Raw genomic sequence first — 120,981 nt, forward strand, 5'->3', positions numbered from 1 at the left:
GTGGACATACCCATTGGTTTGATTTTGGTTTGAGTTTGGGGGACTCTAGACAGGAATAGTCTCTCCTGATAAAATAAATTTTCATTTATGGTTACAACTGCAACACATGCAAATACACAGTATGTTTTTTTAAAGTAATGGAACAAAAACATTAAAAATCACAAATATGTAGAATTGCTTGAACTGGTGTGGAAGCAAGGCAGAGTAGCTTGAAAATACATGTTATGGAAATTCAGTACAAGAATAATTTGCAAATAAAAACAAAAGTAAACAAGTGGGACCTGATTAAACTTAAAAGCTTTTGCACAGCAAAGGAAACTATAAGCAAGGTGAAAATACAACCCTCAGAATGGGAGAAAATAATAGGAAATTAAACAACTGACAAAGGATTAATTTCCAAAATATACAAGCAGCTTATACAACTCAATGCCAGAAAAACAAATAATCCAATCAAAAAGTGGGGGGAAGACCTAAACAGACATTTCTCCAAAGAAGACATACAGATGGCTAACAAACATATGAAAGACGCTCAATATTGCTCATTATTAGAGAAATGCAAATCAAAACCACTGTGAGACATCACCTCTCACTGGTCAGAATGGCCATCATCAAAAAGTCTACAGATAGTAAATGCTGGAGAGGGTGTGGAGAAAAGGGAACCCTCTTGCACTGTTGGTGGGAATGTAAATTGATGCAGCCACTATGGAAGACGGTATGGAGATTTCTTAAAAAGCTAGAAATAAAACCTCCATATGACCCAGCAATCCCACTCCTAGGCATATACCCTGAGGAAACCAAAATTGAAAAAACACATGTACCTCAATGTTCATTGTAGCACTATTTACAACAGCTAGAACATGGAAGTAACCTAGATTTCCATCGACAGATGAATGGATAAAGAAATTGTGGTACATATATGCAATGGACTATTACTCAGTCATAAAAAGGAATGCCTTTGAGTCAGTTCTATTGAGGTGGATGAACCTGAAGCCTATTATACAGAGTGCAGTAAGTCAGAAAGAGAAAGGTAAATATCATATACTAACACACATATACAGAATCTAGAAAGACGGTACTGAAGAATTTATTTGCAGAGCAGTAATGGAGAAACAGACATAGAGAACAGGTTTATGGACATGGTGGGAGGGGAGGAGAGGGTGAGATGTATGGAGAGAATAACATGGAAGCTTACATTACCATATTAAAATAGATAGCCAATGGGAATTTGTTGTATGTCTCAGGAAACTCACACAGGGGTTCTGTATCAACCTAGAGGGGTAGGGTGGGGAGGGAGAGGGGAGGGAGTTTCAAAATGGAGGGGATATATGTATCCCTATGGCTGGTTCATGTTGAGGTTTGACAGAAAACAGCAAAATTATGTAAAGCAATTATCCTTTAATTAAAAAATAATTTAAAAAACAAAACATACAAAAAAAGAGAATAATTTGCTATATATCAGATAGTTTCTAAAATATGTATTGAAAATGAGATGACTTTTTCCAGTATCCAACCCAGGATGCAAGGTGTCTGATTATAAAATTAGAGAATATTGAGGTTTCTTTTTTTGTCCCACTGAAACTGTGCCACCTTCTTCCTAGAATCCTGAGTCTTATGAATATTAAACAGACTTAAAATACCCCTTTCTCTAAGAAACTCTAGCACTTAAAAGCATTTGCTAACATGTTATTCTAAAGAGAGGTTCTAATTTTTTTAAACCTGTTTACTGAGAAATTGCAACCTGATAAGAATATGCCATCTTTTTATAAAAGAAGTTTTAAAATGTGAGCCCTCTAGAAGAAATTAGCTTAAAAATTTGTGGTCTATACTTATACTAGAATACTACCTCAAAAGTAAGAACTATGAATGTTAGGGGCCTACCAGAATATAGTGAAACAGATCTGAAAATCCTTTTTTTGTTTTTTTTTTGTTTGTTTTTTTTTTTTATTTCTGGGAAGATTTCTTTATCCATCTCCTTCTCTTCCATTATCTAAAATATGCATGCTCAGTTGCTTCAGTCATGTCCAACTCTTTGCAATCCTATGGACTGTAGACCACCAGGCTCCTCTGCTCATGGGATTCTCCAGGCAAGAACACTGGAGTGGGTTGCTATGTCCTCCTTCAGGGGATTTTCCCGACCCAGGGATGGAACCTGCATCTGCAGGTTCTGCATTGCAGGCAGATTTTTACCTACTGAGCTAACTGCGTGCTCAGTCACTTCAGTCGTGTCTGACTCTATGAGACCCCATGGACTGTAGCCCACCAGACTCCTGTCCATGGGATTCTCCAGGCAAGAATATGGGAGTGGGTTGCCATGTCCTCCTCCAGGGGATCTTCCTGACCCAGGGATTGAATCCAGGTTTCCTGCATTGCAGGCAGATGCTTTACCATCTTAGCCAGGCTTCCAGCTTCACTCCAGCCCTACTTTCTCCTTCTCCCAACCCTACTTATTAGGTATATCTTCAGCTCATAAGAACAGCCACCAAATTATTCTCTATATGCTTTTTGCCTTTATTGGACAGAGATCATAAGATGCCACAAGGGGAGAAAAGATAAAAATTTCCAGAATCAATGTTCAAGAGAAGAGCCCTCTTCTCTTAAAACCCCTTGATGAAGTTACCACCAGTTTCCACGAGGATTTCTCTGAGTATTTTGAAATGTTATTATGATTTTATTTTTCAAACATTACAGATCCCCTCCTGTAGTAGGATTCCAAGAGAAACAACATTCTTCGTAAATCATCTTATCTATTACTTCCATTTTATTCAAAATAGCTGCAATCCCAAGTGTATCTGCATGGCCCATACAAGGCATTATTGGCCTAAAACCGACTGGTACCGTGGAAACCTGAAGAGTCACTGGTGTCTTGCAATCAGTGCCTGTTTGACAAGGAATTTCAAAGAACTCCAAATCATCTCAAGCCCTCCTTCTGATCTGGGCTAGTTTCCAGGCTAGTGTCTGGGGTAAGGAACCTTTGGAATGACCTAGCAGCAGTCCAGAACTCTCTAGTAAGTTCTCACCAATTCTGAGAGCTGTGTTTGATCCCATGCCTCATTCTTCATCTCCTGAGCAGTTGTGGACCCTTCTCCCTCCATGCATCTCGCACCGTCTGCAAATGAAACCATCAATCAGTAAAAACCCTTTACTGAAGTGTCACTGTATGCCAGGCACTGTGCTTGATACGTTACTAATAATAACACCAGCAACAAAGAAGAAAAGAGATAGCCAAGATACCCAAGCTTATATTCTAATGACTCCCGGGGAACTATCAGGTAGAAGGGTCAAGTAAGAGAAGGGTTAACTAGTCTGGATATGAGGACAGGAGCCCAGTAGGACTCCAGTCTATGCTTTTTTAGGTCTCTTTATACTTCATATTCAGAGCTGACGCCAGCTACAGGAAAGAGTGTGTTGTCAAATGAGCTCAAATTCCAGGATTCATATTTACTATCCAGTGACTTAGGCAAGTTATCTGATTCTCTCAGCTTTCATTTCCTCATTGGAGTCCTGGCCTTGAACAATGACTCCCTTACCAGATGGCAGGGACAATTAAATTGGATGGTATCTGGGAGGCACTGGACACAATGGATGGCTTCTATCAGTGACTCACTAAGAACATGGCAGGTTTAGCATTTATTGAGCAGCCTTTTTTGGACCAGGATCATTGCCAGGTTATTGCTCATGTACCATCTCATTATTTCTCCAGAGCAGCCTGAGGGTAAACCTTATTATTCTTATTTTATAAGGAGACTCAGAAAGGCAACTGGCCTAATTTTATACAGCTAGCAAGTTGTGGGATTGGATTCAAAGTCATGTCTCTTCATTTCAAACCCAGACTTTTTCCTTTATATGTTTTTTGAGGAGCACACGCTGTCTTGAAAGAGACATCCATCTCCCAGAGGACTCTCACAAGGTACTCAGTTATGCAGTCCAGTTCTGCAGCCCGTGGGTCAAAGCTGTGCAGCTGCTGAAGCAGGCCCTTGTCAGGTTCATGCAGCAAGGGAGGATTAGGCTCCTCCCACAGGATGAGACAGACGGCTTTCATGCTTCTCCCTACAGAGGACATGTTGCTGCAGTCTGCAGATTGAGAAGGGAAGAACTAAGCGGATTGTTCTTTGTACAGTAATGAGTGGGTGGATTCCCAAAGTTAATGGTGCACCAAATGTGATGGAGCAGTTGGCATAGCTGGATACATGGAAATGTCTCTCTGTATGTGCTCCTTAGGAAAAAAAAAAAAAAAACCTCAAAGGAGAAAAAAGCTACAGGATGAAAGACAAGAGAGTAAGCGGTAAGTTCCAGAAGCCTATCAAAGAACTGAGAAGCCTTGGAGATCAGTGCTTAGCTCTCCTTTATAAGCTGTTCTCCCTGCATTTGCCTTTGGATTGAGTCATATGGTGAAAGGCAGATGTGTCCATTTAAACGTTAATGAACTCAGATCTGGTGCTTGTATTCATATTAGTAAATTTCTTGAGTCAGAAGAATCCCTGGTGGCTCGGTGGTAAAGAATCTACCCGCCAAGGCAAGAGACACAGGTTCGATCCCTGTGTCTGATCCTGGAAGATCCAACATGCCACAGAGCAGCCTAGCCCATGCTATTGAGCCTGTGCTCTAGAGCCCAGGAGGCTCAGCTACCGAAGCCCTCACACCCTAGAGCATACGTCCCAAAACAAGAGAAGCCACTGCAATGAGAAGTCGTGCAACTGGAGAGTAGCCCTTGCTTGCTGCAACTAGGAAAAGAGCCTGAGCAGTCGCGAAGATCCAGCATAACCAAAAATGAATAAATAAGTAAGATGAAATAATTTTTAAAAAGAAGAGTATTGGAAGCAGAATATCTAGGTAAGTAAGTTATCATTTGGGTGCATTTCAGCACTGTAAATCACTATCCATCATTCATGTGCAAATGGCAACCTGGCAGTGTTTTGGGTCCATCTACCATAAAATGATGGAGATTACTAATTGCTCTACCTTCTTTTCACTTTACTCTGCATCTTATTTTCCAAGTCTTATCCATCATTGATGACATTTTTAATCCACAGTACAGGAAATTTGATTCTAAACACTATGTACTTCTTTGTACATGTTTTAGCATTACAAACAACATTCTTTGGAACTCTGATTTAAATTCTTTAAGATCTCCCCCCTCACTAGCCCTACAGCCACTCAATTATCTACAGTTTACTCTGCCCTTGATCCATTGTGGCTTTACTCAATCTTTACTCAACATTCTTTGGAACAAAGATTTAAATTTTTAAAATATTCTACATGCAAGTATTGTTTGAAACCAATGCCCTTTGACATTAGCAAATAAACAATGAGACATTTTGCTGCTGTTCATAATTTTAACTTTTTAATAGAATTTGAGGTATTGCTGATGAGTGTGTGTATACTTGGGGGGGTGGGTGTGTAACAAGGTTCAGAAAACATTAAAATCCTCAGTGTTTCTAGGGAAGATGATTGTGTCTTTAATATATGACCTTTGTTATTCCCAATCCACAGTTTCTGGCTGTTCTCCAAAGCAACTAGTCTTAATCCAGACGTTTTGCTCCCTTGAAAACTCATCCAAGTCAGTTCACAGACATTTTACTTTATCCCTGCTTCTTCCAAAACAGCCCTTGAACTGACGTAATTTTCCACTCTGGGTGTCATTTAACAATCAGAAACGAACACCTTCTCTGAGGTTCTGAGTCTTGAAAGCCTTAATGCCTTCCAAAATGCTGCTTCTTTTCTATCACCTTTATAAACATCCGTCAATCACCTTAACACTGACAATGCCGCTTTCACGTATAACTTTCACGAACTTCTCCCACCTTTCTAAATGACATGGTACTTGGCTCCCATTTTTTCCTGCAACCCATAGTCTCTGCTTTCATCCCAAGTAGCCTATGATGTATGCATGCATTATGGGCCGCCTGAACCCCGTATTCTTGCTCTGCCTTGCATCAGTGATATCCATCTACCTCAGGACATTCGCACTTTAAGGGGAATCAGATTGTCAAAAGGCAATACTCCATGATCAAAGTATCTAGTTCACTGCCTTTTTTTGAACAACAGCCTCTTTTGTCTTATTCCATCGCCACTCAATTAGCCCTACAGTCACTCAATTACCTACAGCTTACTCTGCTCTCAATCCATTTTGGCTTTACTCAATCTTTGTTGGCTTTACTGAGTCTGTGGGCTACCTTTTTCAGAGATCCACTTTTCCACTTAAAGTATCCAGCAATATGCTGAAACCTATGAGGTACAGAGGAAAAGTAATACGTATTCCCTATCCGTGCACAGTTCACAACTTAATATGGAAGGCAAGAAATTCATATGTGGATGCTTATTTCTTCTTTGGGGAAATGACAATAGCTTTTGTTATTTGGCTCATGTTGATGTTGAGCTCAGAGATGACACAGTCACCTCACTTCTTAATTTCAAACTGCATCTCCACTTTTAAGAAACACTTGTACCTAAACTGGGGAGACTGGGGGGAAATGGCCTCAGTTTGCCCTCTTTTCTTATATGGGATCTTACAAAATTTTCTTGCATCTATTCTAGAAAGTTATTTTTACTTTAATTATTTTGAGTACTGGTTTTAAATTTTATGGTGAATTTTTAAATAAGAGCAAGTTAAAAAACATGACCACTTGAGATGGTTAATTTTATGTATCAACTTGGCTAAGCTATGGTGGCCAGATGTTTGGTCAAACACCAATCTAGATGTTGCTTTTTAGATGTTAACATTTAAATCAGTAAATTTTGAGTAAAGCAGAATATTTTCCATATTGTGGGTGAGCATCATCTAATCAACAGAAGGCCTTAAGAGGAAAAAACTGAGGTCTCCAAAGGAATAAAACATTCTGTCTCTAGAGCGTGATTCTTGATTTGGTAGTATGTCAATAACATAATTCTCATTGCTTAACTCCACTGGAAATTAAAAAGGCTAATTGCAACATTAATAATCAATTATTTGGCAAAATTCAACATGTTGCTTCCACTTAAATACACTGAATTTATTTGTGTATGTTGCTTCTTCTTGGATAGCAGCATTACCAAGCTAAGTAAATAGCTTCAAATATTACAGAAAGTAATTTAAATGAAAATACAATTCAAAAATTCACATCAATCACTCACTTATACATTCATTCACCAGTGAGTTACCAATACGTATTTTTTTCAATATATTATGGGGTTTCTGTTTTGTTTTTTCTGTTTTTTTTTTTTTCCCTCTGTTTTGCTTTTAAAGAAGTATCAGAAAAGCTGTAACATACAAAAGAGAAAGGACATTTCCAGTCTTAGTCAGTGCCAGTCACCTGAAGAATAAGAAAGACAAGGCTTTGCTGTTTCAGAGGCAAATATGACTCTGGTTAAGGATGAGTCATATCTCACCATAGGGATGACAAAGGGGTACATTACTTTTGTCTGATAGTGCAATACTTTTGTCTGAAGATTTGATTAAAAGAAATACTAAAAAAAAAAAAAAAAATCAAGTAGTAAAATATACTGTAAGTATATACAGAACAGATTTCACCCAAGATAGAAGGTCAAAAAATTAAGCTACAGTAGGAGGATTCCTGGGAGTAAATTAAATGGGTTCAAGTCTGAAGTGCCTGATTATTTTCATAACAAGTTGTTTATAAAATTATCAGGGTCCGTACAGGTTGACTGGCTGTTGTTGAGTATCTGAACAAGATTGAACAGATTTCAGAAGACAAGAAAGGTGAACCTATTTTTAAAAGGAAAAATTGGATAATTAGAGCAAAAAAACCTGTTAGCTTGGCTGAAACAAATATTGAGAGGAAATCAAAGCCAAAATGATTTGCAAGATCCTTACTGATAACAACACAATTGATATTAAACCTACTTGTTTTTTTAAATAATAAAATAATGATCTAATCTATGTTAAGGTAAACAGGCCTAGTATTTTAAGGCAGAGCTACAGATTTTAGTCTCTTACAAACTTACATAATATTCTGCATGATGTTCTTCATAAATGTTTGGTTGAGGCACTCAGTCATGTCCGACTCTTTGCAACCCCATGGACTGCAGCACCCCAGGCCTCACTGTCCATCACCAACTCCTGGAGTTTACTCAAACTCCTGTCCATTGAGTCAGTGATGCCATCTAACCATCTCATCCTCTGTCATCCCCTTCTCCTCCTCCAGCATCAGGGTCTTTTCCAATGAGTCAGTTCTTCACGACATAAATGTTATAGGAAAATAAATCCAAGCATGAAAGCTATAGTACCTGCTAATTTTAAAACCTAGTTGGGAATGAGGTCTACTCTTCTCCCACCAGTGAGTTTTCTAGATAACATAGGAAAGGAGATTGGGAAGGGACTCAAATGTCCATAGGCACAAAATAGGGCACAGTTACTTGTGCAGAGTTGGTATTCAAACACCTTAAGTTTTAACTCTCATTTTGTTTCTTACAAGTAATGGGATCTTGAGCAATTTACACAATCCTCCCAAGAGTCACACTTTTTTTTTGTCTGTGAAATGGGAATAATACTGTCATTTAATGAAAAGTGAATGAGGTTATGAAAGTAAAAGACTTGTCAGAGAAATTGGTCTATAATCGGTCTAGGTAATTTAATAATTTATTAACTCATCTGTTTTTCCCACTAAATTCTGAGTTCCTCAAGAGCAAGTATTACATATTGCTCTTCTATGTGCCCACTGTATATAATAAGAAGCCTAACACAAAGTATGGGCTTGCCATAAATTTGATATTTCATATTTCAAAATGCATATTTCACAGCTAATGATTACGTGGGGGCAGATAGCTCAAATAAGGGTAAAGAAAGGGAGACAGGATGATTTGTGCTGGACATGAGAGCCTGAAGGAGGCAGAAAGGGAACGGAAATGCCTAGGCTGATAGGAAGACAGAGCAATCAGCTCTCCATTGGCCAAGGAAAGTAAGTCAGACAGCAGGGAAGGCGGATTAATAAAATGGCACCAGAGGCAGGAACAGAGCCAGGAGCCTTCTTCTTGACAAGAAGAGTCTTCTACTCCAGCCTCCTTTACACTTCCTGTGAGAATCAAAGACGTTTGCAAGTGGAAATTATAACCAGCTGGTAGACCTTAGTACTATAGTTGGATATGCGTTTTTTTGGGTTTTTATGAAGGAGAATTACAACAGGTGGGGCTGTCTGAGTGCTTCTATACCTCAGAACTGAAGGTCAAATCAGATTTCCTTCCTTCAACCGTGTGGAATGCCGATACTATACACGTCCTAAGGATACAAATATACATAGAGCATAGTCCCTGCCTTCTGTCTGTTCACCGGAAAGGACTAGCGGGCAGATGCGTAAACAAAAAAGTACAACAGAGTTAGGCCGGAGCCATGGACATGCATACAAGTCTTGGTCCATGCTCGGAGAGGGAAGGTCTCCGAATGGACTTGATGGAGGAAGTGGTGTTGGAGGGTCGGCGTGCCGGGCGGCGGGGCGGGTGGAGGGTGGCCAGGCTACTCAGGCAAGAAGACTGGCGTCAGGCCCCAGCCTGAGGGTACTCACACCATGAGGTCTTTACCCTCTGACCTGGTGCAGCCCCACCTTCCACCCTGGTATTTAGAGTCATGTGCAGCTTTTATGATAGCTGTCCTTCAGTGCTCACAGAGGGGATTTATTTTGTTTTGTTTTTTGTACTTTTAGGTTTCAGCCATGTCAGGTAGTTGAGGTTGCTGGGAGTCTGCCTTTATTGCATTATATGGGTTAATAAACGGTTAAGAGTATCCGAGGGAGCAATTATCTGTAGGTCGTTATCAACCCTGGAGGAGCCATCCAGGAATATTTCATTGTGACTGATACTACATTCAAGTATCCTTGCATTTTTCTTCGACTTGGATAATAGAGACAATTATACCTACCAAATCTAGAGGTGAAAGAAAGCCCAGAAGACTGAATTAGAATTTTTACAGTCAGGATAAAATTTGACTGGTGGTTAGAATAGACTTGGCTAAGTAAGTTGGAAAAGGTACTAACGTGCTCAGGAAGAAAATTCAAATTAAGGGAAAAGAGAACAGACTTGATTTTATACTAAAAGATACAGTGGACAGTCTAGATTGTCATACTGAGTGAAGTAAATTAGACAGAGAAAGACAAATATCATATGACATCACTTTTATGTGGAATCTTTTTAAAAAGGTACAAATGAATTTACTTACAGAAAAGAAATAGTCACAGATATAGAAAACAAAGTTATGGTTACCAAAGGGGAAGGGGAGTGGGGTGAGGGGGGGAGATAAATTGAGAGCTTGAAATTGACATATACACCGGACTATATTCAAGATAGATAATCAACAAGGACTTCCTGCATAGCACAGGGAACCCTACTCGACCCTGTGTAATGGCCAATATGTGAAAAGAGTCTAGAAAAGAGTGGATCTGTGTATATGTCTAACTGACTCACTTTGCTGTACAGCAGAAACTAAACACAGTAAATCAACCATCCTCCAATAAAAAATAGTTTTAAAAATATAGTAGACAATGTATTAGAGTCACAGTACATAATAATTGTCCTATCTGCTATAAATTTTTTAAAGATTCTTCTGACCTTTGCAAAAACTCACCTCTCTAAAAGAACATTAAAAACTGAAGAGTAATTGGAACAGTGCCATGAAAACATTCCATGGACGTGAGTTTGAGCAAGCTCTGGGAGATGGTGAAGGACAGGGAAGCCTGGCGTGCTGCAGTCATGGGGTCACAAAAAGTCGGACACGACTGAGCGACTGAACAATAATGAAAATAAATCATACGTGGCTCAGTGTTCTCCAGCTCTTCCTGTCTTATTTCCCATAAACTACTCAAAGTATCCAGATGCTACCATAACATGAATACTAAGCTCATTTCTTTTGATTACTTTTAGAAGCTTATAAGCGTCCTGTTCGTGCATGTCCTGCTATTTGTTATAAAAACCCAGTGACCTACTTAGAGTGGTGCTTCTCAACCCATCTGTGGTGACAGGCTGATTTTTATTTGTAATCCATTGAAGAATGATGCTTTTACACAATACTCTAAAAATAACGTAGAAGGTAAACTAAATTATAAAACCAGACAAAAACAAGTCCAAGTTGTTTATTGTTACATTCAATAGACATAAACTGTTCTGCCCAATTGTGTGTACAAGTTCCTAAATGCTTACTTTCGATGTCTTTACTTGTTTCATTACAAGCCAGTTAGAAACATTCCTGGATCAACACAGGGCCGTGAAAAACACTTGGCGTGGCACTGGCGTGCATATATCTCTAATTGAAAACCGCTGGTAGAGCTGAAGAAGCAGAGCAATACAAACATGTGGTGCTAAAAATCCAAGATCGAAGCTCAGGAGCCTTGTGTTCTCTGCTAGCTCTTTCATTAAGTACAACTCTCCAGTCCTCCAGTTTTCTCACTTGAAAATCATCAGATTAGTTGGTTATTTTAGCCCTCCTATCCACCTCTGAAAACTTCATGTTTGAGGTTATGACTAAAGATTTAAAAATGAAGACTTCTGAAGAAAAATGAGCCAGGCTACTTAACATGGAGAAGAGAAAAGTGGGAAATTTTGTTACTATGGTGTCGCTTGGTTGTAGCTCCAAGACCTACATAAAGTTACCTATGGCCACAGACATAATGATTCTGCCTGTCAAATGACTAACTACCCGCAAGTAACTGGATTGACTGCAGTAAACTTTAGGCACATCTAAATCTCCTGTTGATATCTCTCTAATAATTATAACTGTGGTCCTGCTATCAGTGGTCATGTATATGAAGTTTGATAATACTGACAACCAGGATCACTAGTCCCATGTCTATCAAGCATAGAACAGAAGGATATAGTCTTTCGTTTCACTGTCAGTTATATATATATATATATATCCCTTCCCTGTTTAGGGGCTTCCCTGATGGCTCAGCTGGTAAAGAATCTGCCTGCAATACAGGAGACCTGGGTTCAATCCCTGGGTTAGGAAGGTCCCCTGGAGAAGGGAAAGGCTACCCACTCCAGAATTCTGGCCTCGTAAAGAGGAGCCTGTCCATGGGGTCCCAAAGAGTTGGACATGACTGAGCAAATTTTACTTTGGGGCTTCCCTCATAGCTCAGTTGGTAAAGAATCTGCCTGCAATGCAGGAGACCCTGGTTCAATTCCTGGGTCAGGAAGATCCCCTGGAGAAGGGATAGGCTACCCACTCCAGTATTCTTGGGCTTCCCTTGTGGCTCAGCTGGTAAAGAATCTGCCTGCAATGCGGGAGACCAGGGTTCAATCCCTCGGTTGGGAAGATCCCCTGGAGAAGGGAAAGTACCCACTCCAGTATTCTGGCCTGGAGAATTCCATGTACTATATAGCCCATGGGGTTGCAAAGTGTTGGAAAGACTGACCAACTTTCACTTTCACTTTCCCTGTTTAGAGTGTGTGTTGCTCAACTCTGGAATAGTTTACCAAGACAGGCTGTATACATTCCTTCTTTGAGGATTATTACAAAGAGGACACTTTTTCTTTTTCTGAAAGGCTTGACAATGACCCGTGGAAAAGCACACCAGTGAACAGGATGGACTCTAGCACTATGATTTGTTGTCACTGTGGCATCATGATTTAAGCCTTGAGAAAAAATTGCCTGCTAACAATATTCAGTTTAATTCTCCTGGACTTCTATTCTTCAATTCCTCTGCCTTTTTTCAGGCCCAGGTTAGCTTCTCAAGGTCTTTGTTCTGTTAAGTAGGTACCAAAAGTTTCTCTCTCCCACTCCTTTTCTGGTTCTGAGCTTAGATTACTTCCTCTTTCATATGCCTTCCACTAAAAATCAGTTCTGAAGATACAGATGGGGTATCAAGAGTAGGGAAATGCTTTATCACATCACTGAGTATTCATCCCTGTGGAGAAATTATTCCAGTTCGAACTTTCTTAATAACAGCACATCACAGCCCTCAGGACTCAGAGAAGAAAGCAGTCTACCTCTGCGTGTCTGCAAGAACCTTTGAAAAGGTGAACTCTTCTTCAGCTACAGACAAAAAAAAAAAAAATGCTGAAAAATTATTGCTTAATAACCCATCCTGCCAACTTCCACACAGTGAAAATAAAGTATCTGCCCTTGTTTGCACAAGATGAAAATATTGTATGGGAACAGCTCTACAAAGGGACTTAAGTTCACCAAATCTGACACCCAATTTCTTTCCTTTCAAGTGCCACAGACCCTTGGAATCAGAGTTTCCAATTACTGATTCTGTACTTGAGCATAGGGTGGAAGGAATTACCGCTCTCTGACTTAGATGAAAATGTGTTCCAAAGGTTCATTCAATTCAATTCAACAAAATGTGTCCTAGCGCCTGCTGAGAGCAATCCACTTTCGTTGAGTAATACACTCCAGAGCCTCCAATCTAGTTGAGGAGAAGGACCCACCTGCACAGACTACTCTAGCAAAGGTCAGACTGTGGTAAGCATGATGAAAGAGGCTCAGAAACCTAAGGGAGTCAAGGGAGAAATTGATATGAGGAAGGATTCTTAGAGGCAGGGCTTGAAAAATGAGTAACACTCTCTTACTATTTCTTACTTCACTATGGAAAATACAAGTAAAAAGATAAAAATCACACAGAATCCCATCACCTGAAAATAATTACTTTTAACATTCAGCATTTTTATCTATTCATATATAAGCATGAATGCACCTTAAAGAAAATATAATCATCAGTGTATACTCCTTGGTAGACTATTATTTTTTCCCCTTAACAGTAGACAATGAACTTTTTTCTATGTCATTAGCTATTACTCTACAATATGTATGGCTCATAAATTTCCCGCTTCCTTTTATTTCTCGTCCTGATAATGGATTCTTGGAGCTTGATATTAAGAGGGTTCTGAGACCATGTTCTAAGTGAGAAGAATGGCTTTGGTCCATTTAGCAATGTCTCCACAATTCCAGGGGCTTCCCAGATGGTGCTAGTGGTAAAAAAACAAAAAACCCGCCTAGCAATGCAGGAGACATAAGGGACATGGGTTTGATCCCCTGGAGGAGGGCATGGCAACCCACTTCAGTATTCCTGCCTGGAGAATCACCATGGACAGAGGAGCCTGGTAGGCTACAGACCAAGGTGTCGCAACAACTGAAGTGACTTAGCACCCACACCACAAGTCCAGGTTAGGGGATCTGTGCTATAAACACCATTTATTTTCAGGTTCATTTCTTTTTCTCTTTTAATATTGCATGCCATTCTATCACATAATTTCATATATATTTGAACTAACGCCATGTATTTGGACATTAAGTTTATTTCCAATTTTTCCCTGTTACACATAACACCATGATGAACATCCTTTTGCAAACATAGTTGCTCATTTGTATAATTATATTCTTAACAGAAGTTTCTAAAATTATTAATGCTGAGTCAAAATATATGCAAAGTTCCATGGCTCTTAAAAGCATTGTCAAGTGCAGAGAGTTTCAGTTTAATTCAGTTGCTGAGTCATGTCTGACTCTTTGAGACCCCATGAACCGCAGCACACCAGGCCTCCCTGTCCATCACCAACTCCCGGAGTTCACCCAAACTCATGTCCATTGAGTCAGTGATGCTATCCAGCCATCTCATCCTCTTTCTTCCCCTTCTCCTCCTGCCTTCAATCTTTCCCAGCATCAGGGTCTTTTCTAATGAGTCAGCTCCTTGCATCAGGTGGCCAAAGTATTGGAGTTTCAGCCTCAGCATCAGTCCTTCCAATGAACACCCAGGGCTGATCTCCTTTAGGATGGACTGGTTGGATCTCCTTGCAGTCCAGAGGACTTGCAAGAGTCTTTTCCAGCACCACAGCTCAAAAGCATCAATTCTTCGGTGCTCAGCTTTCTTCACAGTCCAACTCTGACATCCATACGTGACCACTGGAAAAACCATAGCCTTGACTAGACAGACCTTTGTTGGCAAAGTAATATCTCTGCTTTTTAATATGCTATCTAGGTTGGTTATAACTTTCCTTCCAAGGAGTAAGTATCTTTTAATTTCATGGCTGCAATCACCATCTGCAGTGATTTTGGAGCCCCAAAAAATAAACTTCAGTTATCTGCTACATGAAATTAAAAGATGCTTACTCCTTGGAAGGAAAGTTATGTTCACAGTTATGTTACAGTTATGTTAAAGAGGTCCTGGGCCTTCCCATGGGATGAAAGCTTGAGTCAGTTTTGTTTGTGCCTCAGGGTGATTAAGAGTGTGCCCTGAAGTCTAAGTCAGTTCAGTCGCTCAGTCAGTTTAAAATGGTTCTCAATCCTGGCGGAGTGTTAGAAATGCCGGGGGAACTATTGATGACAGCTCCCAGTATGTAGGCTACCTCCCAGAACTACTGAATCCGAACTCCAGGGAGAGAGAGCCAGGTGCCATCAGTGTTAAAGTGTACAGCTACGACTGAGCACCACCGGTTTAAGGTGTGAAAGGATCTTGAAGTAATTCTCACTTTTGAACTATGGGCACTAGAAGAGAAGTGAGTGAAACGAACGTTCCAAGAGATGGGATCGTGCACACGTGCTTAGTCACTCAGTCGTGTCCGACTCTTTGGGACCACGTGGACTACAGCCCGCCAGGCTCCTCTGTCCATGGGATTCTCCACGCAAGAACACTGGAGTGGGTTGCCATGCCCTCCTCCAGGGGGATCTTCCCAACTCAGGGGTCAAACCCAGGTCTCCTGCACTGTGGGTGGTTCTTTACCATCTGAGCCCCCAGGGAAGCCCAAAAAGCTGCTAAATTGAAGCTCAGAGAAGATTACTCAATTCGGTGGTAAAACTGAGTGAGTGAGAACAGAGAGAGGCCTTCCTTGTGACTAACAGGAGGATACCTTTTTGCTCTGACAGTTGATTAGTGAAATACTGGGGACAAAATTTGGATTAAAAGATTTGAAAAGTGAGCAAGGGAGAGGAAGTAGAAGGAAATGCAAGCCAGTTTTTCAAGATAGTAAAAGGAATGATGAGATAGAAGATGCACACCATGACAGGGAAAGAAGATAGAAATAACTCAAAAGTACAAATGCTCGAAGCATACTTTCATAAATGAAAAACAAATTCAAACAGTGAAAACAGTCTTCCTATTCCTGACTCCACACATACTTCTTTATAGTTATAAGTGAAAGGACTGAGAACCATGTTTATTTGAAAAAGAAAAATACTCTTTCACTTTTCCCGACAGGAGAAAGAGGAATGGAGATCAAAACTCACAGCACAAAATATACTTTTCTATCTATAATTTAATCAGTCTGCCCATTAATTATAGCTGTCAGTAGTTTACCATTGTGTTCAATCTATCATGCACCTATAGCAGGTTTCATAATGTAGACAGCTAGACAATAATAACTTACTGAATTCAAGTAAGTGATTCATGCCAATGTGTGAATGGCTTGAGTTTCCAGACTCCTTGGAGAGACTTAACTTTTAAAACTTAGAAAGTTTATTAGTAAAATTGAAGCAATATGAAGAAGAAATGTGAAGACCTACACCAAAGTCTGCCCTCGGGCTGGACATGAGCCCTTCTTTGAAATCAGCTTCTGTAAACCAGCCCTACCTTTTCTCTGCCTCCACTTCTGAGCCCCAGGTTATCTAAGAAGACTGAGGTGGCTCTGGGCCCTGCAGGAGGTGATGAAGAGGGAAGGAATGATAGTAGCTATTCTACTGTGCAAGTAAGTGTTACTTATAACTGGATTGAGAATTTTAATTAAGAATTTTATTCCAGGTACTTTGCAGGGAAAAAAAAAAAATAGATGTGGCTCCTTAGAAACCATGCGACATGTTTGTATCCCACTATATCCGCATCTCCAAACAGCCCTTCAGAAATCTCTCAGCCACCCACGACCACTGGACTTGGCTTGTCTAGAAAGGGTTTTCTGTTTTCCTCTTTAAAAAAGGGTCAGTGGATTTCCAGTTTCTCACTGTCCCCATTAGAGTCTTATGATAAAAGTGGAAGAGCCCCTGGGGAGAGTAAGTATTCCCAACAGACCTTAAAGGAAGGACACTGAAAGTTTCCCACGGCAGGAAATGGACTTAGTGAATAATCAGTTAGCTGTAGTCAGCCTTCGCCTGAGGTTGGGAGAATTCCCTGTCTACCAAATCACAGGTGAGCCGTCAACAATTTGCAGGGTAAAGAGTGGAAGACTCACTTATACATGTAGGGAAAGAGGCCCTTCAGTTACCCAATTAGTTGGAAGATCTTCCTTGAAGAGCAATTGTCAAAGGTAAAGTGATTTGAGATTTGATGAGGTCATCCTTGATTAAAATTTAAATAGAACTTCAGAATAAAACTAATTCCACAATATCAGCGATATTGTGAATCTATACATTATAGACTCTAAAGGAGTAGATGGACTCTAAAGGAGCTTCTGTTTCTGAAATTCACAGTATTTTGCTCTTTTCCTTTGTTTTGAAATAATATCCACCATTAATTAAATACCTCCCACATCTGAGTACAATATATAGCTTATTTAATCTTCTCACATAATGCCATAAGGTAAATATTTATGTCCCTGCTTAATAGATCAGTTAATAGACTCAGGCATGTTGAGTAGCTTACTCAAAACCCATGGCAAATGAGTAACAGAACTAACATTTTGATCTCAGATTTATTTGCCTCAAAGTGTGCCTTCTTTCATATATAAATAATATCAATTTTCTGCATGTTTAAAAGAGTTTCATAAATATATAAAAAGGGACATTTCCAGTTTTCCATGCCAGCAGAATTTCTACTCAGGGCTACACAAAGCAGTGAGCTAATTTAAAAGTTAAAGGAATGCTGAAGGAAGCTGCTGGTAAAAATAAGGCTACATAAAGAATAAGTAACATCATATCTTAGCCTTAAAGGTGTATTTCTAGAGACAGAGAGATGACACACACCATTATTCTGGGCTAAGAGTTACAAGCCATTTGTAATATCCTAGCTTTGACTCAAGAAATTACTTTAGGAACATTAGGCTAAATTTATGGGATTGACAGGGAAGCTCAAAATAGTAAGAGTAATCTTACTGGATGACAACAGAAATAGATAAAGAATCCCTGTTCTTTCCTTCTTGTGACTCTTGGGAGAAAGGGATGGTAGAGGTTTAAGACTTTGAAATCATGATGGACAGATTGGAGGATAGGAAATGGCAAAAATTTAGTAGAGTAAATAGATTTTAGACCAAAATAAATTCAGTTCTTTGTTTTTCACAGACTATGGCTGAATTCCATTTACGCTCTCAACACTGTGCCAGGTGCTATGTAGGTGGACAAGGTAAGTAAGGCACAGGACTTTTCCTCAAAGAGCTTATGATATAACCAGGAAGCAAGTAGTAAATATGATAATGCATAAGTTGGTGCAAAAAAAAAGTACTGATAATAGAAGCTATAAAACTCAGAGAAGAAACAAGGAAATTAGGACTAGACGGTGCATTCACTCAACTGCTGGTTTGTTGAATACCTCCCATGGGCCAAGTAGTATAAGGTAATTAATAGCATGGCTAACCAGCAGACGCTTTCAACGGGTGAAGTCAAGTGGGCCTTAGGAAGCATTACTACGAACAAAGCTAGTGGAGGTGACGGAATTCCAGTTGAGCTATTTCAAATCCTGAAGATGACGCTATGAAAGTGCTGCACTCGATATGCCAGCAAATATGGAAAACTCAGCAGTGGCCACAGGACTGGAAAAGGTCATTTTTCATTCCAATCCCAAAAGAAAGGCAATACCAAAGAATGTTCAAGCTACGGCACAATTGTACTCATCTCACACACTAGTAAAGTAATGCTCAAAATTCTCCAAGACAGGCTTCAGCAATACATGAACCATGAACTTCCAGATGTTCAAGCTGGTTTTAGAAAAGGCAGAGGAACCAGAGATCAAATTGCCAACATCTGCTGGATCATCGGAAACATCTGTTTCTGCCTTATTGACTATGCCAAAGCCTTTGACTGTGTGGATCACAATAAACTGTGGACAATTCTGAAAGAGATGGGCATATCAGACCACCTGGCCTGCTTCTTGAGAAACCTATATGCAGGTCAGGAAGCAACAGTTAGAACTGGACATGGAAAAACAGACTGGTTCCAAATAGGGAAAGGAGTACATCAAGGCTGTATACTGTCACCTGCTTCTTTAAATTATATGCAGAGTACATCATGAGAAACACTGGGCTGGATGAAGCACAAGCTGGAATCAAGATTGCCGGGAGAAATATCAATAACCTCAGATATGCAGATGACACCACCCTTATGGTAGAAAATGAAGAACTAAAGAGCCTCTTGATGAAAGTGAAAGAGGAGAGTGAAAAAGTTGGCTTAAAGCTCAACATTCGAAAATGAAGATCATGGCATCCAGTCCCATCACTTCATGGCAGATAGATGGGGAAACAGTGTCAGTCTTTATTTTTTTGGGCTCCAAAATCACTGCAGATGGTGACTGCAGCCATGAAATTAAAAGACGCTTACTCCTTGGAAGGAAAGTTATGACCAACCTAGACAGCATATTAAAAAGCAGAAACACTTTGCCAACAGAGGTCCATCTAGTCAAGGCTATTGTTTTTCCAGTAGTTATGTATGGATGTGAGAGTTAGACTATAAAGAAAGCTGAGCGCCGAAGAATTGATGCTTTTGAACTATGGCGTTGGAGAAGACTCTTGAGAGTCCCTTGGACTGCAAGGAGATCCAACCAGTCCATCCTAAAGGAGATCAGTCCTGGGTGTTCATTGGAAGGACTGATGTTGAAGCTGAAACTCCAATATTTTGGCCACTTGATGCGAAGAGCTGACTCATTGGAAAAGACCCTGATGCTGGGAAAGATTGAGGGCAGGAGGAGAAGGGGATGACAGAGGATGAGATGGTTGGATGGCATCATCGACTCAATGGACATGGGTTTGGGTGGACTCCAGGAGTTGGTGATGGACAGAGAAGCCTTGCGTGTTGCGGTTCATGGGGTTGCAAAGAGTCGGACAGGACTGAGTGACTGAACTGAACTGAACCAGCAGATGCTTTCAACGGGTGAGATCTTTGAGGTAAACTTCTAAAGACAGAAAACATTGAGTAAGTAGATAAAAGGGAAATGAGTTTCTCAAGAAGTAAAGATTTTAAAGCCATAAACGTTACAGATTTAAACACTCTTTCTATATACGTTAGCTCATATAATTATCATAAGAACTCAGCTGCTTAGTCACTAAGTTGTGTCCGACTCTTTGTGACCCCAGGGACTGTATTCCACCAGGCTCCCCTGTCCATAGGATTTCCCAGGCAAGAATACTGGAATGGGCTGCCATTTCCTTCTCCAGGGCAAAGAACTCAACTAGGTAGGTATTATTAGTGTTCCCATTTTACAGATAAGGAACATAGACTCAGAAGGTTTAAGCAACTGTCTCCCAAAGGCACACAAGAAGAAGGTAGTATAGCCAGATTCAGATGTAGCAAGTAAGATGTTTAATTTGCTTTGTTATGCAGCCTCTCAGGCCACCATATTAGAGAAGATCTGCTCATGCAAAGAATACAGGATTAGCACTTCTTAGCAAGTACATCATTAGAGGTTTGAGCAAAATCTTCTCTTAGACCCTGGTGGCTGAGATTAATCTCTAAGACAATAGTTCTCAAGTGTTATTCGTGCATCAGATCACCTGTAAGGCTTGTTAAAATACAGATAGTCGAACTCTTCCCATAGAGTTTTCAATTCAGTGAGTCTGTTGTTGAGTACCAAAATTTACATTTTTCAAACAAGTTCCAAGGTGGTACTGATGCTGCTGGTCTGAAGCATTTGAGAACCAGTGATTAAAAAACAGCCTCCTTCACAAAACATGTCTGGAGCCTTCTATCACTGAGCCCAATAGAATCAAACACCTCTACTTCCGTATCACAAGAATTGCAAATTCGACATGTCTAGAGTTGAAATCACTATCTCCTCACTGAAAACCTGCTCTTATGATTTTGCCATGTTAAGTGATGGCACAAATTAACACTTAATACTTTGGAAGCATCCCTGATTCTTTCCCCACCTGCCTACATCCAATCACTGCACCATGTATATTGATTTTCTCTACTTTAATAAGTACTTCTTTCAACAGGCTTCCCTGGTGGCTCAGATGATAAAGATTCTGCCTGCAATGAGGGAGACGGGTTTGATCCATGAGTCAAGAAGATCCCATGGAAGGGAATGACTACCCACTCCAGTATTCTTGCCTGGAGAATTCCATGGACAGAGGAGCCTGATGAGCTACATAGAGTCCATGGGGTTGCAAAGAGATGCAGACCCGACTGAGTGACTAACACTTTTTCCATTTTTCACTTCTTTTAACAGGAATTTGAGCACTACTATGTGCTAGAGCTTTGCTGGAGCTGCCGTGAAGAGATACTCCACGCCCAAGGTAAGAGAAACCCAAGTAAGACTGTAGGTGTTGCAAGAGGGCATCAGAGGGCAAACACACTGAAACCATACTCACAGAAAACTAGTCAATCTAATCACACTAGGACCACAGCCTTGTCTAACTCAATGAAACTAAGCCATGCCTGTGGGGCAACCCAAGACGGGCGGGTCATGGTGGAGAGATCTGACAGAATGTGGTCCACTGGAGAAGGGAATGGCAAACCACTTCAGTATTCTTGCCTTGAGAACCCCATGAACAGTATGAAAAGGCAAAATGACAGGATACTGAAAGAGAAACTCCCCAGGTCAGTAGGTGCCCAATATGCTAATGGAGATCAGTGGAGAAATAACTCCAGAAAGAATGAAGGGATGGAGCCAAAGCAAAAAAAAATAGTCTAGGCTAGATTAAGACTAAAGATGCTGAATACCCCCCAAAATATCACCAGTAGACAGTGTTCCTTGCTATAGTAAGGGAGGACCTCTCTTTTACAGTCTTAGCAGTGTCACAGAAGAGAAGATATTCAAAGGGTTTGTGGGAGGGGGTGGGAGTCTAGGCTCAAGTGGTTTCAAAAGGGGCTTTCAAAGCAGAAAGTCACTTGGGATTGAGCAGTGGTCTTGAGGAAATAGTTTATGACTGTCATCATAATGAGATAAGGGTCCTGATAAGTGAGCTATTTGCCTAGAGGAGGAGACTATTGTCTCAAATAAATCGATTTGCAGGAACTACCTGAGGCTAATAGTGAGACTATTTATCAGTTTACAGTCTTATCTTTTTTGGGGCAAATGTTTCCTGGGAGACAACACTAACTCTTGTTGATACAGGTCATCTTCGTTCTCAGCCCTATTAACTACGTCACCTTGATGTAGGTGATCACTGTTGTCAAAGACATCCTCACCTAGATATAAGAAACTTACATTCTGGTAAGCAGGTGGACAATGCTTCAGTGAAATACTTCCTGGTTAAAATTAAGTTATTTACGAGGTAGAACATATATAGAGAAGAAATATCTGAATATTCTTATGGAAATCTTCACAGTGGAGCTAGCACTGAGTTTGAATGGATAAGGGAATGAGGACGATCTAGTCCAGGTGAAGTAAGAGGGACATGCAAAGCCCCAGAGATATGAGATATCATGAAGCCATTCCCTTTCTATTCACACACCAAAGCTTGAGTTCAGGTCCTCCTCTTTCTTCAAACTGTTTAAAACATCTTCTAACTGACAGCTCCCAACCAGTGTCCCCAGTCTTGCATGAAAGTGAAAGTGAAATCGCTCAGTCATGTCCGACTCTTCGCGACCCCGTGGACTGTAGCCCACCAGGCTCCTCCGTCCATGGGATTCTCCAGGCAAGAATACTGGAGTGGGTTGCCATTTCCTTCTCCAGGGGATCTTCCCAACCCAGGGATCGAACCCAGGTCTCCTGCATTGCAGGCAGACGCTTTACCCTCTGAGCCACCAGGGAAGAAGGAATCTTGCATGAACACATACTAAATCACTCAATACTCTTCAGCTAGTATATCTGTAACCCAGGCACTTTATCTTCAGCCCATGGCAGGAGAGGTGTGTTTCGCTCCTCTAGAGAGTTGAGGGAGATGGTCAAGGAAGCACTCTGCCTACTTCTCTGGGTGTATGAAGTCCACAAGTGGTCCTCCCGCTGCCCAATCTGCCACAGGAAAGACAATGGTGCGTGCCACTCTGGGTCGGGGGGCTAGTCTTTTCTCACCTTGCTGACCAGTTAGCCCAAAGATGATCCAAATAACTATTTACCTGAGGTTTCAGAGGATAAAATACAAATCGTATAGAGTGGGGTCAGGGTGGACTTTGGATAACTTTGCATCTTTGTTTTATCTAATCCCCATCCTTTTTTAAAATAATTTTATTTATTTATTTTATTTATTTTTTGGATCCTCGTTGCTGCAGAGGCTTTCTCTAATTGCCACGAGGTTTCTCTTGTTGCATAACACAGGCTCTGGGGCGTGCAAGCTTCAGTACTTGTAGCACACAGGCTTAGCTGCTCTGTCGCATGTGGGATCTTTCTGGACCAGGAATCTAACCCATGTGTCTTGCATTGACAGGTGGAATCTTTACCCCCGAGCCATCAGGGAAGCCCCCTAGTCCCCAGTCTTGAAGGTCCCTTCCCGGCTCTCCCCGTGCATGTCTCCGCGTGGGTATTCCCTTCAATAGCAGAGTGTCTCCGCACAGACCACTTCTTTTCCTTTCCTCAGGTTACCCTCATCTTGCCTCCCCCGTTCTCAGAGTTTTTGCTTCTTCTTTCTCCTCCCTTCTTGTATAGGAAAACTTCCCCCAGCAACTGTCACATTTCTGGCATCTTCTTGGGTCTTGGAAATCATTATGGTCTTCCGTCGTGTGCTGAGTGTTGCTGGCTCTGAGCTGTGAATCAGCCAAAGCCCTTCAGTCTCTATTCACTTCTACTGCTAAGGGGACGGAGGGGAATTTCCAGTTCTGAGAAGAGGTGAGAAAGGACATTGGGAATGATCATCATTTTGTATTGTAGCTTAATTTTTATTTTTTCTGTTTCTATTAAAAGGTATCTTTAAAAAAAGAGAGAGAGATAGTATCCTACAAGTATTATTCTCCAGCCAATAATACTCATGGAATCTATGTATGGCATTCATATTCCCTCTTCTAGAATAACGTTTAACCTTATTTTGTTTTTGTTTTTTTTTAAGTTTCTCTCTTCTTACCAACATGAATACATTGAAGATCCCTCATCCATTAACCTGGCTTTGGAAGGTGTCATGTCTAATCACTCTCCTTGATTCCTAGCCTGCTCTCCCTCAAGTGCAGTAGGAAGACACAAAGACAGTCCTATATATATATCCTGCCATATAACCAACCTACTTAAAACCTCCAAGTTTCCTTATTGCTCATCAACAGCAAGAAATCACAGGCTCCTCTGAGGGGTGACCTCTGTTTCAATCAATTGATGCCATGAGCAGATTCAGACTCACTGTGGCAAATTTCCAAGAGAAGTCAGAAAAAAACTGGGATTTTCAATAGAATATCCCTATTTTTAAGCCTTAGATGATATAAATAAAAATAACACAAAACTGAAACAGAAAACTCATTACAAAAACTTTCATCTTGCACTTCTGAACTAAAGGATCAAGTCAAAGTTTTTATCAGAGCACAGACTGAAATGAGGAACTGGCCCCTGCCTCCTTTCCCGCCCCATCTCAAATTCAGTCAGTTCAGTCGCTCAGTCGTGTCCGACTCTTTGCGACCCCATGAATCACAGCACGCCAGGCCTCCCTGTCCATCACCAACTCCCGGAGTTCACACAGACTCACGTCCATCGAGTCAGTGATGCCATCCAGCCATCTCATTCTCTGTCATCCTCTTCTCCTCCTGCCCACAATCCCTCCCAGCATCAGAGTCTTTTCCAATGAGTCAACTCTTCGCATGAGGTAGACAAAGTACTGGAGTTTCAGCTTTAGCATCATTCCCTCCAAAGAAATCCCAGGGCTGATCTCCTTCAGAATGGACTGGTTGGATCTCCTTGCAGTCCAAGGGACTCTCAAGAGTCTTCTCCAACACCACAGTTCAAAAGCATCAATTCTTCGGCACTCAGCCTTCTTCACAGTCCAACTCTCACATCCATATATGACTTCTGGAAAAACCATAGCCTTGACTAGATTTTGTTGGCAAAAGTTGGCAAAGGACCTTTGTTGGCAAAGTAATGTCTCTGCTTTTGAATATGCTATCTAGGTTGGTCATAACTTTCCTTCCAAGGAGTAAGCGTCTTTTAATTTCATGGCTGCAGTCACCATCTGTAGTGATTTTGGAGCCCAAAAAAGTAAAGTCTGACACTGTTTCCACTGTTTCCCCATCTATTTCCCATGAAGTGATGGGACCAGGTGCCATGATCTTCGTTTTCTGAATGTTGAGCTTTAAGCCAACTTTTCACTCTCCACTTTCACTTTCATCAAGAGGCTTTTGAGTTCCTCTTCACTTTCTGCCATAAGGGTGGTGTCATCTGCATATCTGAGGTTCTTGATATTTCTCCTGGCAATCTTGATTCCAGCTTGTGCTTCTTCCAGTCCAGCATGTCTCATGATGTACTCTGCATATAAGTTAAATAAGCAGGGTGACAATATACAGCCTTGACGGACTCCTTTTCCTATTTGGAACCAGTCTGTTGTTCCATGTCCAGTTCTAACTGTTGCTTCCTGACCTGCATACAAATTTCTCAAGAGGCAGATCAGGTGGTCTGGTATTCCCATCTCTTTCAGAATTGTCCACAGTTTATTGTGATCCACATAGTCAAAGGCTTTGGCGAAGTCACTAAAGCAGAAATAGATGTTTTTCTGGAACTCTCTTGCTTTTTCGATGATCCAGTGGATGTTGGCAATTTGATCTCTTGTTCCTCTGCCTTTTCTAAAACCCACTTGAACATCAGGAATTTCACAGTTCACGTATTGCTGAAGCCTTTTTACAAATAATGGATGCAACAGAAATGTTAAACTGTTATTAGTTTTCAGTTTCCACCTCCTATGCATTTGAAAGTGCTATTTCCTCTGCCTGGAGTCCTTTCACAAATGCTGTCTACCTGGAAATTTCCTATTTATGTATCAAAACACTTTGGAGGTAAAACCTCCTCTTTGAAGCCTTCCCTGATCAGCTCACCAAAATCATTCTCTCTGCTATAGTACCTCTGTACCTTATACACAGTTTTTATTACTATTATCTTCCTTTTTTTTTTTTTTTGCATGGCTATTTGCTCCAGAGGTGATAAATAGCAAAGGTTATTTAAAAGAGTAAAGTAGCTTACCTAAAGCCACAAAATTAAAGCAAGACCCAGCGTGTACTCCAGTCCTGTCTATCTCAAAGTCTATACGTTGCCCACTGCCACAGTCTACCTCCGTTTCTGTATGTATTATTTGTTTATATCAGTCCCCACCACCACCACCAGCCTTTAACTGGGACTAACTGAAAACCAAAATAGTACTTTATTCATCTGTGTCATCAGAACCTGGAATATAATATACATTCAATACATGGCTGTTGAACTTAGGTGAACTGCATTTCAAATGCAAACCATATCAGTCTTATTCAGTACTGCTGTATCCTCTTTTCATGAAGTATTTATTTATTTAATTCTTGGTATTTATTTAAATTTATCTTCTTCATCTTGGATCATTGAAAAGTTCAATGCGGTGGTTTTAAAATTCACTACCTTCCCAAAAGGTAATAAACCAAAAGGCAGGATTGTCATCACTTTAAGAGTGACGTCCTTGATTCAAGCAATCATTACCTGGGCATGTTTGAGAAGCAGAATATTAGCTCCCAAATTCCAAATCTTGAGTTAGCAGGAACTGGCCTAAATTTGGGGAAGAATCTTTCTTTGACATTTTCACTTGTATTTGTTTATTTTGGCTGTGCTGGGTCTTCACTGCTGTGTGGACTTTCCTCTGGCTGTGGCGCGCAGGGGCTACCCTCTGGTTGCGGTGCCTGGCCTTCTCATCGCGGTGACTTCCCTTGTTATGGAGCTTGGGCTCTAGGGCATCCTGGCTTCAGCAGTTGCAGCTCTCCAGCTCAGTACCTGTAGCTCCCAGGCTCTCGAGCACAGGTTCAATAGCTGTGGCTTTCATGGGCTCAGCTGCTCCGCAGCATGTGGGATCTTCCTGGATCAAGGATCAAACTTGCATCTCCTGGATTGGCAGGCAAATTCCTTACCACTGAGTCAGCAAGGAAACCCCTGGGGGAATATCTTAATCACTGGCTTCAAATTAAAGAAAAAAAAAAAAAAACATAAGCTGCAATTGTCCTGCCTGCCCCTGTATGCTGAAAGATTTTTACAGATGGGGGTCAAACTGTAATTGTGTCTTTCTCTGTAAGATATTGATAGGTATATGTGCATTTTCATCTGTGAGAAGATAGCCCAACTCACCCACAGTTGATAGGCATATTTTCACCTTGAGTTACTTCCAGCAGGAAGGAATATTTTCTGCTCAACCATTTATCTGTCTCGTCAAGTTTCCAGCAAGAGAAACCATCTATTTTACATATGGTAGAACATGGCCTAAGGACAGAGTCTGGCTTGATGAAAAATCTCAGTGGATGGAAACTGTGAGCATAATCTCAATGCACCAGGCTCAAACGCAATATTTAATTACCTTTTTTTTCCGCCTCAGCATCCCTGAGGAACCTCACATATTCTCCTCCATAAGGCTGACTAGAATTCTCAGTGTGGGAGGGAAGAGAGTTGGGGAGAGAGACCCACACCTCTGAGAGAAGCCACATCAGGCTGTCAGGAGGATGTGTGACATTTTCTTACCGTGTGATTCTCCTCAAGCACCCCCATGATGGGCTGACTTCTAATCTCCTGTTGAGAATTTTCCTGTCACAGAAAGCAGTTTTATTCCAACTGAGCATTCAGATACAGGGTTCCCTTAGAGATACTGATTTCCAAGACTGAACTGAAATGCGTAAGAATAAATGACTACTGGGCTTCCCAAGTAGCGCTAGTGGTAAAGAACCCGCCTGCCAATGCAGGAGACCTGAACGATGCAGGTGCTGGGGAGGGTGAGACACATGGAAAGAGTAACATGGAAACTTACATTACCATATGTAAAGTAGATAGCCAATGGGGATTTTCTGTCTGGCTCAGGAAACTCACACAGGGCTCTGAATCAACCTAGAGGTGTTGGGTGGGGAGGGAGATGGGAGGAAGGTTCACAAGGGAGGGGATATATGTATCCCTATGGCTGATTTGTATTGAGGTTTGACAGAAAACAGCAAAATTATGTAAAGCAATTATCCTTCAATAAAAAATTAATTAATTAAAAAATAATAATCAGAAGAAACAAACAAAAAGATGCAGGTTCAATCCCTGGGTTGGGAAGATTCCCTGAAGGAGGGCATGGCAACCCACTCCAGTATTCTTGTCTGGAGAACCCCATGGATAGAGGAGCCAGGCAGGCTGTAGTCCATGGGATCACAAACAGTCAGACACGACTGAAGCGACTTAACACAAACACACGCAGATTACTACTAAGAGATTCACTTTGAAGTATTTTGAGAGCGACTCTCCTAAAATGCTATAAACACTTCACCCCTGACATTTTGGTGAGAAAAGGTTAGTATTCCACTTCAAAAATAAAGAAAATGGGTTTTGGCGGAGGGGGGAGCTGTTTTAAGCTTGTGAACTCCGGGAGTTGGTGATGGACAGGGAGGCCTGGCGTGCTGCGTTTCATGGGGTCACAAAGAGTCGAACACGACTGAGCGACTGAACTGAACTGACTCTTATTAAAGTATCGCAGCTGAAAGCCTTGCTTCTCTTTTACTTTACTCATATGGACTGAGTAAGGTAAGCTTGTCCCTCTTCCCACTCATTTAGTCACACAGACTGGCAAAGCCAGTGTCTCACTTAGCCTTCTATTTTCTATTTTTTTTTAATGAGTCCCCAAGAAGGAAACTATCTTAAGTATAATCAGAGTCATGCCTGGAACACTGCATTTTCTTTGTTCTAAATTTTACAAACCAAGTGTCAAGCAAAGGAAGTTACCATGAAGAAAAAATTAAGAAACAGAAACTTCAGTTAGTTGGGAGAACAGAAGGGGGAGCTCTCATTCCTTGTGAGGATAGCTCAGCATGAAGAAGAAAGATTTCTCTTTCCTGGCAACGACTCGGCCAATGAAAAGCCAAAGATTCTGTGCTTACTATAGCCCTCCCAACTTCCTTTTTCCTCTCTATGAAAGAGTTCTTCCTTCTCTTGCTGTACAGGGGAATTGCTTGTGGCTTACATAGTTCAGTTCAGTTCAGTCTCTCAGTCGTGTTTGACTCTGCAACCCCATGGACCGCAGCACGCCAGGATAGTTGCAGGCATCAAATTGCAAATTTCTGCTAATCTCAAAACAAAGCCATATTTTTGGCTAGAGAAATAACTGGCAGTCTATTTGTTTTAGGTCAATACTTGTTCTTTGAAATTCAAAGAAAATTTGGTTTGAACAAAATGGAACATGTTTCCAAAATGTCTCCAAGAATCCCGTGGACTGCTAGAAACTTAATGTCACAGCTGCCACTTAGAGCACCTCAATCTGTCTCCAAATTGGTCATGACCCAAACTGCTGCTGACTCCCTAGACTCACCACACAGTGCCAGTGACCCTTTATTTACCTCCATCCTTTAGAGTAGTGGTTCTCACAGTGTGCTCCCAGAACCAGTGGCATCAACATTACCTGGAAAGTTGTCTGGAATGTGAATTCTTGGGCCCCCATCCAGACTTCTGAGTCAGAATCCTTGGGGGCAGACCCCAGCAGTCTGTGTTTTAACAAACCCTAACTGATTCTGATGCACACTAAAATCTAACAGTCTGTGCTTTCGAGCAGAACTGCTCAAATTGTGACCCATATATCTGCAGTATCAGATGAACTGGCAGCCTACTAAATTTCAAGATCTCTGGCCACAGTGTGAATTTACCGAATCAGAATCTCAGAATGCTGGTTTATAAGTTTTCACTCTCGTGCTTGCCAAAGTCTGAGAATTACAAATTTAAAGCATTTGTGGGGTTCTTCATCTAGTTTCTTTTTAGCTAAAGAGCAGATGGGCTAGAGACCTCGTAATGCAGTTCTTTTACACTCATCCCCTTTTCTCTTCTTCTCAATGCATATGGTTGCTGCTAAAATTCTTGATGTGATGGTCTGAACACTACTAAGTGTTAGTCTAGCCCATCCTGACAGATCATTTCTTCACACAAAGGAACATTTCTCTCAAGAGGCTGATCACATCCCCTAAGGATTCTATGACAGCTAAAGAGGCTTTGCCTACACAGAGCACAAATAAAGAAAAGAAAAGAAAAAGTACTTCTGGGGTAGGACCTGGAGAGATAGGGTTTGTCAAACTGCACACAAATAGTGTTGATGAGCCTCAGCACTAGCTCAGCCAGAATGCCCTGTATCTAATTGAAAGATAGAAGAAATATTCAGACAGGAATTACCATATGTGAATATGCTGGGTTTGGTTTGACTCTGTAAATTGTATTGCATTTTATCAGATAGGATGGCAAATTTTCAACAGAAAGAGAAAATACAAAAACAATAAGATGGAAAAAGAATACACTGTGTCTCAAATTTTTGTCTCCATAAAGGCACAAAGCGGAAGCAATGTAGTCAGCAAAGCACAGGAGGCCTTGCACACAACAGGAATACAGAGGATTGATTTGGAACGCTGGGAGGGCTGTTTTGAGAGCAGGCATTAGATAATCAGTGAGAAAGATAAAGCAAGAAGACAAACCACTCATTAAAGAAAAAGCCCAAGATCAGAATTGGGTCAGCATGGAGAATTTCAGTTCTTACATGTGCAGCTTAATGACGAGGTTTTGTTGTTCAGTCACTCAGTCATGTCTGACTCTTTGTGACCCTGTGGACTGCAGCACGCCAGGCTTCCCTGTCCTTCACCATCTCCCAGAGCTTGCTCAAACTCCTGTTCACTGAGTCAGGGATACCATCCAATGATCTTGTCCTCTGTCTTCTCCTTCTCCTCCTGCCTTCAATCTTTCCCAGCATCAGGGTCTTTTCTAATGACCTGACATTCTGCATCAGGTGGCCAAATTATTATTGCAAGCCATTTCCTAGTAGTTAATTTCAGTTACAATAACCTCATAGACAGCTTCATAGATGGCTAATAGAACTATCCCACCATTTAGTTATCATAAAGGTTCTAAGAGAACTTGGAGAAAATCTGCCAAATCAAACAATATTTTGAACAGACAATTTACCTGAAGAACTGGTACATTTGGGCACCAGCTTGAATATTACAATGTGGGTCTTGGTTTTAACTGTATCTGAGTTCCTTCAGCAGAAATCTGTGCACACATTAGGGGTACAATAAATAACCAAAACATAACCTATTATTGGGCTTGCCTGGTGGTTCATTTGGTAAAGAATCTGCCTGTTGTGCAGGAGATCATCTGTAAGGCAGGAGACACAGGTTAGATCCCTGGGTTGGGAAGATCCCTTGTAAAAGGAAATGACAACTTATTCCAGTATTCTTGCTTGGCAAATCCTGTGGACATAGAAGTCTGGCAGGATACAATCCATGGGGTTGCAATGAGTTAGGCACAACTTAGCAAATAATCTACCAGCAACCCAGTATTATTTGATGTTTATTGAAGTGTTAAATATATATTTATATACATTCAACTAAAAGAAGTAGAAATTTTCTAAACTTCCTCCTCTCCATTCTTTATTGAACTATTCCTTTGATTCCTTGTCCCATTCTTTTCCATTCTTGCACATTTCTCTAATATTTTTCAGTGCCCATTTCCTTATGCATTAAAAAAGTTCTTTATTAACATTTAATATTATTTAGGAAACCAACAGTGTTTCTTGTAGCACATGGTAGTAGAGTCTGTGGCCTAAGTATATGTAGTCTGTTTTTATTAGCACAGTAATTTGGTTATTTGGGGAATAGAAATGACTAAAATTTGCATAATTCAAAGAAATAAGGCAAAGATGGCCAATTAGGATACACAAATTATTTTTTCTAGAACTCAAAAGTGACGGGAATTATTAAAAACAACCATAACAGCTAACTCAATTGCTAGTGGCCGGATGATGGAATGACGGGTTATAAATATGTGGTAGGCCTGCCACAGCCTACAAAATATGTGCTCTCTCTCTTTTCACTTCTCTTCGATTATTTGTACAAGAAGACCTTTGCAAACCTTTCTTTTAAAATATTCATCTTTAATTCAGTTTCCTCTGAACCTCCAGTTCATTTCAAGAGAGCAGCAGCTTCATATGCCCTTGATAGAGAACTGAAAACAGGGACGCTGAAAGCAGGGACTTTTACTTTTTTAGTTTTTAGTTGCTCAGTCATGTCTGACTTTTTGCGACTCCATGGACTGTAGCCCGCCAGGCTTCTCTGTCCACGGGGATTCTCCAGGCAAGAATACTGGAGTGGGTTGCCATGCTCTCCTCCAGGGGATCTTCCCAACCCAGGGATCGAACCCGGGTCTTCTGCTTTACAGGCAGATTCTTTACTGTCTGAGCCACCAGGGAAGCCCAAAATGGGGGATAAGTCATAGAAAAGTGAAAGTGTTAGTTGTTCAGTAGTGTCCAACTCTTTGCAACCCCATGGACTGTAGTCTACCAGGCTCCTCTGCCCATGGAGTTCTCCAGGCGAGAATACTGACGTGGGTTGCCATTTCCTTCTCCAGTGGATCTTTCCAACTCAGGGATTGTAAACGTCTCCTGCATTACAGGCAGATTCTTTACCGTCTGGGCCACCTGGGTGCAATTTGTCAAGGAATGAGAATGGGTACCCACTTTTTAATCCATCTCCCCTAAAGATATTGCTTAAGGATCTAGGATTAACATGCATTATTTTACACTGGGCTTTATAATCTAATCTTCAGAAAATTGTTACTTATCAGAGATAGTGAAACATTTATCATGACTTGTCAAAGCTCAGAACTCTTTGGGAAGAGATTTCCACTTGCAGATACACTTCTTGTGGAAGAAAGCCCTCCTCCAAAGAAAGTTTTTCAAAAATGGATGAATAATTTTTTTAGATGGGGCACAAATAAGTTCTGATTTCAATGTTCTACATCTCCCCAGAGCTGGAAAGTTAAAGACAGTTCTACAATATTATATTTCAAAAGCAGCACAGGGCTTAGCTGCTAAAGGAATAAAGTGGCTTTTGTCTCAGAAGCATACAACGTCCAGAAAGAATGAACTGGTAGACAACTGCCCAATTCTATGTTGCAGCTAAGAAAGCCAGCTTGATAGGGAGCTGTGAGTGCTGTCCTGCCCATTCCACCAAAGTTGTTGACGTTTTGTACAGAGCAGAAGAAATGTGCAGTATGAGATCAATAAAGAAGTAATTAAAAGTAAAAGACTCTTAATGATTGTAAACGAAGCTGAGAACACAAACTCGCATCTCGGTAACCTGGAGTTACGACGCTAGGGCCATGGTCTGTTAACATCTGCTGCTTGGGTAGGAATGTTTTTCTTTCAAAATAGCAACGCTACCTGAATCAACACTTTCCCAAGGAACTATTTCATGGTATACAACCTTAGGTCTCAGACTTGAAAAAATCTCATTGATCTTTGGTGAAGTCTCAGTTATATAAGTAGGAAGTTATTTTTAAAGTCATACCAGATGCCACAGTTCCTCCTCATTGCTCCCACATGGATATGCACTGTTTATTCAAAGTCAAGCCAGAAGCCCTGAAATAATAAAGTTATGTAGGACTCCCTGACAAACCTAGGAAACAAATCTGCATGCCGTGGGTCTGTAAATATTCCTTTTAGTTTTATTACTTGACTGCTGGCTTTTGAGCTGCCCACACTCACACACACACACTTACTCATGCACACACACTCACGCACACACACACTCACACACACACCCACACACACACTCTCACACACATACTCTCTCACATACACATTCTCTCACACACACACTCTCTCACACACACACTCTCACACACACACACATACGCTCACACTCACACACACACACACACACACATTCACACACACACACATACACACACACACACCCTTCAGAGATTTTCCTCAGGAAGCACATGGTTTTTATTCTGAAACTGATGGTGAGTTTTTCCCTTAATTTAAATCATTTTTTTACAGTCTTCTTGGTGAAACTAAAACATTAACACATACTACAACCCTAACTCATCATTTTCCTGTAAGAAATGTGCAATAGCCCAAGCTGTCAGAAATAATCTTTTGTTCCAAAAAAGGTAACTAATTTAGTTAAATCAGAACTTAGTGTAAAAGGAATATTTATTTGTTGGGGGCCAGCGTGAGGCACTCCGCCCATGGCAAAGGTCATGAGGAAGGAGGCTCGACATACGCAAAGGCGGGATCAAGCCTCAGGAGTCCCCCTGGAAATCCTCGAGCATCTACCCCCATAACCAGAGTCTGCCTACTTTGCTACTTTGTGCTCTCACCTACACCTCTGACTTTACAGGGGGGCTGTCCCCCACCACCTCTTTCGGAGACGGAGTTAACTTAGAGCTCCAGTTAATAAAAACTCCTGGGTGTGACAAGAGTGTTTTAACCTACAAACTCCTCTGAAGGTTCTCTAGCCTGACAGGCTTGTCCGGCCACATGTGATTGCTCCCAGCCTCCCAACCGTGAGAGGCACGAGATGCTTTAAACCTTCTAAAAACAGGTTCCTTAGAAAAGTTAGAAAACCATTAGTATAAGTATAGTGGGCTGATTAGAAATTGTATTGGTGAAGGGTTTTTCATTTGTTGAGCCAATGTTTGTTGCTAAGTCTCCACATCCCCTGCCCTTACACACATTAATGAATATATAGAAGAAATAAGCATTAACCTTTGATATTAATCACGTTAGACCTTAGGCTAAGTAAATTCTTTCCTTAACTAAAACCCACTACACCTCACCCTATAGGAATGTAACTTTATTTGGGTGGCGTCTGTTTTAAGAATAATCACCCCTGGAGAAATAAGTGTCCTGGTTGACTGACTGTTGTCACAAGGAGAGGGTCATAAATTGTCAGCAGGCCCCCCTGGCCAGAAGACCTCTGTATACATTTGTATGAAGCACCTGACTTTTATAAAAGTCAGGAGTGCTGTTCCCGCATGACTTTTGTATAATATCTCAGTGTATAAAAACAGACTCTGGAAAATAAAGAATTGGGATCAGTTCCTCAAAATACTGGTCTCCCCATGTCGTTCTCTCTCTCAAACTCTGGCTGAGTCTCCATCTGGAGCGTGGAGCCCACCATGCTTACTAATTAAGCCTGGGCTTCTAATATCCAACCCAGGAGGCCTCAGTGTCTCCTCTCCTTCGGGAGAACGGAAGGACGCCTGCGGCCTATGTAAGTGGTACAAGCTTCTTGTCTTGAAGTTTTATTGGTTTCCCACGTAAACCAAGCTACTCAGCCTCTTTTATCCACTGAATTTTCCTACTGAGCTATCCTCATTCTATTACTCTTTGTATCTCTAATTAATATCTAATTGAAGCTATTGTATCCTGATCCTCGCCGTCGCCTTCCCCGCTTCGAATACCCTGGATCAGCTGGGGCTGGACCCCAGCATTTATTGTCATACTTTATCCATGGTTTGAAGCATTCTTTCCACTATACATATTTTTCTGTAATTTAAGGCTAGGCTTTAATCACTGGTAATGGGAATTTTAAAAAAGTTCAATTATCAGGTCTCACTGAGAAAGTAAGTCTCTGACTTCATTTGAGGTGTGTCAGAGATGAAACATCAAAACTAAATAGACTTATGTTTCTCCAAAGAATGTATATATTCACTGTCATTTCCTTAGTATCTAGAATAGTCACTAGGAAGTGTGAGCAAATGAATGAATGCGGTATTGTATCTCCATTATAAAAAAGAATCTCAGTTTTTAACCATCCCTCTTTTAATTTTTAAGTCAACTAGTGGGCATCCTTGCTTGGTGAGTAAAGTCATAATTATTATTACCCACTATGAAGCTTTATGATATGTCACCTTTACTGACCCAAACACCTGTTTTATAATGAATAAACCCTATCCAATATTATTGACCATGTGTTTTCACATAGAATTACTAATACTATTATCTACTATATTTTCATGTAGAACTATAATTGTATCTAAAAATAAGATTGAACAACTCCTTAAAATTCTCTAATGCTTATATAATGCCTAGAATAAGCTTCACTTTTCTTGCCAAGGCTTTCCAAGCCCTACAGGATTATTTGTTTATACTTCCAACCTTACCTCCCGTCATTCCTCCTTGGCCTGTATACTGCAGCTCATTTCCTCTGTAGGAATTCTGGGTTTCAATAATGGCAAAGTAATTTGTGTTACAACAGTTAGAAGTGGACATGGAACAACAGACTGGTTCCAAATAGGAAATGGAGTACGTCAAGGCTGTATATTGTTACCCTGCTTATTTAACTTATATGCAGAGTACATCATGAGAAACGCTGGGCTGGAGGAAGCACAAGCTGGAATCAAGATTGCCGGGAGAAATATCAATAACTTCAGATATGCAGATGACCCCACCCTTATGGCAGAAAGTGAAGAGGAACTCAAAAGCCTCTTGATGAAAGTGAAAGTGGAGAGTGAAAAAGTTGGCTTAAAGCTCAACATTCAGAAAACTAAGATCATGGCATCTGGTCCCATCACTTCATGGCAAATAGATGGGGAAACAGTGGAAACAGTGTCAGACTTTATTTTTCTGGGCTCCAAAATCACTGCAGATGGTGACTGCAGCCATGAAATTAAAAGACGCTTACTCCTTGGAAGGAAAGTTATGACCAACCTAGATAGCATATTCAAAAGCAGAGACATTACTTTACCAACAAAGGTCCGTCTAGTCAAGGCTATGGTTTTTCCTGTGGTCATGCATGGATGTGAGAGTTGGACTGTGAAGAAAGCTGAGCACCGAAGAATTGATGCTTTTGAACTGTGGTGTTGGAGAAGACTCTTGAGAGTCCCTTGGACAGCAAGGAGATCCAACCAGTCCATTCTAAAGGAGATCAGTCCTGGGTGTTCATTGGAAGTACTGATGCTGAGGCTGAAACTCCAATACTTTGGGCACTTGATGCAAAGAGTTGACTCATTGGAAAAGACCCTGATGCTGGGAGGGATTGGGGGAAGGAGGAGAAGGGGACAACAGAGGATGAGACGGTTGGATGGCATCACGAGCTCTATGGACATGAGTTTGGGTGAACTCCGGGAGTTGGCGATGGACAGGGAGGCCTGGCATGCTGCAATTCATGGGGTCGCAAAGAGTCGGACACCACTGAGCAACTGAACTGAACTGAACTCTCCCGCTTGTAACAATCAGAAACCCTGGAGAAAAGAACTACTGTTTGAAAGCATGGAGGAGTGATAGAAGGAGACCCAAACTTCAAAATAAGGAAACCACATAACTGGCAGAAAGTCGCACTTATTTTTTTCACTTTTAGCACTTCCCAGTCTACAACCTAGGGTGAATGGAACTCATGTAAAACATTACTAGCTTGAAGAGTTGAAGGAGAAAATTAGAGGCTTCCTAGAAACTGAGAGGGAGAAATTCTGAAAAGGAAAAAGCTATAGAAGAGAAAACCCTCAAATATACATATAACCCTCCACTCAAATCCTCAACTGACTCTTAAACTGCAGCTATGTAGGGTATTGGAGAACGGCAACAGCTAGGCGAGATTTCAGTGAATGAATACCACAAGGCAGTCAGATTTTGGAATTAGAGTTCTGCTGAGTAAGTTAGAGTGGCTGGATAAATGCATGATGCTTTCCATTAAAGCACCAGAAGGATCCCATTTTAGGATTAACAACCACAAACCAGGACTAAATAATCTGCTAGCAATTTAACTGCCTGATGGGAAAAAAAATTACACCCTTCAGAGGAAGACGATTGAATCTAGAGTCTCTATAGTGTATCAATGCAATATGCAGTCTGCAATCAATACGAACAAGATATATGAACAAATTTTAAAACATGACCCATAGTCAAGAGGAAAACAACATTACTGGACAAGATAAAATAGATGTTAGAATTGATAGACAACTTCAAAAATAGTAACAATAAATATATTAGAGAATCTATAACAAAAATTTAATATAACAGGTAAAGAGATAGGGAAATTCAGAACAGATGTGGAAACTATCTAAATAAAACATTTTTGAAGTGGGGAAAAAATCTAAAATAAAAACTTCAATGGATGAAATTTATAGCAAATTGGATATAACTGAAGAAAGGATTAGTGAACTTGAAGACACTCAAAATAAATCACCCAAACTGAAGCATAATTGAAAACATAATGAACAAATCCTCTGTGAACTTGGAAAACATAGTGATTGAAATCTAGAGAGAGAAATGTGAGGGAGGAAAAAGTGACTAGATAGATAGACATGTAAATTTCAGTTCAGTTTTAAACTCAGTCCTATCTGAAAATCTAGTTTCTATAGGTAGTAGTTCTCAATCTTTTGGGGGGAAAATGCTTCTTTCCACAAAGGTTCTTTCCTCAAGGTGATAACTAGTTTTATGCTGAAAGCAACTGGCTGACCCTCTGTAGAGAGGGGTCCTCAGGCAGAGGGTCCTCCGACCTCTGGGATGATGTTCCTGTCCACCCGAATGCAGCTGCCCCTTCTGACACTAAAGCGTGTGTTTAGTGGAATTAAGGTCTGCAGTGAGCAGGACAGAGGCTGACCAAGCCTTCCCTCAGCTCCCACTCCTACTGTCTCTCAAGTATCTCCCACATTCTTCTTCCGGCCTCTTGGACCCTGGGTTCAACGCTGGCTTCTCCTGCTATGACAGAGCTGCTGACTCCAATGTGTTAATGCCACTTTGGAATCTGGAGCTTCACAGTCTCCTTTCTGACCATTGAACAGAAAGAACCGTCTCGCTGATATAGCCAGGTACAACCAGGGGTAACCACTCTTCAGAGTCCCACATGGGAAGCAAGAGGACACTTTCCCCTTGTCTCCCAACCTACCCTATCCTCTCCACTCCCAAACCTACTGGTACTCTATGACTTTTAACCCTCTGGATTTTAGCTCAGAGAGAGGAAATCCTTCTTACTTTCTTGGCAACCTCTAAAAAATTCCCAAGCCAGAAAAAGGTATTATTACTTCCTGTAGTTTATATCCTTCTGTGTCATTAAGCACCATCTCTATTCTACAGAAGAACGTCATATGCAGAGTTCTACCACTTTAATACCCAAGCTATTGAGAGCAGGAAAGGAATAAAGAAAATTGGGAAATCCTGTCTTAAAACAATGGTCTGACTGTTGTGGTTGCTTTATCATCTTATTTTGCAAGGCAGAAGCTATTTATTCTGTCTTTGGATTCCTTTTCCAGCAAACTCTGATCTCTCCCTAGACATCTGGACTGGCGAAGCTGACTAGGACAAAGAAAAAGGGAGAAGTACAGCAACACTTTTATCACTCAAAATGTACTTTATTTGCAACTGTGCAATATGAACAGAGGTATAAGGCAGAAATCCATTTCAGCATAACTCTACTAGTCATTTGAGTCTTGAGGACCCTTGCATTTCAGATGCAATTCCTTAGCATGAAATTCTCAGATTAGTGAAGAGTGCAGCTCTCGTCAGAAGCATCAGGATAATGCTTTATGGAAGGCAAACTCCTACTTTCCCCAACTCTGTGAATCTGAGTCACCATAACAAATTTAAGCTTCTCAAGATGAAGGTAAGAATCATTCAGAGAAAACAATATCAAATTCCAGTATACTCTTGGTATACTCTGTCATTAACTATTACCTCTTCTGGACCATTATAAACTGCATCAGATTCCATTCACATCAAGCTTTGAATTATGGGTCAAATTATCACACTAAATTATGATTGTTTTTAACCCCTAAATAGGTGCTTATGGTTTAAAGAATTCTCACTTTTCTTTGAAAAGCATGTTCTCAGTTGACTCTAGTGATAAATTTCCAAATTTACTTACGGTAATCAGCAAAGAAAGTTTTAACATGATGATTGATGGCATACTCATCCAGAGACAGGTGGGATTTAATTCAAACAGGAAAGTTTTTTAACTTCCCCATTTTGACTATATATATATATCTGTCTCTATCTCACACACACACACAGAAAAAATTCCCTCAGGAGCAGTGAATTTCAGATGTGTTGTCTCTGCTGGTTTATTAATGACACTGTCTGGTGGGCATCGATGAATCACACAAGGGCTGTAACAGATTCCTGTCTTTCCTTAAATGTCTTGTTCTAGTCTACATCAATACAGCAAGGCAGAAAACAACTCATGCATATAGACCTTGGGCTGATGTAGCAGCTGAGTTTTACTAAATATTTAACACACAGGGTTCTTTCTAATTTCAGAAGAAATATGAAGGCAGTACTCCTGAAATCCCACAAGCTAGTCTCTCATTTTAAATCCAAATGTGAAGGGTTACGGTTCAAATGACTCCAAGTTGGCATTAGATGATTCAGAAGAAATAAAACCATTTCAAAGAAAACCACACTTTTTTTCTGGAAAGAGATTTTTAAAAGTGTATTTTATTTTCTACATAGTAGCCATAATATTTCCCATGATCGGAAAAGCATGACATAAATCTAAATAGCACCATGGAAAACAGTCTTTCCTGAGGTATAATATCGTTTACTGGACAAAGTAGAACTACTAGAAAATTTTGGAAATTTTTTTCTATAGTAAAAATATTTATATTATATTATTGTGAAAAAACAGCCCAGCTTCTCTCTTCCATAGCCTTCACATCTATCACAATGTGTAGTCTACTTCCATATAATTGCTTTTATAATAGCACAGTGTAAAAAATATTCACTGAACAAATACAGTAGGTTTAGCTGTAAAAATTGCCTAGGTCAAACAAAAGAAAGCAGGACAATTTTGAATCCCATCAAAATACCTATACATATTAATTCTTTGGTCTTTTAACTCTGTCTATCTGGAAAACCAAGTGCCCCAAAGTTTATGCCAGAAAAATATTTTAAAGCTGGCTAGAATTATTTAATGAGAAAATCTGTTTCCTTAAGGTAATAGGGACTGATTAGGCATAAAAGTTCCAGAAGACAGCCGGATTCCTTCTTCTCAGAAGATTATCAAAGTACGGAGCCCAGGGCATCAACTAAAGCATGCAAAAAGGAGGATTTATTTAGGTAACATCAAGTCTAGCTATTCAGCTAATATCACGGTGTTTGGGCAGGAGAAGAAGTAACATCCTCCTGTTTTAAAAAAGGAAATACTCTACATTATTAGAAGCTTACATCTCACAAACAATTCTGGAACTAGTTTTCCAACATTTTTGTTAAATCACATATAAGTCTCTGAATCTCACAAATAAGTATAATTAACACTAAAGGAACACATTTTAATGACATTTTAAATATAAAGCAGCACTGAAATATGAGGCCTAGCGAGATATGCACTTAAAATTGACTAAACTGTTTCAAGTGCTATGTCTTTAAATTAATTTATGTTGAACACAGTGGGTATCAGAGTCAATTCTCATTGCTATGGCAACAGACACTGAAAATTTAAAGATCCAGCAGCAGGCTCAATTCCTGGCAAAGAGGGCTATTTTACATTAAAATTACATACCACCACAACATTTTTGATGAAACATGTTAAACAGATACACATGCAAGCCATCTTTAAGACAACTTAATTAGTGTATGTGAGATATCATGTTTATCATTTTAACTAAATCTCTTTCTAGCTAGATTTAAAGAGTGAATTAAAATCTAAATTTTAGAAGCAAGCAACTAATTCTCAAAATGCTTCACTAGGGAAAGGAAAGCTATCTAATCTAACCATGTAATAAAAACGCCATAGAGTATCAGTCTATTATACTTGCTTTGCAAATGGGTATTCGGCTGGTGGACCATTCTCATATGATAGAAACCAAAAGGCAACAAAAGAGGGACGTGCCCTCAAATGAATCACTGAATTTTTAGCCTGATAAAATGCATTATGTTTTCTTTAAAGAGTCTTTTAATTGGCTGTAAGATTCCTGGATTTGAAAACAATTGTGTTTCATGTCATTTCAAAACAGTTTTTATGAGATCAAAGCTCATCAATTGTACCAAACAACCATACTCACCATAGAGCCCCCCAAACAGTCACCTTGTGTGTATAAACCCACTGGAGGGAAACAAGATGTGAGGGGCTGTCAATCAAGGTGTACCGAAGAGAAGAGAAAGATAGAGGTCTCGGGAAGGAGCAATCCTCTCTATGTCTCCTTCCACTGGAGCGCAAAGGGCAAGGGAACTGATTGCTGGGTTATGGTTAAATGCACACCCTGATAGCCCAGTTTTTCCCAGTCTGTCTTTAAAACTATTTATATAGACACAGTTTTTTTGTGTGAATTGGCCATTTTCTTGTTGCTTAGTCTACTAAAGTGTAAAGTACTCTTGAGTTGGTTCATCTTGAAGTGAAAGTCCCTCAGTCATGTCCGATTCTTTGCGACCCATGAACTATTCAGTCCATGGAATTCTCCAGGCCAGGATACTGGAGTGGGTAGCCTTTCCCGTCTCCAAGGGAATCTTCCCAACCCAGGGATCAAATCCAGGTCTCCTGCATTGCAGGCAAATTCTTTACCAGCTGAGCCACAACTGGTTAAAAATGATTCTCTTTGGAGTGTCCCTGATGCCAAGAATTAATGCCATTAATTTTTTTGTATGTTCATTTTATAATTTAAAATTAGATTATTTAATCATACTTCATGTTTTCAAATATTGTTCTAAGAAGGAACAGGAGTTGGGGAGGGTTATAAATATGAAAGTATTATTTCTCTCTCCTTGAGTAGGTCCCCTATACTGAAGATTTTCCTAACTATAAGAATTCTAAGTCAACAAGAGACCTGAAGAGTCTAAGGAATATTTATTCAGTTCATTGGCCATATTTTTTTTACAGTTCAAAGAAATGCCTAAAAAATTCATTTTATTGGCCATCCAAACTTTCCTCTTGCACAAAGACAAGAATTGAAAAGAAGGAAAACACTATTTGAATCCAAATGTGCAGTGTCCTTGGAATGTGGACTATGGAAACAAAAATCAGGGAGAATGTCTGCATTTCAAATAAATTTCAAAGAGATGGAAAATAAAAGTATTTTAATATGTGAAATCAAATATTGTTTCACCTGTCTGCAATTACAGGCTATTAATTCTGTTGAAAACATGTTCATCATCAGAATAAATATTACCCATGGTGATTCAAAGGAAAAAATCTTTTCCATTAAAAGAGACACTGATGTATAGAACAGTCTTATGGACTCTGTGGGGAGGGAGAGGGTGGGAAGATTTGGGAGAATGGCATTGAAACATGTATAATATCATGTATGAAACGAGTCACCAGTCCAGGTTTGATGCACGATACTGGATGCTTGGGGCTGGTGCACTGGGATGACCCAGAGGGATGGTATGGGGAGGGAGGAGGGAGGAGGGTTCAGGATGGGGAACACATGTATACCTGTGGTGGATTCATTTCGATATTTGGCAAAACTAATACAATAGTGTAAAGTTTAAAAATAAAATTAAAAAAAAACTATATCAGGTTAAAAATATTAAAACTCATTCATGTTATATAAGTTTTCATTTGTTTCAAGTGGTTTGAAATAAAGACTCTGCTATGATCCAGTAAGTAGAGAACTACAAACAAGATTCTAATTATGTATTAAACCAGGCATTTATATAATCTACAAGGAACAATGTGTGCCATTAAAAGCATCCTTCAGTTTTTAAGAGTCCTCTTTAGGTATTTATAGGCCTTGGCATTCACTCCAACTGTTAGAACTTGCAATGACTTTTCACACATTCCTCTTTAACTTACCAGCAACAACATTTATAGATGTGCCATGTGGCATAAGAAATTATCTGTATTTAATTTATACTTAAAAATCATTCAGTGTCCATGTATAGCAAATAACACAAAGATGTTCAACATTACTAATTAGGTGTTATAGTTGAACAGATACATTGCCTCCCTTTTATCATTCCAGAAAATCAACATCGGGCTTCCCTGGTGGCTCAGTGGTCAAGAATCTGCTTGCCAATGCAGAAAACACATGTTCGATCCATAATCCAGGAATATTCCACATGCCTCAGAGCGACTAACCAAGCTGGTGTGCCACGACTACTGAGCCTGTGCTCTAGAGCCCGGAGCCACAACTACTGAACCTATGTGCTGCAGCTAGGGAAGCCTGCACACCTGAAGCCTGTTTTCTGCAACAAGAGAAGCCACTGCAATGAGAAGACCACACCTCAACAAGAAAGTAGTCACTGCCACTTTCCAAAACTAAAGAAAAGCCCAAGCAGCAGCGAAGACCCTGCACAGCCAAACATAAATAAAATAAATAAATAAAAGTTTTAAAACATCAACATCTTTTGAACATCTGTCATGAGCAAGGCACTGTAAAGGGTACAATCTAATGGGGCAAATTCCAATACTTTGGCCACCTGATGCAAAGAGCCGACTCATTGGAAAAGACCCTGATGCTGGGAAAGATTGAGGGCAGGAGAAGGGGACAACAGAGGATGAGGTGGTTAGATGGCATCACTGACTCAATGGACATGAGTTTGGGTGGACTCCAGGAGTTGGTGATGAACAGTGAGGCCTGGTGTGCTGCAGTCCATGGGGTCGCAAAGAGTCAGACATGACTGAGAGACTGAACTGACTGAACTGAATCGGTGAAGAAGACAGATACCCTGATATTGACCATGCAAACATGCTGAGACTAAGTAGTCAAAGATTTTCCCTGAACACATCAGGAAAAATTTTCTGAAAGATATAAGGCATTTGTTTCTAAAGATTGAATTTGCAGAGTACAGGGGCCTATACAGATGAAAATGAAGGACCTTCCCGGAAGTAAAGACAGTACAAAGATGAAACAGGGGAACATACATACTGTTTCAGAGATCCTGGATCAGTCTATTGGTAGATTGAGGCTGTGCCTTAAAAAAATAGTTTCAAACCCTAGTTTGATGTACACTGATTTTGTTCTTTAGTCATGAAGATTCTGGAGCAGGAAATAGCAAGATGTGAGGTGTACTCTGTAAAATTCACATGGCAACAAGCCTTCAGATGGACTGGAAAGTGAAGGTATGAATCGAATACACATTCGAAGAGTTAGTCCAAGTAAGATTTTTAAAAAATTAATCTGGACTAGGATGATAGCAAGGAAGATAGGACAAAGGGCACTTAGAGACATAACAGAGGTAGAAAGACCAGGATCTGGTAAAGGCCAATTTGATATCCCCACTTGTAAGGGTTAAGAGGGCTGATATGTTAAAGAACATGAATATATCAGAGTAGAAAGTGTTATGTCACAGAATATTTTGGAAGTGAAGAGCAAATAACAGTGTTTTCATTTTGTCTTTAAATAATGTGGCCTTCCTTTTGATTCCTCATCCTCACTCCTCTGCTAAATAGGAAAAGAATAAAGTAAATAACCAGCAGTTTAAACCTTAATAAAACCTAATAATTTAAATAGTCCCTTTGGGTGGTACATCGTCTCCATGAGATTAAAAAAAAAATGTTCATCTTCTTAGATAATCTCACCCTCTTCTTTTAGCCATAAGTGGTAAATGGATATATAAGTGAGTGGATCTGTGAGTGGACAGCCTACTTTACCTCTCTGTGCCTCTATTTTCTCTTCTGTAAAATAAAGATAGTAGCACCTGCCTTGATCTCCTAAGACAGTTGTGAAAATAGAAACTAAGATCATGTATCGCTTCTGATAATCCTTTGTAAATGTAAAGTGCTAAAGATGAATGGCCGGGCGTTATTACTTTTCCCTTCATACCTGTAGCTGTTGCTGAGGTATATAGCGCCATATATCCCTCATATTCACTTCTGCACACCCAAAGCTGATCACTAAAAACAACTGTGACTTTCTGATCAGAAGAGAAGCTTGGAGCACTCCAGGCAAGCAGAAAGTACCAGTTACTTATCTCAGATGTGGCCATCAGTCAGTGATGAAAGAGATTGGTAGACAGTACACCTCAGCTTCCTTGCCCCTCGGATGGAATAACTTGAATTGCACCCTCCACAGGGCATCCTGTAACTTCTCAGTGGGAACGAGGGCCAGTTAACCATAGTAGTAGCTTGCTCCACGCTAAACTGTTGGTTGGTTTCCTAAACTTCCCTGTCTAACTTACCCACCGGCCTACTGCTGTTTACTGGGATGCCCTTGACTAAACCACATGCACTTAAATCCTTGTCTCACAGTATGCTTTAGGGAGAAAATCAAGCAAAGGTAGTATCCCTCGACCAAGTCTTGCCATCCTTATTTGCCTGGGAGAAGTCTCTGAAGCCTGGAAGCCTAAATCACACAGGAATTCAAATCTGAAGTATTCCTGTTCCTCCCTTTTAATCTTTCAATTAAAAGCAGGATGACACATTTTCCATTAATAAAATACCCTGGGTAATTTTATTCCCCCTGCATGACTCATCCTGGGTCTAGCTAGCAGAGAGCATTCCTAGACCATTTTGAAAAGGTCAGAGAGCTCTGAGTTCATTCTCCTAGGCGCATACCTAGAATCAGCAGATTCTTCTATCCAGACCTGTTTTTTAAAATCTCTTTTAAAATAATCTTTATTGAAATATAGTTAACTTATAATACTGTGTTAGTTTCAGCTCTGCAGCAAAGTGATTCAGCTATATAAACATACATAGTGTTTTTAGACTCTTTCATTACCAGATATTCAGAGAAGGCAATGGCACCCCACTCCAGTACTCTTGCCTGGAAAATCCCATGGATGGAGGAGCTGGTAGGCTGCAGTCCATGGGGTCGCTAGAAGTTGGACACGACTGAAGCAACTTAGCAGCAGCAGCATTACCAGATATTGCAAGATACTGAATATTGTTCCCTAAGCTCTACAGTAGCTCCTGGTTGTCTATCTCCAAACCTGTTTTATATAGAACAATAACTTTAGCTAAGTAAGTAAAGATTTTTACGCTATGGTCTAAGAGCCATAGGATTTTAAAAGTACCAAGTTTGTCCCAAGGGTCATTAGTCCAAATTTAATATTGCCTTCAAATTTGTACAAAAAGTAGTACTACCAAGCCTTCCTCTCTTGATGAATAAAGAACAAACACTTGCTCAAAGTATGTTCGTTTTAACTGGAAATCTCACTCTATGACGTTAGGAAGACCTGCTTTGAAATTCTGGCTGCAACTCTTACCAGCTGTGCCACTAGGCACGTTACTCAAAGTGCTAAGCTTCTCCTCCTTTGTTCCCTAAATTAGAAAAAGTGCAAGCACCTAGATTTTACAGCGGCAGTTAGAAACAACTGAAATGAGGTTTATACAGCCTAACATGCAGTAAGTATTTTTGTTAGTGTATTTTAAAGGGATCTGGTAGTACTTCATTCTCTTATTCAATTGATGTTTTTGATTATCTGTTTATTGCTAGACCCTGTGATGAATAAAATATAATTTTTCTCTTATTCTCCAGAAGCTTATGGTCTACTGTGGAGACAGATATACTTTTTTAAGTGAAAAAATAATAATAAAACATATATATTATATCATATTCAATATACTATTGCATATTAGTATTAAATTGAATGATTATAAGAAGCTAATTTTTTCCTAAATAAAGCAACAGTAAAAACACTATCTATAATTTCTATGCTTAACAGACCTTAGCACTATTCATATATTGGTTCCTACTCCTCCTGTGCTCAGCAGGGGAAATCTCTTAACTTTTTAATTCTTAGGAACCATTCTCTTTCCATCACCAGAGTGTTAACGTTTGATACTGAAGAAAACGAGAATGAGAAGGCTGCTCAACCCCAGGTCATGGTAAATGTGAAGAGAAAATTATAACCATGTAGGGCTTTGTAGTAGTCCAAAGAGAAATGAATTGCTAGTCTGCCTAACTTGTCATGTCATTCCACTAAAATTACCATCGGTGCCATAAATGGATATCAATTGGCTAAGTGCTGAGGGGTCTGGGAAGTCTAACATTCTCCTGCCAAAAATATCCAATAATACGTTTTGTTGATCATGGTGCCAAAGCTCACCCTGCTTCCTGTTCTGCACACTTCCAGCATGTTTTGCCCTTGTGAGAGAGCATTGGAGTGTATATCGTGGGCTCTTGACCCAGCTCACCCCAAAGCTGCTAATTTCCACAGCTGATCCTCACATGCCATTCCTCAAATGGGGAACACACAGTACACTTGCCCCTGGGGCCTCTCTCGCCCTTCCGAGGGTGAGCAGCGTTGCCCCTGGCTGGGGTGACTCCTGAGAGGAAGAGTCTGCTGATGAAGTGGCTCAGCTCCGCCAGCAGGTTTAGTGAGGTGTTTAGCTAAGATAAGAAGCGATGGAGCTGACACTCATAACTCAGCCACAATGTGTTCATCTCCTCACGCCTGGCTCTGAGACCTAATTTTTAAATGGCTTGTGCATATCACCAACTCTCCCAGAAGAAGGATAAAGGATGTCGGTTAGCACTCGGAAGGTCAATCAAGCCTTTCTCTTAACCTTCTCTTATCTTTGCGAAAGTGAAGGTTTAAATTTTTTAAGAACCATTTGCCTATCAGATGTGCATTTTTAATAACTATTTATTCCTACTCTGAGAATAATTGCAGCCTCCTTAATTTAGCTCTTCAAATCTCAGAGACATCTTCTATAAGGACAAACACCACTTGATTTCTGCTTTTGAATAAGCATTCTATTTTCTGTTTATGAAGAAGAAAAAGATCAATTCTCAGCTAAACATCAAGCTGACTATCTTTATTTTAACTCTAGAAGAAGCTTTTCCTGAATAATTTTAGAATAAACTCTTACATTTGGCAAGGCCTTAGGAATTAACTTTCCTAGCATAATTGACCATTTCATGTTAAAAAATTCAATCAGTTATTGTGGTTGAGAAATACCAAAAGAACAAGGAAGAGGTGGCAAGAAACCAAGGAACCAACACCACTGTATAAATACACACACACACACACACACACACACACACACACACAAGGAAACCAGGAAACAGAGCCCTGATAGCTAAGGTCCAGGAGTTGCCAGACTTTTGGCATGGTCCTCCGGGGTGTTATCATCTTGGTCTGCCCACCCAGGACCAAGATGATCCTCCATGGTGTCATCAATGTGCCTTCATTCTAAGAGCAGTGAAGGAGTTTCAGATACACACTCGCTCACTAGTCTAGACAAAATTAAGAACGTCTGAAGAGTTCAGACATGTGCAGGAAAGAAACATGATTAACTGAAACAGTTCAAGGTTATGATTAGTCCCTCAAGACTGATGACCAGGGAGAGGAAGAACTGGAAGAGTTGGCAGACGACAGAGACTGAGGAAGAGTGACCGTTGGCTGACTTCTTTGAAAAATACGGTTCCCACCCAGACAACTACTGTGACTTACTGTGTCTGTACTACTTGCAGTTGAGACCCATATACGCCAAACAAACCCTTCATTTTACAAATTAGAAAACTGAAGCTCAACTTTCCCCCAAGATAAATCCCTATGTGGTTACAGAGTTGGATTAGAATCCAAATTTCCTGCCTCTTCCCTCCATTCCCTTTTCACTCCACTCTGACTGAAGCACATCTTGGGTCCAAATAGTTTACCATAATTACAAATAACTACCTTTACTTATTGCTAAGTCGCTTCAGTCGTGTCAGACTCTGTGTGACTCCAGAGACGGCAGCCCACCAGACTCCCCTGTCCCTGGGATTCTCCAGGCAACACTGGAGTGGGTTGCCATTTCCTTCTCCAATGCATGAAAGTGAAAAGTGAAAGTGAAGTAGCTCAGTCATGTCCGACTCTTCGTGACCCCATGGACTGCAGCCCACCAGGCTCCTCCACCCATGGGATTTTCCAGGCAAGAGTGGGTTGCCATTGCCTTCTCCGGATTATTGAGTAGATGCTATTCATATGTTTCAGGTGTTATAGTAAGAACTTTAGACTTTCCCATTTAATTTCATGATGATTTAAATGATATGGACACACACACACACACACACACACACACACATATATATATATATGTAACATGAATAAAGCAATGTTTAGAGAATTAAATGCATCGTAAAACGTAAAAATTGCTAACTGACAAAACCTCCGCTTGGATCTATGTCTGTCTAAATTCCAGTAGAAGTAAGGGGAAGATTATGGAGATCAGCTGTGGCCAAAAGATCTAAATCTGCACACTTCTTCATCTCCATTTCTGTGGTCTTATTGCTGCTAAGACTATTGCCACAGCCTCCTAATCTGTTTTCCTATCTTCCTTGTCAGGCCATCATCTACACTAAGATCAGAATCAATTTTTAAAATGTGTAATTCAACATAAAAATTCTCCTGTTACATCTAAGACCACACAGTTCAGTTCAGTTCAGTTCAGGCCCTCAGTTGTGTCTGACTCTTTGTGATCCCATGAACTGCAGCATGCCAGGCCTTCCTGTCCATCACCAACTCCCAGAGTTTACCCAAACCCATGTCCACTGAGTTGGTGATGCCATCCAACCATCTCATCCTCTGTCATCCCCTTCTCCTCCTGCCTTCAATCTTTCCCAGCATCAGGGTCTTTTCCAATGAGTCAGCTCTTGACATCAAGTGGCCAAAGTATTGCAGTTTCAGCTTCAACATCAGTCTTTCCAATGAACACCCAGGACTGATCTCCTTTAGGATGGACTGGTTGGATCTCCTTGCAGTCCAAGGGACTCTCAAGAGTCTTCTCCAACACGACAGTTCAAAAGTATCAATTTTTCTGCACTCAGCTTTCTTTACAGTCCAACTCTCATATCCATACATGACTACTGGAAAAACAGTTCATTTAAATAACTTTCAGAATGAGAACCAGAGACCCTATTTATTTTTTTTAGTTCTTTTAGATTTAGGGGTCCTTTTTATTCTTCCTTGCTAATTAATAGCAATATAATCACAAATTACAATCACTCCATATAACATTTTGAATTCTAAGTGTAAGGACAGTTTCTGAAATGTTATATACTTAGAAGGTAAAAGTTGCAGGCCTCTTTCAAATGCCATTTGAAAGGGGTATTTATGATACTAAACCATTTCAAATGCCTAGAGAAGAATGAGTGATTAATTTTTAAAAAATAAGATAAGGACATCACAAGAAGCAAAAATTATGGGACAACCTCTTTTATAAAACTGGATATAGGAATATTAGCAAAACTGACTTCAAAAAAATACTTGAGACTATGATTCTTTCAAGAAATGCAAGGATGGTTGAAATTAGAAACCCTAGTATTGTAACTGAACACAGCCACAGATTAAAGAAGAAAAACTACATAGTCACCTCAATAGAGAAAAAGTGTTTTTGAAAATTCAACACCTTATCATATAAATTTTTGAGCAAATTTTAAATGGAATAGAACTAATGACAGGAGTTTAATCCTATAAACCTAACTAAATAAATTAATAGCAACTGAGTCATTAGGTAGAGGTCTGGAAGAAATTATACACTGAGTATTTGGGGAATACTGTAAGTGATTTGTAAAAGGTACTTTTAACTAGGAGTTTTCTAGATACTACCTTACCTTAGTAACTAGAGATTAAGAAGAAGGTAAAACTTTTTCACATTTTAAAATTATTCTCCACATTAATTTTGTTAAATGCTATCAGGTACTGTGGTTTCATCACTCTGTGAGGCTGCACATTCAGAGCATCCTCCTGCCCATTGTAAGTCAGTCTTCAGTTTGATATCAATGGATACAAGGCAAAAAAAAAAAAAAAAACAAGACAAGAGGTGAGGGAAGCCCAGATCACATGTACATTTATGAGTCTATACTGGATACTCTCAATGGGCTTCCCTGGTGGCGCAGAGAGTAAAGAATCTACCTCCAGTGCAGGAGACCTGGGTTCGATCCCTGGGTTGGGAAGATCCCCCTGGAGAAGGAAATGCAACCCACTCCAGTACTCTTGCCTGGAGAATCTCATGGACACAGGAGCCTGGCGGGCTACAGTCCATGGGGTCACAGTCAGACACAACTGAGCAACTAACACATAACACACCACACACTGAACACTTTAAACAGGGAAGAGCCACGCAATCTGCTTTTTATCCCTGTTTACTCATTATTTCAGTAGTAAAAACAAACCATATAGTTTAATGTTTATTTTTGCCTTCTGAGCAACAAATTCCAACACAAAGACCACATAAAAAATGTCAGGAATGTAATCTTCTATAAGGAAGAAGGAGAAAAAAACCCACTTCTTTCCATTTACAGGATTTACAGGACTATAAATCTAATTTTAATAAAGTATATAATAGAAAGTATAAAAGTATGTAAAAGAATTGATTTGATATAGGAGAAGAAACACTCATTCTAATTTGGTCATTTGAGGGAGCCTTTACATTGCTATCCATCAGTTCAGTTCAGTAGTCGCTCAGACATGTCCGACTCTTTGTGACCCCAAGAACTGCAGCAAACCAGGCCTCCCTGTCCGTCACCAACTCCCAAAGTCCATCCAAACCCATGTCCATTGAGTCGGTGATGCCATCCAACCATCTCATCCTCTGTTATCCCCTTCTCCTCCCGCCCTCAATCTTTCTCAGCAGTAAGGTCTTTTCAAATGAGTCAGCTCTTTGCATCAGTTGGCCAAAGTATTGGAGTTTCAGCTTCAGCATCAGTCCTTCCAGTGAATATTCAGGACTGATTTCCTTTAGGATGGACTGGTTTGATCTCCTTGCAGTCCAAGGGCCTCTCAAGAGTCTTCTCCAACACCACAGTTCAAAAGCATCAATTCTTTGGCGCTCAGCTTTCTTTAGTCCAACTCTCACATCCATACATGACCACTGGAAAAATGTTATAGTATATGGATTTTTAACCAGTTTGTTATGCCCTTTCCCAAGAAGGACATACCCTGTGATGCAATTATTAGAAAGTTCAGCTTCTTCATCCTCCGACATGGTCCCCTGTTCTGAGGCTCCCTAAACCCAGGCAAGGTGAGTCTGTCACATAGAAACTGGAAGCTAATGAAAAGGCCTGTCAAGGTACAGTGGGCAGATTCCCTGAGACAACTGTACCTGAACAGAAGGAGTCATTTAGGGACCATACAGATTTTACAGTCTGTACATTTTATTGTATATTTATAGATTTTAAAATCTATAGTCTGTAGAACTCAAGATTTCATTTTATATTTTATATGTTCATTCGTGTTGTCCTAGTTTTTTTTTTTTTTTTCCTAAGCACTCCTGTTCTCTATCAGGAATCTCCCACTTTAGACAATAAGTCCTATGACTGTCCTATTTATTGGCTGCCCACAAAACACTAGTGGCTAAGCCCTAGGGCAAGGAGACAATACCAGAATCAGGCTTAATTGTCCTAAGCAGAATGTCATGCAGAGTACCCACAAAACTGTTTTGTGAAAGTGAAGTCGCTCAGTCGTACCCGACTCTTTGTGACGCTATGGACTGTAGCCCACCATTCTCCTCTGTCCATGGGATTTTCCAGGTGAGAATACTAGAGTGGGTTGCCATGTCCTTCTCCAGGGGATCTTCCCAACCCAGAGACGGAACCCAGGTCTCCCGCATTGCAGGCAGGCTCTTTACCATCTGAGCCATTAGGGAATCCCTGAAAAAACAGATTATATGAAGTCAAGGCAGGGGCAATAATCTATAAAAATAAAAATTGAGCTTAATGCAAAAAAAAAAAAAAAAAGGCAAGAGGAAAGCAGTGTAATAAAATGCTGTTAGCATGATTTTTAATTTTTTTATTTATGGCCTCCAAACATACTACATGGAAAATGTGGGGGAGAATGAGTTAAGGAATCACTCACATTGTCAGGCATTTTTCATATGACAAGCATCATGCCAAGCAATACCAGTCTTCTTGTAGACTCAACCACTTACAGAGGATCAGGAATTTTCTAAGGAATTTTTTGTATATATACCCACTTCATTGAGTCCTTGTGAAAACCCTGTGGAGTGATACTATTATTCTGCTCAATTTGCCTGTAAGGAAACAGGGGCACCAAAATGCTGGTTCACTCAAGGACTCATAGCTGGGAAGTCATAGAGTAAAAACCCAAGCAATTTAACCTCCTGGTTTGCTTTTTTAACTACTATGCTATAATTACCCATAATAAGAACTAAAGTCAAAAATGCTTTCATTTCAGGTTCATTAGATGGGTACTTTCATTAGAAATAATAATTGTTGGTATGTCACACTTTCTGACCCCAGAGCTGATGCAATTCTGGTTCCCTATGCAAACACTAGCCCATGCATCTCTGATATGTATTCTTAGACAGCCCTAAGACAGTTTGTCTCTGATATGTGTCCCAAGATATCAGGATATCCAAAAACAAACATATTCTCTAACAGGTCTCTAATCTGGAACTATAGATTTTATTTTATATGTCTCTTTGGCCTACAAGAAACTTGATTTCAATTCCTAAAGATATTGACAATTGGATTGTATCCACCAGTATTGTCTAGGCAGATAATAGAAATGGATTTGACATTATATCTGTTAGGAATATTTTCAGCTACCAGTAACAAATGTCCTGATTGACAATGGCTTAAACAAATTGAGGTTATTTTTCCACAACCGGAAAAAAAAAAAATAAATCCACAACCGGAAAAAAAATAAAACCCAGAGTTATATGATTGAAGCTGCTCCACATTGCTACTGCTGCTCCAAACTGCTGTCAGGGATACAGGGTCTTCCTATCTTTAGGTCCTCAATTTAGAGTGTATTGGTCTCCATCAAGCTTGCTACCTCCTAATATCAAGATAGCTATCACAGTTTCATAGCATGCTGTGTTCCAGGTAGGAAAAAGACGAAAAGTGGTTTGTACCAACTGCATTTAATCTTTCCACCATCTGACTTTAAAGTACATCTTTTTGCCCAAAATGAATAAGTGGGGGTTTCTATCTCCTGGCAGATGGCAGTAGAGATGGATTTGAAAATGTGGATGGAGTTAGACAGCCACAGGAATCAATATGTAGCTTGGGACTTGCCCACTGGTGTGAACTCTGCCCTTCCCCCTCACACTGAAACATTCTCCATATTCTTACAGACACAACTTTTCTTCCTCACTGCAACCCAATGTTTCTTTGGTCATAGAGGGAAATGTTCATCAAATATTTTACTTGTCTCCAGCTCTCCTTTCTCTCTTTCCCTTCTCCTCAGCTCCCACCAATCCGAGAAGCTTTGGACTTGAATATCGCTATTAATTAAGAGTATTATTAATATATTGATGCATGCATGGGGGGAAAGTGTGGAGGAATCTATATTCCTATTTGTTGCTGGAGAATGACAGGGACTTTCCCTCTGTGCATATACATTTATCACTTGAGTTTTTCATATAAGCATCTGTCACTCTTAACCTGTAAAAGCAACAGAGATAGGAATAGACAGCTACTAAATTTTTCACTAGCTTCTCAAGTTTCAAGCAGAATAATCCCAGTTCAATTAATCTTTCTAAAGGTCTTATTTTCTAACTGGTGATTCAGGGATAAGTTACAAAGTTGGTTAGAAAATAAGGGAAACTTTGTTGTCTATTCCTGAATCATCAACAAGTTCTTCAGATATTCTTTAGTTAAGAGCAAGCTTGTATGATTTAATGCACTCAAGTCAGATCACTAAAGTCCTAAAACATTCATAAGCCTTCGTCCCTCTTGCAAATGAGATTGAATGGCTTGCCCTCTGAGGAAATGCCCACGTATCCTCAGACCATGCTGACCTTGCACAAATACTGCTTGCCTCAAACTGCCAGGGTACCACGGTGGCTGGTATATTTTTCGAAAGTGACTTTATCAGACTTTAAGGCAAAGGTGATATCTTACAGGGAAACATTCAAAATTCTGTACATCATGCTGGATATATTTCTTTTGATTGATAAGCCTGGTAATTTGTCCTGGAGTTTTTCATTTCAGTGAGTTACATAATAGTACTTCCACCAGCCTTTGTCTTAATATGATAGAAGAAGCTGCACATTTTGCCTAATTTTCTCTTCTGAGAGACACAACGTGCCAGGTTCACGAAGTCACAGACTGTATAAAGGGTGAGGGGAGCGGGGGAGAAGGCTGTCGACCACTAAGTTGAGTCGTGACTTACATGCTCAGCGGTAAACTCACAAGGTCTGCAAAGGTCATGCCCAAGAACAGGGTCCTGATTCTCTTCATAAAGCTTCTGAACAGCTTTCCCGTTATCTTTGATACTTATCCTATGACAATCTGCAGTAATTTTTTGTCTTTTTTGCCTAATATTTGATGCTCTGTTTTTATGACACCTATGTAGACAATGTAGATGAAAGTATTAGAATATTTGCAGCAGTTTTAACAATCCTAAAGTAGTTAAAAAATAATAACTGGAAAAAATGGTTTTCTGAGTGTCCAAAAGGATGTGCTAATGTTGAAACCCCAAATGCTGAGTTTCTTCTGGTCAGCAGCTTTGTCTTCACTCAGAAGCTATTGGTCTGCTCACCTAGTTCTGACAAGCTTCGTTAGAAGTGACCACAGTGAAGAAGAGGATGTTGATGAAAGCTACATTATCCTGGCACTGGCCTAGGAACATTATATTATTTCTCATTATCCTGATAACCGTTTTAACAACCCTCAGAGGAAACATTATCTACCCTCATTTTATATATAAGAAACCAAGCTTGAGAGGATAACTCACCCAAACCAGTAGGGGCAAAGCTAGGCTCCAATAGCTGTATCTCTCCTGCCCTAGATAGTAGCTTCCCTGGTGGCTCAGAGGTTAAAGTGTCTGCCCGCAATGCGGGAGACCTGGGTTTGATCCCTGGGTTGGGAAGATCCCCTGGAAAAGGAAATGGCAACCTACACCAGTATTCTTACCTGGAGAATCCCATGGACAGAGGAGCCTGGTGGGCTACAGTCCACGGGGTGGCAAAGAGTTGGACATGACTGAGCAACTTCACTTTCTTTTACTTTCTACTGTCCTTACGGCCTTCCTAAACAAGATTGCTGCTTACATTTCTCTGTGTTGCATTCCTGGACAGAATTTTCTCATGCCACCTTTTCTCATAAGACAAGTGATCTCATCTAAATTGATGGCTGCAGCAGTCACCTGGAAGCTAACGACTCCTGGAATTACCTTCCAATTCAACTTTCTTCCCTGAGTTCTGGATCTGAGCATCTTACTGCCTCACGGGTATCTCCATTCCAGTGTCCAACAGTCACCTCCAGCTCAACAAATACCCAACTAAACTTCATCTCCTCTATCCCTGGACTTCCCTGGTGGCTCAGCTGGTGAAGAATCCGCCTGCAATGAGGGATACCTGGGTTCGATCCCTGGGTTGGGAAGATCCCCTGGAGAAGGGAAAGGCTACCTACTCCAGTATTCTGGCCTGGAAAATTCCATGGGCTGTATAGTCCATGGGGTCACAAAGAGTCAGACACGACTGAGTGACTTTCACTTCCCCATCCCTGCCCCATCTCTGTTTCTCATTTTCTAGTCCTTCTCTTCCTAATGAGTATTATCAGATACCTAGCTGCCCAAGCCAGGAGGCATTCTTGATATTTCTCTGTCCTTCAATTCTCACATATAGTTGAGAAATGAATCCAGCTGGATTCCTCCTCTTGAATGGTTCTTGAACTCTCAAGTACATTCTCTTCTCTCCATCTCCCCTGCCATCAGTGTAGTCCCCTCTTCATAATATTTTGCCTACTTTACTGCAGCCAAGTCCAAGATTCTACTGCCACTCCAAATTCATCATGTGCTTTATTTAAAAATTGTTTAACTTTCCATGTAAATGTCTCCATCTCTTCACACTTCAAAGTTGGACAAGTAAATTTTCCAACTTGATTTCTTAAGTTGAACATAGTGAACATAACTGTATGATTACTAATGGCTTCATATATTTGCAATTGGAATTTTTCATTTCTTTTATCTGCTATTCTTGAACCATATACACTATATACATGTATACACTGTGAATCTCAGTCAGAGTATCTTAATGTTTTATTTTACAATATGTTGTCTCTTATCTCAACCCCTAAAATCCCAAACTCCAAATGGCTGCCATAATGACCATTTCTAAGATATAAATTTGATTTTCTCATGGTCTTGCTTAAAATCTTGCAATGGCTTTTTACTGGTTCCAAGACAAAAATCCCAGATTGTTAGATGACATAAAAGAAAAGTCTGAGGCCATTTTCTAGAAAGACCACCAAACCTACATATCAGCCACATAGGACTTAACTAGAGTATGTTCAAAATGATGACCTAAAATCAAAGTAAAAGTACAGTTCTAGTCACCATATTAAATTTAAGGAGTTAAGAAGGTTCTATTTGAAGAGATTTCCTGGAGAAGTGTTCACACATGAATGGCAAAATAAATAAATGCCAATAAGTCAGAAAATCATGTCACTGTACTTTCCGATTTTATAAGATAGAAAAATTTGCATGAGAAGTTAAATGAATTATTTTTTTAAAAAATACAAGATTAGTCTGGAATTGTAAGAAATGCTGAATGCAGCTTATAAGGGAAATTAAACATTAAGTGACTTAGACCACACTTACACAATATAGGAAACACTGACAAAATTATGAAATATAAAACATTAAAAGTTCTTTAGTATCTAATTTAGAGGTCACAACTGAAGGCTTCAGATCAGATTTTGCCTGAAGGTAGATTTTATCTGGTTTGTACATATTTTAAAATTTTCTGAAATTTAATATCCTTAGCCTGCTCAAGATCAGATCAGATCAGATCAGTCGCTCAGTCATGTCCTACTCTTTGTGACCGCATGAATCGCAGCATGCCAGGCCTTCCTGTCATCACCAACTCCCAGAGTTCACTCAGACTCACATCCATCGAGTCAGTAATGCCATCCAGCCATCTCATCCTCTGTCGTCCCCTTATCCTCTTGCCCCCAATCCCTCCCAGCATCAGAGTCTTTTCCAATGAGTCAACTCTTCACATGACGTAGCCAAAGTACTGGAGTTTCAGCTTTAGCATCATTCCTTCCAAAGAAATCCCAGGGCTGATCTCCTTCAGAATGGACTGGTTGGATCTCCTTGCAGTCCCAGGGACTCTCAAGAGTCTTCTCCAACACCACAGTTCAAAAGCATCAATTCCTCGGCACTCAGCCTTTTTCACAGTCCAACTCTCACATCCATACATGACCACAGGAAAAACCATAGCCTTGACTAGACGAACCTTTGTTGGCAAAGTAATGTCTCTGCTTTTCAATATTCTATCTAGGTTGGTCATAACTTTCCTTCCAAGGAGTAAGCGTCTTTTAATTTCATGGCTGCAGTCACCATCTGTAGTGATTTTGGAGCCCAGAAAAATAAAGTCTGACACTGTTTCCACAGTTTCCTCATCTATTTCCCATGAAGTGATGGGACCAGGTGCCATGATCTTAGTTTTCTGAATGTTGAGCTTTAAGCCAGCTTTTTCACTCTCCACTTTCACTTTCATCAAGAGTCTTTTGAGTTCCGCTTCACTTTCTGCCATAAGGGTGGTGTCATCTGCATATCTGAGGTTATTGATATTTCTCCCGGCAATCTTGATTCCAGCTTGTGCTTCTTCCAGCCCAGCGTTTCTCATGATGTACTCTGCATATAAGTTAAATAAGCAGGGTGACAATATACAGCCTTGACGTACTCCTTTTCCTATTTGGAACCAGTCTGTTGTTCCATGTCCAGTTCTAACTCTTGCTTCCGGACCTGCATACAAATTTCTCAAGAGGCAGATCAGGTGGTCTGGTATTCCCATCTCTTTCAGAATTTCCCATAGTTTATTGTGATCCACACAGTCAAAGGCTTTGGCATAGTCAAGAAAGCAGAAATAGATGTTTTTCTGGAACTCTCTTGCTTTTTCCATGATCCAGCGGATGTTGGCAATTTGATCTCTGGTTCCTCTGCCTTTTCTAAAACCAGCTTGAACACCTGAAAGTTCACGGTTCACGTATTGCTGAAGCCTGGCTTGGAGAATTTTGAGCATTACTTTACTAGCGTGTGAGATGAGTGCAATTGTGCAGTAGTTTGAGCATTCTTTGGCATTGCCTTTCTTTGGGATTGGAATGAAAACTGACCTTTTCCAGTCCTGTGGCCACTGCTGAGTTTTCCAAATTTGTTGGCATATTGAGTGCAGCACTTTCACAGCATCATCTTTCAGGATTTGGAATAGCTCAACTGGAATTCCATCACCTCCACTAGCTTTGATTGTAGTGATGCTTTCTAAGGCCCACTTGACTTCACATTCCAGGATGTCTGGCTCTAGGTCAGTGATCACACCATCGTGATTATCTGGGTTGTGAAGATCTTTTCTGTACAGTTCTTCTGTGTATTCTTGCCATCTCTTCTTAATATCTTCTGCTTCTGTTAGGTCCATACCATTTCTTTCCTTTATCGAGCCCATCTTTGCATGAAATGTTCCTTTGGTATCTCTGATTTTTTTGAAGAGATCCCTAGTCTTTCCTATTCTGTTGCTTTCCTCTATTTCTTTGCATTGATCACTGAAGAAGGCTTTCTTATCTCTTCTTGCTATTCTCTGGAACTCTGCATTCAAATGTTTATATCTTTCCTTTTCTCCTTTGCTTTTCGCTTCTCTTCTTTTCACAGCTATTTGTAAGGCCTCCCCAGACAGCCATTTTGCTTTTTTGCATTTCTTTTCCATGGGGATGGTCTTCATCCCTGTCTCCTGTACAATGTCACGAACCTCATTCCATAGTTCATCAGGCACTCTATCTGTCAGATCTAGGCCCTTAAATCTATTTCTCACTTCCACTGTATAATCATAAGGGATTTGATTTAGGTCTTACCTGAATGGTCTAGTGGTTTTCCTACTTTCTTCAATTTAAGTCTGAATTTGGCAATAAGGAGTTCATGAGGTCTGAGCCATAGTCAGCTCCTGGTCTTGTTTTTGCTGACTGTATAGAGCTTCTCCATCTTTGGCTGCAAAGAATATAATCAATCTGATTTCGGTGTTGACCATCTGGTGATGTCCATGTATAGAGTCTTCTCTTGTGTTGTTGGAAGAGGGTGTTTGTTATGACCAGTGCATTTTTTTGGCAAAACTCTATTAGTCTTTGCCCTGCTTCATTCCGTATTCCAAGGCCAAATTTGCCTGTTACTCCAGGTGTTCCTTGACTTCCTACTTTTGCATTCCAGTCCCCTATCATGAAAAGGACATCTTTTTTGGGTGTTAGTTCTAAAAGGTCTTGTAGGTCTTCATAGAACGGTTCAACTTCAGCTTCTTCAGCGTTACTGGTTGGGGCATAGACTTGGATTACTGTGATACTGAATGGTTTGCCTTGGAAACAAACAGAGATCATTCTGTCGTTTTTGAGATTGCATCCACGTACTGCATTTCGGACTCTTTTGTTGACCATGATGGCCACTCCATTTCTTCTGAGGGATTCCTGCCCTCAGTAGTAGATAGATATAATGGTCATCTGAGTTAAATTCACCCATTCCAGTCCATTTGAGTTCGCTGATTCCTAGAATGTCGACATTCACTCTTGCCATCTCTTGTTTGACCACTTCCAATTTGCCTTGATTCAGGGACCTGACATCCCAGGTTCCTATGCAATATTGCTCTTTACAGCATCGGACCTTGCTTCTATCACCAGTCACATCCACAGCCGGGTATTCTTTTTGCTTTGGCTCCATCCCTTCATTCTTTCTGGAGTTATTTCTCCACTGATCTCTAGTAGCATATTGGGCACCTACTGACCTGGGGAGTTTCTCTTTCAGTATCCTGTCATTTTGCCTTTTCATACTTTTCATGGGGTTCTCAAGGCAAGAATACTGAAGTGGTTTGCCATTCCCTTCTCCAGTGGACCTCCAGTCAGGTCTCTCCACCATGACCTGCCCATCTTGGGTTGCCCCACAGACATGGCTTAGTTTCACTGAGTTAGACAAGGCTGTGGTCCTAGTGTGATTAGATTGACTAGTTTTCTGTGAGTATGGTTTCAGTGTGTTTGCCCTCTGATGCCCTCTTGCAACACCTACCATCTTACTTGGGTTTCTCTTACCTTGGACGTGGGGTATCTCTTAACGGCTGCTCCAGCAAAGCACAGCCATTGCTCCTTACCTTGGACAAGGGGTCTCTCCTCACCATCGCCCTTCCTGACCTTCAACATGGGATACCTCCTCAAGTTTCATCCATAAACTGATGTCAGTCCATGAACTGTTAATTGCCTGCAACAAGTAACAATAGAAACTGAGCCTCAGCTTTTAGGAACTTTTATAGCAATTTAACAAACTGATCATATGTCTTTTAATCCAAAAAGGTAGTTTGAAATGCACTGATCTGGTTTACCACAATCTCCTCCATCTCCTATTCTTATTTTCACCCAATTTCACTTGAATGCCAGATCCCTGATGGCATCTTACATTAGGCTTTCTCTCTTACTCAATGAAATTCATTCACACATGAGTCTGGAGACCTTCAGTGGTTATGGTAAATGTATTGCCAAAATCTCAAAGATCTGCATCTTAACACATTGGATAAACTCCATAGCAATTGTCTGATGACTTAAAATTTCTAAGCCCTAAAAAGACGTATAGTAAGACAGATCTCTAACTGAAAGCTGTTAATAATACATCACATTACAGTTATATATGCACCATGGGCTACCTCTTTCAGGCAGACAGTGAGACCAGAATTCATGAAGAAGTAAGGGGATGTGGAAAGGATTAGAAAAAAATTCATAATTGGGGAATGTTTCTCAGACAGCAAGTATAAGTCCAAAACCAATTTAATTCCTCTTTTCTTGATTTATCCATTCCTCAAACCATGTGATCACTTGATTCCAATTGTCAAAAGTTTATTTCCCTATAATGATTTTTTTTACTACTTAGGCTTACTGAAGCAATTCATAGCTCTAAATGCTACAGTGTACAGGGCAATGCTCTGATCATCTAGTGCAATTACCTTACCCATAACCAAGGCCCATTCTGGCTTACCTAGAAATCTGAGGACAGGAATCTTCCCTAATGATTTCCCAGTCTTTTCAGCTGTGTTAAATACAAGCTTCATCATTTGACTTTTCTCCCTTACCTGCCATCCTCATAATTTTTGAAGACCTCTCTGCATACACACTGATTCATCTCCAGCTTATTTTAAGTTTGAGAATGTGGACTTGAGATTCATGACTGACCATATTAGCCAGAGTAAGAAAATCAAGACTAAGAGAGAATGGACGGCTAATCCTTCAAACTTAATTCCAGATTTAAATCCATGAGTGTTTTGGAAAGGGATTGTAAATTTTAATATTGAACAGAGTTATAGGAAACATGGGTTCTCAATTCAGAATGAAGTCATCATAGGGTGAGTGTTCAGGCATAACACTTGTCTATATACTAACACACAGAAAGCACATGAGACATTTATTTAGCGAATACACGGATGTATAAATTAATCAATGAACATGCTTTAAAATTCGCTTGAAAGATTCCCCATGAGGTATGAGGAAATCACCCCTCCTCTCTCAAGCCCAGACTCTGTACCTACGTACCTCACTTCTACATGCCAGACATTTGCTGACAGCTCTCCATCAGTTATTGCAGTGCCATAATTGGGTACCACAGGCCTGCTGCATTGAGGGTAAGTGGAACTCTGTCGTGCCTGGCAGGGAGCTTTGCCTGAGAGCTGACAACTACATGGAATTGACTGACACCTTCTGCAGGTGAAGAATCTTACAATATTATCCAACTTACCAAGGCAATCAAGAGAAGGGATATGGTCAATTTAAAAAAATAACAAAGAAATTTCCCATATCTGGATTCATGTTTTTTAGATTCTTCTCCACTCATGGTCTGCCTCTAAAAAGCCATTATGTAGGAAAAACTAATTTCATTTTCATCATCAATGAAACAACCCATACCTTGAAGTAATTTTAAGCCAGGTAAATTTAGGAAAAGTTAACCAAACTAAAATTAGTTGAATCAGTCCTGGCCATTAAAGGAGTAACAGATGTTATAGCCAGGCTGTCCTCACATTTTGCCAGAAAATCAAGTCATAAATTTAGACAGATTGCAAGATGTTCAGCAATATTCCAAATGGAATCATTCTGATCTTAACAACTAATACTGCAGAATTGCTGAGGAGGGGCTATGTATGGAGGGAAAAAAAAAAAAAAAAGATTGCTTTAGAGACGACAAAGAATTCCAGCATCAGGGTCTTTTCAAATGAGTCGATTCTTTGCAGCAGGTGGTCAAAGTATTGGAGCTTCAGCTTCAGCATCAGTCCTTCCAATGAATATTCAGGACTGATTTCCTTTAGGATGGACTGATTGGATCTCCTTGCAGTCCAAGGGGCTCTCAAGAGTCCCAGGACTTTGTCCTGGACCCTTTCCTTCTACTTACATTTCATTAGCACTTGTGCGGTGCTGTGCTTAGTCGCTCAGTTCATTAGCACTTCAGATCAGATCAGATCAGTCGCTCAGTCATGTCCTACTCTTTGTGACCCCATGAATTGCAGCACGCCAGGCCTCCCTGTCCATCACCAACTCCCGGAGTTCACTCAGACTCACGTCCATCAAGTCTGTGATACCATCCAGCCATCTCATCCTCTGTCATCCCCTTCTCCTCCTGCCCCCAATCCCTCCCAGCATCAGAGTCTTTTCCAATGAGTCAACTCTTCGCATGAGGTAGCCAAAATACTGGAGTTTCAGCTTTAGCATCATTCCTTCCAAAGAAATCCCAGGGCTGATCTCCTTCAGAATGGACTGGTTGGATCTCCTTGCAGTCCAAGGGACTCTCAAGAGTCTCCTCCAACACTGCAGTTTAAAAGCATCAATTCCTCGGCACTCAGCCTTCTTCACAGTCCAACTCTCACATCCATACATGACCACAGGAAAAACCATAGCCTTGACTAGACGAACCTTTGTTGGCAAAGTAATGTCTCTGCTTTTCAATATGCTATCTAGGTTGGTCATAACTTTCCTTCCAAGGAGTAAGCATCTTTTAATTTCATGGCTGCAGTCACCATCTGTAGTGATTTTGGAGCCCAGAAAAATAAAGTCTGACACTGTTTCCACTGTTTCCTCATCTATTTCCCATGAAGTGATGGGACTGGATGCCATGATCTTTGTTTTCTGAATGTTGAGCTTTAAGCCAGCTTTTTCACTCTCCACTTTCACTTTCATCAAGAGGCTTTTGAGTTCCTCTTCACTTTCTGCCATAAGGGTGGTGTCATCTGCATATCTGAGGTTATTGATATTTTTCCCGGCAATCTTGATTCCAGCTTGTGTTTCTTCCAGTCCAGCGTTTCTCATGATGTACTCTGCATATAAGTTAAGTAAACAGGGTGACAATATACAGCCTTGACGTACTCCTTTACCTATTTGGAACCAGTCTGTTGTTCCATAGCTGTATATAAAGTCACATGTTTTATTAATTCCATTAGGTCACATCATAGTATACGAAATGCACTGTCTTGATGAAGACCAGAGGTTCCAGATGAAATGACATACAAAAAATGCTATCAAGGCAAGAATATGCCCTGAAGAAAAAGTATTTCTATGACCAAGCACCTACATGTATTTATTGAATGTGTATTATGTAAGAGTAATTTGGTTACACCATTATGCAGCCCATTAAACATAGCAGCAATTCTAGAGTACATTTAACTTGCTCTTTGTATCCCTTAATTTCAGATTCCTTTTGCTGTTTTTTCAGAATTATTGAGCATTCCAAAATTCAAATGTATCAAGGAGAAGGTATCCCAGGAGAAACCAAAATCATAAATCAGAGTGAAATGCTTATGATATTCATTATCTGCTTTTTATTGTAATTTGTTGTGATTTATCATTTCAAATAAATGTTCATTTTCATATCTAATTTTCTATTTGCAGTTTTATATTCTTTTTCTTATATGGGGTCCAATCAAGTTAAGTTTCAGAGCGCAGGAAATCTGAATCTGCCACGAATGACACCAACTGCAAAGGTCCTGGTTTAGCTGGCCTGCTGGGTGGAGCATTGGTGACTTTTGGGAAGACAGGCTCAGGCCATGCTTATTTCGGGTTACAGTCCCGTAAGCCTTTATTTTAATGACACAATTCTAAAAGTTCTGAAAACCTAAAGATACAGTTATTATTTGGCATCAAAATTTATTTGGCAACAAAACCCAGCTGGAAATGACATGAAGCTATTTATAACTTTAATTTATCTCATTGAGTATGAATATTCATATATTTTGTTGTTGGAAACATGAAAATTTGAATTTTATATAATGCATAATTCCCACAATCAGGATTTTACAGAATTTATTTTCAACATTAAAAGAAAATTTTTTTTCAATTCTGAAACACATCTGGCTCCCGCAGTTGCCTCCCATAGGCAGGAACCTATGGAGTCAAGCAATCTCCTGAGGATTATGATAAAGTTTTTGACAATATTTGATGATATCTGACTAGTAGGTTCATGGCTATCCAACCCCTGCCCTGGGTTCCTAAAGATACTATTCACAAGAGAAATGGTATTTGATGATGTTTGACCAGTAGGTTCATGGATATCCAATCCCTGCCCTAAAGATACTATTCACAAGAGAAAACTGATAGAATGGAAGACAAACTGTTATCTTATTATTGAGGGTTGCTTTTGAGGGAATAACACTAACGATACCGGGATACAGAGCATGTGACTTGGGCTTGAAGTCTACCTTAGATGTACAACATCTGTAAACCCAATGTAAAGGTCAGCCACTCAGGCCCATACGATTAATATCATGGGACCATGGGCAAAACCCTCCCTGTGAAAAAATAAGATTATCTAGATATATAACATACGTAAGTTTAAATGTTTTACCTGCTTTATGGATTTGTTTGAGCTTTAAATGGCATAATACAGGTAACATACTTAAAACAGTATCAAACAAAAGATATAGTAACCACTTAGAAAAGCTAGCAATTTTTATTTTATTATAGATGTGGACAGAAAGTGATGACAAGGTCCCAAGAAGGGCCTGCATCCACTTACAGAGGCCATGGTCTCAGTGCTATATTGCTAAGTCATCAAACGGTAGCCCTAACTCAAACAGGTATTTGTAAATCAATGTTCACAGCTGATTTACTTACAATAGGCAAAAGGTGGAAAGAACCCAGATGTCCATCAATGAATGGATGGGTAAACAAATGTGATATATACACACAATGGGATTTTATTCAGCCTTAAAAAGAAATGAAATTCTGACGCCTGCTACAACATGAACAAAACTTAAAGACCTTATGTGAAATAAGCAAGGCACAAAAAGACAAATACTGCAGGATTCCACTTTGATGGAACCTAGAGTTGTCAAACTCACAGAAACGGAAAGGAGAACGGTGATTGTTAAGGGCTAAAGGGAAGAGGGAGAGGAGAACTGGTCTTTAACTGGCACAGGGTTTTAATTCGGGAAGAGAAAAACTTTCTTGAGATGGATTGTGGTGATGGCAGCACAACAGTGTGAACGTACCTAATGTCACTAAAATGTACACGTCAACTGGTTAAAATGGTAAGTTTTATGTTACCTTTAACCACAATTTTTAAATAAATAAATAAAGATTAGCCCTAGCTCTTTCCTTGACCTGCTTGTGAAGGTCCTTCAGCTTTCTGATTAAATTGGGAGAGGAAGCTGAGATCAAATTGCCAACATCTGCTGGATCATCGAAAAAGCAAGAGAGTTCCAGAAAAACAGATTTCTGCTTTATTGACTTTGCCAAAGCCTTTGACTGTGTGAATCACAATAAACTGTGGAACATTCTGAAAGAGATGGGAATACCAGACCACCTGATCTGCCTCTTGAGAAATCTATATGCATGTCAGGAAGCAACAGTTAGAACTGGACATGGAACAACAGACTGGTTCCAAATAGGAAATGGAGTACTTCAAGGCTGTATATTGTCACCCTGCTTATTTAACATCATGAGAAACGCTGGGCTGGAAGAAGCACAAGCTGGAATCAAGATTGTCAGGAGAAATATCAACAACCTCAGATATGCAGATGACACGACCCTTATGGCAGAAAGTGAAGAAGAACTAAAAAGCCTCTTGATGAAAGTGAAAGAGGAGAGTAAAAGGTCAGCTTAAAGCTCAACATTCAGAAACTAAAATCATGGCATCTGGTCCCATCACTTCATGGCAAATACATGGGGAAACAGTGGACACAGTGGCTGACTTTATTTTTGGGGCTCCAAAATCACTGCAGATCATGATTGAAGCCATGAAATTAAGACGCTTACTCATTGGAAGGAAAGTTCTGACCAATCTAGACAGCATGTTAAAAAGCAGATACATTACTTTGCCAACAAAGGTCCATCTAGTCAAAGCTATGGTTTTTCCAGTGGTCATGTATGGATGTGAGATTTGGACTATAAAGGAAGCTGAGCACCAAAGAATTGATGCTTTTGAAGTGTGGTGTTGGAGAAGACTCTTGAGAGTCCCTTGGACTGCAAGGAGATCCAACCAGTCCATCCTAAAGGAGATCAGCCCTGGGTGTTCATTGGAAGGACTGATCCTGAAGCTGAAACTCCAATACTTTGGCCACCTGATACAAAGAGCTGACTCATTTGAGAAGACCCTGATGCTGGGAAAGATTGAAGGCAGGAGGAGAAGGGGATGACAGAAGATGAGATGGTTGGATGGCATCACCGACTCAATAGACACGGGTTTGGGTGAACTCCGGGAGTTGGTGATGGACAGGGAGGCCTGGCGTGCTGCGGTTCATGGGGTCAGAAAGAGTCGGACACGACTGAGCAACTGAACTGAACTGAACTGAATTACTCCTGAAATTCATGAGGAGTTCCTCATGTGTGCTCCAGAACTGTTCTGTTGAGCTGTAACAGGGTATATGTGAATTTTTTTCTGTTCTGTTCTCACTATTCACTAAGCACCAGCATCTCCTGTTGGAGTACAAAGTCATGGACCCAAGATGTCAAAACTAAATTGAGAGTAAATTATCTCCTTCTGGCTATGCCTTCCATAAAGTGTATATAAAAGTTATGATTCTTCTTTAATCATAAAGAGTGTTTAATAAAAAAAATAATAATTTTTCCAGTTTTGTTTAAGATCCGCCAGTCTTCGCTGCAAACCTCCCCACCTTGTACTCAGACACATTGAACTAATTACCACTATACTCAAAATTACTTTTCTCTTCACCTTCCATTTCATTAGTCTTGTGAATCCGATTCTCTGTTCCTTAGGATGAGACATGGCTGATATTCTGACACTAGACTGAACCATTTTGGACACGCAGTTGATTTATATGGAATGATCTTCCTGGGTTGCAGATAGCTGCTGTTCTGTGAACCTGAGTGGAGTTCTTCCTCCTGCATCCCCAGCCAACCCAGGCCTCCTCCAGGACCACTCAAACCTGGCAAGGTCAGTGCATGGCACATACCAGGTTAGTGCCCGGCACAGACAGGGCTTACACAACCTTAGTTCATTACTCTGAGCCAGCGACCATTCTGATTGACCAGTTCTGTGTCCTACGGGTTGTTAAGCATTTTGAACTTCCACTGAAAGAGATATTCCCTTAGCTGGTTCCTTGGTCTCTTAGAGATGACCCTATTAACTCATCAGGCATGCTCTATTTCATTAGCTATCAGGGGCAAGCAAATCCAAACTGCAATGAAACACTACTACCAATTGTACAGAATGGCTGAAATCAAAAATTCAGAAAATGCCAACAACTGACAAGAATACAGAGCAACTGGAATGTCATTCATGGCCAGGTGATATTTACTAAAATTGAACGTGTACACATTGGCTCAGCCCATGGCCCAGTGTTTCGGACTGCCCTGGTGGCTCAAATGGTAAAGCGTCTGCCAAAATGCAGGAGACCCGGGTTCAGTCCCTGGGTGGGAAAGATACCCTGGAGAAGGAAATGGCAACCCACTCCAGTATTCTTGGCCTGAAGAATCCCATGGACAGAGGAGCCTGGTGGGCTACAGTCCATGGGGTCACAAGAGTCGGACACGACTTCACACACTCACTCGTGGCCCAGTAATTCTATAGTAAACCTCTCTTTCCCTACAATCCTCCTTCTCATCTTTTAACAAAAGGACATTTAATCAGGGCAACTGTCTACCTACAAGGAGGCCAGGAATACTGGTTGCACTTCCTTCTCTGATCTGCAGTAGGAGAGCATTTGGACACACACATCTTTAGCTCATTTCTCATGCCTTACAGGCCTCTCTATAATGCATCTTTCCTACATCAAAGTGGAATTTTCCACCCTTTCCTGCCTGGTTTCCTGATTTAACAAAGTTTGTAAAAATACCAGCATCCAGTGTGGATCGCTGCCAAAGCTCTTTCTTCTTATGCTCCAGTTTTTTTTTTTTTTAATCAACCAGGTTCCAATGTTCACTCTTCGCTCCTTTCTGTCTTTCTGAATGAAAAGATGAAGCAGGGATAAGCATTCACAATACCTTAAAAAGCAGAATTCACACCTTACAGGGGTACCTGGACAACTTTCTGGTGGGTAGAGGCCAGAATAAATGTGTAACTTAACTATTTTTTCTCAATACAGCTTCACCTTCTTCCTATTTGGTAAGAACCTATCTCGGACTTTGACATTAAGTTTTCTGTCAATCTTAGCTTTCAGTAGCGAGCTATACCTTCTGTGCTGGTTGTTCGTTGTCCCTCAATCACGAGACCCCATGGACTGTAGCCCACCAGGCTCCTCTGTCCATGGGGATGGATTCTCCAGGCAAGAATACTGGAGTTGGTTGCCATGCCCTCCTCCAGGGGATCTTCCCAACCCAGGGATGGAACCCAGGTCTCCCGCATTGCAGGTGGATTTTTTTTACAGTCTGAGCCACCAGGGAAGCCCCTACACCTTTTTCTAGTCTCTAATTATATTTAGCAGAAATATGAGGGAAACTGCATCGAGTACTCCAAGCCAGACACCATTCAAAACCAAACACCTTTCCCTTTTTAGATTATCCCACCAAAGATCACAAATTGCTGTCTCATACACTGATACCTTCCCCCTTCCCACCACCCTAAAACCTTTCTGGTCATGTCTGATATAGCTATTTGGTTTATGAAGCTTTGTGTTGGATGAAAATTTTTATGGACTCAGTCTCTTTTAGAATTTGATGCGTTATGTTTCTTCTAGGATAAATCTTGAATATATTCTATCTGCCCACATGACATACTTGCATGTGTTGTCCTTGTCCTCGCCCTTCACACATGTGTAATACAGCACGTTCCCATTTGAGACCCAGAGCCCTTCCCTTTCCAACTATTCTGAGACATATTTGCCAGTTGGCTGTCCACCAAGATTTAAGCTTCACTTTCACTTTTCACTTTCCTGCTTTGGAGAAGGAAATGGCCACCCACTCCAGTGTTCTTGCCTGGAGAATCCCAGGGACGGGGGAGCCTGGTGGGCTGCCGTCTATGGGGTCGCACAGAGTCGGACACGACTGAAGCGACTTAGCAGCAGCCGCATAGTGTTGGTTTGTTGCTGGGCAATACTTCCCGTTCCTTTTTGCATCTTGATGAGGGTTGTGTGACTACAGCCTCTAATGACATATGAAGAAAAGTGATAAGTATGACTCTGGGACCAAGGAACATAAGCAGTAGGCGCACCTTCTTAATCCTTTCAAAAGTCTCCTTTCACTGGCTGAAGTAGAAAAGTCTGAGTTCCTTGCTGACGGTAGAGCTACGAGATGAAAGGGGCCTGTGTTCCAGAATCATTATGTGTTGGAAAGAATCTTGCCTACCTGAACCATCTGTAATGGACCATTATGAGAAGGAGAACGAGGTTTCCATTGTTAAACATGGTTTAGGAGTTTACTTGTTATAGCTACTAACTTAATTCTAAGTAAGCACTGAGGCTCACTCCATCCTTCACCTTTTGTTCTAGCCGGTATCTAGGGTGGCTTCATTAGAGTCTGTGGGTCATAGATGCCAAACACATTGTCTCAGCAGACATACGTACACCTATCTCTTCTTCTGAAGCTTGTCCTCTACTTGATATTTCAAGCTCTGTTTTCAAAACAGAAGGATCTGGCATTCCAAAGACCAGTAGCTGACAAGTCCTTTCTGATGGATATTTCTTAAATCACCACTCCTCACTCACCCCTCAGGGGATACATCCCACCAGCCACCCCATGCCAAGGGAATGATCTTCTCCAATATTAAAACACATTCAAATCACAGTGGCCACAACAGACTCAATTTCCACTGAGTGCCAAAAATAAGTGTCTTCCTTGCCTTGAGTAATTTGAATATCTTCCAATAACCTAGCTGTTTAGATATTCAGGGCAGCCCTTTCATCTTATGATGGTTATAAGAAGCTATAATTAATGCTCCAAAGGTATCAGTGCCATACACAAGCCTTTACATAAGTCAGTCACATCCAGATATGTCAGGCAGAACAGGACTGCTTGGACATGTTAGTCATCACAAAAGCCACTTTCACATACGTAAGTTAGAGAGCAAAGGGTAACATTGGCTTCAACTCTAAGGTATGGCCATATTCCAGCACCTTACTTTTGGAAATCTGGTCTCACCATTTGAAATCAAAGTTGGTATGCAGGAGGTGCCAGTGGAATTCTCCCACCAGCCAACTGTGCCCGTAAGGGAGGTGGGATTCGGACGCAGTCTTACAGGCATGGGCTGTCATCCAGGGCTTCTGTGCATAGCTGTCCTTCCCTACTCGTTGGCCTTCCAGAAGACACAGTGACTTCCATTAGGTAAAGTGACATGACAACAGTTTCTACAGGAACAAGAGTCATTCGTCCCTGGAACATTTTAGCAAATGGATCAAAACAGTCTGATGGCACAACGCACGTTCTAAGGCCAAGAATAAGAATTACATGGTTTATTTTAAGACAGCAGAAGAGTTAAAAACAGATTGAAAAACATATGATATCCCCTCCAGCTCAAAGCTCTACAAACAGCAATGGCATTTGCAGAGTTCTGCATGTCTTCTCAAATGTGGTTTCAGCTCTAATGTGTGTTGACATCTTTCTCTGTGTGCAGAATTAACTGGAAGAACAACAGTTTGTGCTCTTTTTTTTTTTTGTCCTTTTGCTCCAGGAGGAGAAGAATAGGGAAAGAACCCAGTAATCTGTATTTACATTGAGCTGCCATATATTGTGAATGGACTCTGAGACATAGTTTTTCTTCAGTTACTCCAAATTAGCATAATGAAAACATTCTTATCCCTTGAGTCACTAAATCAGTATAATGCAGAAGAGACGAAGTAACTGTGATGCCTCCCTATCTCCTCTGGAGCAGAGGTAAATGAAATAAACAATGAGATGATTGAGGGAAAATCTTCTTTTCCTAAACAAATAAATAGTAAAGAAACTAAATGAGTATCAAACTTCACAGAACCACGCAGAGAACTGGAGCTTCAAACTGTAATTTTAAAAATAGTGGGAAGAAAAATGAAGGAGCTCTAACATGAAACAAATTTAGAGAGAAAGAGAAAGAAATGGCAAGCCAAGAACTGTACTGATTAGGAAGTGGGCAATTTAATTTCTTCAGGAGAGTAAATCTCCAACATGAATTAGTTTGTTTCATGCTGAGTCCTGCTGGTTTTTCTTCTTCCCTCAATCACTGTTTATTTCACAAAATCAGCACTCACCTATCTTCTTTAATTATTTAATTTCAGGAGGATTTTCTCTTCACCAAGCAGTTAGCACAGCTAAACTGGGCTCTGCATGTAATGTGTAAACACATTATATTGGCCTGCCTAGGTGTGGGGATTATTTATTTCATCTTGGAGACAACAGTGTTTCAGGGCTCCATTTCCCCTCAAGTGACATCTCTCAGTGACATGCCTGAGTCTACTTCCCACCGTGTGCATCTTCATTGGCATTTACCAAACGCACAAGTGCTGATACGAAATCAGGAAAGCATGTATTCTTCCTAACGGAGAGATGGGTCAGGGGATATAGATGATGCACATAACACACAAAATGGCACTTACAGATGAAAATGGCATCGATTCCTTTGTTACTAACATCTCTGTGGCTGTCTGAACTCTTCTGCATTCTCATTTTATGCACAAGGGTCGGTGTAATCACAAGGTTTATTTGGATTCAAGGCTATAACATTGGGGGAAAAAAACAAGACTGGTATCTCAATGGGCTTCTTTTGGTAGACTATTTAAATAAAGATTATTTGAAATATGGTAAGAACATTTAGAAATAAACAGCTAAATATTCTCTAAGTAGCATCACATAGTGTGTTTTTCACTTTGCCTCAAGGACAAGCAGGATGCATGTAGCCTTTTCCTTCTATCTTTATTTCAGCTTCCTTACTGCTTCTGATTAGTGACCTCAATTGAGACTCATTGCTCATTGCAAAGGCTGCTAATAGATTGTTTGAGCCTGAATATGTTAGCATGGAGTATTCCTTCTTCCCAGACAGAAGGCCAGGGTTCTTCCCCACCCCAGTCCCTTCTACCCAGAGTCCTAGATGATGACTGCCAGGTTATTCAAACTGATAATAGTGTTTCCCACCTTTTAAAATAGACTTCCCTTTATCATGTCCTTTGTAATGACATCTGAAGTCTTTATATTCAATAGCAAGCTTTTGTGCTGCCTCAATTTGAGCCAAGGCGTTTTCCAATCAAATCCCATCACAGAAGAGAGGCTCATGAAACCAAGGTTCATATAGATCTTCACAGTGAACTCTAGCCATAAGATAACCTTTTAGATTACTAGCCTACTGGGATTACATTTATATTTTTCACTCGCGTGCTCTGTCACTTTTAGAGACCTGAAAATGCTATTCATCGTTGCTAGGAGATGGGTGACTATGGCAACAGTGGGGACCGAGCCAGACGGAGTGCCTCAAGCATCGCTGGGTTTCTGCTCTTTTTTGATCGCTAAATGACTCCACGGCAGTCCTGAGCAAGGGGGCCCCAAACCACTGCCTCTTCGGCTTGTTTCAAAAGATAATGCCACCTGGTTTCTGCTCACAGGTCGGCTGTCCCCATTTAACAAGTATCTTTCGGTGGTTAACTATATACCATGAGGTTGTCTGGAAAAGGAACAAAGCTGGATAACAAGGGAGATTATCACTATTTAACTGTGTTTTCATACTGCTATTAATTTAGCTCAGATCGAGGGCCATATGCTTCCCTTCATCATTCCACCGAACTCCTAGTGACTTCCATAGAAGTCCCATGCAAAGAACGACGGCAGCATATGGCTCTTTACTGGTATGTTCATTCCTCAAAGATTGATGGGTGTTTTAGAGCCATGAACCATTATCCTTAAGACACCCTTCAATGTCTTCAGAAAGGAGCACTTTCAGGGATCTGAAGGAGCCTCGCCACACAGCTATAATAAGTATGAAACATTCTTTTTGCTTTAAGAACTCAGAAAGGAGAAAGAATATTGACTTGTTTCTCTTACAATAGACTAAGAAGCAACAGAGTATAGTCATAAATGGTGATAGTGATATAGCTTTTATTTGGTCCTCTGTGATAACCTAGGAGAGGGTGCAATGGCGGAGGGGGGGCGGGCAGGGAGACCCAAGAGGAAGTGATATGTGTATAACTAAGGCTGATTTGTGTTGCTGGGTGGCAGAAACCAACACAACATGGTAAAGAACTGTTCCTCCAATTAAAAAATAGATTTAAAAATAATTTGCTTATTGGATGGTGGAAGTCTTCATCTATTAGCCTGACATCTTTTGTCACTCCTCAATAAACTATCGTTCCTCATTACCCACATCAAACCCGGATTCCTGGGCCTCCTCTGCCTGTGCTGCATCAAGCCCCGCAGCACAGCTTACGCTCCTGTGCAAGTCTTTCCTCTCACCAGATCAGAGGAGCTATTTTGTTCCCTCTTCCCTCCCACTTTCACTACTTTACTCACAGATTATCTCTATTTCTGAGTCTCCACTGCTGCCGTGTCGTAAAATGCCTTCTCCATCTCAAATGCTCATTTTGGTTCGAATATTTGCCAGGGACTCTGGCCCCAGACTAGGTGCTGCTGCTGCTGCTGCTGCTGCTGCTAAGTCGCTTCAGTCGTGTCCGACTCTGTGCGACCCCGTAGACGGCGGCCCACCAGGCTCCCCCGTCCCTGGGATTCTCCAGGCAAGAACACTGGAGTGGGTTGCCATTTCCTTCTCCAATGCGTGAAAGTGAAAAGTGAAAGTGAAGTCACTCAGTCGTGTCCGACTCTTAGCAACCCCATGGACTGCAGCCTACCAGGCTCCTCCGTCCATGGGATTTTCCAGGCAAGAGTACTGGAGTGGGGTGCCATTGCCTTCTCCTAGGAACCACTAGAGAACAGAATGACCCAGCTCCATTTGGAAGGGTTAGAAAATAATTCATAGGGCTTAGAAAGGGTTAAGTTATAAATAAGGAGCTTAACAGTGAGCAGAGTAGGCAAAGGACATTTTTTGGAAAAGGTTGCACTTAGAATTTTAAGTCCTTTTCTGCTTCTTGTAAAATGAGCCCTCTCTTTCACCCACTTCCCTGTTCCAAAGTGCAGCTGAGGGCCTACCTCCTTCATAATGCTGTCAGTCTGGGTGTTAACCCTTGCTCATCTCGTGCTTCTCTAAGCCCGGGTGGTAATTCTTTTCCATCAGCCCTCTTAGGTCTGGACTTAGGTTCTATCTCATGCTGCTCTCAGTTGTCTGAAGTGTGTAGATGTTGAGCGCAGGAGACACACCTTTTACCTCTTCTGTATCTTCTAAAAACCTACAGCTGTATCAGTAACATCACAGGTGATCTGCACATACTTCTTATTGGCAGAAAGTCTTCACACCTGTATCATATTTAAACTTTGCAAATTCTTTCATTTATGCATTCTTTTTAGGTCCTTGTAACACCCAGTGAAGTCAGCTGGCTTGCTGTTTATAATGCCCATTTTGTAGATTAAAGGAAACTATAATTCATTGGAAAACCCAAAATCAAGCTGGTGATAAATAAATGATATGTCCAAGAAAAGAATTTAAGTGCTTTCTCCACTACGCAATTCTTAATTCAAAGAATGACTGATAGATGGATTAACTTCCAGGTTTTAGCAGATACACTAAGTCTCATGTCCATGCTGTCACTACAAAACCTGACATGCAATTTTTCTGTCTTCACATAAATGTCCAATCCCTTTTATCTCAGAGAGACCTGCAAAATATTTCACTTAAGCCATTCAACCGTTTGATAGTTGAACCAAGAGCAAGAAGGCGTTTTTGAAAATGTGCATAAAGTAGTGTGGGAGCTACTCTTGTCCACATGAGATTCCTGGAAGAATCAGCTTAACAAGCCTCAGACTGACTGTAAACAGCAGGTGGGTATTTCGCAGCCATCTGTTGACTTCTCCAGTTGAGAGCCCTTGAGAAAGTCACTAACATGGTTGTGAATGGGATGAATGGACCTGCTCATTAATCAAAGACTGCAGGAAAAAAAAAACAAACAAAAAACGTGATTCTCCCTGCTGAAGGCTGGGCACACTGTCAAAGCCCAGAGGGAGGGTACAAAACAGGGCAAAATGTCTCCTCTACTTTATATTTTGCTTTCCCTAAAATGCAAAGACCTTCAGCCAGTGGCCTCGGGAATATCCACTTTGAACAGAACTGTGCTTTATCTCATTGGAAGTGAAACCTGAAATCTTCCTGACGTTTCCAACTCATGAGCCAGCAGGTAAACATGTTATAAAGCATTCACTGAATCTCAGAGGGCTTCATGGATTGTCCATCTGTCCTGCTCTTTCCACCCCCAGGTCCAGAAGTATTTCTTCAACACTGACCACTGGGACGGAATTCAAAGGAGGTGTGCAAGTTCCACTCACCCGTCGTGCCGCTTAGACCCTTAAAGAGAGCTGCTCTGAAGTGTGTCTTCATGAACATTCTCCCTTCTTTCCCCATTTCCTTCTTTTTAAAAATTTCTATTGGAGGATAGTTTATTTACAATGTAGTTTTAGTTTCTGCTGCACAGCAAAGTGAACCAGTTATACATACACATATACCCACTTTTCATGGAACCTTTTCCCATATAGTTCATTGCAAAACATTGAGTAGAGATCCCTGAGCTATACAGTAGGTCCTTAGTAGTCACCTATTTTATATAGAGTAGTGTGTACATGCGGAGAAGGCAATGGCACCCCACTCCAGTACTCTTGCCTGGAAAATCCCATGGACGGAGGAGCCTGGTAGGCTGCAGGCCATGGGGTTGCACAGAGTCAGACACGACTGAAGTGACTTAGCAGCAGCAGCAGCAGTGTGTATATGTCAGTCCCAATCTAAAAGTTTACCCTCCCGCCCTTCCCCAGCTGGAACCCATAAGCTTGTTTTCTACATCCGTGACTCTGTTTATGTTTTGCAAATAAGTCCATTTGTACTGCTTTTTAGATTCCTCATATAAGTGATATCATACAATGCTTGTCTTTCTCTGTCTGGTTTACTTCACCTAATATGATAAAGTTTAGGTCCACTCATGTTTCTGCAAATGCAGTGTTTCGTTCTTTTTCATGGCTGAGTAATATTCCACTGTATATATGGGCCACATCTTCCTTATCCATTCCTCTGTCGATGGACATTTAGGTTGCTTCTGTGTCTCACATATTGCAAACAATGATCCAGTCAACATTTGGGTGCAGGTATCCTTTCAGATTATGGCTTTCTCGAGATATACGCCCAGGAGTGGAATTGCTGGACCAGGTGGTAGTTATATTTGAAACCTCCATACTGTTCTCCACAGTGGTTGTACCGATTTACACTCTCCCCAGTAATGAAGGAGAATCGCCTTTTATCCACACCTTCTCCAGCATTTATCGTTTGGAGATTTTTGATGATGGCTATTCTGACCAGGATGAGGTGATACTTCATTGTAGTTGTGATTTTCATTTCTCTGATAATTAATGATATTGAGCATATTTTCATGTACTTCTTGGCCATCTGTATGTCTTCTTTGGAGAAATGTCTATTTAGGTCTTCTGCCCATTTTTTTAGTGGGTTGTTTGGTTTTTTTTGACACAGAGTTGCATGAGCTGTTTGTATATTTTGGAGATTAATCCCTTGTTGGCAGCTTCATTTGCAAATATTTGTCCCATTCTGTGGATTGTCTTTTTATTTTGTTTATGGTTTCCTTTGCTGTGCAGAAGATTTTATGTTTAATTAGGTCTCATTTTTTTTATTTCAATATTTTTTTATTTCATTTATTTTTCACTCATTTATTATTTCATTCACTAGAAAGTGGATCCAAAAAGATATTGCTATAATTAACATAAAAAGAGTGTTCTGCCTATGTTTTTCCTCTAAGAATTTTAGTGCCCAGCCTTACATTAGGTCTTGGATCATTACATTAAGTTTATTTTTGTATATGGTGTTAGGGGGTGTTCTAATTTCATTTTTTTTTAACATGTAACTTTCTAGTTTTCCCAGTCCCCATTCTTTCCTTACTTCCTTCACATTATTCTGTACAAACTGTTCTCCACCCAGTATATGGTTTTATTTATTTATTTTTTTTAAACTTTACAATATTGTATTGGTTTTGCCAAATCTCAAATTGAATCCACCACAGGTATACATGTGTTCCCCATCCTGAACCCTCCTCCCTCCGCATACCATCCCTCTGGGTCGTCCCAGTGCACCAGCCCCAAGCATCCAGTATCGTACATCGAACCTGGACTAGCCACTCATTTCATATATGATATTATACATATTTCAATGCCATTCTCCCAAATCATCCCACCCTCTCCCTCTCCCACCGAGTCCAAAAGACTGTTCTATACATCAGTGTCTCTTTTGCTGTCTCGTATACAGGGTTGTTGTTACCATCTTTCTAAATTCCATATATATGCGTTAGTATACTGTATTGGTGTTTTTCTTTCTGGCTTACTTCACTCTGTATAATAGGCTCCAGTTTCATCCACCTCATTAGAACTGATTCAAATGTATTCTTTTTAATGGCTGAGTAATACTCCATTGTGTATATGTACCACAGCTTTCTTATCCATTCATCTGCTGATGGACATCTAGGTTGCTTCTATGTCCTGGCTACTATAAACAGTGCTGCGATTAACATTGGGGTACACGTGTCTCTTTCAATTCTGGTTTCCTCAGTGTGTATGCCCAGCATTGGGATTGCTGGATCATAAGGCCTAATAGACATTTCTCCAAAGAAGACATACAGATGGCTAACAAACACATGAAAAGATGCTCAACATCACTCATTATCAGAGAAATGCAAATCAAAACCACTATGAGGTACCATTTCACACCAGTCAGAATGGCTGCGATCCAAAAGTCTACAAGCAATAAATGCTGGAGAGGGTGTGGAGAAAAGGGAACTCTCTTACACTGTTGGTGGGAATGCAAACTAGTACAGCCACTATGGAGAACAGTGTGGAGATTCCTTAAAAAACTGGAAGTATATGGTTTTAAGAACAAGGATTTGTCATTTCTTTTATTTCTTCAAAGCCCCGTCTCCAAATCATCAGCTCCCTGCCTTACATGTAAACGGGAGGTAAATTACATTTACTAAAATTAAGGCATCAAGTTCAATTTGAAAAGGAAAAAGGAGCAAAAATTTTTAAAGTACGGAAAATAATTTTACCAGTAAACAAGCAAAAAGCTATAGACTATTTTCACCTATATACTTGGCAAAGACCGTTTTCATTTTTTTCTTCCTTTGAAAAATATATTTTGTATTTTGTACTGAGACTTCTCAGTGGTTCACGCAAGAGTACCACAATTCAGGGCTGCAAGAGTCACTTTGTAAGTAAAGCACCAGAAGTTATTCAGTCCTGATCAGATTCTTAGTGACACGCTGTTCTCTGCTTCATGATCAAATACCCACCCCAGGGATCTGGCTTCTTATCCCTGACTTTGCCACAGCAGCTTTCCAAGTCGGCCCTGTCCCCATCTCTTTGGGTCCTGGTGACAACCTCTCTCTCTGTCAGTCTCTCAGCCATCCAATCCTCACCATCTGCACCGCAGCTCAGGAGAGTTTAGAGTTGACTCTGCACACAGCCTGCTCCCTCCCCATTTCAACCTATTACCTTCTACTGGCCGCGGAGACTATCAAAGCGTCCTCCTCATAACCACTTTTAAAGTGACTACCTAGTGCCTAATGAATCCTGATTTTTCTCGACTCTACTAAGCAAAAAATCACTCACATAAAATGTAATGTTTTTAAAATGCCAGAGCAATCCTGGTTTTCTCAGTAAGCGTATCCCAGTTTGGGGAGGGGGAGTGTCTTCAGAGGACAGTTGAAAATCCTTTCAACCTACCTGTACAAGAGTTATTGGCAAAAAAAAAAATTAACTTGCCTCATGAGCACTTCTGGAGAAGGAAATGGCTGCCCACTCCAGTGTTCTTGGAGAATCCCATGTACAGAGGAGCCTGGTGGGCGACAGTCCATGGGGTCACAAGAGTCAGACACGACTGAGCGGCTAAGCACACAAGCACTTCAGTTAGTTCTTAAAGTGTGTCTTTCTTGCACCGCTTTCTCTGCGCTTTTTTCCCATGCAGAATATGTTATTTTCTCCCTTGAACGTCTGTGGCAGTAAGAAATGAGATGAAAGACACAGGACGCATTTGTGTTACCTTGGAAATTACTGAACGTGCTTCTGCCCGAGTTCCCTTTCCTTTGAGTTTCAAGCTGTTATAAACATTACTTTCCATAGACCACTAAAGATTCTCTTTAAGGTGACCTGGGCACTTTCAAGTCAGACAAAATCTACTTTTTAAAGATGGCCAGAATATTTCGTCATTACATTTTGCAATACATTTTTATGAAACCAGGTTTGATTGTACCATGAATCAGTTTTTTAAATTTCATTGTCAGAGCCTCAATTTTATTTACGCCAAATTGGGAATATAAATCTTCTATAAATGAACCCTTAGAAAACCTATGTACCACATTACGTACGTTTTTCAACTTCTTTCCTCTCCACTAACACATGCACAGACAGAGGAAGCCCTGAGAAATTCATATACTCTTTTACTTTCCTATTCAATCTCTGGCCATGACAATTACAAGCAGGGAGGATTACTCAAGGACATGTAACTGCAGGGAAAACAGGAAAAGCAAAGAGCCGATATAATCTGCATATTAGATAATGAGTTAAAGTATACTTTTTGTTGCTTGTGTAGATTAATATTTCCAATTAATAATGCACTCCAAAGCATATACCTAAAAAACCTCACATTTTTAAGTTAGGAACCTTTATTGTTATTATTCACACTGATTCAGTGTAACCTCTTAAACCTCGCTTTGCTTCGTAAACATGACTTTAGTAATAGTTTCTATTTACCACTTTTTTCTTTATTTCTCAAAAAAAAAAAACAAAAACCTTTTTAAGTGGGTAGATTCACTCAGTAAAGCATTAAAACACATTCTCAAATGAACCTACGGTTGAAAATTTGATTGAAGAAAAATGCACAGTTAGCCTCCTAACTCTTATTAAGCGTAAGTCACTCAGTCGTGTCCGACTCTCTTCGACCCCATGGACTGTAGCCCTCCAGGCTCCCCTGTCCATGAAATGCCCCAGGCAAGAATACTGGAGTGGGTTGCCATCTCCTTCTCCGCCTAACCCTAATTAAACTAACCATATATTCTAGCTATAATGTAATAGCCATAACTTTAAATATTCAGCCTGCTGATGTGTCTCAATTTGGGGTTCATGATATATAATTATTCCATCTATATGATTGTGCAGGTTAACTTTGGCTGGTTTACTTCCAGTTAGTACAGAAATATTCATATCTGAAGATTTGTTAGAGAGTAAAATCTGTCAACTCTATATGAGGCAGTTCTTGGATAACCTTGTAATTCCTGCACTGTAGTCTCACTATCCTCTTATATGGACAGTTTCTGATTGCAGAAATAAATTGAAAAAAATTTTAAGGCAATTTATCTTGGCTCTGCATACTAAAAACTAGCAAGATGGGATGCGCAAAGTACATACCATCCTGTGATTAAAGGAGTTTAATTCAAAATGTTCAAAGCAAATTTTTAACAGAGCAAAATAAATCACATGTTCAAATGTCAGGTACTTTAACAACTTTTCTCTTTCCTACAGCAAGATAATGGACTTTGAAGCCAGAGAGTCATGGCTCCATCTTTTTCCTAGCTGCAGGATATGTGTGAAACTTACTTAACCTCCAGAACTTTGTTTCTTTGATGGTAAAATGAGGTGAAGAGTTTACAGAATTGCTGGCAGCTGTAAATGTGCTAAAGAAGTGTGAGGCTGCCTGGCACATTTCCTGGCATACAATACCCAATAAATGTTATTTTCCTCTTCTCATTTCCAAAATACTTCAGTGGTATGTCCCTTAATTGTAATTCTGACCTTTCATTTTACATAAGTCCCTAACGTGGAGATACTTTTACAATTTCGATACCCATCTTCTCAATAAAGTTGACTGCTAGCTCATTTTGTGATTTCAACAGTAACAGAAAGTCCTCAACCCCAAAAATACTTCTCTTAACTATGCTCATGCCTAAATCTTCTCTTGCAGAAGACAAAGGCATTTATTCCAGAACCACAGATGAATCCAAAATTATAAATCCCCCGAAGAGAGATAACAACACCATGACTTAAATTCATACCAGGTTTCGCATGACTGACAGCAGATACTTAACTGTGATTAACGGGGGAGAGCAGAAGTGAGAACACGAGGGAGACGCGGGAACCTGGGCTGGGAATAGGGTCCACAGAGGAAGGAGAACGATTTTGAAGTTAGAGGTAAATTTGAAGACAAGTTTCAACCACGCATTTTTTCCTTCATACTAGATCCTGCAAAAGGAGACTTGATTTACAGCGCAACTTAAAAAAGAAGTTTTGGCTGATGGTGGTAGAAAATCCAGTTTAAATTATAGACTTATTTTGATCATGGTGACATTTTCTGTTTTTCCTGATCAACCCAGGGTATGTATATGATCAGAGATGTAGAGTTAGAAATATGTCAGTGTCCACAGTATGATCGACTCTGCCCATGGGTGTTGCTGGTAGGTAGAGAGCTGTGTGCATGTTTAACATTCATAATTTAGTGTTAAGAACTGGTGTTTTTAGGCTTGTTTTCCCTATAGTTGGAGGAATAAATAAATGAACTATTGAGTCGAATGCACAGAGAAGCCAGCAAAAAGTATTAGACAGCAAGGTTTTCAAATCAATCAGTGTTTCCAACCCTTTGCCCTCTGCAGTATTTAGTGGCTCTACTGGATGCTCTGAAATTGTTCTGGGCTCACCAGGCAGTCAAATAAAGAAAGAATCAAAGGAAGGAAGAGTTTTGTTTTGTTGTAAGCTTCACATCAATGACTCTGTGGCATGCTTCAGCCCAAGATACATAACCCATTGCTTTCGTCAAGAGCAGTAGCCTGGTTAAAAAATATATCAGGTGACTTAAGCAAATTCTGAAAGCACTGAGCTGTCAGACTTGAGTATTTATGGTCTTTGATTGCAAACTTTCAAAGAACAAAAACCATATCATGTATTGATATATTCCAAACCAGCACTCTATGAATACTCAGGGAATATTAAACAGTTGCATTTTATTGCAGAAGGCCTTTAAATGTCCTCTCTTACAGGCCAGGATCCTTAAGCGGTGTTGCCTATTTTGTGTACATTCTGAAGCCAGTGCCATCCTTGTGTTAAAATACTCTTCCCTTTACCCTTCCACTGAAGTTTAATAAAAACCCTAGTCACCCTTCATGCTGGGAAAGATTGAAGGCGGGAGGAGAAGGGGACGACTGAGGATGAAACAGTTGGATGGGATCACCGACTCAACGGACATGAGTTTGAGTGAACTCCGGGAGTTGGTGATGGACAGGGAGGCCTGGTGTGCTGCGGTCCGTGGGGTCGCAGAGTCGGACACGACTGAGTGAATGAACTGAACTGAACTGAAGTCATCCTTCAGTAGGAGGCTAAATACAGTTTCTTCTTAGAAGCTGTCCCTGGTTTTTCAGGTCACACTTACAACTTCTTTTGTAATTAAAGACAGCATGATAATTTAGTACTTTGCACTTTTATTGTCTGATATTAATTCATTTTTCTTAGCTGTGTTATCACTTCACCATAGTGAAGATCATGCTTTATTATTTTAATACCAACCCCATTCCCATGTATTCTCAGCCCACGGTATGTGATTTTTTAAAAATTGTAATAATTTGATTGACTAACTTACAAAGTTGAATAATTAAAATTCACAAATCAGCATTTTGCTGTCTGTGTCCTCCATCTCCAAATTCATACTTGAACCCCTAACCCCCTGTATAACTGCATTTGGAGAAAGGGCCTGTGAGGTGAGAGCCGTTAACTGAGGCCACAGGATGAAGTCATAAGCCGAGAGTGCCCACGTTAGAAGAGGAAAGTACCAGAACGCTCTCCTTCTGCCAGTTAAGGACGTCAAGCTGGGAAGAGAGGTCTCATCAGAAATCGACCCTGCCAGACCCTGACCAAGACTTCCAGCCTCCAGAACGATGAGAATAAATTTCTGGGTTTAAAACACCCAGTCTGTGGTATCTTTTTCTGGACGCCCCAATAGACTTGATACATCATAAAAACAAGACAAAAGAGAAAGGCATTCAAAGCCATAAGAAATCAATTTCTTGGTTTCGATGTACAAGAAAGAAAACCTTTGTGCAATTCTGGTAGAAAACTTGGCTTTGCACTTTCAGTAATGCAGTGACAGTTTCTGAAAAAGATCAAGACTTGAAGAAATTCCTTAGAAATTTATGAAGAAAATCAAGTTAAACATTAAAAAAAACAAAGCCACTAATTATAAATAAAATCACTCCATAATGTTTATATAATTTTTAAAAAACTTTATAAAACAATTCCATAGGAAGTACCTATCAAATATTGGCATGAACTTCAAAGATCTAAGGTTGTCTTCTCGAAGGCCCAATTCCAACAGTCTCTGGTTACCAGTAGGGGGCAGCAAGGCACACGCGATCCCTCAGTGTCTGAAACTCAAGGGAGGCTTGCCAGGTTAACCAGGAAGTGTCCGGGTAAGACGCAAAAGCATCAGATATGCAACCACAACAACAAAAAACCCAACTCTTACAAGTCAGGGCTAAGCCCTAGAAAGAGGAGACAGTGGGAAGACACAATTCAAAATTTTATGTACACCAATGGAAAACTTTGGGTTGGAAATGAGAATGTTTATCCTTCTAGAAATCAGCATATACCAGCAATTTCTTAACGCTTCCACCAAAACCACTAAAATAGCACAGAAGGTTGGAGTTATCCTGCCCTGACTTCTCTCAGTTAAATCTGAGAGATTTTTCTTTCTATTCATTGACTTTAAGCCTTCATGGAAAGCAGTTCTACAACATTTTGAATAGTTTGGTGGTCTACAATGACTATTGACTGTTTTTCTCCCAGGGAAAGAGAATGACTTTTAATTGTGTATAACTGCAGAAAAATAGTTTGGTCTAAAAGTAGTCTAGCCTTTGGCTATCAGAATATGCCCAGAGTTAGACCCTAAAAGAAATTAAGCTAGATCTAAAAGATATCAGGCAATACGAAAATATTGAATTGTTTGATTTCTTACTAGTTTCACTATATTAATCTGACGCCCCTTTGTAGTTACCATGCATTTGATAAATGCAGAGCCAGGCTCCTCTGTCGGTGGGATTCTCCAAGCAAGAATACTGGAGTGGGTTGCCTTTTCTTCCTCCAGGGGATTTCCCGATCCAGGGATCAAAACCCCATCTCCAGTGTCTCCCGCATTGGCAGGCAGATTCTTTACCACTGTGCCACCTGGAAGCCCAAATGTAGAAAAAGTTAACAAGTATTTTGCTGGGTAGTCAAAAAGGTTTTGAGCTAATAGATCAATGTTCTCACCTCTCCACAAAGTAAAACCTTACAGCTTTTCCTACTTGAGGTAACGTTATAATGTTTTCGTGAAGAACATTCCAGTGCTGAAAAGATTATAGGGAGCCAGAAAGAACACTGGTTTGGAGCTTATTTTCTGATAAATCTATATAAACTCTGACTTCCTTGTTCTTTCTCCACTGAGAAAAATCCACATGTTAATCATTTTAGAAGGATCAACTTCCACTTAGGATGGAGATACAAAAAAGAAAAAGGAGTAAGTAGAAGAGAGGCTGAGGAGAGAAGAAGAAAAAGCAAGCCAACAAAGTACCAGCACATATCACCGCGTCCGACAGCACCAGGACTGATGCTAAATTTTCAGAAATGGAAGTTTATACATGGTCTCCCTTTTCTGGTCTCCGACTATCTTTGCATCAGAAACATGAGCAAATTCTCCTGTTGGGATTCAAGAAAGAGATTTTCCTTCAAGACTTGATTTCTGCCTGCAGTGAATTTTTATGACCAAGTTATTAACCCCTGAAAAATGGGGTTTATAATGGAAATGCTGATAGATTCCTAATGGTAGCTATGCTGGTAGGCACCTATATATTAGCCTTAATAATGTCAAATTGTGAAACTAAAGCGATTGAAAATCTACTAACTTACACTTACGGAATCTCTGCTTCAGTAGTTTTTGATATCTCCCTCATTTGAATGATATTTTCAGGCTGTTCTAAAGACTAGTGTCCTATATTTGTGAGAACGAGAGTTACGATACTATAGGGTTTTGTGAGCATCATAAACTTAAAACAGCGTATCTATTTCTGAATAGCCCGAGACTCTGTGGTCCTTTTCTATTTAGGAAATTTACCTGCATAAAAATCTTGAGTTCTGCTGCCATCAATTCTATAGCCTGAGCCCTTTCTCCTTTTCCTCCCATTTTTTTATACATTTTATTCTGCTTTCTAGTGGCTCATTGAACAGCTGAGGGGGTTAACAGTGTAATTTCATGAACAGTGACTATATATATATATATATATATATATATATATATATATCCTTAACTTGGATGGATAAGCAGACTCCCCTCACTGTTAGTAGAATTACAGTTGGATGCCAGATTTCCACTGGCTTGATCTCATTACATAACCTACTCCCTGCAACTGTCTTCTGTTATGGCCTGTTTTATGCGAGCTGACAGCCCGTATATAGATGTAGCAGTAAATACATTCTGCCACTGCTTAAACAAAAATTTTCCTATCATCATGTTTATCAGGATAAATGTGTTGCCAGATATATTCTTCTTCCTGAGTTGATATTAGCAGAGCTCGGCAAATGTCATCTCTCCGTTCTCAAGGGGCTCTTCTCAAGCTCTCATTTGGCATCTTAAAAACACTGAACATGGTTGAATGGATCCAGATGCATTCTCTAACAGAAGTTATGGAAACATGGAGAACAGCTTCATTCTATCAAGTGTAAGATTATTTCAAGGCAATTCTGACACAGAGCAGGAAACTCAAAATACTTTTGCCCTGAACCAGTTGTAGCATACAGCACAAGAAGAAAAATCAAATCAGTCATTAGAGAAAATTTTGAAAACTCATACGTAAAAGCTTTTGGGATGTGGGAAGCCATTTCTCACTGATATTGTGTTTTTGAAGAACGATTTGAACAAAATCATGTAAGCATCATAGATGGAGAAATATAATGCTGGTTCTGATTTCAGAGGCCTGTGTTTAAAAGTCAAGCACAGCACATATGGAAATAGCAATAGTACCCAGGATGCAAGCAATACATTTACACAGCTCCATTACAAACACTATACTAAACAGAATTTGCGTGGATAGAGTTTTCCCTTAGACTTTATAAGCCACTAGGAACAATGCAAGAATTTCAAGTACGCAGCCATCTTCCCATTTAAATCACTGAAAGCCTTACCCTTTTCTGCAAACCTCTAGCTGCCTCTGACGGCTGTAAGCCCGTTGTATTTCAACTGCCATCTGGCAGTCGAGATTCAATCCACTGCTTCAGCCACAGTGGCCTGTCTCCTCTAGCTCTGGGAATTGCACTAAAGTGCATGATTTAAATGTCTTCACTGTCAAATTATTGCTGTTCAGTTCATTAAGACAAATTTTAAAAAACCATAGGGGGGAAAGTATCCCCTAAAGAGTATTATTTGTTGTAGGGAAGAGAAGTCTTGAAAATCAACAGTTGCTGAGAGACCTCAAATTAGTTTTATTCATAATGCTAGGTCTTCTAAATGTGAGGTAGCAGAACAATAATTACCAAATAAACCAAATTTTTAATGTATAAAAGGCCCGATTCAAACTTTCGGGTAGGAAAATGCAGTGTTTTGAACAATTAGAAGTTTATTAAAATCTTTGCCTTCCTCCTCACTCCCCTCTCAAGATCGTTTCTCATTCATTTTGCAGTCATTCGCTGGGCCATTGTTCCATACCAGGCACTGGGCAAGGCAGTGGGACTAGAAACGTAACTAAGACATAGTCTTCGCCTTCTGAACACTAGCAAGAGAGCGGGCTTTGGTTTCCGATCCGCTGTAAGTCACTACTTCTCTGTCACACACACACACACGCAGCTCAGTTGACAGTGGGAACAAGGAGAACCACGGCTGCCAGCTTTGTGTGATCACGCCTGGTTTCTGGCAGGTTTCCCTGCAAACCACGGCATACACCCCTGAGGGTGTCTACAGTTGTCCTCAACTCTTAACTCACCCGGATGCACCTGATCGATGTGACACACTCCTATCACCAGTTGTAATTCACTTTGGCAATAACTTTCAGTGGGGGTTGTTGTGGGTGTGTAGGAGATGCGGGTGGTGGGAGAGTATTTATAAAATTCTGTTTGGAAAAGGCCCAGAGCTGGTTTTGATTATACCCTTCAGCCCCCTTGAGAATCGCTCTTCCACCGTGCAGAACTGAATAGTGCAAGGTGGGTGAGTTTCCACGTGTGCCCTTGTGTGACCGAGAAAGACAACTCAGAGGCCATCCGTGAGCTTTACGAGGAGCTTTATGTATAAACTGGCCAACTTCACCTTCTCTTCACTAGGGAACACAGGCTTTCTGTTTACGAAGGGCAGATTTTCTCTCTTCCCTTCTCACATCCCTCTCCTAAGCTCTTGGCTTCAGTATTTTTCAAGGCTTCATGGCAAACAACGCAGACAATTTTCAGATATGGGGTGTGGGAATTCTTATTCTGCTTCTGAGAGAATTCCATCAGAATATCTGGTGAAGCCCAGGTCTCCCGGGTTAGTCAGAGAATGAGACTCACTCAGACATGACTACCAAATAGAAGCTTGAATAGATCAGACTGAACCCACAGAAGGCCCGAGAAAAGAAAGCAAGGGGCAGAAGATGCCAGAAGTCACCATACCTAGTTATTAAATTCTGAGGTCCCCGTTGGATTGTAGGGACAAAGGCAGAGACAGACGAAAGGAAAAAAAAATAACAAGGGAATGAAAAGCTTCCACAGAGGATACTGGTTGATAAAAGGGAATTCAGGAAATAAACCGTATCCCCATCATGTCTCCATTCTCCACAGTGAAGCCAGGAGAGCTGACCATTTCACTCCTTTTCAAGATTTTTTTTTCATCTGGACCATTTTTAAAGTCTTTACCCAGTTTTTTTTACAATATGGCTTCTGTTTTATATTTTGGTGTTTTTTTTTTTTTGCCTCGAGCCATGTGGGATCTTAGCAACCCATACCCCCGGCACTGGAAGATGAAGCCTTAACCACTGGACCGCCAGGGACGTCCGTGTTTCATTCCTTCTCAATTCTTCTTTAGTTCCCATCTCTGCAGAACAGTCAGCCAGCCAGACTATTCCATGAGAGAGTGTCTAACAGTTCAGGCCTGTGTCCCACCCGCCTGCTCTGTCCCATGTCCGTTTGTACCTGGAAAGGCCCAGTTGTTGCCTTCTGCCCAGCACTGAGCTTGCGGTTCCGTGCCGTTTTCTGTCCCCAGGCTTTCACTCTTGCCGTCCCTTCTGCTGAGTGTGGTACCCACTCTCCACTTTTCCTTGTCTGGCTGATTCTAACCTACTCATCACAACTTATTATGATCATCTCCTCTGGGAAGCCCCCTCTTCCTCATATTCCCATAGCAACCCAGATACATTTATGTTTTTTCCCTACTTTACGTACATTTAAATGGTCTGTTTCTGCATGTGTTTCTTCATCTGTACTGTGAGCTCTTTGAGGCTGAAAAGCTAAGTACAATGCCTGGGCGTAATAGACTTCAAATAAGTTGGTGGTTTGGTCTTTTGTTCACTAAACTGAAAAACAAACATCAAGGGGAAGATCCTGTTTTAATATCTGGGCAAAACTTGTGGATAAGATAATGTTGAGCACATTAATGAAATTCTATGGATTTTCATTTCTAAATAGCACAAAAATACAAAACCAAATAACATCAAAGCTCAAGATTCTCAAATGTATACCCCCACACCCGTGTCTCATAACCAGAGTAGGCGGCCTGGACTGCAGGTTAAGGTGAGCTCTAGAGACTGCTCACTGACTCCACCTGCTCAACCACGGCTAGCTGAACATCCTTCGCAAGCTGCTGAGACACTTCTGCCTCAGTTTTACCTCTGTGAAGCAGGAGCAATAATTGTGTTGTCATGAGATTTAAACAAAACAATGCGTGTAAAACATTATTAAAGCTTATCACTACCACTGTTGTAGTCTTTATATTGCTTTCCCAGTGTATTTCCATCTGTTTCAATGACCGAAGATTGAATGGTAACAAATGGTAAAAATATTGAATGGTAAATGCATACATTACTGCTAATCCTCACAGCCCTGTAATGGAAGTATTGTTAGCTTCCATTTTATAGATGATGACAGAGAAACTCAGATTAAATATAATACACACAGTCTCACTACTAGTGACTGGTAGATCCAGGAACTAAAGCCAAAACAAGCCAGAGCCAAGTACAGCACTTTTTCACAACAAAAAGATGCTTTCTCAACATCTTGAAAAATGGAACTGTGTTGATTTTATAAATTCTATAGTCTCCTGTGGTGTTGGAGAAGACTCTTGAGAGTTCCTTGGACTGCAAAGAGATCCATCCAGTCCATCCTAAAGGAAATCAGTCCTGAATATTCATTGGAAGGACTGATGCTCCAATACTTTGGCCACCTGATGCAAAGAACTGACTCATTGGAAAAGACCCTGATGCTGGGAAAGATTGAAGGCAGGAGGACAAGGGGACGACAGAGGATGAGATAGTTGGATGGCATCACCAACTCGATGGACATGAGTTTGAGTAAGCTCCGGGAGTTGGTGATGGACAGGGAGGCCTGGCGTGCTGCAGTCCACGGGGTCGCAAAGAGCTGGACATGACTGATAGTCTCCTGGAGTGTATCTGTATGATTTCAACCAGTCTAGAAAATTTTTCTACCCGAAGTACCACCTTTCTCACATCCTAAAGTTTGATAGTCCTTAAACAGGCAATGACATTTATAGTCCCACCATCAGAAATTAACCAAAAAAGAGCAACTATTCCTGAGAAGTACCACATTAATGTTCACCTCTAGTGTAAATGACAAATATGAAGATCATTTTCCTGAAATCAATGTTACTAGAAAATATCAAAAGAAAAAAAGGAAATATACAAATTTACTGCTGAAGGCAGAAAAAAATGAAAATCAATTTTTAGTAGCTCTTTTTTAACCTTTTTTATTATCTCTGATGATTTGCTTAAAGCTATGAAAAGCTTTTCATAAATATGCTCAACAGCACACATATTCACTCATCCCAACTTCCGAATGTCTTGTCAGAAGATTCACAACTCATAAAGCCCAAACCTAGGTTTTAGCCCAAGGGTCCCTAGCTGCGGGGCCAGTGAGGTCAACATAAGGATTTTGCACCAGAGAAACAATATGGGGAAAGGAAGGATTAAAATATCTTAAGGACGCAAATTCAAGCTGTCCCCATAGCTCACAGACTTGCTACCAATGTTACAGACTCTTCACTAATTTTGAAATGACCCATACGTTTCCATGTTATCATCAGGTTAAAACCTAATGACCCAAAACATTAAACTATATCCACCTCCCACAACTCTTAACACTTATCTATTATTCTCCAAAATGTGGGATAAAATTTGTTTTAAACAAGGCTTTCTTGGCCATATGTAACATTCTGCTAAAGCTTAAAAAAAAATGGGAGTATAGCATTGGACTTTGGGGATTATGTGAATATTAATTGTCTGCTGCTGCTACTGCTGCTAAGTCGCTTCAGTCGTGTCCAACTCTGTGCGACCCCATAGACGGCAGCCTACTAGGCTCCCCTGTCTCTGGGATTCTCCAGGCAAGAACACTGGAATGGGTTGCCATTTCCTTCTCCAATGCATGAACGTGAAAAGTGAAAGTGAAGTCGCTCAGTCATGTCCGACCCTCAGCGACCCCATGGACTGCAGCCTACCAGGCTCCTCCGTCCATGGGATTTGCCAGGCAAGAGTACTGGAGTGGGGTGCCATTGCCTTTAGGCAGACTTTATTTTGGGGGGCTCCAAAATCACTGCAGATGGTGATTGCAGCCATGAAATTAAAAGACGTTTACTTCTTGGCAGGGAAGTTATGACCAACCTAGACAGCATATTAGAAAGCAGAGATGTTAACTTTGCCAACAAAGGTCCATCTAGTCAAGACTATGGTTTTTCCAGTAGACATGTATGGATCTGAGAGCAGGACTATAAGGAAAGCTGAGCGCCAAAGAATTGACAGTTTTGAACTGTAGTGTTGGTGAAGACTCTTGAGAATCCCTTGGACTGCAAGGAGATCCAACCAGTCCATCCTAAAGGAAATCAGTCCTGAATATTCATTGGAAGGACTGATGCTGAAGCTGAAACTCCAATACTTTGGCCACCTGATGCGAAGAACTGACTCATTGGAAAAGACCCTGATACTGGGAAAGATTGAAGGTGAGAGGAGAAGGGGACGACAGAGGATGAGATGGCTGGGTGGCATCACCGACTCATGGACATGAGTTTGAGTAAACTCTGGGAGTTGGTGATGGACAGGGAGGCCTGGCATGCTGCAGTCCATGGGGTTGCAAAGAGTTGGACATGACTGAGCGATTGAACTGAACTGAACTGAGGAAGAGAGAAGTGTCTGGGTTTCCTCTGTTAGGTGGAGCCAGTTTCCTCCCTCCAGTCAACTCCTTTGCCCCTTCTCTCCCACTCCAGCTCCAAACACTGCACTTGCTATGGTACTGCCCTCTAGGGCCCATTGACTCACTCTGAGAAACATCTCTGTTTATCCATTCATTCCACTGGAAAAACTGAGCAAATATGCCATCAGAGTTGCTGCTAACTTCTTTTCATTCTGTGTTGCTCAGAGACGTCAAAACCGAATAGGTTAAGATAGAAGCTCTTCAGCCCTTTGAAAGTCAGATGCTATCTAGGGAGCATCATTGACAGCTATGGTTTACCACTGATTCAAATATAAGATACTACTTTTCTCTGGCTTTACTACGTATCCTTAACCTAACCACAGAGAGATGTGTCAGACGCTGTCACAACCATGGTAACTACAGGCCAAGTTACAGGAAAAAGAATACTCTGGGCACACCACAATTTTTGCAGTCTTGAAATTATAATAAATAGGATTGATCCATTTTTATTAAGCATTCCTGACTCTGCTCTGAACCAGAGCAGAGTCAGGAATGCTTAATGTGCAGGAACCTAAGAAACAATGTAGCCATTTAGTAAGGGAAATGGTATCAAAACATGAGCTAGAATTTAGCCTAAATGTGAAGAACATTTAGAAGAAGCACTTACAAGGTCACAAAAGTAATCCCCCCAATTAAAAAAGAAAAACACACAGTTCAAAAAGCTATAGCAATCTGTCAATGAAAGAAGTATCAAGTAGATGTTTCCCTCATTTCCAAATATATTTAGAATGCTGAGGGAAAACCTCCTTGGATGTTTTTATTGTGCACCTGTTGTGGCCAACATCTGGCACCAGCTCTTGCAAATCCATCAATCCCACCACACTGTGTTTCCTTTCAGATTACAAAGAGACTGTAAATAACCCACAGGGTATGGCATGAATTTTATTTTTTTTTCTCCTTCTTTCCCTCTTTTTCTTTCTTCTTGCTTTTCTTTCTGGTTTCTTTCTTTCTTTCTTTCTTTCTTTTTTTTTGATAGATGAAAGCAGCATAGAACACAGAAGAAATCTGTTTGAACCATTCATAAACTGTATAGGAAATGTGCCTCTTAAAAAAGGAATTATAAATGCAGTTAGAGGAAGTAAGATGAGAGAATTTAAATTCTTTTTAGAGAAAATGAGTTGTCTTGCATCCGCCAATCTCCCATCATTCATTCGTTCATTCAACAAGTATATTTTAACTAACCAAAAAGCAGACATCGCTTTGCCCAAAAAGGTCCATCTAGTCAAAGCTATGGTTTTTCCACTAGTCATGTATGGATGTGAGAGTTGGACTATAAATAAGGCAGAGCATTGAAGAACTGATGCTTTTGAACTGTGGTGTTAGAGGAGACTCTTGAGAGTCCCTTGGACTGCAAAGAACCCAACCAGTCCATCCTAAAGGAAATCAGTCCTGAATATTCATTGGAAAGATTAATGCTGAAGCTGAAACTCTAATACTTTGGCCACCTGATGCGAAGAACTGACTCACTGGAAAAGACCCTGATACTGGGAAACACTGAAGGCACATGGAGAAGAAGGCAACAGAGGATGAGATGGTTGGATGGCATCACTGATTCAATGGACATGAACTTGGGCAAATTCTAGGGGCATGGTGAAGGACGGGGAAGCCGGGCTTGCTGAGGTCCACAGGGTCACAAAGAGTCGGACACAACTTGGTGACTGAACAACAGAAAAAGTACGCAGTACATAGATCATAGTACATAGTACAGCACTTTCGGTCCTATGACGAGCTACCCAGATTAAAATAGCCAATCTTTCTCTTATGCAAGAAAAGGCATGCACTCAAAGAGCTATTTTAAAAATCTGCAAGTCAGGGGTCAAGACCTGCTGCTGATCTTGTTTTTGAGACTTTTATTTATGTAAACTGGGAGGAATATTTTCAGGCATCAGCACAGGAGATAAGGAGAAACTTTCTACCAGTAATTCCAAGGAAAGAGAGAGAGATTAGATTCCATCACAAAGAACGTAGTTCTCTTCCAAGTTATTTTGTGTTTTAGACTTTGGGTAAGCAGGTCATTGACTAAAGTTCAGAATTCTGTTTTTGTAAAAAAAGCACTTCATTTTCACACTTGTTATACTGGATATCTTTGCACCACAGATTTTTAAAGCCGCTTTTTCTCAACTCCCTAAAATTTTAATGGAAATTGTAGATAAGTGAACAGATCTGACTTTCATTAATCAGTCATTTGTGAGAACCTATTTGTACACATGTTCACACAGTTTCTAGATAGAAGTTCAGGATGTGTGGTATGGCTCTTAATTTCCAAGTGAAGAAACTTGAGTTAAACTAACTGGAGCAGAAACAGAGGAATTATTAACTCATGACAAAGGAAAAAGCAGGAATGGCTGGACCAAGGGACTCACCTACTCTTCAGGACTCCTTTGCTGTCTGATCTCTGCTTCTTTCTTTGTCGGCCACTGCTAATTTCTCCTAGGTCAAGATGATATTTCCATGGCTGTAGGAGACTTGAATATTGGCAGCAAGCTCTGAGTTCAGATTAGCCCAGATTCACCATCAAAAAGAATAAATTCTTTTCCACCATTCTTGACTCTTTCTCACCCTAACCTTAGCCTGAAACTTTTCCAAGTTGAAGTATTAACCTCCAGCTCATTACTAAAGTCTGTGAGACAGTGTTGAGAAGGAAGGAAGCCTCAATTCAAACCACTTGGTGAACTGGGATTGGGGATGGGGTCAGGGGGAAGAAGAAGAGGAATGGCACCCCACTCCAGTACTCTTACCTGGAAAATCCCATGGACGGAGGAGCCTAGTAGGCTGCAGTCCATGGGGTCGCTGAGGGTTGGACACGACTGAGCAATTTCACTTTCACTTTTCACTTTCACACATTGGAGAAGGAAATGGCAACCCACTCCAGTGTTCTTGCCTGGAGAATCCCAGGGACGGGGGAGCCTCGTGGGCTGCGGTCTCTGGGGTCACACAGAGTCAGACACGACTGAAGTGACTTAGCAGCAGCAGCAGCAGCAGGAGGAGGAACTGGTCCTCCAAAGAGAGGGATGATGGATACACAAGTAATTAAAATGACTCCAGGTATGACTAGATATCTTAAAACATTTTATGCTATTGTGATTGTATTTCTCTGGGCTTCATATTATCTGTACACAGTATGTGTTCATTTAAAATTGATAAAAGAGCTCTAATTTCCCTTTATTTTTCTGTTCTGGCACAAAGTACATTATTTGTGATTGGAAATAATGGAATTCTACCTGGGTTTAATTGTATGATTCTTTGTATATTATAACATTTTGGTGAAAGGCAAAGAAAAAAAGGAAAGATATATCCATCTGAATGCAGAGTTCCAAAGAATAGCAAGGAGAGATGAGAAAGCCTTCCTAAGTGATGAATACAAAGAAATAGAGGAAACCAATAAAATGGGAAAGACTAGCGATCTCTTCAAGAAAATTAGAGATACCAAGGGAACATTTCATGCAAAGATAAGCACAATAAAGGACAGAAGCAGTATGGACCTAAAAGAAGCAGAAGATACTAAGAAGAGATGGCAAGGATACACAGAACAACTGTACAAAAAAGATCTTCATGACCCAGATAACCATGAGGGTGTGATCACTCACCTAGAGCCAGACATTATGGAATGTGAAGTCAAGTGGGCCTTAGGAAGTATCATTGCAAACAAAGCCAGTGGAGGTGATAGAATTCCAGTTGAGCTATTTCAAATCCTAAAAGATGATGCTGTGAAAGTGCTGCACTCAATATGCCAACAAACTTGGAAAACTCAGCAGTGGCCACAGGATCGGAAAAGGTCAGTTTTTATTCCAAACCCAAAGAAAAATAATGCCAAAGAATGTCCAAATTACCACACAACTGCACTCATTTCACATGCTAGCAAAGTAATGCTCAAAATTCTCCAAGCCAGGCTTCAGCAATATGTGAACTGAGAACTTCCAGATGTTCAAGCTGGATTTAGAAAAAGCAGAGGAACCAGAGAGCAAACTGGCAACATCTGTTGAATCGTCAAAAAAGCCAAAGAATTCAAGAAAAAACATCTATTTCTGCTTTATGAACTATGCCAAAGCCTTTGTGTGAATAGCAACAAACTGTAGAAAATTCTTGAAGAGATGGGAATACCAGACCACCTTAACTGCCTCCTGAGAAATCTGTATGCAGGTCAGGAGGCAACAGTTAGAACTGGACATGGAACAACAGACTGGTTCCAAATTGGGAATGGAGTACGTCAAGGCTGTATGTTGTCACCCTACTTATTTAACTCATTTGCAGAGTACATCATGAGAAATGCTGGGCTGGATGAAGCACAAGCTGGAATCAAGATTGCTGGGAGAAATATCAATAACCTCAGATATGCAGATGGTACCACCCTTATGGCAGAAAGTGAAGAAGAACTAAAGAGCTTCTTGATGAAGTTCAAGGAGGAAAGTGAAAATCTCACTTAAAACTCAACACTCAGAAAATAGAAGATCATGGCATCCAGTCCCATCACTTCATGGCAAATAGATGGGGAAATAATGGAAACAGTGAGAGACTTTATTTTGGGGGGCTCCAAAATCACTGCAGATGGTGACTCCAGCCATGAAATTAAAAGACACTTCTTGAAAGAAAAGTTATGACCAATCTATACCACATATTACAAAGCAGAGACATTACTTTGCTTACAAAGGTCCATCTAGTCAAAGCTGTAGTTTTTCCAGCAGTCATGTATGGATGTGAGAGTTGGACCATAAAGAAGTCTGAGCAATGAAGAACTGATGCTTTTGAACTGTGGTGTTGGAGAAGACTCTTGAGAGTCCCTTGGACTGCAAGGAGATCCAGCCAGTCCATCCTAAAGGAAATCAATCCTGAATATTCATTGGAAGGACTGATGCTGAAGCTGAAACTCCAATACTTTGGCCACCTGATGCAAAGAATTGACTCACTGGAAAAGACCCTCATGCTGGGGAAGATTGAAGGCGAGAGGAGAAGGGGACGACAGAGGATGAGATGATTGGATGGCATCACTGACTTGATGGACATGAGTTTAAGCAAGCTCCAGGAAATGGTGAAGGACAGGGAAGCCTGGCGTGCTGCAGTCCATGGGGTCTCAAAGAGTCAGACACAACCAAGAGTCTAAACAACAACAACAGTACTATACTCAGTTACTGCAGTGATATAATTGCTAAAAAAAAAAAAATGCTTATAAATGCCAGTAATTAAAAGAAACATATTAGAGATTTTGGCCATTTCTAGTAGAGTCTATTTCTTTAAACAGCTACAGTGAACTTAATTTTTTTTAAAGTGATTCTAATAAATTCAGACAGACCTAGTCTTATAATGCAATTTCTCTCTATATTGTTGCAATCAAAATGTCTTGCTCAAACTACACTTACTACTATGATTTAAGGCGAGAAATCATAGATAATTTGGGCTTTCTAGATGGCAGTTTCTATTCAGGATCAAATTGGAATTGGTTCAAGTGAGGGAAATTAGTTCCATTATTTTCCTTTTCTACAATGTCCTTCTGCTATTTGTTTAATGCCATGAGTTATTCATCCTCTATTTTCTTCTATTTTATTTCAAGTATATTCATATGCATAGTTTCTATTTCCCATATCTGCTATTTTTAATTTCAGAAAGTCTAGATTAGATTCTTAAATTTGAACCTTGTAGCATAAAAAAAAAAAATCTAGAAGGGGTCAGACAGCTGAATGTAATTAAGCTTGATTGGCCAATTCAACAGCAAAAACAAGCCAGATAAGGGGTTTAGTGGTTGTGCCAAGCAAGCAAGAAAGAATCAAATTACCTAGTAGTTGGAATGAAACCCTTGAATTTGGAAAACTAAGACTGGTGATACAATAAACTCACAAGTGGGATGTCAACATCTATTAAGATACTACAATGTGCTCTCTTTGGGCCCAGTAAGATATAATACACTAGCTAGGAAGATCATGGGAGGTGCGTTCAACTACAAATAATCAACTTACTCCATACTGACCGAGCAACTAAAGGATATTTCAGCATAGACACAGAGCCTCTGGGTCTCAGAATTCTATGTTGCTGTTTTCATGAAACCTTCACATATTGTTCCATTAAATTCAGCATGCACACTGCTAGAACTTCCCTGGTTGCATTAGTGGTAAAGAACCTGCTTGCCAACACACAAGACATAAGAGATGCAGGTTCAGTCCCTAAGTTGGGAAGATTCCCTGGAGGAGGGCATTCAACCCACTCCAGTATTTTTGCTTGGAGAATCCCACAGACAGAGGAGCCTGGTGGGTTACAGTCCATAGGGTCACAAAGAGTTGGACATGACTGAAGCGACTCAGCACAGACAGTGGTCATGTGATAATTTTAGGTGGTACACTGAACATTTTTCTCTACCATTACTCCGTTTTTGTACGTTTATTCTAATGTAAACATTAGGATTGTGTATTAGGGAAAATGTAGCATTTATCACACCCACATAATTTGTTAGGACTAAGAGTGAAGAAGATATTTAAGGGGAAAAAAAGGAATTCAGAGGAAAATATTTCGTGTTCAATTGTTCATTCTACAAGAATTATTATGTTAAGCGAATGGTCAGAGCTGACCTCTTGGGGAAGGTGAGATTTGAGGAGACTTGGAAAAGGTGAGGGAGTGAACTGTGTACATATCTGGGAAAGAGTGTTCCATGTAGTGGGAAGAGTTAACGAAGAATCCCTAAATTAGGAGAGCCCAGTGTGTGTGAGGACCAATACAGAGGCCATATAGCTGGAGCTAAGAAAGGAGGCCAAAGAGATTACATGGGGCCAGATGAGAGAGGTGGTGACTGAAATTTAACATACAATCTGGGACCCTGACTGGAGTGAAAGAGGACACATTTCTTTAATAATCACGTGCGTCGTGCATGCTAAGTCACTTCAGTTGTGTCCAGCTCTTTTGGTGACCCCATGGACTGTAGCCTTCCAGGCTCCTCTGTCCATGGGATTCTCCAGGCAAGAATACTGGAGTGGGTTGCCATGCCCTAAAACAGTATGGAGGTTCCTCAGAAAACTAAAAGTAGATCTAAACCTATGATCCAGCAATCTCACTCCTGGGCATATGCCCAAGCAAAACTATAATTCAAAACAATACATGCACCCTATGCATGTAGCAGCCAAAACATGGAAGCAACCTAAATGTGCATAGAAAGATGAATGGATAAAGAAGACATAGTGTATACATACATGGTGGAGTATTACTCAGCCATAAAAAAGAATGAAATAATGCTATTTTCAGTAACATGGACGGATAATAGAGATTATCATACTAAGTGAAGTAAATCAGGAGGAGAAAGACAAATACCATATCATATCACTTATATGCAGAATCTAAAATATGACACAAATGAATTTATGTAGAAAACAAAAAAAGACTCACATAGAGAACCAACCTGTGGTTGCCAAAGGGAAGGGGCATGGGGGAGAGCTGCATTGGGAGTTTGGGATTAGCAAATGCAAAGTATTATATACAGAAAGGATAAACAACAAGGTCTTATTGTATAGCACAGGGAGCTATATTCAATATTCTGTGATAAAACATACTGGAATGGAGTACGAAAAAACATACCTGTGTGTATAATGGAATCACTTTGCTGTACGGCAGAAATTAACACATTGCAAGTCAACTATACTTCAGTGAAGTAAATTTAAAAAATAAATTACACCAAACCAGCATCCTTAAAGGAGATCTATCTGAGGCAAACTAGAACATAGGTTTAGTCTACTTATAGGAGAGTGAGTATAAGGACTTTGGCTTTTACCCTGAGTAAAATGGAGAGCCACTGAAGACGTTTCTAAAGGACTGTCCTTGTTGCTATGTTAAGAGCAGACTATAGTGGAGCAGGAGTGAAAACAGACAGCAGGTGATAATTCAGCCAAGTTTGGGGCCACTGTTTTAGCACACGTGGCTATGTTAAATTCTCTTGACGCAGGATAATTCTGTCGGGTGTCTTGAATAGGTGATGTCAGGATAAGGTATCATCCTGAGTTTGTTCCATACCCAAGAGACCCCCACCTACCTTCTATACCACTGGGCTGGATGCTAGAACTATAATGATTAAAACCATACACCTAAACTTAGGAATTTCGACTGGAGAGATGGAACATATATTTAAATAACACACACTAAACCCCCAAAGATTATGATTTGGGAACACTCACAGCCTGATATTCTCCTCCTAAAGTTAGAGGAGGCAGGAGAAAGGACATTCTAGACAGGCTTTAGCAGATGAACTGTCTCAAACAACTCTTATACCATTTCTCTTCTGAAGCTTCTGATAACACCCCCAGAGAAAGTGTGTCTAGTTTTCAAAGCTTAAAGAAATCTTCCTGGGCAATTCCAATATCAGCCTTTAGCTTGAGACCCACTCGACATAGTGATAATGTACTGAATTACAGGATATTCTTTGGGGGGCCTGTGTTCCTCATTTCAGAATTAAAAATTAGTGTATAGTTATACCTCACTGTGAAGTATTAAATATGGAAAAACTGGGGGCAAATAAATAATAAAGTGACAAATAAAGTGGGCTGGATAAAAAGCTCAATTGTATAAGAAAACGTAACCAGATAGAGAAACAGGTTATGGGTGAGTAGATAGATGGAAGATAGATAGGTGGTTGATAGACTGCAGACCTAGGCAGATGATGCCTATGTACTAGTCAGGCCACAACAAGTTGCCACAAATTGAGTGGTTTAAGCAACACTTATTTTCTCACCGTTCTGGAGGCCGGAAGTCTAAGATCGGGGTGACTTCAGGGCTGGTTTCTGGGGAGACCTCTCTTCCTTGGCTTCCACACACTGTCTTCTCACCGGGTCCTCACATGGCATACTCTCTGTATGCGTAAGGAGAGAGATATCTCTTAATATCTCTTCCTCTTCTTAGAAGGACACCAGTCTTTCAGATTAGAACCCCATCCTGTGACCTCACTTAATCTTAATTACTCCACTAAAGTCCTTCCCTCTGAATACTGTCACATTGGGGGTTAAAGGTTCAACAGACGAATTTTGAGGGGGACACAGTATGGTCAATAACAAGATACATCTATTAATGTCTATATACCTCTCTGTATCTATAAACCTGTCTACTGAATTGCTAGATACAGGTAATCCACTAGGGAATAAGTGCTTTGAACTGCTAGGTCTAAGCTGGTTGTTGCAGCTCTTCTGATAGGTAGCAAGCCTGTCACTTCGAGAGGGAATTGATTTCACTTTGACTGCTTTTAATTAACACAAACCCAAAAGAAATAAATTTTGTGTGTGTGCTTGTCCAAGAGTTAATTTTGGGAAAAGAGCTCTGACTCAGAATGTCTGCCAAGTTATATAGCCTGACTGCACTTCAGCAGAGAGTTTCGGGCAAAAGCTTCATCTCAGAGCCCTTTCAGTTCTAGACAAGTGTGTGGAGCCTAACAAATGCACTTGCATTTATTACTGGTAAAAGCAAATGTTTGTCTCCTCATCTTTCTCCAGCATAAGATGATAATTTCAGTGACCTCTGTCCTAACCACCAAACCCTGTTCCCCATTGCTATGCAGTGTGATTGTACAGTTCACCACCTTTTTCCCAATTTGAGTCTTAGTTTTCACTTTAATTAGTTTTTGTTGTACTAGAATGAACTGAACTTGCGACCTTTAAGCTCTCATTTTAAGTTGATCTAAACCTTTTTGCATGATACATGCTATTTCTCTTTATTTCTTCAAATGAATCTTACAAACTGAATATTATCTGCATACTTAAAAGAAGAATTTTCAGGGCCTCTCTCTGAAGTTCTTCTGTCTTGCAGATAACAGTGATCCTAAAGTGTGTTCATGATGAATCTTTCCTTGAAAGGAATTTAGAGAATGTTCAAGTTGGCATGCATGTTAAGTTCTTCATTTTATAATGGAGGAAACTGTGGTCAGTAGAGATTCTACGGTCTGCTCAGAATTATTCGGTTAATTAATGTCAGAGCAAAAATCAGAACTCAGGGAAGTTAATTCCCAATCAAAACAATGTTAAATTAAGACGGTCATACTGAAAATTTTGAATCTCATGTTTTAAGAGACACTCATTTCCTAGATTAGAAATCTAGAGACCAGTGTTTCATCGTCCCTATTAATGGGTTTCCACTGAGAAGTATGTTCTTTTGCTATCTTTCTTTTACCTGCAAAATGAAATAAACAGTCTTTTCAGCCACCTTAAAGGGATATAGAAGTTCACAGTACAAGTATTATGTTCTTTGGTATGCATCTCCCCAGAGTAGAGTTGATAAGCACAATCTATATTACATTTTTTAAATGGAATGCACTGCGAAACATAGACAGTCATTCATACAAAGAGCAACGTATAACCTGTCAAGAAGTGATATCCCAACCAAATAAAAGTCAATTCACAAATAAGCGTTTCTAGAAATTGAAGTTTCAGTGGATTTAAGTCTTCAAGTGTGTGACCTGATTACTGCAATGAGTAACGTGGAAAGCATGCCGATGGCAATGACAAAAATTAACATTAACGTGGTACAATATGCCAGGCACAGTTTACATTCATTCAGCCCTCAGAAAAGCCAAATCATACAAGTGTCATTGTAATCATTTTGTAAAAAAAAACTTCTTCATAAACGGCTTGGCTGTGTGTGGGTGGGTGGGGAAGGGGGGATTTTTTTAAGATCAGTGTAAAATAGAAATACTCCAAGGGGTATTTTTGGCAAGGAAACCTATCGAATAATAGGGCTTGGCTACGTGGGAAGAACATTCAGCTCCAATCAGCTTAGTGAAAATGGTGTCCTCAGCATTTAGCCTCTGTATTTTGTGTCCGCTTGCCTTTGTGGTGGTTTTTCTGGAGGGCTAGAGAGATTCAGGCCCAACTCCAGGCTTAGGTCTCATCACTTTAGGAATCACACCTTGAAGAGAACTTTTTCGTTTCACTCATCAAAGTCATAGTACTAAGTTGGAGTCTCACTGAACACATGCCTATCAAACTGGGCCCATGCCCGTGGCCATGGAGCTAGACCAGAACTCTGCCATGCCCATTCCTATCATCCTCCAGAGAAAGATTAGCTTATATCACTAGATGAAGGGAAAATGATACCAGAAAAGCCAACCTCAAAGCTGACCACCACAGAATAGAAACGGCAGTACAAATAAGCAGAGGGAGAAAGAAATCATAAAATACTGGTGAAGGAACTCCAGTAAGAAAGTCAGTTTGAGATGGTACAAAAAGCATACAGAAGAGAAAAGAAAAATTAGAGTACCATATAAGGGATGTTCTTATCATTAATGGATATTAAAATCACAGTGGGGTTTAAAAGAAATCTGGCATTGGGCTTTGCTCTCATTCCTGGATGTTACTGAAAGCCAAATAATATATTTGATTGGGATCTGCATTAAGTAAGCTAATAGAGTGTACCATCAACTCCCAAATTCAACCCAATCCAACAACCAAAACTGTTTTTGAAGCCCTGTGTTGGATGTTAACTGATCGATTAGAAAGACAGGCACAGAACCTATTACAACTCAGAATAGACTATGATAAGTACTATAACAGAAAGCTGATAAAGCTCTTTGATGGCAGAATCTAGAGAGGCTATTGAAGAGGGACAGAAAGTGACAGGCGAAGACACCATGGAAGAAGGCCGTGAAATACTGAGGCATCTGGACGTGAGAGATCACAGGGACTGTGTTAATGGAACGAGAACAAAGGCAAAGAGGGTATAAGGAGTGTCTAGTGGTTTGCGAGTAAAACACTATAAAAGGAGATGAGTGTATAATGTAGTTGGTGACTAGAGTATGGATGTTATATTGTGGGGTGTGGCTAAAATTCTTCAGGCAAAGAGGGACACTTGCAGCAGGTCTTCAAGTATCTCAGTGTCATAGGTTGTGCAGAGTGGCTCAAGCTGTCCTATGAAAAGAATGTTCTGGCAGGAATGGTGTAAAACGTAGACTGGTGGAAACAAGCCAGAGGCGAGGAATCCCACTGAGAGGTTATGGCCAAATTTTGAGTGGAACAGTAGTGGAAAGGAGGGAAGTAATAAAGGAAAGAAATGGAAGCAAGAAGTATTTCGGAGCAGAATCAATAGGGCTTGTCAGTAATTGGTTGTGAGAACTGAAAGAGGAAGAAATAAAAAAACATTTTCAAAACTTGGAATTTAGGAGAATGGTGACACTGGTAACGAAGCTGGGTATCACAGAAGGGAAGCGGGTTTGTATGTGTGTGCCTGTGTGGGGGGTGTTAGTGGAGTGGGATGGGGGTACAGACAAAGGAAGAATAATTCCACAGCAGAGAGGAAATAAATGATGATGGGAAGTTTAATGATGCATTTAAAAAAGGCAACCTTCTACAGGATGTGAATGTTAAGATACAATTCATAGTATATTTAGACTTTTTCAAGTGTTATTTATGTCTTCTCATCACTAGCTCTGAATTGGTTCATATAAAATGAAAGTTTTAAAGTTTTAAGTGTATAAATTAAATCTACTTGTATTTCCTGACCATACCTTTTAAATGATCCCAAACCCCTGCCATCTAGATTTGCTGCTTTTCTGCATTAAATAAGCCTAAGCTTTTAAAATTCAATTCTATAATCTGCAGAAAGTTTCATTCATTTCCTTTTATTTCCCCAAAAAAACACCAGATTCTTGACTTGTACAGTAGCTACTTTCTTTTCTCTAAAGATGTTGGAGAAGTAAATATTTAGTGAATGTGCCCTATCCTCTGACACAGACTCTCTAGTCTGCTTTTAAAACACCCAGCAATTTCTTTCATCTTAAGACTAGCCAGGAGGAGAGAAATAAGTTGGATGTGATCGCTTGAAATCAAACATTTTTGAAAAATGTCAAGCACTTGTTTTTGAGTGAGATTCTAGCTGGACAGGAAAGGGCAGCAAATGACCTGACAACAACATTCTTGGGGGATGGTTTCAGTGAGTACAGTGCCCTAGCACATCTTTTTTCTTTGGCCTCTGCGTTCTCAAATCAGGAATATTCCCTGACGAGTTCATCTCAGATTTAACAAGATAAACAGCATGCACTGAGAAGAGAATGCATCGGGGAGCCTGACGTGACTCTAGGTTAACTATCAAAGCTAGAAATGCTCATTAAAGCTGTAACTTCCTTCCCCTAATTCAAGAAGTGGGGGTATTAACTGCAGACTCTCGGTGAGTGGGAATACAGCTGCAAAGACAAATCAGCCAAAAAAGAAAAAGAAAAAGAGAGCTGGGAATAAGGGAGAATATGGGATAAATGGTCAAATAAAGATGCTCTTAAAGATATTCACACTTACAAGAAGAAATTGTTCTACATGTTGCAGATCTTGCCTTCTCAATCACCTCTTCCTTTTTCATTTCATGAAGGTCTACTTTTTTTTTTCCCCGCTTCTTACATGACTTTGAGTTAAGTCCTAATGACGTTTACCAATATCCAAAAAAGTCCAAATGATTGGCTTCAAAGTGAACATGCTGTATAATTCTGCCCCATCAGAGGAGGGGAAACCTGCTGAGTGGCTTCTGGGTGAGGTCTCCTTGCTGCTGAGAAGAGGAGCACCCAAAGGGAGGTCCGCACCCCACACCCCCTTTTCCTTTGAGGTGGTACCAAGTCTCAACGTGATGGCACCTAGAACTTGAGCCTTCATCTCCTCTCTACTGTCAGAGGCATAGTCAGGTGGCAGGGCAGAAACTAGGGGAGGTTGGGTCCTTGCAGATTTCATTTAATTGTTGAATTAACCGATGTAGATGTCACTGTGAAAATTTTTATACTTAATACTTCAGCATAAACATTGCGATATTATGTAAGTGTAACTTGGGTTGAGCTCCAAGCATTCTTGTCACAGATTCCTCGTCCAGGACCGGTCAATGAACGCAAGAGCGCAGGAGCAGTTGCTGGCACTCGTATCCGGAAGTCTAAATTCCAGAAGGGCTCTTACAAGAACTTCTGTTAGCTGTATCTTCCTCAGTAACCTACACTTGGCTAATTAACATACTGAATGCCAGAAAAGGGCTTTTAGTGATAAAAATAGCAGCCTGTTGACAAGCATGATGCATGTTAAAATTGGGCTCTTACTGGTGAAATTAAAAGTATTTAAAGTTATATGCTTGGGGCTGGTGCACTGGGACGGCCCAGAGGGATGGTATGGGGAGGGAGGAGGGAGGAGGGTTCGGGATGGGGAACACATGTATACCTGTGGCAGATTCATTTTGATATTTGGCAAAACTAATACAATTATGTAAAGTTTAAAAATAAAATAAAATTAGAAAAAAAAAGTATTTAAAGTTATATGGACTCGCTAAAATTATTTTAGAGATCCTTCCTTTCATAAAGAGAGAATAAGAATCTAGTAAGATTAGAAGCCTATACTCCTTAGGACTTTGCCCCCGGCTAAATTTCTAAGCAAGCTAGTTTCTGGGCTTCCTGGGTGGCTCAGTGGTAAAGAATCCGTCTGCCAAACAGGAGACCCAGGTTCCATCCCTGGGTCAGGAAGATCCCCTGGAGAAGGAAATAACAACCCACTCCAGTATTCTTGCCTGGAGAATCCCCATGGACAGAGGAGCCTGGCGGGCTACAGTCCATGGAGTCGCAAAAGAGTCAGACCTGATTTAGTGACTACACGACAACAGCAACATGCAACCAGCTGTAAGGATGGCAGAATCTTATCTCAGGAATCTTAATATTGCCTTCAGTGATTCTCTCACACAAGAAGGTGGGCTGAGGTGTTAGAGGGGTTGGTAGGGGGGACTTATCCGAGCCTGAACAACAGATTATGTAACTCCTTTCATTCAGTTGCTCATTGATAAAAGTTCAGCACTATAAATATCTGTAGGAGTGTCAGTGTATTTAGGCTGATTTTCAGCACCACTCATTTTTGAGGTTACTTGTTTTGAGTTACAGGGTATTTTATTCATTGTTTAAACCAGCTGATTCAGGATTTCCTATTACTTGCTGCTGATAGCATCCTAACCTATGTGCCCTACCAACAGCACCAGCTGATTCCAGTTATCTCTGTGACTTAGGTTGTAATTTGAGGGGCAGGTGTTATAGAAAAGGCTTTTTAACTCAAAAAATGTATTATTGGAGAAAACATAATACATCTGAAAATCAAGAGATAAACTTCGAGACCCTATCACGTGACAGTCTAGGATATGTCATCCAATTTCTTTGAGCCAAAGAGGAAGCCAAAAGGGACAGCTAAAGTAGAAAATGAGAAAGGATAAGATGGACAGCCTGGGTTTAATCCTAGCTTTATCACTTACTAGCTGTGTGAACCTTCTTACGTCTCATTTTTCTTATCTATACAATGGGATAGCACTTATTTATAGAGTCATTACGAGACTTAAATAAGACATGTTCAACCCTTAGTACAATGGTCAACTCATTCCTCTTCTTTCTAAAATTTTGCAATTTTACTTTCAATGTTGTATGATTCAAAGAAAACATTAGTGAAGAAAGATAAAACTGGTCTGTTCTAAATACAGTATCAATTGCTTGTGTTGCTGCTGCTGCTGCTAAACCGCTTCAGTCGTGTCCGACTCTGTGTGACCCCATAGACGGCAGCCCACCAGGCTCCCCCGTCCCTGGGATTCTCCAGGCAAGAACACTGGAGTGAGTTGCCATTTCCTTCTCGAATGCATGAAAGTGAAAAGTGAAAGTGAAGTCGTTCAGTCGTGTCCGACTTTAGCGACCCCATGGACTGCAGCCCACCGGGCTCCTCCATCCATGGGATTTTCCAGGCAAAAGTACTGGAGTGGGGTGCCATTGCCTGTTAGGCAAGGCCATTCGCTCCTTTATACAGTCAAACATTTATTGAGTGCCGACTATAAGCAAGGCACTGGGCTAAACCCAGTGGATATCTCTGAGGAATTCTCAGCTCTATAGGAAAACCAAGAATGTTTATCTTTTCCTAAAAATGAAATTTCTACTACCCAGGTATCCTCAACTTTCCCAATAGTTCTTTCTCAAAACAGGATTTTGATACAAATGTGTGTCCAACTTTGGATCCCTCACTCAATATGGAAATTAACATTCAGTTTGCCAGTGGTGAGGATGATAACTGTGACTAGTGAAAAGCCTGCAGAGACTTAAGGGAACAGGGAACCATTGCAATCACAAAGGATTTGGGTGCTACTGCCCACAATCACAGTTACTTCAGTTCAGTTCAGTTCAGTCGCTCAGTCGTGTCTGACTCTTTGCGACCCCATGAACCTCAGCATGCCAGGCTTCCCTGTTCATCACCAACCCCTGGAATCTGCCCAAACCCATGTCCATTAAGTCGGTGATGCCATCCAACCATCTCCTCTTCTGTCGTCCCCTTCTCCTCCTGCCTTCAATCTTTCTCAGCATCAGGGTCTTTTCAAATGAGTCAGTTCTTTGCATCATTTTTGACCAAAGTTTTTGGAGTTTCAGCTTCAGCATCAGTCCTTCCAATGAATATTCAGGACTGATTTCTTTTAGGATGGACTGGTTGGATCTCCTTGCAGTCCAAGGGACTCTCAAGAGTCTTCTCCAACACAGTTACTTGTAATCTGACAAAGCCTAGTAGTGAGACCTCCTGTACTAATGAAGTGAAGTGACAAATGAGGATCTAGGACTAGCTACTTCTTTAAAATTAGTGACTCTTGCTTCCTCTAGTCTTCAGAGGGCTCAGTTTAAATTTGCTTCTTGGCCAAGAAAGGCAATATTTCCCGGCTCTAACCATGAAAACACTGCTTATACTTTTAATCAGATGCATCTACTACGAGGGAGAGCCCCACGAGTTTTGGCAAGCTGAATAAAGGCCCCATGTGTTTGGAGCCCACGGTACTGCACACACTTGAAACACCATCTGTAGGCAGCTTCTTCTGCTCCAGCTTGTCAGAATGAGCGGCAGGAGAGATTCATGAGCTGAGATGCTTCGTTACATGGCAGGGACACTGCCAGTATAAGCGAACATCTGTATCAGCTGAACTTGGTAAAACTTAAACCGTCCACTGAGTCTAGACACATATCCAAGTAAGAATACCAGAGTCATTAAAGCAAGACCTGTGCCTCTAAGACTCCTAGCTGATGTCTCCCGGTCTTAGCAGTCACTGAAAGCACCAGGGTCTCTTGCGTGTAAATCTCAAACCTGTGAGCGCATCTTGGAGGTGATCCTTAGATCTTCCCATTGTCTGTGTCTTAAGGGGAAGGTGAGAAGGTGAGAATCCATGAACCTTATCCTTGCCCTCAGCATTCATCACCTTTTCCATGAATTATCTGATGAATTTTATCATGAATTTTCCAATGAATTATCTCAGCATGGACGGCATTTAGAAATCTTCCCCTGAAACAATCTCAAAAGAAAAAGTGTATATGGCAGGAGGCTTTTTGACCAAAAATTTAAACTTTTTAATCTCAAAATCCTCTACTTCTGCACAAATTGAAACAGGCTGATCTCTCAGTATGATTCCTGAGTTTAAGTTTGTTCAGAAAGCTGGCTGAAGAATTAAAAAAAAATTTGTGCATGTATCCAGGATAAACTGGACAGGTAGAATGGTAGCCAGCCAATGAATCTAGGTGGACTTATCCATGCGGCATATTGAGATGTCAGTTAATGATGGTTTCTGGGGAAACGGAGTCAGGAAGGGCCAGAGTCCAAGGTTCAAAGAGTAACTGGTGCTTCTTTAAACCATGGTTGCCAAAGTATCAGAGTGAACTCTGGGTCCAACCAGACTAGAACTAACACCTAACAGACTCCTGACATAAGAGACAGGAGTTTCCCAGCTATGAGTGGCAATTCTGGTTGAGAGAAAGATCTGAACTAGTTACCGTAGATATAGGAAGAAAGGAGCATTCAGAGATAACCAAGATACCCAGTCTCCAAATAACTAAGTCAGCTGGTGTTAGAGCTCTCTTCCCAGTAAGTATTTGTAATGCAGACAGAGCATCTGATGAGTTAAGTATGTCACAGTGTAGACTGGGAAGAAAGCTGTGATATAGTGATCAGGTGATTAGGAGCTCATCTCAGGGACCCCTGCGTACAGAAGCAAGATAAATTCCAAAACCCCACTGGTGGGAAGCAGAAGCATTTTATTGTAGGTATTGAAAATTTTAGCCAGTATTGGCCCAGGGACTAGATGTTTCGAACATGTCTGCAGCCCTCAATGAATGCTGGTAAGCAAGATCTGGAGAGGAAGATCTGGAGAGCCCTACCATTTGGCAGGGCTTTTTTCCTGGACCTCTCCACACCCACAAGCGTACTGCCCTTGGCCTAAGTCTTCCTTTGTCTCCATGTTCTTGGTACTTGGCCACCACCCTACCTACCAGATCAAATGTATTACAATTTTCACTTTGAGCTTCCTGACTGCGTCTATCCCCACCTGAGGAAATTGTCCTTAAAAAGTTATCCGTCATTCTAATTCCAGATCTCAGCCCATAATAATTATACCGACCCCACTCTCAGCAAGAATCTAATTACCCAGTGTAATCAGTGACCTCACACAATTATCGGTCAATAGGAATAGTTAGGGTGAGGCCTTGCTGTAAGATGTCACAATCAACATTTTGTTCTCAAGTAATTAGAGAAGAATAGAAAAATCTAGAGATAACACAGTGGATTGAATAATATCTCCATGAGTCATTGGCCTGCCTCTAAAAATAACTTGCAAAAATAAGTTCTGAGCTCTATAAATGTTTATTTAGCAAATACTTGAAAAAACTCAGAAGCTTTGAGGATGAGGTCAACTCTTTGTGTGTCTCTTTCCTATTCCACGTGATCTGTTGATGATTCAACGTGCTTAACAGGGTGAGTTACTAAAAAAAAAAAAAAAAAATATTGGTTTTAGCTTGTGGTTCATTCACACCCACTCTTAAAGAGGAGAACGTGGTGTTCCTAAAAAGAATCTCTCAACATGAGAGATTATGTTGATTGACTCCCGAGGAAAGGAGGTTGAGAAGAAGCTACAAAGAGAAATGTCCAGGTAGGAGGTTTTTGGGGGGTTTAGGGAAGAGGCAGAAACTGCACTCAGTATCTGGCAGGGCCCAGAAGAATGAATTGGTACTCCCCTTAACCCCCTAGAAGAGCTGCACCCCAGACTGAAACTGACAGCCTCATCACAGATGCATCACATGGGCAAGCAGGACAGATGAAGAGTCACAGAAGGTCATCCAGTGCTGGGGTCCCTGAGTCTAATGGGGAACAAAACTGAGAACACTCCATCTCCTCTGCTGGACTGCTTCGCACTGTCTCACTTCAGCATTGTCTTGAAGGAAAAGGAGTCATATTCATGACTGGGACTGAACTTCTAGCCATCTCTGAAGAATGGAGCTTTATAAGCGAATGTAATCTGGTTTTGAAAAACAAAGGATTGTAAAAAACGTTTCACCCAAGTTTTGAGGATGGTAAGATTTATACCCATTGCCCATGTTATAGACTAAAAATATCTTCCAACTTTGTGTGTGTATAAGGACACAAATAAACTATCCTGAAAGGTAGGCAAAGACCTGGAAAAGAATTAAGAAATGTAGGGAGTGGAATATTACTCAGCCATTAAAAAGAATGCATTTGATTCAGCTCTAATGAGGTGGATGAAACTGGAACCTATTATACAGAGTGAAGTAAGCCAGAAAGAAAAACACTAATACAGTATACTAACGAATATATATGGAATCTAGAAAGATGGTAACAATGATCCTGTATGTGAGACAGAAAAAGAGACAGAGATGTAAGAACAGTCTTTTGGACTCTGTGGGAGAAGGCGAGGGTGGGATGATTTGAGAGGATAGCGTTGAAATGTGTATATTATCATGTGTGAAGCAGATCGCCAGTCCAGGTTCGATGCATGAGACAGGGTGCTCGGGGCTGGTGCACTGGGATGACCCTGGGGGATGGGATGGGGAGGGAGGTAGGAGGGGGGCTCAGGATGGGGGGAACACATGTACACCCGTGGCTGATTCATGTCAATGTATGGCAAAAACCACTACAATATTGTAAAGTAATTAGCCTCCAATTAAAATAAATTAATTTAAAAAAAATGCAGGGGAATGCCTTCTCCATGGTGCCTTGGCAGCTTAGCAAAGATCCACAGGAGGCGTCAGAGGCCTGGAAGGAGGACTTCAGATTCACCCAGAAGGGTGTGAATGGGGGTAGCTGATGACGTATCACTTCAGGCATCTTCAACCCCGCTTTCTGTCTCCCCTGGAATGTTGCCAAGACACAGGGTCTCATTGCTCCTGATGAAGTGTGAGAGTTTCGGCCTCACCTTCTTCAGGTTATGATGGCAGCCCATCCCCTTGCTAGCTGCAGTCCAGATTGGGCTGCCCAGTGATGAGGTGCTCATGACCCCTGCTCGGTGTGCAGAAATAGACCTTGGCAACTGGCATCTGTGCCACTCTTCCTTCCCCTCTCCATGTAAGTAATGCATTCTCTAAATCTAAGAGTGGCTTGCTGTCAAATCAGTGTCAGATCAGTCAGGTCTCGGCCCTGGCCTTGTGGTGTTGTCTGTGGTTGATCAAAAGGGGGAAGAAAAACTAGAAGGCACGACCACAGTTTAGAAAAGGAGCATGGAAAGCTATGCGAGAAATTCACTTTATAGGAAAGTTCTTATATCAGCAGTAGGAAAAATGCAGTAAAGAAAATGGCTCTTGTTTTGAACTCCCACTGTGTCTACACTCCTGAAATGTGTAAGCCATCCCGGTGAAGTGGACACAGTAGGGTGGTCTCTCAAGTGGGTTGAAATGGGGAATCACACCTGGAATCAGGAAGCGCCAGCAATAACCACGACCAGAGGTCCCGACGCCTGCCTGCAAGCATCCTGGGTGTTCTCCCTGTGTCTTAACTTTTTCATCATTGCTTTTTCTGTTTGAGTGTTCAATGCAATAAGATAGAAAGAGACTTTGTTAAAAGCAGATTCTTCTTGTTTTCTTGTTCCTGTGTTCCAATGGGCATAATGAAGGTTCGGATGATGACAGGAAAAGGCGTTAAAAGCCAGGGGAGAGTACAAGTTCCTAAAACTGTGCTTCTCACTTGCCCACATAAAAAGAGTCAAACCGCAAGAGAATGCCTTGGATTTGTTTTTAATATTCTCTCTGCAGAAAACCCAAAACCATGGAGGAGGCATATTCACAGTGAAAGGGCAGCACTATAATATTTAACACACTATTAATATTTGCCAAACTCATGAAACATGCCAGACTTTGTGTTATGTGCTTTACTAAAAAACAAAATCAAAAACAAAACAACAAAAAACACAAGCAAAAACCTTATTTAATCCTTATGACAATTTTGTGGGATAGTCGTTAGTAGACCCTCTTACCACATTCTTTCACATCTATTCAGTTTAGCTGGTGGCAGAGGTAAAGAAGAACACTAGAAATTTAGACAGAGAAAAACCCTAGTATACACACACACACATTCATATCCATAAACATACATATATTTTGGCATTTCACTTATCTCAAGGAATAAGATATAAGAGAAATATATATACTTTCCTAGAGGAAGTGTAAATGTATACTTCTTTTCCATATGAAGTGGTATTCTTTCTTCTGAAGTATAGTCCCATATGCTTTTACATGTTGGGTGACTAATAGTGAACTTCTTTTATATTTTCGTTATTCCTTTAGAAAGATTAAGTTGTTGCCGCCACTCAGTACAGATTTGTGGCAAAGTTGCTTTCACCTGTACTGGGAAACTAACAATAATTTTTAATCCAGAAGTTACCACTGCTTCTGTACAGACCACCCCATTCCCCAGCCCACCAGCAACACTGGCTGATGGACGTTACTACGATGTGAATGGAAGCAAAAGAGAAATGAAGCCAAACAAAGCCTATGAACGTGAATTTTTCCAACCTGCCTTTGGCACCCTGCTGCTGCTAAGTAGCTTTAGTCGTGTCCGACTCTGTGCGACCCCATAGACGGCAGCCCACCAGGCTCCCCCGTCCCTGGGATTCTCCAAGCAAGAACACTGGAGTGGGTTGCCATTTCCTTCTCCAGTGCATAAAAGTGAAAAGTGAAAGTGAAGTCACTCAGTTGTGTCCAACTCCGAGCAACCCCATGGACTGCAGCCTACCAGGCTCCTCTGTCCGTGGGATTTGCCAGGCAAGAGTACTGGAGTGGGGTGCCATTGGAGAACCCTAACCTCCTTTAAATGCCCTGACATAACAACTGAATGATAAAATATCCCATCTGCCATTAAGTTGTTACAAAATTTCTTTGGTTTTACATCAAATGTCTCGACAGAAAAGCACAGGATATTCACTCATTCATTCACCCACTAGCGAATGTTTCTTGAGCCCTTGTTATATTCCAGGTTCAGCCAATTTTAAAAAAATTAAAAGGAAGAAACAAAACACTGGGAACTGTTGCTGAGTTTGGATTATTGACAGTAGGTGCAAGGCCATCTTAAGAAGCCTAAGAAATGAGAAGATAACCCCAGAAAGCTTAAGTCTCTGCTCTCAAATCCAGTGAATTTATAAGAAAACTACTATGGCTCTGGAGAAGGCAATGGCACCCTACTCCAGTACTCTTGCCTGGAAAATCCCATGGGAGGAGGAGCCTGGTGGGCTGCAGTCCATGGGGTTGCTAGGAGTCGGACACGACTGAGCGACTTCACTTTCACTTTTCACTTTCACGCATTGGAGAAAGAAATGGCAACCCACTCCAGTGTTCTTGCCTGGAGAATTCAAGGGAGCAGGAGCCAGGTGGGCTGCCGTCTATGGGGTCGCACAGAGTCGGACACGACTGAAGCGACTTAGCAGCAACTATGGCTCTAGACGGAAAACTCCATGTGTCATGTTCTTAGTGGGAATTCCTCCACCTTCTGTTGTTCACTGGGTATAGGAAAGGCAACATAACTTCATTAATGAATCAGGTGGCTAGAGCACTTAAATATTCTTAGGTTGGCCAAAGGACACAGGACAAATACATCGCTGCTATTCCGAATAGTTGCCAAATGTGGTGATATTCCAGATTTCCCAAGTGAAGAGAATGTATAGTTCTTCAACATATCACTAATAAAAGTGCAAAAACAAAAATGTTGGTTTATTAGTCATTGTTTAATGTGCACGTCATTGTGCAGAGCTTTGCTTTCAATCCTAACTCGTATAAAGAAGGAACGGTATCTTCTGACCCTAAACAATAAATGTAAAACACATTTTCACTAGGGACTCTATTTCTTTATATCTTTACTGAGCTGCCTGGGCAGCCTTGTGAAGATGAGTAAGACCAGAACTACCTTACATATATGACTCCTGAAACACAGGCCCATGAAGGGTCACTTACACATGTGGAAACAGGGCATTCAAAATACAAATTATCATCAGACCAACCAATCAGAGCAAGAGTCGTTAAGTGACGGTGACTTCGCCTTCAGGAACTAATGGGTTTGAAACCACACACACTTTGGTGCACTCACACATGTACCTAGAATTACTGACATTTTTCAACATATAGCTTAAAATACAAATTACTACTCTCTACTCTGATACTCAAGTTTTTAAGTTATATATACTTCTATTGTCTAACTTTGGCACTTAAGAATTGACAAGTAATAAGCAGATTTGGTTTTTTTCTTATTTAGAAGTAGAAGGGAAAAAACATAGTTCTAGTCTATTTTTAATCTTGAATATTCTTTCAGTTCAGTTCAGTTCAGCCGCTCAGTCGTGTCTGACTCTTTGCGACCCCATGGACTGCAGGAGGCCAGGCCTCTCTGTCCATCACCAACTCCCAGAGTTTACTCAAACTCATGTCCAAAGAGTTGGTGATGCCATCCAACCATCGCATCCTCTGTCGTCCCTTTCTCCGCCTGACCTCAATCTTTCCCAGCATCAGGGTCTTTTCCAGTGAGTCAGTTCTTTGCATCAGGTGGCCAAAGTATTGGAGTTTCAGCTTCAACATCAGTCTTTCCAATGAACATTCAGGACTGACTTCCTTTAGGATGGACTGGTTGGATCTCCTTGCAGTCCAGGGGACAGTCAAGAGTCTTCTCCAACACCACAGTTCAAAAGCATCAATTCTTTGGCACTCAGCTTTCTTTATAGTCCAACTCTCACATCCATATTCTTTAACAACATTAAAATAATTAATTAAGGCTGCTTGAAAAGCAAATAAAAAGGAGAGCTCTACTTTCCTTGGAATATCTGGGTCCTCATGTTGGGCAGAGTGTATGATTCTTCATGTTAAGTCTCAGAAACGAAACTATCATTTGAACTTCAAAACAAGGGTCTAATTTGTTTCTGAACTGCAGTCCAGCATTAAATATGACAGTGCCAGGCATCATATTTGATTTTGGTCTGAGTCACATTATTTAATGGAATTTAGAGATTAAGGAAGCTAGAAATTGATTCATGTACACCAGAAGCTAGAGATGTAGCAACTTGTTTCAGAAATGTGATTGCTTTAATCTTTCCTCCGAATGCCACTGTACAAAAATTGCATACACATTTAACACAGATTTAAACCAATAGTTAGGCAATATTAACAAATATTTGCTAAAAGGATTATTATTTCTGCTAAATCTGTTAAATGATCCAGCCAACTAAATGAGTAATTTTTCAGAATATTTATATGTGTCAAGCCTCGTATATAACACATACAGTACAGTACATTAATTCTCTAACATGTCTCCATAGGTCAATGGAATAATAAACCTAGTCATTCATTATAAAGATAGGACGCTGATGCAATTTTCTTGTGACTCTAAACCATATGACTTTCACCCTGAAAATACTGAATAATTTATACTTCAAAGATAAATTATCAACACATAGATTATGCTTCCTAGTGTTGTGAAATAACAATGAGGCAGTGGTCACAAAGCTGTATTTCTTGGCTTATGTTATGTTATGGATATCAAAGTAAACCCTGGGACTTCAAGAAAACTTCAGAAGGTTTTAGAACCTCTTATATCTGTGCCTCTTTCTTCTGTTCCAGTTTATTTGGTTTTCATAAGATCCTGTTTGTGAGATATCCTGAGAGCCTTTTCTGCAGAGTGCCTTTAGTTTTCTTGATCTAGTGACATGAAAATGAGATGAATATAAAGGACGTGGTGAGAGGAAGAAAAATACCATTCATTTGAGATAATATAGAATTTCTTGCTCTAGCGAATTATAGGATTAATGATTTTTTGACAATAATTCCAGGACCAAAGAAATTCTTTAAGGGCTGATAGAAAAAAATTTCTGGCTGTTTCACTTGTCCTCAAGGTTCTAATTATAGTGGACAAAAATTTTTACTCTTCAGAAATAGAGAATTAACAGTTTAAATTGCCTCTAATACATCCCCTACAAATACAAATACTAGCATGAAGCAGAATCATAGAGTCCAATCCTATCACATCTTACTATGATGGAAATGAAATAGATTTCTAAACCAGTCCTTGTAATTTTAAGTATATTCTTTTGACATGTATTGTTAAACCAGCTTATAAACACTCCTTCCAAACATTTATTGAGCATCTACTATGTACCAGATACTGGTAGCCTCAGCAATGCATGGCTTACCGCTGCTGCTGCTGCTGCTGCTAAGTCGCTTCAGTCGTGTCCGACTCTGTGCGACCCCAGAGACCGCAGCCCACCGGGCTCCCCCGTCTCTGGGATTCTCCAGGCAAGAACACTGGAGTGGGTTGCCATTTCCTTCTCCAATGCATGAAAGTGAAAAGTGAAAGTGAAGTCATTCAGTCGTATCCGACTCTTCGAGACCCCATGGACTGCAGCCTACCAGGCTCCTCCGTCCATGGGATTCTCCAGGCAAGAGTACTGGAGTGGGGTGCCATTGCCTTCTCCATGGCTTACCTTACCCTAGCAGTTTTCGAGTATTATAAGAATGATTCATTCTCTTACCTGCCTTTTCAAGTAGACTTACATTTCTTAGGGCTTAAAAGCAAAATCACTGTCGGCAGTCCTTGCCGGTAACAACTTCCCAAAGGAGGAGATACCGGAACAAAATTTTGAAACTCACTAATGGTAATTATACTATTAATGATAATTACAATATTAAGAAAGAGGATGGAAAGGAGACAGGGAAATCTGAAGGGATTCCTAATTGCCAGTGTTTCTTTTCCTGTTTAATCCTTATCCTAACTCTAAGAGGTAGGTAACACTACAGACCCCGTTTTACTTATTAGTAAATCAAGATGCAAAGGTCACTTGATCAAAGTCATTTGAGAAGCAGAAGTGAGTGAGTGGAGAGAGGCAGAGGAGGGGGATTGGTGTCAGTGGCCTCTCCATCAGGGCATTTAAACATGTACACCCCAGTCTTTGGAAGCCAGGGTCTGCAATGCAGACACGGATTAAAGAGTCCTTCACTTACATGTAATGGTCACATCCTGTAACATGTATAAAGAGGACAACAAGGAAGAATAAGGTAGGGTGAATAGAACAGTTAAAGAATACAGATGGGACTGCATCATGAAAACCACCAAAGAAGGAAATGATGTCAAGAAAGACTGATTGAAGTGTCAGATTCTGCAAGAGCGATGAAGCAGGGTGAAGGGGAAAGGACACGATCATTTGAGACCTAGAGGTCTATTTGTAAAGTCATGGAAGTGACTTTTTAAGCTGAGAGCTCTGGAGAAAGACAATGGAGACATGGAGTGAAAACTTTTCTCTCAAGAAACTTGGATACAAAGGAAAGAGTGTAGAAGGAAGGGCAGTGTAAGATACAGACATTTTGTGCATTTGAGACAGGAGATGTGTAAATATGCTTATGCACTGAGGGTAATTCAGCAACTTCCAGCAACAAGGGGGAGACATGAGATGGAGAAAGGGAGTGACTAACACAGGCCGCTGTGGGTCATGGGATCCAGAGCAAAAGGGGAGAAATTAGAAAGAGCTGAAGCCCCTGCAAAGAGACGCCTCTGACATAAATGTGGATGAGTTACGCCAAAGCTAAATAATCAAACCACATACTGGAAAGACTGCACATCTTCATGTTATAAATGACGGTGGTGGTTTAGTCGCTCAGTCGTGTCTGACTCTTGCAACCCCATGGGCTGTAGCCCTCCAGGGTCCTCTGTCCATGAGATTCTCCAGAAAAGAATACTGCAGTGGGTTGCCATTTCCTTCTCCAGGGGATCTTCCCAACTCAGGAATTGAACCCGGGTCTCCTGCATTGCAGGCAGATTCTTTACTGACTGAGCTACTTTTAGAAATAGCTAATCTCCCAACGGGCTTCCCAGGTGGCATTAGTGGTAAAGAACCCGTCTACCAACGCAGGAGGCTTAAGAGACCTGCGTTCGATCCCTATGTGGGGAAGATCCCCTGCAGAAGGGCATGGCAACCCACTCCAGTATTCTTGCCTGGAGAATCCCATGGACAGAGGTGCTTGGCGGGCTACAGTCCATGGGGTCACAAAGAGTTGGATACAACTGAAGCGACTTAGCACAGCTTACACAATCTCTTAATATATACAGGGCTTCTGGAACTCCATAAAAACATGACCAACAATCAAAAAAATTGGTATATTATATGAGCAGACAGTTCACAGGAAAGCAAATATAAGTGGCTTTTACACCAATATGCAAAAAGA

At 40.6% G+C, this 120,981-nt stretch overlaps 1 long non-coding RNA gene across 1 annotated transcript; it reads right to left on the reverse strand.

Moving 5' to 3' along the window:
* Nucleotides 1–2,602: 2,602 nt before the first annotated feature.
* Nucleotides 2,603–71,420, reverse strand: LOC132345842 (uncharacterized). Its single transcript, XR_009495426.1, has 3 exons — nucleotides 71,218–71,420; nucleotides 61,736–61,842; nucleotides 2,603–3,106 (listed from the first exon to the last, which is right to left on the reverse strand). It is a non-coding gene; the product is annotated as an uncharacterized lncRNA (long non-coding RNA).
* Nucleotides 71,421–120,981: the final 49,561 nt, after the last annotated feature.

This window comes from Bos taurus, chromosome 7, assembly GCF_002263795.3.
Source record: "Bos taurus isolate L1 Dominette 01449 registration number 42190680 breed Hereford chromosome 7, ARS-UCD2.0, whole genome shotgun sequence".
Classification (NCBI taxonomy): domain Eukaryota; kingdom Metazoa; phylum Chordata; class Mammalia; order Artiodactyla; family Bovidae; genus Bos; species Bos taurus.